Genomic DNA, 107,203 nt, shown 5'->3' on the forward strand with positions numbered 1-107,203 from the left:
ACAGCAGTGGTATTTCTTATAAAAGTACAGTACAGAAGTGCTTTTTTACAATTTTTTTACAATTTGTAATTTATTATATTGTATTTATTAACTGTACATATTAATTACTCATTTGATAGCACTTGTATGCATTTTCTGACATTAGTGCATTTTTACCTACCTTTACAGTCTGAAATTTGCTATAGTGTATTTCTGTATTCTATATTTCTCACTGAAAAAATCTAATAAAAGGGCAACAAAAGTAAGAAGCCCATATACCTAATTGTCATTCCTCCTTCAGCACACATCCAGTCTCTAGCTGCTGTATATGATGTACCAAAACCAAAACTTACCATTCTTGGCCAGGTCCTAAAGACGACTTCGTGCTTTACCTTAAATATGTGTTCAGCTGGCAACATGTATTCCCTTCACCTTCCCCCTTGTGCCACATTGATCCAATTACTTCTCTTAATACATACCTCTCACCCACTTGAATGTTCAAACCCTGATACCATAAAGCCAACTTTACCCCACTGTTTTATCTCCTCATTCTTCTCCTCGTTCCCTCCTCATAGTCATTTTTTTTCATGTTCAAGGTCTCCATATGCTCATACCATTTTGGCATTCCTTGTTTGGTCCTCTCATTCAGAGTAAGTTTGCTACCACAACTATTTATGACACTTGTCATTCCATACAAAGTCATCTTGCCTCATGTCATATCACCAGTACTTTTTCTTTTCTTTAGTGTTCAAGACTTACTATCAAAACTGCTGGAATTACTGTTCCCTCAAACCTATCCGTCTTTTGTCCATGCAGATACTAACCTCTCCTTTCACACACTTGTGAACACACCCAGGAACTTGTTTCCCACTACAACAACCCAATGACTTTCAACCCTAATGGTTCCAACCACTACTGCATCCACTCCCAGATACATGGAGGCTTCATATGAACTTTTTCATACAAAGACATTTTGCTTAATCTCTGACAATTAGGGAGTATTCAATGTAGTGTCTAAAAAAAACTTGTTTGCCTCACCATACATATTAAAAGGCAATGTTACATTTACACTTTAGTACTTTGTCATCTCTCCTTTGGCCTTGATTATGATCTGCACATCTGATTATGGAAATGGCAAGGTTCCTGAAGTATTCTGGGTCCATGCTAGGGGTTTAGGTCTTGATCTGAATGAGGTGAGGCACTGATGAGGTGTTGCAGGAAGCTTCCACCCAGTGTGCATACGATTTTCATGTGTACTCGTATTTTCTTACTTCAGAGCAAGAATTCAGGCTTTCTTCTTAGAATGGTAAGAGCTAGCCATCTTGAAGCAAAAGCAGAAGAAATTCAGCACCCTAAAGTGAAGTTCCCAATATGAAATGGCAGCCAGGATGAGTAAAGAAAGAACATCCTTCCCTATAGAGAGCCTGAGATGCACTGAGGCAGGCTGCTGTTGCTCACACCATTAGAAATTCTAGGCTCAGTGAACAGATGTACAATGATTTCACCCTGACAGGATCATGTGTTTGTGCCCACAATAAACCTTTACCCCTGTATCACCTTTAAAAGTATGTTGGGCTGGAGAGTGTGTTTTGTGGATACTGTTGCTCAGTTCCATTTTTAAGTCACTAAAATTGTGGTTTGAAGTTATGATGTACAGCTGTAGTCTCCCAATCATAAGACAAAAATGCCTAACAAGTAATAAGACTGAACCTCATACTAGTTAGAGATTGAGAACAAGTGAAATAACCCATTCTTTGCAGCTGGGGCTTACACAAAAAATTCTTGAATCTGTAACTTATGCTTCAAAACTTGTAGAAGCATCCCATCCACTATCACCAGACACTCCATACTAAATTTTTCATTCACTAGAGATCTCAAGGAGAGCTGTATGAGATATACAGGCAACTGTTATGTAATGACTATTACATATGATTTGTGAGGATATGACACAAGGTATTAGGTATTAGTGATGATAACCCTTTGTAAATTATATTTGTTTGTGACTAAACACTTCCTTGAATACCATACATTTAACAACATATGCCTAACAGTACACCTAGACAGTAGATGGTAGGCAGACAATGACCAGGGAGGTATATTGCCAGTACTATCCAACTGGGTATTGGGAGGGTTAGTGATGGAAGCCCAGTGAGCCAACACTTCAGTGGTTGTCAATGTGCACTTCTCGCTCAGGTAACTGTCTGTCAGCCTCACCCACAGGAGGACTACTAGCATTCTGTCCAAAAATATACAATCTTACCTTGTTTTCATAACACTTGACAACACTTAATTCACACAACTCATTCTCCATAACTAGATTTTCCTGTGGTGAATACTATACACTAGCGACAGGAATAAATGAAGGCGAGCAAGTATGAATATGCACATGTGTATTTTTTTATATGTCTATGTATGTTTATATGCATATGTATGTATATATGTGCGTGCATGGGCATATATATATATATATATATATATATATATATATATATATATATATATATACATATATATATATGTGTGTGTGTGTGTGTGTGTGTGTGTGTGTGTGTGAGCCTTCTTCGTCTGTTTCCTGGCCCTATCTCGCTGACCGGGTATATATGTATATATATATATATATATATATATATATATATATATATATATATATATATATATATATATATATATATATGCAGGAGGGTGAAAGGAGGGCAAGGAATAGAGTGATTTGGAGCGATGTGGTATACCGGGGTTGACGTTCTGTCAGTGGATTGAATCAAGGCATGTGAAGCGTCTGGGGTAAACCATGGAAAGCTGTGTAGGTATGTATATTTGCGTGTGTGGACGTATGTATATACATGTGTATGGGGGGGTGGGCCATTTCTTTCGTCTGTTTCTTTGCGCTACCTCGCAAACGCGGGAGACAGCGACAAAGTATAATAAATAAAAAAAATAAATAATATATATATATATATATATATATATATATATATATATATATATATATATATATATATATATATATATACTTGATCGGTTTCGCATGTTAGAGCTAGCGCCAGGGAGTGATGAAGAATGGCTAGATTTGCTCATATCCATTTTCTAGTTGTGTGCAGTGCAAGGAAACTACAGACCCCTATTGACAATCAGTCCCCACGGATCTGTCCATGGTTTCTCCTTCCTGCTTCACATTCCCAAGTTCAGTACGTTGAGAGCATGTCAACCCTTGTAAAGTGTGAGGTTACAAAACGGTCATCTTGACAAGTGTGGTCTGTAAGGTACTGGAAAAGTTAATGAGGAAAAAAAAATTAATGATTTTCTACTGAGGAGAAAGTAACTATGTGAGAGTCAATATGGTCTTTAGGAAAGAGGTTATGTAACGAACCTCTTGCATATCAACGAGAAAGTAAGCTCAACCCTCGACAAAAGGGAAGGCTGTGTTGATTGTATATATATCCTGACTGTTAGAAAGCATTTGGCACAATATCGCCTGGGAGGCTAATTAAGAAACAGAAATACTAGGCAGGAATAAGGGGGGAGACTCCTCTGATAGCCATATTACCTTAAAAGATGGGAACAAAGGACATATATAAGCCCTCTTCAAATGGATGGAGTGTTCTTGGATTCTGTTATGGAACTGTTACTCTGATCTATGTGAAAGTCTTGCTTGAAGATATGTACTCCCACCTGATTATGTTTGTAGTTGATGCAAAAATCACGAGAAGTGAAAAGCGATGATTATTGCATCAGCAAGATCGGTTTGATGTATAGTTGATGAAGTTTAACCCAAGTAAATGTAAAGTAATATGGATGGAACAGAGTGAAAGAAGGCCTCAATATGATTTTTACTTTGCTGGAAATAAGCTTCAGCATTTTGTGTGTGAGGACTTGGGAATCAACACCATCCTTAACCTTTCCCCAGCTTCCCAAACTGTCTTATGACATAGAATAGTTTTCAAGTAAATGGATTGGAAATATTTAGCAAGATTTTCATATTCTACCTTAGACAAAAACTAGAATATGCTTCATGTATTTGTTCATTACACCTAAAGAAGCACAAAGACGACAGAAGGTTCAAAAGCGAGCAACAAAGATGGTACGAGAATTAAGACCCTAAGTTCCAGGGAAAGGTTAAAGGCTTTTAATTTGACCACCTTGGAAAGGAGAAGAGTGAGGGGTGACCTGATCACATTTGCTTTTAAAACATCGGGAATGTGGATAACGGGAGATTTAAAGATAGAGCAATCAAAGGACATATCACGAAATTAAGCAAGCAAATTGTTAAAAAAAAGATACTTTTTATATCATGAGAAGAGTGGATGAATGGAATAGAATTACCGAGGATATGGTTAATGCTCATAACATAAATATATCTAATAAGTTGTGTGATGATAGGGAATGTTCAAGATATGGGGCCCTATGTGTGTAAAACTCCTTTCTCGTAAAGTACTAATAATTACTCTAACTGACACCCCTGCTTGGGCCAGGTGTATGAGTGTGTGTACAACGACGGGGTGGAAATGTAAAACTTTTATTCTCCATATAAGCATTTACTTTTTTAACTCAATTTCTCCCAAGCAATCACGACTATAGTACCATCAATTAATTTCTTTACAAGTTTACCAACTCATCTCTCCATTCTTGGTGTAACCTATAAAAGATCTGTGAGCAAATATATGAAAATAGATACAAAAAAGTGAAATAATAATGAATCTAATCAATTTTTTTTAAAGACGGTATCAATGATTAATAATTGAACCAAGTTTGTTTATTTCACGTCCGTCCAAACTCATCTTTTCAGCACCAAACAACTAACAGCTTAAGAGAGACTATATTGTGAAATGAAATTCGCAATTATGACTGGCATTTCCGTTACTTTCCAATCAGTCTTGTAAGTAATCTACATTGATTCACTAGTTATGATTCACTGTCCGTATTCAATGATTTTCGTTGCATGAAATAAGATTACAATTTTTAATTGTATGGAGCGTGCCATTGTAAACTAATTTTATTTTCGAAAGTAGTCCTTTTGATATAATATCACAGTTTTGATATTCAAAAGATGAAGTTTTGTTGTCCGTCCTCTAAGTCAAATGGACGAATGATTTTTCAAACTGTTATCATTGTAAGTGTTTGATGATCATGAAGATCCATTGCTTTTAGAGTTTTATCAAAATTATCATTGGCGACCATGTCGACAGAATCCGAATAGGTCACCCGTTGACATATTTCTAATGCATTGAGATGAATGGAAAATATATCTCCAAAACCCTCACTTTAAAAGCTATCTAGATATGGATTAATGAACATTACTTTAATTTTTGATGTAATCTTAAGTATAAATATTGAAACGCATCGCTTGTTTCATTTGACAGATCCTCTGAGCGAATGAATGAATGTCACTCGCCTTCAACATCCAATCAGAACTTAGCTCTAGATATATCTGCTATTTGATTGGCAGACTATGCTCCCTCTGTAGGTAAATATAAAGAATCGGTGGAATACTCTCTATTGCTTTCTGGTGCATAGTGTTGCCGGTCTACATAAAGTGTAAGTAACTGCCAATAGAATAGTGTGTGACGTCTAATATTTAAAAAGGAGTTGATATAAAGCAACGAGTTTCAAAAGTGGAGCATATATATTGCTCCAGGAGTATTAAGAATGAGAGGATATATAAGCCAAATGTCAAACGGCGGCATGACAGGATCTCATCCCCTATTTTGGTAACATCTTTCTTGATATGGACACGTTAAATGATTGATTCACTGACTTATCAGAAAAGAGAAGCCTGGTGCAGAGCTTTAGGGGACTGAGCTTGTCAGCACTTTTCAAGTCTGCTTGTCAGCTGTGTATACAGCAGCAGCACACGAAAGCTGTTACTAGCAGGGAAAACCCTAGCCATATTTAAAGTGGCTATTTTTCAAATTGTACAGGTAAGGTGGGCCACTCGTTACTGTTCTAAACAATATTCATTAGTCATCTTGCTTTGTGCACCACGTTTGGATTAAGTTTAAGTAGGCTAGGGAATGGTCGGCAGAATCAATTGGTTTTGGGGTGCTTAAGGTTGGTAGATCGTTTTTACTCCTAGACTTGAACCTGGTGAAATATGAGTTCTTTCGTGACCCCGGTGGTTTCAGTACAATTATAATGATATTTTAGCTTGTCAGAATGTATTTTTGTCCATCTAATTAAATTTTTCAGAAAGTTTTTAAATGGAGTTTAGAAGCCTGGTAGTAGGGGTGAAGTTTCATTTTTTTTGTACTTGGCTGCTGTTTCTTGTAAAAGAAAGTTAGCATCAGAAACAAATGAAGGGAGGCCACTTCCACTCGCATCCACAACCAGGCCCCACAGACCAGACCTTTTCATTGTTTACCCCAAATGTTTCACATGCCATGGTTCAGTCCACCTCATTCCAGTTCACTCTACTCATGCACAACTTTCACCCTTTTGCCCTGATCACTCAAAATTTTTTTCACACCATCCTTCCATCTTTATTTTGGTCTCCCCATTCTCCTTGTTCCCTCCACTTGACACATATACCCTCATTGTCAACCATTTCTCATTCATTCTCTCATATTTCCTGGCCATTTGATCTCACCCTCTGCAGTTCTCTTAACCACACTCTTTATGTTATCATGCCTCTATCTTACCCTTTCATTACTTAATGATCAAGCCACCTCACACCACACATTGTCCTCAAACACTTAATTTTCACAAATCCACCTGCATCCATGTAGCCTTATCAATAGCCCATGCCTTACATCCATATAATATTGTGAGGACTAGTATACCTTCAAACATACCCATTTTTACCTTTCCAGAACCTTGGCCATCTCACACACCTTATGACTCACTTCCGCTTCCATGGTTCTATTTACTACCATGACCACTTCCAAATGACTATATCGCTTCACTTCTTCCAAGTTTTCTCCATTCAGATTCACACCACAACTAACCTGTCCCTCAACCCTGCAAAACCCAGTAACCTTGCTTTTATTCACATTTTCTCTCAACTTCCTCCTATTACACATTTCTCCAAACTCAGTCACCAACTTCAGTTTCTCATTCAAATCTTTCACCAGTGTTTTATCATCATCAAACAACACCCAACTCACTTCCAAGGCCCTCTCATCCCTCACATTGCATACTTGACCCCCTCTTTAAGACTCCCATTTACTTCCCACTCCAACCCATCCATAAACAAGTTGAGCAACCATGGTGACGTCACATGCCCCTGCTGCAGATCAGCCTTCACTTGGAACCATTCACTCTCCTTTCTTCCTGCTTGTGCACTAGCATTACACCCTTGAAAAAATTTCTCTGCTTCTAGCAGCCATCTTCCCACACCTCATATTCTTAAGACCTTCCACAATGCATCTCTATCACCCTTATCATATGCTTTCTCCAGATCCATAAATGCCACTTACAAATCCATCTTTTTCTCTAAGAATTTCTCAGACACATTCTTTAAAGCAAACACTTGATCCACACATCCTCTACCATTTGTAAAACCACACTGCTCCTCCCCAGTCTCATGTTCTGGACATGCTTTCACCCTTTTGATCAGTACTCTTCAGTACAACTTACCAAGTATACTCAACCAATTTATACCTCTGTAGCTTGAACACTCACTTTTATATCCCTTACCTTTATACAGTAGCAGTATACATGTATTCCACCAGTCCTCAGGCACCTCACCATGATCCATACTCACATTGAAAATCCTTACCAACCAGTCATCAACACAATCACCCCTTTTCATAAAAAATTCAACTGCAATCCATCTACCCCAGCTGCCTTGCCATATTTTGTCATACTTAAGGCTTCTGATGACAGATTAGGCACCCATGTCATTCCTTTGATTTGTTTCACACATTTATATGGCTTATATCTTGCTGTGTACTTAATCACTTTTACAGTTGGCTAGGCATTTATGAAGCACCTTTTGCACAGAAATTTGTGATGCTACTGATATTTTTTAGTGCTTTTTATTGAGAGATTGTGTGGATGATACTGAGTATATCTTGCAGATTTCTTGCCACAATCATGCCTGAACCAAAGCCATTTGAACGTCTTCCAGAGAATGTGAAACCCACCCACTACAGTATAACACTTCAGCCAAACCTTGTGAAGTGTGTATTTCATGGTTCCCAAGATGTTGATGTTGAGGTATGATTGTTTTCCAGTTTCTATTATTTTCCAGTTTCCAAGCACAACTGAATGCTACAACTTAATTTACTTTCCACTTATTTGTCATACAGTACTTAGTGCACCATGGCATTCAAAGCCATCACTACTGATTTTCATATAACAGTGATGTACTGTATTTATTTGTCAAAACCAAACTGATGTGCTCTCAATAGCCATTTTATGCATATATAATACCGTATATACTTTTTTCATATAAAGAGCAGGAAAGCCACTTTATTTAGCACTTCTATTTACTCCACATATGAATACCAATTCATATTAGATTTTATGCAATCTTAAATTCCAAACCAACTCTATCACATGAGATGGAGTTGACAAATTACTTCATTTTTACTATATTCTGGATTTGTAAATTTTTGGGTAGTTCTGATTCTTAAGAGATGCCCCTCTTGCTTATCAGTGTGATGCATAGTAATAAATATGTGTGTAAAAGGTAGAAGAAAATCATATAATCAAGTACAGTCTGCGTCAAAAGTTGAGGCACAAAAGGGCCATTGACTTATTATAGAAATCATTCATGTCTTTTATGGAGATCCTGTGAGTGTGATATGCATTGGCAGTGCTACCCATATATATGGAAATAGTTGGATAATGTGTCATAACCGTTAGTTTGTGTTTAGCAATCGTGAGGCTTGTGTTTGTTTTGTTTTCTCCATATGATGGGTATTTTTTTTCCGTATTTGTCCACAATTACCTAGGTCTTGTGCCATCCCATTATGCCTGAGAGAGATACAACAAAGGAAGACATTACAGTAGTGATAGCTTTATATAAAACAAAGCTGAACATTTGAAATATTTTGCTGAGCAAAGAGGTGTCTACCAGCAAAGTGCACAAAGATTGGTGAAGCAATTTAAGGAATTAGGAGAGTCTGTTTACCAGCTCCTCTTCCCAAGACTGGAAGGCCAAGATTAATGTCTCCTATGACTGTAAAGTGATTGCAAGACAAGTTAAGGCCTTCATATCCCTGACAGCACATGATGTCCAGCAGAATCCCTAACTTGCTCAAAAATGTCTTGGTAAGGAGCTTTCAAAAGTTACTTCATAGTGACCTGAGATTTTGTAGTTTTCATGCACGACATGAACCTCTCCTTGCTGCCACCCAGTTGGATGAATTAGTGGAATTTTACAAGAAATACATTGTTTGGGACCAGGAATCATGGAGAACCATGTTGTGGACTGACCAGTTAACATGCACTATGACTAGAAACACCAGGGGGAGGGTGTACAGACCACCCAGCTCAAACCTGCACATGCCACAATACACAGAAAAGACTAGAACACCTTCCTTTGCTGATGATTTGTGGTTGTTTCAGTTACCATGGTGTTGGTGATTTGGCAGTCTTACCTAAGGATGTGAAAGTAAACTAGGTAGTGTATTTGAATTTCCTTATTGACCATTTTCCTGATTCAGTGCAAAGGCAAAATATTTGCTCAGGATGGGGCTCCTTACTACACTGCTAGGTCTGTTACACAGCAACTGAATGATTGTGAGGTGAATTATCTCGAGGATTGACCAGAAAACAGCCCCAACTTAAAGTCACTCGAAAACCTATGGTCCATAGGGAAACAGTGATAAAGTGATTTAGACATGCCTTTTGTACCAAAGCTTGATGTGCAATTAAGCAGCTCTAGGGTAGGTTTTCCATGGAACTACTCAAGAACCTTGCCAACAATGTTTCCAGCAGGCTTTAGGACTGCATCAGGAGGAAAAGAATATCTATTATGATGATAAATGTTAATTACAGATTTTTAGGTCACTTAATCATGAATTATTTTTTCAACTAATGACTTAACTTTTGTCACAGACTGTAAGTAGTAATCAAAAGAATGTCTGAAGTGAAGTCAGCTAAACTTAATTTTTAGGGGGATAAAACTTTAGTTGTTTTTTTACTTCAGATAAAGGAAGCAACAAAGCAGATCAGGTTCAATACCTTGGATTTGACTTTGAGAGATATTAAGGTGAAGCTGTCATCTGGTGAGGTACTTCTCCCAGTATCCACAGAGGTTTCATCTACTAACGAGATGGCAACACTCACATTTGAGGAAACGTTGCCAATTGGAACAGCTAAATTAAGTGTGGCCTTTGATGGAGAACTCAATGACAAAATGAAAGGAATGTACAGAAGTAAATATACCTCGTAAGTACATTGAAGTGAGATTTTCTTATCTTGACTGGCTTCTTAAATGCAATAAACTTATGTGTTTATCACCCTTTAGCTTTTGTTGAGTACATAATAGAGGGTCTCAGGAATTTACTTTGTTAGTGTAATTTTGTTATGTTCTTTGTACTTTGCAAACAGAGTTGTTGCAAAGGGGTATTTACATAAGAATGAGTGTGAGGAGTGTTGGATATGGCTCTGTAACTAATCAAGATTTTCTTTATAGATGATAACTCTACTCAGAGCAGGATTTTTCCTTTGCTTCCCCTTATTTTCTTTCATATGCTGTTGCATCCTTTACTTATTCAATAAGATATTCTTGTGTTCAAAGGCATTTCTTGTGTAGAAGCATTATTCTGTAGAATTTGCAAGGGCTAGGTGTATCATATGCAAAACTTTCTTATGTATGGATATTGATATTTTAGGCAGAATATTAGACTTCAGATTAAGGATATCCCCCATAGTGCAGCATAAGATACATGGTGACAGTAGGTGAATATGTTACAGAAAACTCCAAATTTATATTTTGAAATGCAGAAATGGGGGATGAAAGTTTTGTAAATGAAGGGAAGAGTCATCTCTGGATATATGAGCTTGTTTGTATGCAAGTTTTTTCATTCAGAGGACAGATTTACTATGATTGATTTTCCATTTCCTTCTCAGGAAACGATTTCTTATTTGCATGCGTGAGGATATGGCTATATAGTATTGTGTATTTACTGTGAACAATTCATGACCATGCAAGCTTTATTGCAAATCACATCTTCACCGTTGTTCTTAAGAAACCCTACATAACTATGAAATTGAATCCTAAAAAGGAGCACCCTTAGTCATTTTTCTCTGCACAAAAAGAGCCCTTGAAAATGAGAGATTATTTTGAATCCTTTCTTTGTACTTGTAAATCTTGTTTATTCATGAGCCTAGATATTTACATGTTCTTTTATTTATTTTGATTTGTTGATAGTCTACTTTTGTATGAAATAAGTTGACACTATTTGCTCGTAGGATTAAGCAGAAAAAGCATGCACTGAAGATTTGATGCCTTTAGTTATTGCAGATTGCAATTTTTTCCATATAAAAAAACTGCAAGAGAGAGGAAGGAGAGATGGACTGCTTCTTACAGAAATCAACAGCTTCTCTTTCTCTTTGGCAGCTAAAGAGTTGCTATGTTTGGTTGCACTTAAATAAATGTCTGAGATGGGATGAATGGTAGTGAATCATTTTAAACGGGCAATAGAATATATAGAATATCAGAGGAAATTGTTTATTTAAAGTGAAAGAGAATCATGGTTTTTGGTAATCTTTAAGGCAGAAATGTAAAAAGTCATGTAAATAATCATGTAAAATGTCATGATTATTCCCTAATATGCTTATTTTGTGTGTATGCAATGAGTGCAAAACTTTGTTAGGTGTATGTGATTTGTGGAAGCTTTTATAGATCAGGGACTCCCTTACTAACCTTTCTTGTATACCTTGCCCATCAGAAACATCTTGAGATGACATGCTTGCAGATAGTGTGTACATGTTTATATTAGAAATACTGGATGCCTTCTGGCATTGTACAAATTCATACATTAGCCTGTATCTTGTGGATTTTTTCCAGTATCACAGTTTCTGTAACTTCCTCAATGTTTAGTATAGGGTGGATGCTCTGCACATGTGGGTCCCCATCTCTTGAACATTTTTTTCAATAATACAACTTTGTAAACTGATTTATGGTGTCTGCATTAACACTTTCATCACTCAGTGTTATTCTATTCATCCACTACACTCACTCTATAGAAGTATGTATATATATCTTTTTATTCAACAAGTTTCTTGTTTAAATTCATTTAGTAGCCTCTGGTTGTTCTATCTTTACATCTTTCAAAGAAATCTACACATGTGTCATCCTAAAGCTAGTTTAAAAACTTAAAGGTTGTAGTTGTCGCCCCTTGCCTTCTCCCATTGTGGACGTAGTTATTTTCTCTAATCCCACTTTATAATTCAACTCTCTTAATCCTGTTACCTTCTTTATTGCCCTCTTTAAGACTTCTTTTCATCTTTCATAAGAATTTTCTTGTTATGGCCTTTTGTTGCTCCTCTCTTGCACCATTCAAAGAAGTGTTCATTGTCAGCATCATCAAACTGGTTCATAATCTTTAGGTTTGTGATCAGTATTCTCTCACTCTTCTTTCCATGTTGGGCAAATTTATGGCTTCAAACCTCTCACTGTAACTCAGCTCTCTTATTTCAGGTACCATCTTTGTTGCCTTCCTCTGGACCCTCTCTATTAGTTCTTTGTGCTTCCGTAAGTGTGTTAATAACCTTTTTTGTAAGTACCTATTAGTACAGTACAGGGAGGGAGTTGTACATTTGGGCCTCCATCTCTTGTGTTTGTGTGAGTGTCTTTTGATAGAATGGGGAAGTGCTGCACTCATGGGGTCTCATGTCATAAGATTCTGTCGTTGTTATAGAGTCAGTTGAAGAGGGATCCTAGGGATGGAAGAAAGCCAGTATGATACAACTTTGATGAGCATAATTTCTGAAGTATTTTCGAAATGATTTGAAAACAGTGGGTGAATACTTTCACAGGAGAGACTTTTGCAGAGGGGGACAGTCCATGTTCAAAAGGAAAAGATTATGTTTAGTAAGTTGTTTGGACTTTTGTGGAGAGTGAGCAATGGCCAAGACGAAAGAGATGGGTTGATTGTGTGATCTTGGACTACCAGTAAGTCCTCACTGTTCCTCACTAGATGTTGATTCAAGAATTGGAGTAGCAAGTAGATATCAGAGGAAAGCTCTGTCACTTGAATGGATGTAACATAAGGTCAAAGGAATGAGGGACACATGTCAGAAGTACTTCCTCAAATGGGTAAGGAAAACCATTGGGATCCTAAAGGGCTCAGTCTTTTGGCTATTGCTATTTTAATGACAAACTAGAAGGACTGTAATTGTACCTGAACATGTTTTTAGGTGATACTAGATTTATTAGAAATTATGAGTCTTCAGGATTCTGAAAATCTCAAAGAGTACGTACACAGACTCTTGCTGTAGTGATATAGATGGGTGATGAAGTTCAGCTCAGATAGATATAAGATGATCAGTCAGAATGAAAGAGGTTTACATCTCATCCTCAGTCTGCCCTTCCTTTTTCCATTAATTGCTGATGCATATGTACTTTTAGTCAGTTTGTTGTTACTCATTTTCTAAATATATATGTAAATTTTTCCATACTTTATCACTGTATCCTGCAGTAGTGGGTGGCGATGGGAATGGATGAAGGCAGCAAGTATGAATATGTACATGTGTATGTATGTATATGTCTGTGTATGTATATGTATGTATACGTTGAAATGTATATGTATGTATATGTGCGTGTATGGGCATTTATACATATATATATATGTGTATGTGGTAGGGTTGGGCCATTGTTTCTGTATGCTCATGCATGTACATATACATACATATACACATCAACATATACACATTTACAGACATATACATATATACACATGTACATATTCATATTTGGTATGTATATTTGCGTGTGTGGACGTGTGTATGTACATGTGTATGGGGGGGGGTTGGGCCATTTCTTTCGTCTGTTTCCTTGCGCTACCTCGCAAACGCGGGAGACAGCGACGAGGTATAAAAAAAAAAAAAAAAACATTCATATTTATACTTGATCACAGCAGTGTTGGCTTATACAAAGCAGAGCATCATTTGAAATATATTGTTGAGCAAATAGGTGTCTGCTAGTGAAGTGTTGAAAGATTAGTGAAGTGCTTTATGGAATAAGGGGAGTCTGTTTTACCAGCTCCTGTTCCCAAGTCTGGAAGGCCAAGATTCTAAAATCTTTTAGAACCCATAAAGTGATTGGAAGACAAGTAAAGGCTTGCCCATCCCCAACAGCATGTGAAGTCATGCTGGTGAACCCAAACTTGCTCAAATATGTCTCATTGAGTGATACTCAGGTTACTTCATAATGACTTGGAATTTTGTAGTTTATATGCCCAATTTAAACATCTTTTGACTGCCACCCAGATTCATAAATGAGAGAAATTTTGTAAGAAAGTGTCTGGGACCACGAATCATGGAAAACCATGTTTTAGAGTGATGAGTTAACTTTACTGTGCCTGGAAACACCAGAGGGAGGGTGTACAAGCCACTCCACTTGTATCCACACCTTCTGCAGTACGCAGAAAAGACTGTGGAACACCCTTCTTCTCTTATGATTTGGGGCTGTTTCAGCTGTTTTGGTGTTGGTAATTTGGTAATCTTATCTGAGAATGTGAAAGTGAAGTAGAATGTGTACTTTAGATTTACTTGCTGACTGTTTTACACATTCATTTGAATGTGCAAAGGCAAAAATATTTTTATGCAGAATAAGGCTCCCTGCCATATTACTAGGTCTGTATACAGTCACTGAATGATAGTGAGGTGAAACATTTCAAGAATTGTCCAGGGAACTACCCGACCTAATCCATATAGTGAGGTGAAACATTTCAAGAATTGTCCAGGGAACTTCCCGACCTAATCCCAGTTGAAAACCTGTGGTCCAATTTGAGGCAATTACTTCGTGATATGGACATGTCTTCTGTACCAAAGCTTGAGGTGGCAGTTAAGCAGCTGTTAGGTAGTTTTTCCCCAGACCTACTCAAAAATTTTAGTGGTAGCATTTCCAGCAAGCTACAGGACTGCATCAATTATCAATTATGTTGGTAAGTGGTAGTCATAAATTTTTTTTTTCATGGTTTCCCCTGGCTGCTTCATATCCCCTAGTTCAGTCCATTGACAGCCTATCACCTCCTTTCTACCACATTGCTCTTGTTCATTCTATCCTGTATACTCTTTTCACCTACTTGCTTGTTCAGGTCTTGAGCATTTGAAACCTTTTTCACTCCATCCTTCTATCTCTAATTCAGTCTCCTGTTTCTCCTTTTTCCTTCTGACCACTGAATTGTCATTATCATTTGCTGAAATTATGTAGTATGAGGGAGTGGACGTATCAGAAACTTTGCTGTGTTAGAGGGTGCCGCTTTTCTGAGTTTGGAGGCCACTCGCACAGAGAATGCATTCTTGAGGAAAGCCATGGAATGTGAACTTGTTTTTCCATAGGAAAAAGGGGATACATTTCCTCCACTCAAGTCCAGTTATTTACGCTCCTATCTCACCATGCATATAGAAAACTCATCCATGACACTCAGGTATATGAAAGACAGCATTCTTTAATAAATGGAACTTGTAACTTTCTGCATGATCCATGAATGGGTTGAAGGAAATAAAGTCTGGAGTGAAGATGGTGGAAGGTGATAGTGTGATGTAGCATCATTGTAGCATACACTTTCGTGAGTATTTATTTTAAGTTATATGCATTCTTCAAATTGGCAGATTGAAAGAATCCAGACACAACTTGACTGCTCCTTTTCGCTATTAATTAGGAATACGTGTCCTTGGATTAAAACTATACTTTTTTCCATATGTAGGGTTGATATGCTTTGTACAAGATGTATGATAAAGCAAGAAGTACAAGCATAATAGGCAACACATAGTCTGTAAACTAACAGAGATCTAAGTTGTAGGGATACATTGCAACAGTAAGGGGAAATGGTTCGAAGGATCATTTGAGCCTCCTGTCTGCCATATTCAAGTTCTTCATTCGCTTACCCTGCCAGTTTAGTGATAAGATATTTGTAATGATTTATTTGTGCTTAGCTTGTAAACCTATTTCTGAATTATCTTATATTTGTTTGCCATTTCTTGCATAGGCTAATTCCAGGAACAGATGAAGAAAGGCCTCATTTGCTCATATCCTTTGTAGATATCAAGTATGATATACTGAAACCAGGGTCTCTTATCCACAGCCATGCCCCATAAACATTTCTGTGTTTTTGTCTGACTGCTTTATGTGTCCTGGTTCAGCCAGTGACAGGACGTTGCACTCTTCATACGACATCACTCCAGTTTACTCTATCTCGTGCACATCTTGCTCCCCTCTGCATGTTCAGACCCCTATCATTCAAAATATCTATCACTACATCCTTCCAACTCCAGATTGGTTTCCCCCTTCTTTTTTTCTTCTGCCTCTGACACATATACCCTCCTCAGCTTCTCCCAACTCATCCTCTCTGTATGTAATCTCCTATTTGTAATTACTTATTTGTGCAGTAATTACTTATTTGTGAGTTCACTTATGGAATGCCATCACTTGAACTTTCTCTTCCATCAAATGTCATTCTAGATTTGCATGCTAGTGTGCTGCCATTCACAGTTTTATTACTTTTGAATTTCATGCTTTTTATTCACATTCTTTCTAACAAGCATCATGCTTAACTTTATGGTATGATCTCAGATTGCATTGCTATTGCATCTCATAAAAAACTTTTCACTGTCTGTATCATCATACTGATTTAGAAATATGATATTGCTATCTGGGACTCCTTTGCTCTACTCTTCCAAGTTCAGAAAATTCATGGTCCCTTGCCTCTCAATGTAGCTCAGCTGTCTTAATTCAGGTACTGTCCTTGTTGCCATTCTTCAGACCTGCTCGGTTAACTCATTATGTTTCCTTAAAGTGTGGTGACCAGTCTGAGAAAGCATAATTTGATTTTGGCATGTGTATTGTGAATGATATGCTAAATATTTTCTTTAACAAGCATTTAAATGTGATTCTAGTATCTACCAGTACACACTTTGTCTCCTTAACAATTCCCCTGAAATGCATCTCTGATTACATGCTAGGGAGTGTTGAGTCCCCAGTGTCTCACTCACAGATTCATTTCTTGGAGCCTATTTCTTGGTAGATAATGATAATACCAAAGCCTTTTGTCACTGTGAACATCCTTATTACTGTATATTTCCTGGTATTGAATTTCATCATCCCCATACCAGATCACTTTTTTTTTCTTTTTCAAGATTGCATTGTAAGTTGATGCAATCCTCCTTTCCTTACTTTCCCTATGACCTTGGTATCACCTGCAAACATGTTCAGGAAAAGTCCGTTCTTTCTGGCAAGTCATTTGCATAGATCAGGAAGAGCAGTGTTCTTACAACTGATGACTCCAGTACATGTGACTGTGCTACTCTAACCTGTGCCCTTCTAAGTTTAACAAGTCGACACTCAATATCCTGAAATTCAGTGGGCAAGGTAAATATGGAACAGAATAACATAAAACATAGAAAGCCATAAAAATGAACACAACCTACGAAAACTTACCAAAGCATTCCATAGCATTAGAAATTTACCTTAATTTCAGTGGTGTAGTGGCTGGGGTTTGGCTGTGTATGATATAGTCTTGCTTTTTTCTTGTTTTTTCTTGTTCTTATAAATGATAGCTAGAGATTATGGGTGCAAATGTGCAGATGAAAAGATGTGTGTTATTGTTTTCATATTGTAAAGAAAAACTGAATAATATGTATAAAAATCAGTGGTTATTCTTATGCTTCATAGCTAAGAGAAGTTTTATAATGTAATATATTTTTTTTCACCTGTAGCTTTTTCTGGGGATATGTTGTTGATCATATAATCTATGCTTAGTTCCTCTTATGTTCATGCAGGGTGAGCGGGGAGGAGCGTTATTCTGCTGTCACCCAGTTTGAGGCTACTGATGCTCGCCGTTGTTTTCCTTGCTGGGACGAGCCAGCTCTGAAGGCCACATTTGATATAACTCTTGTTGTGCCATGTGATCGGGTACCTCTCTCAAATATGGTAGGCTGATTTTATTGAAGTTATATTTGATGAAAATAGATTTAACCAGCATAATGTAATAAAACAGGGTAGGTTTAGAACAATCATGTATGTCATTGTTGTACATACCATACATTTTTACATTTTTGTGTTTTAGTAGCATACTAGTAGTGTACATTAATAAATGGTATATGTTATTGCTGTCAAACCTCTTTCTTCACAGAGAATGTATTATTTAAAGTCATCACTGTTGTTGGTATTCAGTCAGTCGTCTGCCCTTTGGAAGTTACCCTAGAGCCAGCATTTCATCATTTTTGCTAAAAGCACATCTCAAGCCTATCACAGTATAACTGATGCACTTGAATTGTGTTTACTTGTTTTATAGTAATTTGTTGTTATACACCTTGAAATATACCATTGTTCCAATATTACCACACTTCATTTCATCTCTTGTGGCTACCATAACCTTTCTCACCAGAGTTACTTTATGCTTAGAAAACTTTGGCATAGAAAATCATCTCACTTTAACATTAAGTATCAATTACATATTAAGTCTTCTTTTAACCTCGCCTGCTTTCAGTAGTTTTCCAAGCCTTATATATTTAATGTACTAGAGTTTTTTTTATATTTTGCTACCGGCGCTGTCTTCTTCAGATATTTTTGTTTCCCTCTGATTTACTTTTTCTTTTGCTGTGTATATTTACGTTCAACATTTATATCTTCCTTTTGCATAATATCTGTACACATCTGGAGTTTCCTCCATAAGACACTGATAACATACAAATTACTTTGCTCTCTCACAGTACCATACTTTTGATGGTAAATCCATTTTGATTCTCATACACCTCAATATACTTTTCTTCATTCCACATTTATTATGTACACACACCCTTAATGCCTCAGCACTATACATCATCCTCTACTTGGTTGGCTTATCCCTTCATAAATACCAAATATCATCCTTGTAGTTTTAAAACAGTTTAACTTGCTATTGGAAAGAAACGTCATTAATTGGAAAGAAACTTCATTAATTGTCTTTCATCTGCTGATTAGAGTAAGGTCTTAGTGAAGTATTGAAAGTTACTGATTTTATATGATGATAGTTACTGTGTATTAATATAACTTTGTAACAAATAGGCATACTTTTTCAGCCTGAAATATCAAGAAAGCCTCATGAATCTGACCCAAACCTGCAAGTAGTGAAGTTTGCTACCTCTCCTCTTATGTCTACATATTTGGTTGCTGTTGTGGTTGGAGAATATGACTATGTTGAGGACACTTCTACAGATGGCATTAAGGTAAACATGCCTGCTTCCTGTTTTTGAATTGGTAATATAGTATCTGAGATAAAAGACAAAATAGTAAATGGCTTTCAGATTGTAAAAGGAACATCAGTATTATTATCTTATTGATATTTAATCATGCACATTCACATTTTCATGTAGATACATCATGCATGTATATGGTCTGCTTAGTCACAAATTTTTTTAAAGCACTTTCCCACTTCCTTGCTGTCTCATAGAAAAAGTAGAGGAACTACTTTTTTGTATGCAGGATACTTGTACACATTTATATATAATTACCAATTTACAGTCGCCTGTTTATACATATAGGGAGGGAACCATGCATCGATGGGACTTCATGTTGTTACTTTATACTTCTGGCAAGTTGGCTGTAGAATTTCCCATTTAAATTCATTTGACTTATTATTCACTCTATTAGTAAAGAAATTTGTTCTCATTCTCTCTCAATATCTTTCTTGCATATATGTTTGTGCTTGAGTAACTCTCTGTTTGTGCATTTCAGGGGTGGGGTATTTGTGCACTTTTGGAGCCGCATCTCTTAAACTTTCTTTTTTGTCATACAGCTTTTTAAGCTTAAGTATCTTGTCATCATTCACAATTTCATCACTTGGCGTATTCCAGTCATTCGCAGCTGTAATACTGTAGAAGTACTTGGCAACAATTTTTACGTATATTATTGATATGACTTTTTTCAAAGAACTTTTCTGTAGTGACATAGTTGGATTTAGAAAGCTGAAGGTTGTAATCACATTTCCCTGCATTGGGCAAAATTGTTACTTCTAGCTGCACCGTTTACTGTTTACATCTGTCTGTTTTGAAAACTCAAAGGTTGTGATCAGCTTACCCCTCACTCTTCTCTCCTTCAACATCGGTAAATATAAGGCCTCTAGCAACTCTCTTAATTCCAGTACCACCTTTTTTGTTTTCCTCTGGACCTCTCTTGTAGCTCTTTGTACTTATATAGGTTTGGTAACCAAACTTGAGAAACACATTTGAGTTTTGGCCTTATGTAAGATGTGAACAGCTTGTTGAATATTTCCTTATACATGACTTGAATGCAGTTTTAGCAGACGGTCTTCATAACTTCTCATTATGAAGGACTCTGGCAGCAGGTTAGGGACAGTTACTCCAAAAGTCTCTCTCACGCAGATTCCTGCAGCTTATTTCCTGCTAGATGTTAATAATATCATGGCCTTCTCTCACTATCAGATTTTTATGTTCTGATTTCTTGAGGGCTATAGCAAGATTTCATCAGGTTCTATGCCTTTTTTGAGTTTTGCTACCAACAGCAACTTATTTATTGAAATAGTCCATTTTCATTCAATGAGTTTTAGCAAAAAAGGATTGCAGAAGGTTGCAAATGGTCATTTTTACCCCAGTGGCAAGGTATTACAGAGTTGAATCATTATATTAACTTTCTGTCTTCTGTCAGTATCTGTCAGTATTTTTTAATTTTTTTTGCTTTGTCGTTGTCTCCCACGTTAAAGAGGTAGCGCAAGGAAACAGACGAAAGAATGGCCCAACCCACCCACATACACTTGTATATACATACACGTCCACACACGCACATATACATACCTATACATCTCAATGTATACATATATATACATACACACAGACATATACATATATACACATGTACATAATTCGTATTGTCTGCCTTTATTCATTCCCATTGCCACCCCACCACACATGAAATAACAACCCCCCACCTCATGTGCGCGAGGTAGCACTAGGAAAAGACAACAAAAGCCACATTCGTTCACACTCAGTCTCTAGCTGTCATGTAATAATGCACCGAAACCACAGCTCCCTTTCCACATCCAGGCCCCACAGAACTTTCCATGGTTTACCCGAGACACTTCACATGTCCTGGTTCAAACCATTGACAGCACATTGACCCCGGTATACCACATCGTTCCAATTCACTCTATTACTTGCACACCTTTCACCCTCCTGCATGTTCAGGCCTCGGTCACTCAAAATCTTTTTCACTCCATCTTTCCACCTCCAATTTGGTCTCCCACTTCTTGTTCCCTCCACTTCTGACACATATATCCTCTTGGTCAATCTTTCCTCACTCAATCTCTCCATGTGACCAAACCATTTCAAAACACCCTCTTCTGCCCTCTCAACCACTTTTTTATTACTACACATCTCTCCTAACTGTTGACTGGTTGGTAAGGTTATTTAATGTATGTATGACTCATGGTGAGGTGCCTGAGGATTGGCGGAATGCATGCATAGTGCCATTGTACAAAGGCAAAGGGGATAAGAGTGAGTGCTCAAATTACAGAGGTATAAGTTTGTTGAGTATTCCTGGTAAATTATATGGGAGGGTATTGATTGAGAGGGTGAAGGCATGTACAGAGCATCAGATTGGGGAAGAGCAGTGTGGTTTCAGAAGTGGTAGAGGATGTGTGGATCAGGTGTTTGCTTTGAAGAATGTATGTGAGAAATACTTAGAAAAGCAAATGGATTTGTATGTAGCATTTATGGATCTGGAGAAGGCATATGATAGAGTTGATAGAGATGCTCTGTGGAAGGTATTAAGAATATATGGTGTAGGAGGAAAGTTGTTAGAAGCAGTGAAAAGTTTTTATCGAGGATGTAAGGCATGTGTACGTGTAGGAAGAGAGGAAAGTGATTGGTTCTCAGTGAATGTAGGTTTGCGGCAGGGGTGTGTGATGTCTCCATGGTTGTTTAATTTGTTTATGGATGGGGTTGTTAGGGAGGTAAATGCAAGAGTTTTGGAAAGAGGGGCAAGTATGAAGTCTGTTGGGGATGAGAGAGCTTGGGAAGTGAGTCAGTTGTTGTTCGCTGATGATACAGCCCTGGTGGCTGATTCATGTGAGAAACTGCAGAAGCTGGTGACTGAGTTTGGTAAAGTGTGTGGAAGAAGAAAGTTAAGAGTAAATGTGAATAAGAGCAGGGTTATTAGGTACAGTAGGGTTGAGGGTCAAGTCAATTGGGAGGCGAGTTTGAATGGAGAAAAACTGGAGGAAGTGAAGTGTTTTAGATATCTGGGAGTGGATCTGGCAGCGGATGGAACCATGGAAGCGGAAGTGGATCATAGGGTGGGGGAGGGGGCGAAAATTCTGGGGGCCTTGAAGAATGTGTGGAAGTCGAGAACATTATCTCGGAAAGCAAAAATGGGTATGTTTGAAGGAATAGTGGTTCCAACAATGTTGTATGGTTGCGAGGCGTGGGCTATGGATAGAGTTGTGCGCAGGAGGATGGATGTGCTGGAAATGAGATGTTTGAGGACAATGTGTGGTGTGAGGTGGTTTGATCGAGTGAGTAACGTAAGGGTAAGAGAGATGTGTGGAAATAAAAAGAGCGTGGTTGAGAGAGCAGAAGAGGGTGTTTTGAAGTGGTTTGGGCACATGGAGAGGATGAGTGAGGAAAGATTGACCAAGAGGATATATGTGTCGGAGGTGGAGGGAGCAAGGAGAAGAGGGAGACCAAATTGGAGGTGGAAAGATGGAGTGAAAAAGATTTTGTGTGATCGGGGCCTGAACATGCAGGAGGGTGAAAGGAGGGCAAGGAATAGAGTGAATTGGAGCGATGTGGTATACCGGGGTTGACGTGCTGTCAGTGGATTGAATCAAGGCATGTGAAGCGTCTGGGGTAAACCATGGAAAGCTGTGTAGGTATGTATATTTGCGTGTGTGGACGTATGTATATACATGTGTATGGGGGGGGGTTGGGCCATTTCTTTCGTCTGTTTCCTTGCGCTACCTCGCAAACGCGGGAGACAGCGACAAAGTATAAAAAAAAAAAAAAAAAAAAAAAAAATCTCTCCTAACCTATTATTACTTACTTGATCAAACCACCTCACACCACATATTGTCCTCAAACATCTTGTCTATCTCTCACACTTTTTTGCCTGTTTCTTTCAGTTTTATGCCTGTCTGCTTGTTTTTCTGTCTCTGTCCATATGTGCTTTTTGCCTATTTCTTTCAGTTTTATGCCTGTCTGCTTGTTTTACTTTCTCTGTCTATCTGTGTTTTTGTGTCTTTTCTAATTTCTAGCCATGTTTCTAACACTCATTTGAAAACAGGAAGTTGAGTCCCATTGCATGTGTACCATTTAGAGAAACTTTTGGGAGGAGTGCCCAGTTGATGTTCCACATCCTGGAGTAGAGCTTACATATAGATACATTTTCCATACACCTCCTGTAGATGAGAGTGGTTTATGATATGCTATGCTATCCTCTGGTGGGTAATTTAGTATATAATGTCCTGTACAGTAGATAGTGATTCATGTCAGTCTGTCACTTAGTGAAATGCAAAGCAGTTGTTGATTATATTTTGCCAAGTACTTTGATCTTTTTTATGTGTCGGATTTCTGTCATGGTAAAGGGAGGAAGTGGAATATGATAAGGTTTAGCATACATAAAGATTATGTTAAGGTGACTTTTTTAAGTATCTCCTCTAAGTGTATGAAAATTTTTTAGGAAATAGTATTATGTGTTGCTCTTATCATAACCATGGGGATAGGGGAGAAAGAATGCAGCCCATGTTTTTCATGCTTGTCATGGAAGGTGACTAAGAGGGGCAGGAGCAAGTGGCTGGAAATCCTCCCCTCCTGTATTACTTTTCATAAGAAGGAGCAGATCAAGGAGCCAAGTGAGGAATTTTCCTTCTTAGTCTCTGTTGTCTGTTTTTGATGCTACTATGCTCATGCAGGAAATGGTGAGCTTGTGTGAAAATGAAAGTGCTCTTATCATTATGACTGAAGCTTTGTGTTTTCCTGCAATCCTGTGTGGGCAGATTTTCATTGTTTTCTGTGTGTTATACTTTTAGGTGCGTGTGTATACTCCAGTTGGCAAGCAAGAGCAAGGGAAGTTTGCCCTGGAAGTGGCAACAAAGGTTCTGCCTTACTACAAGGATTACTTCAACATTGCCTATCCACTGCCCAAGATGGATCTCATTGCTATTGCAGATTTTTCAGTTGGTAGGTTTTGTTTCCTTTGATTAGGGAAGTCAATAGGTAGAACGTCCTCATATTGTATAAACATCGTGACTGATCACATTTATATAAAATTTCAGGAGCTCTTGATTAACCAGTCAGGAATGATTTCATTAAGTACCAAAAAAGGACTTATACGAGTGATAAACACTACCCATCAGCTAACCTGTCATAGCTACTGTCACAGAAATACTTAAAGTTTAGTATACCTCTGCTTCAAAAATCAGACTTGGTTGATAAACACATCCAGGGATGCCCTGTCTTAGACATGAATGTAGGCCCATAATGTTTGCTGATGTATAAAGATGATAATAGTATTTATTTGATGAATTAGTTGCTGCAAAAGACTAGAGGTATCCAAGGGGGATGGTGCTTAGAAAGAATACTTCCCACGTATTCCCTGCATGTTGTAGAAGGCAACTAAAAGGGGAGGAAGAGGGCAGCTGGAAATACCCCCCTCCCTTTTTTTGATTTTCTAAAAGAAAGAACAGAGAAGGAGGCCAAGTGAGGATATTCCCTCTAAGGCTTGGTCCTCTGTACTTGGTGCTACCTTGCTAAAGCGGGAAATGGCGAATATGTATGAAAAAAAATATGTATAGTGTTGATGGGATGGCCTTGATTAGGGCCTCAGTTGCCTATGCTGTCTTAGCTATAAAAAAACTTGCCTGGGAACTCCTCAGATGTAAAACCTGTCAGTTTTAGGGATAATATTTTTCTTAATCTTTTGTTGTGATTGCAACTTTTGATTCATTACCACTTACTGTTGCCAGTGCTCTATTTTTTATTGATTCACTTAAAGCTTTATAAGATTCTTTTATTGAGTGATTTGTGGGAAGTATTTTGTAGCGTGATTTGAAATGGAGTTGGAAACTAGAGTTAACAGTCAGGTATATATGATATTTAGGTCATTGTGGTATCCCTCAGAAATTACTTATTAATGTTATAGATCCATGGATTTTTGGTGATTGTATATGAGTGCCCAGGACATCAAACTTGTGCTTCATAGAAAATACCCTAATGATATCCTTCACAGGTGCCATGGAAAACTGGGGCTTGGTGACATATCGTGAGACTTGTCTCTTGGTTGATCCACACAACACCAGTGCCAGCCAACGTCAGTGGATTGCACTTGTTGTTGGACATGAGCTTGCTCATCAGTGGTTTGGTAATCTTGTCACAATGGTGAGTGTTAAACATACATTTTAGTACATGTAATTATCGTATGTCACTGAATCTTGAAATTAAATAGTTAAGACATTATATTAAAAGAATGATAGTGTAAAAAAGATTGCAATTAGAATATGTTCTTATTTTTGACTTTTGTCTCATGTATGATTATTTGGAAATATAGGCCATAACAGCTTTTAATCTTTGATAGTATAACAATGAATTTTTATTTGTAATTGATTAGATGAGGATAAGGATGGCTTTTACCAATTTTTTTCATCAGATCTGCCACAGAAATTGCTGTGATAGTAAACACTTGAATACTGTATTATTCACCTCTTTATAGTTTTATTTTTTGAAACCCTTTATGTTTTAAAGGCTGTTGTAGGCCTATAGCAGATAAACATTATGGCTGGTCATTGTCATGTTTTTACATAAAGGACTGATAGATAATGTGATCAAGGGGTATGTAAGCTGAGAGAGTTTGGAACTGTGGAAAGCAAAATTTGTACAGAGTTTCTTCTTGTTGGCTTGTGGATGATGGCATTAAGAGGATTACTACTAGGAGGGTAATTGTTCATCGTATTCATTGGAGGCATTGTGTATGTAAGGGGTGTGAGAGTGGAGATACAGGTATGCAGGAATTGTGCATAATTAAGAACTTACCCCACTTTTTCTGTATATGGATGTGAAACTTTAGTATCCTAAGTATAGGTAGATAAAACATGAGCAGTAATTGTTGAATGAATTTATTTTAAAATTTTTGTTTGCCTGCCTTTCCAATGTTAGCAAGGTAGCATTTGGAATAGACAACTGAACATTTTGAGGAAAATGCCTCAGATGGCTCGTTTTCTCCTAACTTTAGAAAGTGATGATACAAGAGAGGAGGACTTTTAAGCTTCATTCCCATTCCTCTTGATCACCTTCTGTGACTTGCTAGAAGTAATATGGGTAGCTTTATTTCTCTCCCATCCCAAATAAGAAGTTGGGAGAACACAGAAAAAAGATCTGATTTAGGTAAAACATGTGAAGGAACTTCTAAAATGGGCCTTAGATGTAAGTGTGTTAGAATGGTAGGCTATGTAGAACATGACTGGAGATGTTTTTGATATTTGATTAATCTGTGATAGTATTGATCAGGTGTGAGGAAAAGAGGTAACCTAGAAAAAGAAATGAATGGAAATTTTAGTTGAATTGTTAAAGGCTGACAGCATTTTAGTTGGTACGTATATCAGATGCATATATTGTTAGATACTGTGTTGATTTTTTCAAGATCCATTGAAAAGTTGATGTCTTAGAAGACTCCACCCCTACCATTGAAGCTGTCATAAGATGGCTTGCTCATTAATTGTCACTTTGCAAAGATAAATCTTTTCCTATGTTACACCTGAATTTTAATGAGTTTTTATCATGAAGAGCATTTAGGCAATAGATATTTATATCTAAACATGCAGCATGAAGTTGATCAATCTTTATGTTTTCATGTGGTGGAATATATATTATTTATTTTTCACGTGTATTCCACCAGTTTTATGTCTTCTTAGTGTCTGACATAAGTAAATGAAATATTGTAGGTTTCTGTTTATGCATAATTAAGATAACCTGATTGTATCTTAATTTGTACTTACAACTTGATAGTTATAGCAGTTATGTTTTTTGAAGTTATTTGACTGCTTGATGAAAATGAAGATTATTTTTGTTTCAATTCTGTATTCATGTTAGACTTGTCTTTAAGAAGACAGCATTGTTCTTGTTCACGCAAGGGAAATAAGGTCATTTTCTCTGATGGCATATGCCATATACAGTGACATTATTTTTGTATGCAATTGAGATTATTTCTTGTAGATAAATAAATGAAATTCTCCCTTTTTAATGGCAGGAATGGTGGACTCATCTGTGGCTTAATGAAGGTTATGCTACCTTTGTTGAGTTCCTGTGTGTAGATCATCTTTTCCCAGAATATGACATCTGGACCCAATTTGTTACAAACACATACATCCGAGCATTGGAACTTGATTGTCTCAAGAATTCTCATCCTATAGAAGTACCTGTGGGCCATCCGTCTGAGGTGGATGAGATATTTGATGACATTTCATATTCTAAAGGAGCATCTGTGATTCGTATGCTGCACTTTTATCTTGGAGATAAGGTAAACGATTGTAAGATTAGCTTACTAAATTTTGACAATGTAACTGAAATATTTCTACAGTTGGTCTATAGTTGTACAGCTCTAGATATTGTGCATATATTTCATTGATTGTCAGTTATAGTATTTACACATTTTTAAAAGATTTTTTGATGTGTGTCATCTATTATACATTATTTTGCTTTTTTTTCTAGGATTTCAGAGCTGGAATGAACATATACTTAACCCGTCATCAGTATGGTAACACATACACAGAAGATTTGTGGGCTGCTCTGAGTGAAGCCTCCAGTAAGCCAGTGGGAGAAGTGATGAGCACGTGGACCAAACAGACTGGGTTTCCGATGATCTCTGTTACATCACACCAGGATGGGGACAATAGAGTGCTCACACTTACACAGCAAAGATTCTTAGCTGATGGTTCCACAGGTTGGTTGCACATTTTGGGTGTATTACAGAAAATATGTATAATTCATTTTCTTATGAATTTACATTCATATAAGTATTTTGGTTGTTGTTACACGTGTACACATTTGATTAACTTTAGTTATTTCCCTACTTTTTTATGTTAGCTGAGATGGCGTGGGCAACTGAATGCCCTAACCAAGGCCCCGTGTGTCAGAGGTGGAGGGAACAAGGAGAAGCAGGAGACCAAATTGGAGGTGGAAAGATGGAGTGAAAAAGATTATGAGCGATTGGGGCGTGAACATGCAGGAGGGTGAAAGTTATGCGTGGAATAGACTGAAGTGGAATGATGTGGTATGCTGGGGTCGACATACTATCATTGAAAGGTCTGTGGGGCCTGGATGTGGATAGGAAGCTCTGGTTTACCGTGGACGTTTCATGTTCTCTGGTTCATTCCATTTACAGCATGTTGACCCCAGTATACTACATCGTTCTGATTCTCTCTCTTCCATGCATGCCTTTCACCCTCCTGCATGTTTAGGCTCCAGTCGCTTAAAATCTTTTTCACTCGATCTTTCTATTTCCAATTTGGTCTCCTTGCTCCCCTTGTTCCCTTCACTTCTGACTTATATATCCTCTTGTCAACCTTTCCTCAGGCAGTCTCTCCTTATGTCCAAAACATTCAAGACACCCTCTTCAGCTCTGTCAATCTCACTGTTTTTATTACTACACATCTTTCATACCCTTTTATTACTTGCTTGATCAGACCACCTCGCACCACATATTGTTCTGAAACATTTTATTTCCAAAACATCCACCCTCCTTTGCACAGCATTATCTATAAGTCTATGCCTGGCAGCCATGTAATATTGTTGGGACAACTGTTCTTTCAAACACCAATTATTGCTTTAAGCAATAATGTTCTCTCTGTCCTCACATTCATCCACACTTCCACAACCACCACCCCCTCTCTTACCCTGAGACTTGCTTCCACTTCTATGGTTCCATTTGCTGCTGTAGCCTCTCCCAGGTATCAAAAACACTTCACTTCTTCCAATTTTTCTCCATTCTAACTCACACCAATTTAGAGGTTCTCTTCTATATGTGGAATTCATCTATATTATTTTCATTACAGGTGATAATAGTCAGTGGATGGTGCCAGTTAGTATTTCAACAGAGAAGAATCCATCACAAGCAGTCCAAGAGGTGTTGCTTGAGGGAAAGACAACACAGGTTGTACTGGAAAAAGTTTCAGCAGACACTTGGGTGAAATTAAATCCAGGAACTGTTGGATATTATAGGTAAGCAGGTGAATATCCTTACCATTTTTATTGAATGCACTGTTGTCAGTCACTCACCTAGATAGACACCATCCAGGTGAAAGAGTTATTTGACATGGTAAAGTTATATGTCTTTTAGGAACTGTGTTTAACCCTTAAACTGCAGCAACTGTAAAACTTAAGTACCTTTTTATGCTCAAGAAATATGAGAAAAGCTTTTAAAATGTGTACTATATTATTGTAAAGTTAAAGATATACTCGCATAAGTAGAAAAAGTTAAAAAAACTCCTTTATCTTTGTTTTGCCATGGTAGTGTTGACGTTGACTGCTATTCATTGTGCACAAGATTTTCCAAAAACATAATCTCTTCTTATAGATTTGAAGATATGCATGTGGAAGTGTGAAAAATAAGATTTTTTTTTTTTTTTTTTTTTTTTTTTTGCCTTAGTGGGGTGTTATTTTTATGAATGCAGCATGCTGGACTGCTTCCATGAGGCTACACAATGAGTGAAAAGTAAACTTGGGTGAGGTATCACTTGGAGTATCGTCTCATGAAATAACTTGTCTCCAAAGAAGTCTGCATTTCCTTGCAACTGGAAGTAGTGCAGCCTTGGCCTGCAGTTGCTTCTGAAAAGAGGTCCTGGGTAATGCCAGGACTGTTTCCTAGAATGTCTTCTTGGGTTAATTATGAATGACAACTGGCATGCAGATTTAAACCATGGCATGAAAATTTTGATTGATAAAAACTGTGATTAGTTAGAAATGAGTAGCAGCTGCCATACGTACCTTTCATTTTTTGTTGTTGTTGTACAGAGCATCACACCCGTGTGTTATATTGCAATCATTATGATAAGGCCCACAACCCGGTCACTCAGAAGGATGACAGTCTACTTTTATTAGTTTAATGTTAAGTCTTGAACATTTGACCTCTTATTTTTGTCGTTCTTTCCAGGACACAGTATCCCCCTGAGATGTTGACTCAGCTCATTCCAGCTATGAGAAGTAAGTGCCTTCCACCTCTTGATCGGTTGGGTGTGTTTGACGACCTCTTTTCAATGGTAAGTATTCTCATACATTATGCATACATATAGTTCTTTAGTTTTTATTCTTTTTTGTATTATCATAAGATTGGAATTTTGTTTTTCAAGAACGTTTGACAGAAACGTGATGAATATGGTTGATTTATGAGAATGTACCATTAGGATTTTGTTTTGTAAATTTTCCTGATTTTCTTTGACTAGTTGGTATTTTCTCTTATTTTGATTACTAAAGTACTTATTTTAATGATGTGCATAGAACAAGTAAGTATGTAAAATCCTCACACTTGTGCAAAGTAACTCATTACTGACCAAATAGAAATTAAACTAAATATATAATTCACTTCATAAGGAAAACAATGCTGTTGTCATACAAAAGTAGTTGCCTTTATGCTGTGTCTGAACACTGTTCTGGCAGAGACTTTTAATGAGAAGTTATTAGAAAAGTGATTTTAGGAAAAATAGTGATGTCTGGATGAAATTAATTAGAGAATCATAAGATTGTCCTTCTTGTAGTCCAGTGATGCAGAATGTGCCACTAAGGCTCCTGCAACATGTCCTTTTCACTGCCCACTCTGAGAGAGTATGCCCTTTTCATTCTCCTGCAGTAAAGGTTTTTTAAGAATTTGTTTTCAGCTTTTCACATTTATAGGATTATTTTTTCATTCACATATTCATTAGTTTATATGTCTTCCTGAGTATATAAACTTATGAATTTTCTGTGTGTATGATATATTTCAAAAAGTAACACAAAGTTTTGTTTTACTTTGGTATGTCATGCTGTATTTGTAATTATTGCTTCACATTTATACATAGTTTATAGTTACTTTATCTGATAAAGCAGAACTGAATGAGATTACTTCTTACATCATAAGCAATGAATGTAAAAGATATTTTTTATGTCCCTATTAACTATTGCTGCTGTCTGTTTGTATGTCTGCCTATACACATCAAATGAATTATGACAGTGAAAATTGTACTTACATCAGTGCTGCTCCAAGTTATGATCAATGAATGTATGGGGAAATCCTTCCTCTAAAAATGAGATGAATGCATGATGGTGATAGTGAAGGGGAGGTGCTGCCATATTATTTTTTCCGTTACATTTACAGTGGGAATCATCAGCACAGGTAGGACATGTTGATACCTTGCAGGTTGTGGACTGGTACATGCTACATACATCGCAATACTTCCTTATCTGAATCATCACTTGTAGAGAGAGGTTTAAGCCTCGTAGTAGGCCCATGAGTGGAAGAAGATCCTGGCTGGGGTAATGTTAGTGAAGGTGATGCTGGGAGGGGGAGGGCGTAACAGCCATGAGCAATAGGGCAGAGAGTAGGAGGAAATAGGAGCTGGTAGAATAAGATAGGGAGAGAGAAGAAATACCATGTTAAGATTTTCTTTGAGAAAAGTAGAAGTAGGAGGAGGGAGTTATTAGTTATATAGACACTGGGTTACTAAACTGGCTGTGCTTAAAAGGTTGATGATTACTGGTAGGTTCTGGTATACCACACTCTTGAACTTGTGAGGATTTGTCTTCTTCACCCATACAAAAGCAAGGTTCATTGTTCTTCCCTGTTACATGTGCAAAGCTCTGTGGCCTCTGCCCACACATATGCAAGGTTCATTGTTCTCTACCCATACATATGCAAAGTTCAGCTATCTCCATCCATACATATGCAAGGAAGAGTGTATTCAAATCTGCCTATGGATCAGTTTATTCCACCCAGGTTCAGTGTTCTCATCCTTACATATGCAAGACCTGGTGTTTTCTACTTGTGCATGTGCAAGGCGTAATGTTTTGCACTGGTATATTTGCGAGACTTAGTGTTCACCCATACGTAAACAAAATTTAGTGTTCACTCATACTTACTCCAGGCTTAGTGTTATCCACACAAGGCTCAGTGTTATCCACATACATTAGATTGCCAAAACTGAAGTCTGTGTCATTTGACCCTTCAAATTTTCAGGCTTATCAGAACACCCCATGGTAATGAGGTGAATTGCTCACACAGTATGTACCCAGATTCTTTGACATGGTAAAGTCAAACATAATCTTGATGTGCTGCATGTGAGTGTAGAGGTAATGTACTGTATTATGTACTTATTATGTACCTATTACTCTTTCTCCACAGCTGACAGTTTGAGACTGGATGGAACAGGTGTTAACTAGAATGCAGGAGTACCCCAACTTAGGTGTATAACTGGAGAGGGAGGTTTGTACGTGCTATGTCGGGGATTTCCCCCTTTTTTCTGTGCACGTCTCCCCACCATTGGCCTGGGGAGAGAACGGGGGGAGGGGGTAAGTTGCCCCCACCCCCAGCAACAGCCTCCCTCCCCTTGGGGAAAGGGGGGGGGGGAATAAGAGTTAGTAGGTGGGGGAAGTACAAGTTGAAGTGGCTTTGAGATTAGGAGCTAGAAGGGGATGTGGAAGTAGGTGGAGAAGGCAAAAGAAATAAGAGTAGAAGTGGGAGGGGAGGGAATAAGGCCTGGAAGTAGGTGTAGGACTGGGTAGGTTAAGGAGTAGGGGTTGCAAGTAGATATGGCACTGGAAGAGGATAAGACTTGGAAGTGAATATAGAACTAGGAAGGGAAGCGACTAGAGGCTAAATGGTTGTGGAAGAGGGAGAAAGGAGCAGAGATCGGAAGTAGGAGTTGGGTTGGAACTAGGATGGTTGTAGAACCAAATGGGGAAGGGGATAGAAACAAGAGTGGTTGTGGAACTGGGAGGGTTAGGGAGAAAGAAATGAGATTGGGTTTAGGAGACAAGGAGGGAATAGGAAATGAGAGTAGGTTTGGGAGTGAGAGAAGGATAGAATAGGAATTGAGAGTGGATGGTGGACAGGGAGGAGAGGACTGAACTGCGAAAGGGCGTAGATCTGGGAGAGGAAGGAAATTGGATCTGGGAATGTGTGGATAGTTTTGTGAGTGAATATGAACTATGGCATGAACTGGGAGTGAGTGAAAGCTGTGCAGTGGTTTTGATGGGTAGACAGTGAGCTAGGACACTGAGACCCATGCATACCACATGCACTTCATTTTCCCATTAAAAAGCTCTAGCAACTGGTAAGATATGCACGGGCACCAGTCACAGACCAGAACCACCTTCATGACTTTCCCCATAACCTCACCATCAGTGCTGCTATCATCAACAGGGTGGGGGCCTACATGGAATATCTCCCACTCACTTCCCTTCAGCGGCTAGGCTAATGTATGGAAGGGAGAATAACTGGGTGTTGAGAAAATAACTGGGTTGCTGAGAAAGGGGGATATTAATTGGGATTTGGTGAAGGAAAAGGGAGGATAAGTAGGTAGGTGTTGAGGAAAGAGGAAGGACAGTAGGGAGGCTTAGACAAGGGAAGAGGGACGAAAACTGGGGCATGACAAAGTAAAGTTTGTCGTGTTCTGAGTCCGCTTGTTGCTGCTGATGATCACTCGTGTTAGTATATGATGCTGATGGGAGGCAAGGACAGGGGTAATCTACAGGAGGAGTTAGAATGATTGTGCTGCATAGGGAGGTGGAAGGTAGGAATGGATTGTAGTGGCAACAGTATGTGGTGAAATAATAACCTATCAGGTGGCATGAGCTAATGTGATAGTGGTGTGAGCAAAAATGGGCATAGATGCAAATGGGGGAACTGGACCAGGATGTGTACATACGATTGTCTCATGACCATGCTTGTATGTTTGTAAATGAAGTCAAAATTAAGACAAGCTGGGACTGATGAACTCCCTCACATTGTGTTAAAAGAAAAATTACATATGTTGACACTTGAACCTCCATGTATGGCTATTCCCAGATGAATTAAGGTAGTATGTATAGATTTTTTCCAACGTATATCTCCAGATTGGATTAAGGGAAATTCTACTGGTAATGTGATTTGATTAAGATGCAGCTGCTTATTTTGATGTAACATTTTCGTAGTTAGTTTGATTTGAAGTTGCTTGTTGCATATGAGGACACTAAAGTTAGTGATCATTATGAGGATGACACAAGAGGGTACTGCCTTCTACCTGTGTGGACTGTGAGGACGCATATTGTATTGAAAGTAATGATACTACGTAATTCACCTTATCACAATGTGTTGAACTTGTTAACATAGGTTTGTATGACTTGGTGTATCAGTGCAGAGAAATGCGGACAGAGTGTGTGTCTGGGGACGAGAGTGGGATCATCTCCTAGGGATAGGGATAGATTGTGCTGCCGACTTAGACAAAGTCCTTGTAACTTTGCCTTTCGCTGCTGCTTCGTTACTGGCAGGTTATGGCTGTTGCGCGCTGTCACTGGGCCATCCGTTACCCACCTGCTGTGTTTCTTGTTTTGCTCGACTGGTCTTGAATGCATCTTTATGTGAACGACGCCAATTCTTCTGCAGTATATACCTAATGTATCATTGGAACGCCTCGGCTTGCAGATAGTCGGCATTGAGTACAGGAATATTCATTTTTTTTTTTTTGTTAGTTATTCACATTTTTAATGGCTTGCAACATGCTCTAACGCACCGTACTCAGATGAGCTTGAGTTTCATATTTTTCTCCTAGTTCTTCATGATGGTTCATGAATAACAACAATACTGGGCGAAATGCATGTCATCGGAAAATGTGTGTGATTGATTTTGCAGGAATGACCACACCGTTTGATCGTCTGGAAGATGTAGATGAACCAACTGTGTGGGAAAGTATTTGCCTGTGCCTGTGAGAATTATTGACCATCACTGTTCTCTGAAGAAAAGATTGAAATACATCATTTGGAAAAAAGGGAATTTATTTAGGGTTTGTATAGCTGCCATTGCACAATGGCACAATAGATATTAGTGAAACTGCAGTTTCGATCATATTTGGTATTGGTGTTGGCAGTATTAATGCCTGATCTGAATATGTTGATTGTGCATTTAACTTTGTGATATTGTTGGAGCTGCAGTATCGATGGTGACTTTTTGTTGTGCTGCAGTGATGGTGATACTACAGCTAATGATACTTCTCAGTAGTGCCTTAGAGTTTGTGGTATTAATGTTGTCGGATTTACATTATTGATGTGACAGCAGATTGGTGATATGAAATTTTTGAAGGCTGTTGAGTGTGTTGCTGTTGCTGCAGTGTAGGGTGTATAAGGTGCCAGAATATCAGGGTTTGGGATTAGGGGGTAGGGGCTTAACTCTTGTAAAAGTTAATGTCACCTACAGACCTGTGTGTGTATGTACATGCTGCATTTCAACCCTGTGGTTAGCGATTGTACATTAGTGTACATGCACATCTCAGCACCTCAGTCAGCGACAGGTAGCATAACTTTGATTTTCTTCAGGGTCAAGAACAAGCATCTTCAGTGCATAAGGTATACAAAATGATCAAAAGCTTTGTTAGACTTGATTCGTACAGTTATTCAAGACTTGGCCAATCTGGCTTCATATGCAGCATTAGATGCAAAATTATGGGCGAAGTATTCTTTTCAGTGGGATTGTGGATATACTAGACAAAAAAAAAGTGATATACTTAGGTAAATGCGCTCCGGAAGATGTAAGTTTCAAGGTATTTTTCTTCGTTTCTGATATGTAACGTAGAATTGATATCGTATCTTCCCTTTAAGGTTATCTCAGATTTGTTGGACATGCTGGAGACGGGGATTGTTGTGATATATAGTGAGATTCCTATAGTACGTGTGTCCTATAATATAACTCCTTGCGTATAACGGTATGACGCTTTGAATAGGGAGGCACAATCGTTAGGGATGATTGCCCAGACGAGGTTAAAAGTCTTACCATCGCACCCAAATGGTCTAAAAGTCTTGCCATCGCACCCAAATGGTCTTAACATGAAGGTTATGCATCATCTGCTTTGTAAGGCTTTGCTAGCATGTTGTGTGATGTGTTTACATTGACCACGCAGGAGAGCCAGGTTGAAAGTTCATTACACAGACTGCCTGCGTGTAGACATAATGATTTTTTCTTATTAAGGTTCCTGCCAGATTTAACTAATAGTGTTATTTTTGTGGGTGTTACTTATCCTATTTTTGGATGATTGTAAGTTCGATGTTCTCCTTTAGGTAGCAGTTTGCCGAAGCTGGATGGCTATGCTTTGGTTTCTGTTCCACAACTTTTTTGGTAGGTAACGGGGCAGTGTGTAATCCATCTTTCAGTTTGTTCACTACCTCTTTCTGAGTTTTTTTTTTATATATGCAAAATGTAATGGTATATTGATAGTTTTACTTTAAATGGCATATCACGTATGACAACAGCATTAGCTTTAGAAAATTGCCTTTTTTTGTGTGTACGTCTTTCAGAACCCGTTTTCCAGGAATTAAGAAAGGTTAGGTATAGTTTGGAGTGGCTGGGTACTCTTGTTGACATGCATTATTGTCATCATATTAAGGCTAAGGATTGCTTGCATCTTTACCCCATGGTGCAGGTACAAGCGGGGCACACGAGCACAGTGGAGGTTCTGAAAGTACTGCGGGCCTTCGAGGATGAGACTGACTATACAGTATGGTCAGCGGTGCACAACTGTGTGGCACGCCTCAACCAGCTCCTCTCGCACACTAACTTCCATTCCAGCTTCTCCGCTTTTGTCAGGCACCTCTTTGCCAAGATCGGCCAAAGGCTGGGATGGGAAGCCAAGCCGGGAGAAAGTAAGTGTTATTATTGTCTTCTGTGTCTGTATGATAATAGGCGACAGTATTAGTCAGTAGTTGAAATTGCGAATATTGGCTTTGAAAAATATTATGAATATCGTTTCCTATATCTTGACGTCAGTAACTATTTTTAATGCCCTTTAAGCAGGGTTCCCAGTGCCCGTGATACCTGTATACGTAAGCCGTGCCTGTTTATAGGTACTGTGATTTTGTGAACTTTGTAAAGACCATATCTATGTACCAGTAATAGTTTTGGTTGCGGAAGAATTGGTTATTAATTTACGACTTGATTTTGCAGCACTTTTGTTGGTTTGTTTCTTATTTTTCCTAATGTATTCTATATACTTTGTATATTTTTTCCTTTTTAAAGATTTTGTGGCATATGTGAAGAAAAACAGCTGTCACAATGAGCTGTTGCAGTGTATTATGATAGTGTAATGGAGTATATCCAAAATATTAATGTAAAAAGCAGACAAAAGCTCATGTCATTTAAAGAAGTTTGGGAATATGTGGAGATGGATTAACAGGTAATGTATTTGTGACTTAATAACAAAGCGGAATAGAAACTTTGGCCAGTTGGAGAAGCTGATGAATTTATTTTGATAACAGAGGTCGTGTATATAACAAAAGTCTTGGATCATAAAGAACTTTCTGCATTTTGAAAGTTAGTTTTATTTGATAAGTCTAAACATAAGCCTGACATTCAGAACCCCATAGAAAGCCATGCAATCCAGAGCAAGACATAGGGACGACTCTGGACTTCATAATACGTGGTCATTTAAACCCCTTAAGCACAACAGAATGACCTGTGGGTTGATGGCCTGGCTCCCGACATTGGAACTTATGGGTCATGTTAAAGGTGGCATTATCATTCTTAAAGGTTGCAGTGTCTTAAGAGGTTAACATTATAATCTGCAAGAGATGCATTCTTCCTGTGTAAGAGGCTAGGTATTTCTTCCTCATAGTCCTCCTGGTGATTTTGAAGTCTTGCAGTCACGAGTAGATATCTGGTGGTAATCAATTTGCACAGGTATGAGCCATACACCCCATATGAAGAAGGCTCCTCGCCAGGCATAAAGGGTCGTCATATTTTTATCAGACTTTTGTGAAGATGTTAACAGCCATTAAGTAAGATCTTTATTTACATGTGTGCTGTACATTTTTTGTTTTTTGCCTGGTGAGAGATAATTTTCCCTGCTTGATTCTGCAGAATACATCAATACTTGCATGTGTCGGTCGTGTGATGTGTTATTTGGTTAGACTAGGCTTGATACTCCATGTATAGTATATCACTTTGATTAATTTGTAGGACATAATCGAACATGCTTTACATATGTTAATTATTTCATTATTATCCGACATTTTTTTGTTACTCCCCTTATTGACTTTGGCCAGTGTGCTAAAAGCAATGATTTGTGTGACCACATCATCATTTTCCAACTAATGGTCCTTTTATGAAGGGGAAGTAAACATTGTGCGAGGTGCATGTGTTGGTGCTTGCTGACGAGATCTTTGCACGGCAAATATGGTATTTGCAGGCAGTAAATGCCTGCAGCCAGTCTTTGTCATAGATGAAAGTAGGAAGTACAGTGCGGTGTTCATGTCTGAGGTGAGTTACATAGATACACAGACCCAAGGTCCAATCAGGCCGTGTCTTAATCAGTTACATGTATTTACTGTGATAGGTGAGTGTAGAGGAAACCTACTGCACCTATCTGTAGTAAGGTGTGATACTTTAAGCTTATGTGGGGAGTACTAGAGTTGAGGTAGATAACCATCCCTAACTGTTATGTTCTTGTGGCGACGATTGCTCAGTATAATGCAGCATGACCTACATAAAATTTGTTATAGGATTTGCCTGTCTGTGCATGGTACTTTGTGATGGAAAGAAGTTCCTGGGAGACCTTGATCCGAAAGATGTGCATGTTTAACTTCTCGAGAACGAAAGTACGATCTTTAAGCATGTGCATGATCCATGATTCTTGAGAAGACGGTATGATCTCAGAGCACGGTGGAACGACTCGTAGGGATGATGGCCTGGCCTTAACCAGGTTCAGGAGGGTTTTGGCGCAGCTGCCACAAAATCATAACCAAGTGTCTTTCCGTCGTGCTTAAGGATCTTGGTGAAGTTGGATAAAGTAGATTATATAAAATGGAGAGAGAAAGGATATGGGCCGCGATGTTCACACCTCGTAAACACGATATGTTTAGGTATACATGTGTGTGTATGGAACTACACGCGGTGGCTGCCATTTGACCCTCACCCCGCAACATATATGCTGCTGCTGCTGCATCTGTCGTAGTTACGGGGAAACGATTAATAAACCAAGTAATGATTACTTTATTTTGTGCTAAAAAGAAGCTTTGTATCTCGTCTGTCACTTTTAGGCACACACCTATAAATTTGGTCATTTGGTTTGCTCAAGTAATGTAAATTAAGTTATGCGCATGGTGTTTTGTTGTTTTCAGCTTCGATTGTCTTGGTGAACTTTGATTGTACCTTGGCTGACAGTTCACAGTTTTAACATGGCTTATCGATTTTCTTTTGATACAAGTACATGGAATCTTATGAAGTGTTTAGACGGATTTTTTTGGGGTGATTATTTTAGAATAATTCGTGGTGATGAGCAGGTTTGATACAGATGGCCGAGTTGTACTATAATTGCTTTCTTTTACCTTAGAAATGGGCTGGCAAGTTTCTAGGTCCTCTTCCTCCAGTACTGTACTTCTCACTCCCTCATTTTTGAACTTACACATATTGCAGTACGCACCTCCATTTTCATTTTCTTAGCAGGTAATGCTTTGAGTAAGACCCTTGATGCTTTTATTATCTTTACATGCTAGTGCTGAACCTTTGGCACTAAATTAAACTTTATGTACTGGTGCTGAAGCTTAAGCAGTAAAGCCGTATGAGCTGGTGCTGAAGCAACGCTACCTAAGCCGTTTGTGCCGGGTTGGTGCTTGCCATAAGCCAAGCCGATAAAGATGTACCAGCCGTCTGAAATTAATCATACGATTTGTTATTAGTTTTAACTAGCATCCTATCGACCACCTGGGGCAGTGGCTCGTAAACTGGACGACCTTGATTTTCGACTCTGGGGGAGCTCGAGCTGGTTCCTATAGATCTACTCCCGTCCTCGTACACCACTTATGACAGTAGACCAGTCAACAAGAAGGCTCATCGTCCAACTAGACGCGGCAAATTTAGGATCTGTTGCTCTTCATCTGACAAAACCAGGTAATTGTTTTTTATCCCATTGAACAATGTAAGGCGAGTGTCCTTTACTCCCAGATGTGTTGCTGTCGTGTCAAATATGGGAATGGTGGACAGGCGTGGTGGCGTCGTGGGCTCGGGTAAGCTCCAAGGCAGGGATAGCGGTCCACCCCCGGCCTGACCACACGCTATGTTGCATTGTTATTATGGCATGTCGGGTCGAGTTATTGCTTTTATTATGATTGGGGTAATTACCTCTACATTCACACTGCCATGTGTGAGATGGTTGTAGTTTACTACATCGGCTTCGATTAGAGAGGTCGGCGCAACACTCTTGAAACACACGGCTAGGTTGCTGAAATAAAAGTGGAAGGACAAAGAATTGCACTGAGCACCCCGATTCGGAAATACCCGCTTGTTTTCTCAAGTCTTATTATACAGTATATTATGCTAAGTGTTCAGTTTCTCCGTCTAAGCTGGCCAGACATGGGGCGCATCTCCGTATGTGATGTGAATACAAAACTACTCTTAATGCATGTAACCTGCGGTCTGGCGATCGACTGGGGCCGATGATGTTGATGGGAGGTGGTATGTAATCAGGGTTGCGCGCATCAGGCAGGTCGTTGTATATTTTGCTGGCCTCTCTACGTCGAGAGGTCGTCGAAAAACACAGCCGCCTGGCCTATCGCCTATTTTATTATTTCATTAAATGATCTAGCTAAGTACTGAGGTCTGGTTTGTGGTGGCGAGAGGTCCCGCGGATCAGCCATGTCATCCCTCCTGTAGGAAGATCTCGTTAAGATTCGCCTGGTCGGTGCCGGCTCTTGTCAAGTCAGTTGTACTTGATGATGGAGGTAAGGTGAAGACAAGTTGAACAAATGCGTCTAGACGACGTGTAGAGATGTAATGGTTGCCATTTGAGAACACCTGGCATAGTTTAGCCGACGACGATGCCACTGTGACTGACGAATTTACCCATGGTAATGAAGGCCCTCATACCAGCAGACACCGCTCCAGACCATATTCGTGTTGAAATCGTTAGCTTCAGTGCTTAAGTTGGCCCAATTATGCAATTACTACATTTACGGTGATATAGCAGAAAATTGGCGTTTGAAAAATGGAAATTTGGATGAGTTTTCCTCGTGGCATGAACCCCGATGCTTCGTGCCTTTTTTGTGGACTTATAATGCAGGATTTGTTCAGTTTCCTTAAATGGCATACAGTTCGTCCCTTTATATTTATTTCTCATTTAGTTATACTTTCAGTACTTTTGTACGTGTTTCCATATATATACCATCATTTTTGTAGTCTTCATATGATAGTACGTAGTTGCCCTTGATGTTTCAAAAGCTCTTCATAGGCGACTCGAGCATAAATTTCTGGGATGTGAGTTGTCTTTCCTCTCCCATAGCCCTTAGATTATTTCTCAGTCTCTTCATTACCGTAATCGTTGATGGACTGAATCTCATGAATGGTGATGTTCAAGGATCCATGTTCTTCGGACATTATTCCATCTTTCGCGACCAGTAAGCACGCGTTCTATTTCTCGTCTTGTTATACTACATCCCACAATGCATACAAATAACTCCCAGAGGAAGTTAACCGTAATCTAAATAAGTTCAGTTCTAGTACGTAATATTTTTCCATCCCGCTGGGAATTTTCTCATTTCCTTTTGAAGATTTTGTTTAACGACTCGGCTGTCAGCGTATACTTGGCATTCATTTAACATGTAAATTTTCCAAGAACGTCCGTATCGCTGATACTGCCATTTATATATATATATATATATATATATATATATATATATATATATATATATATATATAAAGCTAAGATTACAAAGTCTAAAATGTATTTCTGCTGACTAAAGTAGCTACGGGGATTTTTTTTCTTAAGGTCGACTGTGCTGTTGATATATCTGAGGGCTTGTACTTCTTTAGTGACAAGCTAAAAGCAGTTCACTGTATCGATTCGCCCAAGTGTTGGCAGTTTGAGGACTGACCACATCTGCTTCTTTCCTTGTACACCACCAAAGTTGTTTAACTCGTTACAGCATTATATTTTTACTCCTACGATTTTTCCCTTTGACAGGTAGGTTACATCATATGAATGAAGGATGATACAGATTTTTGTCTTCATCGTGCTCAACCAGCCATAGGAAAGCATTTTATTGAGAAAAAACGAGATATATAGATAGATTGATAAATGAATAGACAGATGAACTGATGGAGATGGAAAGATTAGCGGATAGTGAGTCCATAAGGTGGATAGATTGATGAATATTTGTATAGACAGATACACAATATATATATATATATATATATATATATATATATATATATATATATATATATATATATATATATATATCTTGGGGGTGGAAGGATAGTGAAAAAGATTATGAGCGATCGGGGCCTGAACTTACAGGAGGGTGACAGGCGTGCACGGAATAGAGTGGATTAGAACGATGTGGTATACCGGGGTCGACGTGCTGTCACTGGACTGAACCATGGCATGGAAAGCTCTGTGGGGCCTGGATGTGGATAGGAAGCCGTGGTTTGGGTACATTACACATGGCAGCTAGAGATTGAGTGTGAACGAATGTGGCTTTTTGGTCCTTTCCTGGCGCTACCTCGTTGAAGGGGGGGGGGGGGATGCATACTCCTGTGTGGCGGGGTAGCGACAGGGATGGATGAAGGCAAGCAAGTATATGTACATGCATATTGTGTATATATGTATATGTCTGTGTATGTTGATAATGTATGTATATGTGCGTTTATATATATATATATATATATATATATATATATATATATATATATATATATATATATATATATATATATATATATATATATTTTTTTTTTTTTTTTTTTTTCATACTATTCGCCATTTCCCGCGATAGCGAGGTAGCGTTAAGAACAAAGGACTGGGCCTTTGAGGGAATATCCTCACCTGGCCCCTCTTCTCTGTTCCTTCTTTTGGAAAATTAAAAAAAAGAGAGGGGAGGATTTCCAGCCCCCCCGCTCCCTTCCCTTTTAGTCGCCTTCTACGACACGCAGGGAATACGTGGAAAGTATTCTTTCTCCCCTATCCCCAGGGAATATATATATATATATATATATATATATATATATGTATATATATATATATATATATATATATATATATATATATATATATATATATATATATATATATATATATGAGTGGTTGGGCCATTCTTCATCTGTTTCCTGGCGCTACATCGCTGACGCGGGAAACAGCGATTAAGTATAATAAATTAATATATATATATATATATATATATATATATATATATATATATATATATATATATATATATATATATATTTATATTCACTATAATCGGTTTCCCGCATCAGCAAGGTAGCGCAAGGAAACAGACGAAGAATGGGCCAACCACTCATATACACATATATGCCCATACATGCACATATACATATACATTTTAATGTATACATACATATACATACACAGACATATACATATATCCACATGTACATATTCATACTTGCTGCCTTCATCCATTCCCCTTGCCACTCTGCCACACAGGAAACCATCCCCATCTCCCTCCAGCGAGGTAGCGCCAAGAAAAAAAAAAAAAAAAAAAAGCCACGTTCATTCACACTGTCTCTAGCTGTTATGTGTAATGCACCGAAATCACAGCTCCCTTTCCACATTCAGTCCCCACAGACCTTCTCATGGTTTACCCCAGATACTTCACATTCCCTGGTTCAATCCATTGACAGCACGTCAACCCCAGTATACCACATCGTTCCAATTCACTCTATTCCGTGCATGCCTTTCACCCTCCTGTATGTTCAGGCCCCACTCGCTCAAAATCTTTTTCACTCTATCCTTCCACTCCAATTTGGTCTCCTGCTTCTTCCCTCTGCCTGTGACACATATATCCTCTTTGTTAATCTTTCCTCACTCATTCTCTCCATGTGTCCAAACCATTTTAACACCTTTTTCTGCTCTATTAACCACACTCTTATTATTACCACACATCCCTCTTACCCTTTCATTACTTACTCGATCAAACCATCTCACACCTCATATTGTCCTCAGACATTTAATTTCCAACACATACACCTTCCTCCGCACAACCCTATCTATAACCAGTGCCTTGCAACCATATAACATTGTTGGAACTACTATTCCTTCCGGCATACCCCCAAAAATTGATATCATGACTATACCTCCATTTTCAAATTCTTGTGAGCAGACTGGAGCCTTAATAGTTAGGTAAATCCTTGTTTGGAGTTTCAACAGTTTGTGCAAAAGTTACTAATAAGTTCCAACCATTTTTTCACAGAGCACCTGGACACACTATTACGGTCATTAGTATTAGGCCAGCTAGGTCTTTATGGTGATGAAGCCATTGTAGCTGAGGCCAAGAAGCGTTTATCAGCTCATGTAGCTAACACCACCATCTTGCCAGCTGACCTCAGATCGCCAGTCTACAAGACTGTTGTCTCCCAGGCTGATGAGAAGACCTATGACCAGATGCTTAAGGTTTGTCAATAACAGTTCCACCATGAAATGTATTTTTTTTTTAATTGGATACTGTAGATGATGTGTATTTACTTGGTTATAAATGGTTTGTCTTAGGTAATTTATCTTATAAAAAATAATGCTGCATTAAGTTAAAGCTTTCATGCAGCTATGTTATGAGTTTATGTTTGTTTTAAAACTGAATTTCACTCGATAATGAAATGTGTGTTCGTAAATTAGTTTTTCATATAGTTAGAATTGTCAACTAAGGACCCCCACAAGATTAAATAGAACCACCCACTTTTATGATTTGACCATCATTGTCTTTTGTTTATCTATGGTCTCCAAAGTCTGTAGTTTGATCCGAGACTCCCATGTGTGGTTTCATCTAAGGCCTATCCTGTAAGATGTTGACCCAGACTTCCTTCTGTAATTCTAAATCTGGATCCCTCCCCAGATCACCATTTACAAGATTTTTATTATGGGCCTAACTTTTTAGGACTGGGATGGAAAACCACCCAAAATCCATTGTTATGGGGCATTCTGCACAGGATTTAATCTGTGGCCTTACTATGCAAAGTTGATGTGTGGTACCACATCACAAGAATTTGAGGTAAAGCTTCTGTACATGTAATGTGAAGACATGGAAAGGGCACGAGTTAAATATTATTTTCTTTGCCTAGGTAGGTTTTTTTTTGTAAATATCCACTTTTTTAAACAAAATAATATTTGGTTCAGGATTTTCCTACAAGAGCACACATTACCAAGTAATTCTGCTCCATGTAATTCTAAATTAATAATATTCATCATTTCTGCACATTAGTTACTTAGGTTCTTATTGTTTTCTGCACGTGTATGAATAACAGATACTGTAGTGTATTTCTTTTGATAATCCTAATATATGGTTGCCTTTAATGTTTTGATTTGTAACACTTCTTTTGACTGATAATCTAATGTATGGTTGCCTTTAATGTTTTGATTTCTAAGATTGCAATTGGCATTTCTGTTAAATGAATGTTGTTTGGCAGTTTGAACTTCATACAGGTCTCAAAGTTAATGGTAACAGATGATCACCAAAATTTGTGTGCTGTGAAGAATGATTTCTCAGTTATGAATGGCCTTTCTTCACTTCTTGAGACATTTCTGTTGCTAAGGTATTGAGAAAAACAAACTTTGAATGCAGATCTTATGACTTTTGATGGATAAACCAAGTAGCTTAAGTTTATTGAGAATTTTCAAGTATTTTCCTTAGCTAGGTTTTAAACCTTGAAAATAGTTGGTAGTTAAACAAATTACAAGCTTGTCGTTCCTTCCTTCTGTGTCACTATCCTAGTAAGTACACATGGTGAAAAAGTGTCATTCTGGATGGGTCTGATGAATTTCGAAATGATCAGTATGATTCTTGTCTCGGTAGGGTTGGTGAGCATGAATGAGAGATAGATATCCTAATAATTAAGATAACTCCACTTTACAGTAATTTTGCTGAAATATTAAATCAATGTAACATTAATTATAGCAAACAACAGGAAATATTAGCAATTGATATATTACAATATCATGAAAACATGGGTACCAGTGTGAGGACAGACCAATGGGCATTTCTCAGAATCCTTCATATATGGGGAGAAAGGATACTTCCCATGTATTCCCTGCATGTCGTAGAAGGTGACTACAAGGGGAGCGAGTGGGTGGCTGGAAATCCTCCCCTCTCGTTTTTTTTTTTAATTTTCCAAAAGAAGGAACTGAGAAGTGGGCCAGGTGAGGATATTCCCTCAAAGGCCCAGTCCTCTGTTCTTAACGCTACCTTGCTAAAGCGGGAAATGGCGAATAGTATGAAAGTTTCTCAAAATGTTTAAGATACTCTCTCTTACATTGTGTAGATCTTTGCCGTTTGTATTTTCTCTCATTTCGGATATCAAAACCACAATTCACACCTGAACATCAGGAGATGCTGAACTATAACTTTCAACAGTCATTTCTATGATTGCTGATTCACATTGACACTTACATATGTAAAGTTCCAGATATAAATGTATGGCTGCAGCTGAGTTTATTGCATATCAGTCATATTTTTATTGTGAAACATACTATTGAACTTTTGAAGCCATGATAAAACTGAAAAGTCACTTAAACAGGTTTCCAGCATACTGTATTACATGTTTTCCTTAAAAAGTCTTACTTTAAGTGAAGCAGTTTTAAATGAAGCCAAGTTGATCATAGACTTCATGTTATAAAAATGTATTATGTTCAGTGTAAATGTTTCTGGATATATTTTCCTACATGTGCTGTTCTTTGTTTTACATATTTATCAAAGATTATTTTCTTATTGCCAAATACAATGTCTTGCTTACAGCATACTTCATTAAACATATCCAGTTTTACTTCAAGACTGAAAACTTTTCAATGCATCAGATGTTTTTGTACATTAAATCCAGGTGCACGGACAGAACACTTTATGGAAAGATAAATGCTACAGCCTTTGCACTGATACATAATTAAAAATGTTGAACTGTTTATGACCAGCATAAGAGCACATTGTATATTTTCATATTAATCAGGTTATAGTACTGAGCGATTTTATGAAATCAAAATTATATGTAATGATTGTACAAGTTGTAGTATTATTGTGTTAATTTACAGCAGAAAATATGAGAGCCATTGTGGATACAATGAAGCAAAACAAATTGTCTTATATGTGTATTATCATGTTATACTGTTTTTAAGTGAATTATAAATCAATATTTCAATACATTTGTTGGTGAGAAGAGTGGGTTTGGTTAAAAGTATATGTCAAATAGTATCTAGTAAGACAGGTCTGTAGGAAGAGGTAAGGAACTTTGAGAATTAATTACCCATTTCTATCACATGGGCTTTCATAGGAAGTACCTATTAATCAATTATTTAATAGTAGTATATGTAAAATTAATGCTACTTAGAATTGGGGTTTGTTTAACAGTGAGCAACTTTAGAAAAGTTGGCTTTGTGCATTTGATTTTGCCTTGCTATGCCATTGCCTGATTTAAAGTTATCCTAATGGGTTTGCTTTAACTCCTGCAGCTGTACCGTGAAGCTGACTTGCATGAAGAGAAGGATCGTATTTCACGATCACTTGGAGCCACTCGTGACCCCAATCTTATCCAACGCGTCCTCCAGTTTGCAATGTCGGTTAGTTTCTATGTGAATCTTCAACTTTGTATTGTCAGCCTTACATTTGGGCTACTGTATTAAGGATACAAACCATAGATTTGTTCTTAAAGAGTACTTTTGATGTAACTTTGGGAAAAGTTCACTGAATTCAGGTAATTGTTAATTTATATAAATTTATTGTAATTATTTACTTAATTTTTGTAAACATCATGTATATTTGTGTACAAAAATGGCTGCATATAAATGTATGATTTGATGTACTGTCTTACAGAATGAAGTGAGGAATCAAGATACAATATTTGTGATTATTAGTGTTGCCATGACTGCACCTGGTCGTTCTGCTGCCTGGGCCTTCTTTAAGAAGCACCATCAGGAGCTTGTAGATAGATATGAGGTGAGTTGTTTCAGAAAGTAATCATATCTGTATATCTCTGATGCCTGTTCCCTTTGTGAACTCTCTCAAGGGGATAGCCATGGTAAAAGAGTCTCCTTAACTTGTGAACTGTAGTGCCACTTCTTTGCCTTTAGTGCCTCTTTCTTAACAGGCCACTGGCAGAAAGCATTGATTTCAGAGGCTCCTACTTAATGTTCTCTCCAACTGCTATTGCCCTAATGTGTCTGTTTAATGTTCCAATCAGTACTTCTACTTTATGCTCCCTGCTAATGTTTGTGCCCACTACTACTACTACTACTACCTAATGCTCCAGTCTAGTGTTCCTACCTACTACTTCTATATATTGCTCCTACCATTTTGCTAAAAGGCAGGGCTAGCGCATAACACTTACTGCAGAAAAATCGAGAGTTAGAAAGAATGAGTTTTGTAAACTAAGTGTTGTCAATTGCTGTTTGCAAGAAGAGATATTGTATTTTGTGGAAAGAATGCCAGCAGTCCACACATAGGTGAGGCAGAAAGAAAAGACAGCTACAAAGGAGTGGAATTTGACAGCTACTGAAGTACTGGCTCTATGCAACTGTTACTGACCCTCCTGATGTGTTGGTGGTTAGTATGGGTAATATACCACCCTAGTCAATAAGTGCCCTGTTTCCAACTGTTGTTATCTTTTTCTGTTTCTTGTCAATTTTTTTTCTTTACCTTCCCAATCTTCCTCTCACTCTCTCTGCACTTATCTCACACTCCACTCTCTCCTATCCTGCTCCTCCTTTACCTTTCTCCAATTGTTCTGTCTTTTCCCCTTGTCTTTCATGTCCCCCTTTCCTCACCTTCCTGTTAAAGGAAGAAACCCCTCTATCTTTAATTCTAGCATAAAGTGCCTTTTGTGGTTGATAGAAAGCACCAGTTTTTTAATGTTACAGGTTATTGAAATGTTCTTTGACCCCTTGCAGGGTGGCTACCTTGTGACTCGCCTCATCAAGTACATCACAGAAAATTTTGCAACAGAAGAAATGGCAGCAGAGGTTGAGGCTTTCTTCCGTGAGCGACAAATTCCTGGCACAGAGCGAACTGTGCAACAAAGCTTAGAAACTATACGCCTCAATGCTGCTTGGCTGCAGAGAGATCAGGATGCCATACAGAAGTACCTCACTGGGCTCGAGGTGTAAAAACTAAGGCAGTGTTTTATTTCTGTGTTAGGCTATCACTTTATCTGTGACATTGAAGGTAGTGAAATATGCAAGTAACAAAAAGGTATCATTGTCTTTATACAGAGTATGAAGTCATAGTCATGGCCTTGCTTTTGTTAGAAGCATTTCACTATTGTTACTACTTTGTGACATATTTTGGAACCTGTCAGCAGGTTTTTGGATTTTATTTCATCCACCGATTAAGGAAGTATACTTTGCTTATCCTCCAGGTGTTACCTTATTAATATGTTAGTGATAGTCTGGGCAAGAACTAACTATTGACTGCAGTATGTATTTACAGATTTGACACCAATTTAAGGATATTTCAGTGGCTATATTTTCAGAATCATACATAAGGTTATATGTTGAATTAATTTAATGGTTAATTTTACCTCGCTGTTCTTCATCGTGAACCTCGCATTTTTGCTGTAGGAGTGTGTAAAGGCCTGAGGTAAAACTGATATTGGAGTCACGATAGAGAAATTTCTTTATAAAGTGACTTAAATTTGTCATTCTGATTTAAGTACAAAATTATTCAAGGCAGACTTGTAAAGCATTAATCATGTACACTCTATATTGGATATATTCTTGTTATTAGGCTCTAATAATCAAGACATAGTGTCGAAATTTATTGAGACAGTGACTTAGAATTTACTAAGATTGTAGGAGCCAAGAGTGACAAGGTTTCACCAGCTTCAGATGGTACTATCAAGGTGGACAGTGAAATACTAAAGAAATTTACAAAGAACAGCTTAGTTATAGAATTTGTAATGTGCCATTTCCAAAACAGGAGCATAGTTTTGGTATGAAAATGCATTTATCAGACATTATATATGTTAGTGTAACTTTGTTATAATCTACACCTAAAATTATTACAAATGTAATATTTTTCATTGATAAAAATGGTGGTAAGTGTATCATGTACTTAATAGTAAAATAAGACCAAAAGCTATCAGAAATAGTCATAAATTACAGCTTTGGTATGCAATAAAGCATTGTGTGAATAGCAGAATAACCTGTTCTGTCACCAAGATTTTGGAGTCGAGTACTATGAATAGTCAGGATGCGTTTATCTCTTGTGCAGGTAGTCATATTCCTTGTGATATTAGCTTGTCAAAAGGACTGTTGTGAAGGCAAAACTAAGCATAAACAATATCTTTCTCAAGTGAATACTACAATTTAAAGACAAAATCCAGTCTTTGGACCTTGATTGGTCTTGAACTTGTACACTCAATTTAGTTCTCTTATTTAGTCCGAGTGATGACAAATATGGTTTTGTACATTCCTATTAGTAGTGGTTGATTTTATATCCAGATATTTCATGGTATATGGCATACTGCATACAGATGCTTGCATGTTCATATGTCTACTTATTTGTTTATGGAAACATTTTCACTCCCCTCCTACAACATGGTGGAGCATATAATATGACTGTGGCATTCTGCCATGTTAACATTTACTTTCTTTGCAATGACTTTCTTTTGTATTACATGCATGCTTTTTACCTGATTTTAGGATTAGTTTGCTCTATGTCTTAAAGGAACCTTTTTATTTCAAGGTAATTAATTTCAGCAGGGTCATTTGACATATTACATACCTTCATGAAGCTTTGGGCATGGTTTGCCTTCTAGGTTATGAAGAATTATATTAGCTTTTAGGTCAGGTTCAAGGTTGTCAATTTGTCCATTTAATTTTCCCTTGCATTTGATCATTTATGACCTTGAAGGGACACTTTCACAGAAATTTCAATTATACAAATTTTTTTCTGATGCATTCGGCATTAAAAACTCAGTATTTTTGTTTGACATTACACTGAACCCTTGAAACATAAGGTACTTTTAATTGGGTTTGATGCATCCTTCCTCTTATTGTATTATAAAGTTTAAAATGAATCACTTGTTCACTTATCATATGGTGTTCTCTAACGTATACCATGTGAAAATTGACAAATATAGTTAATTTCTAATACCATAGTTAGTCCAAAGATTCTTGTGTGCATTATTAAGTTTTAAACATAATGATGCAGGATTATATCACTGTATTATATGCAAAACTAGCAAATTTGACTCTGTTTTGATTTAAAAAAAAAGGCAATACCATATAATTTTTGAATAAATATTCTAAAAATGCAGTGCGTTTCAGAAATAACCACCAAATTGTCATACAAAATGCATGCCTTGCATATATTTGTGTATTTAGCTATTTGCTAATATCATTTGTATATACAGTACTTCCTACATGTTCTGTATTTATATATCTTGCTGTATTCATACTATCCAACAGTTGTCCCCATACCCGACATATCCTTAACCATCCCATAAAGCATTCCACTTTGTTATACACTTAATATCTTTTCTTTTTCTTTCTTTCAAACTATTCGCCATTTCCCGCGTTAGCAAGGTAGCGTTAAGAACAGAGGACTGGGCCTCTGAGGGAATATCCTCACCTGACCCCCTTCTCTGTTCCTTCTTTTTGGGGGGGGGGGGGGGGGGGGGTATCCTTGCCCCCCCCCCCCCCCCCCCCCCCCCCCAAGTCGCCTTCTACGACACGCAGGGAATACGTGGGAAGTATTCTTTCTCCCCTATCCCCAGGGATAACACTTAATATCTATAGCTGAAAAACTTAAGAAAACCATCATTCTAGGCAGAAACATAAAAGCACTGAAAGGACCACCACTTATTAAATGATTATCAGCAAAAGGAAGTGCCCTACAGGCAGACTGAGTCTGGGAGTCACATGGCCAAGACTTCAGGTACCGAAATGGTACACTTATTGTCTAGGGCAAGTCAACTCCCTGAATGCCATCCTTCAATGAGGCCCCACATATATAAGAGGTAGGAAGGTTGGGTCATAAAAGTGGTCGGGGAGAAGGAGCTATTCCTAAAAGGAACTGGAAACGTTTTGCAGCCATATGATGCATGCTCTAACCTCTCTCCATGCTGTTGGCTGCGCAACTGATTCTACAAATTTCATATTTTCTTTGACTATCTAAACTCATGCCATCAGACAGGGGGGATTTCAAAATTCACCCCAGAGAATGGTTGAATTCCTTCTATAATGATCTAGAATAAATTATCACCAACCCTACCTATATTCCTGACTGCACTGACCACTCATAATTTTCTGGATCTGTTTTTCAACTCCAATCCTTCATGATGTAGCTACATGATATTGCTCTCAATTGGTTAATCTGACCACACAAAATTCTTTTCTAACTTTCCTTGGGTAAACTAAAGTTTCTTATGTGGTGATGCATCTGTCTCTGCCAGACACATAGCTGGGGTTACTGTTGTGGGAGTAGAAGCATTTATCCCGATTTATTGCCTCTTCCTCCAAGACAACCTCTTCTTCAAATCACTGGTTCAACTGTTCCTGTTCTGAGGCCATTCAGGTATGGAATCAGTCATAGCAGGCTTGGTAAAACTCTCCTTCCTCCGACTCCCATTCAGCATTCATGTGCCTGCAATCACTGTAAGTACATTATCCATCAAGCAACATGTTACTTTATTCAAAGGAAGTACAAAAACCTATCGTCTCCATCCACTGGTAAGGTCTTTCTGGTCTTTAGCTAAGGGCATCCCTAACAACTTTTGCCTGTTTCACCTTTCCCTTACTTTTCTGTTTTGACAGTACTGTAACAGTTTTTCCAGAGACAAAGCAATTCTCTGTTTCTCATTTCTCCTCAAACTCTACCTTGGATAACATTCCTTCACCCCCTGATGCTTTTATTACTAATCCTATGCCCCTCCCTGTCAGAAAAGTGCTTCTCCTTCTGGACACAATCAACAAGGTTTATGGTCCTGATGGCATCCATCCATGTTAGTTTATACTACATAACTGAATATATAATCTCTTTAGGTGAATATGTACACACGCTATCTATCTTTGATGCCTGTTCTCTTCTGGAACTCCCTCCAGGGGGTGGCCATGGCAATGGAGTCTCCATAACTAGTGAACTCTGGTGCAGCTTTTCAGCCTTTAGTATCTCACTCTTAAAAGGCCACTGGCAGAGGGCAAGTCTAGCACAGAGCTTGCAGAGGTTCCTACCTAATATTCCTACTGACTACTTCTACTTCATGCTCCTCCCTTATGCTGGTAAACACTATGTCTACCTGATGTTTCTATCTACTGCTCCTACCATTTTCCCAAAAGGCAGGGGTAAGCACACAGCACTTACCATGGGATATCTAGAGTTACAAAGAATGAGCTGTGTGAGTTCTGTGTTGGCAAGTGTTATGTGTAACGAGAGATTGTATATTTGTGGACAGAAATGCCAGTAGTCCACATGTGGGAAGGCAGAAAGATATGATAGCTACCTCGGTCAGAGGAGTGCAACTTGACAACCACTCAAGTACAGGCTCACTACGAAGCTGTCACTAACCATCCTGATACCCAGGTGGGTAGTACCAGAAATATACTTCCCTGACCATTAGCTGCCTACCAATTACTACATACACACACACACTTGAATATATCTGCAGATGATGCATAGGTCATGAAGGAAGTGAAACATGAGGACTGCATCAGCTTAATGGTATTACCTCACTAATGCAGGAAATGGTGGACAACTATGACAGAAAAGATTAATAATTAAATTACACAAAATAAGTTCTTGGAGTAAGCAAGAAAAGGTAAACATAATTATAAACATGTCACTGTACTGCTTCTACTGGTTAAAAAGTAATTTTATGTATGGAACTCAGGAGATAAAAGCCCATCTTTTGATGATAAAACAACTTAAGAAAAAATTCAATAATTTTGACATTTAATTAAACTTAAAAAAGTTCTCCATGTAGCAACCTGCAAAATGATTACTGTTCACTTGCATATCTTTGCTGATATTAGGTGTACCTAGATCAGGGGCTGAAACTGCTGTGTCCTCAGTAGTTGGTAGAGTTGCATTACTTCAGTAGTAGGTATCATTGTATCAGGACTGGAAAGCAGCAGTGCTTGACATGTAACAAGTACTATTGGCTAATGGATGATGGGGACTATAATTTCAGAAGTGAAAAGCTCTCTGCTCTTGCAACTGCATGGCACTGATTCCTCTATCCCAGTGTCTACTGCTGTAAGTTGTCAAGTTATACTCAAAAATCATGCAAAAAATACCCTGCTGTGATTAAGTTTACTAATAAGCATTCTTCAACTCAGCATATATGATTTGGATGCAACCTGAAGTTACTGTAATATGAACAATTATGGTAAGTTTTAGGTCTTTTATGTTAACCACTGCTCCTCTCCAATCTGATGCTATTCATTTGCATAAAAAGTCATCAATAAATTGTCTTCATGTTCAAGGGTTGACAGCTATGGTTAGCCATTCCAAATGATTCTAAGCTGTCCATACAAATCCTCCCATTTATGGCATCTCATCAGAAACTTTGACTCTAAAATAATTTTTAAAAATAAGAAAGAAATATCATGCATTACACATACCAGATTGTTTTAAGACATCCATTGCCTCAGAGACTCCTTTTATGGTTCTTACATCATCAGTTAGCTGCCTGCCTAGATCCTTCATCCAACAGACCTGAGGGCAATGAATATGAATGAGATTAATGAATGCTTGAATTAAAGCTGAAATGCATTTTAACATTTTCAAAGAAATACCATAGGATAGAGTCATATACGTTATAGTCTGTAGAACAATCTAATATCTTAAACTATCCACTGAGATAAATGATAAAACCAAAAACAAAGTCCACTTCTTCAATATACTGATCTTGGTAAGATGCTTTCTAGGATCTACAGGAAACCTGATGTCTCTTGTTGTTGGAAAAACATATTTGGAAAAATATAACATCATGACAGAGGAACTCCTATGTTTCTGGGTAAACTATGTACACCTCCATCTTGAAATAAAACATTAAATTTTTCTTATTGTACTGCTAATGATGATTACTAAAGCTCCATGAACTTATCGATAAGGCCCTTTTCATATATCCTGATTATCTCTTTACAGAAATGTACTCATGATGGCACAGATTAGTTCAAACTAACTTTGAATGTCATTGTTTTCACATTGCATCCTATCTGAATCAAGTTTCTGTCCTCAATACTAAACCAAGACAACCATAACTTATTATAGGGGAGATGTAATTAGCCTGTTTTATTACTGTTTCTTTATCAAAATACGATTTCATCAAAGAGTTAAGGATGTCGTTTATGGGGGCAAATGTTTTTTCACATCAGTAAAACCTTATAACTGAATCCTCCTCAACCCTTTCCTTTTATCTGCTATTTGTATTTCATACTTTGACATTTCCCGCATTAGTGAGGTAGCACCAGGAACAAATGAAGAAAGGCCTCATTCACTCACCTCCATTAGTCATGTGTGATGCACCAAAACCACAGCCTGCAATCCACAAACTGGCCTCACAGACCTTTCTATGGTTTCCTTTGACTGTTTCATATGACTTGTTTCAGTACAATGACAATACATCACCTCATGTATACCAAGTCCCTCAATTCCATGCACGCCTTTCACCCTCCTGCATGTTCGGGACCCAGGCACACCAAATCTTTCTCACGCCATCCTTCCATCTCCAGTCTGGTCTCCCTTTTCTTTTCCCTACACTTCTAACACATATATCTCTTTTGTCAACCTCTGCTCACTCATTCTCTCCATGTGTTCAAACCATTTCAGTACATCTTCAGCTCTCTCAACATCACTCTTCTTGTTACCAGATCACTCTCTTACCCCTTTATTTCTCAGACCTAATCAAACCACCTTACACAACACTGTCCTCAAACATTTAATTCTTAATACCTTCGTCCTTGTCTTTTCATCTATAGCACAAGCTTCACATCCATACAACACTGGGACTATCAAACCTTCAAAAATGCCTATTTTCAATCTCCTAGATAACAAAGTCTTTCTACACATTCCTCAATGCTCTCAGAGCCTTCAGCCCCCCAAACACCTTATGACTCGCTTCCTCTTACATGGTTCCATCCACTGTCATGCCCACTCCCAGGTATTCAAAACACTCCACTTCCTCCAAAAGAAGAGAAAAAGCAGAGAGAAACACAAGAGTTCTACTTGTCTTGGTGCAAAAGATGGAAAAGCTGATTGTAAAACAAATGACTATGAAGTCATAAGCAATGTTAAACCAATAAACAAAAAAAAGTCATTCTTGCATGACAGCTGTCAAGATGATTCAGTCAAAGGTATCACCGCTAGCAGATACCTCACTTCATCATAGGAAGTTAATTTCCCAATGGCTTCTACAAAATGATGAAGCAAACCTCAACGACTTAAATCCAAATTCCATAATTCTAACATTCAACAGCCCAAAAATTCCTGACAAGGTAAATAATGGCTGCAGAGATATCAATATAACACTAAATAACCTAACAACAATTCAGTGTTATAAATGTCTACTTTATGAGGTAAACAAAGAACAAAAGTATGGGTAATTATTGTTAATTGGTTTATGGGGAATACAATGAACTATCCCAAGCATATACATAAGTTTATAACTTGTAACTGTGGAGGTAAACATAAATCCAATGACAAAAATTGTATTAAATATAGAGAAAAAATAAACTTTAACTTCTGAATACACCTTAAAAATAAAATATACAGAAGCAAAGAAGAAATGTTAACAACTTTCCAGAAGAAATCTTTTGGTGAAGGAATAAACAGCTTCAGCTCTTAAGAAACAATATCTAGCTTAATAATCACAAACTCTTCCTCCTAGTAAAGGAAAAGGGCAAAAAGCTTTGTCCACTAACTCCTAACTCCTTTCTTGACTTCCTGGTGGTGGCTAATGAAGTGCTTTATCTGATGCCCACTCAGGGGAATTATTCTGATTCCTTCTTAAGAGGACATCATTTGGAAACTTTCTCTGGGAGGGAGCATCATTTGGATGCATCCACCGTAATGCTTCTTCCTGGAGTGCTCCTTCCCAGGAGAGAATCCTTAAGGTGAACACTCAAAGGAATATTCAAGTGCTTCTTAAGGCCAAAAACAGAGGCATAAAAAAATCTGATTTCAAAATCAGCTGGTTATATGCTAGGTAGTGGAAACAAGTCCATGGAAGATGGCATGGGAGATCCATGTCATCTGGTAAATTGCATGAAAATAAGAAAGTTGTCAACAGGTAAAGCCAAAAGTTTGAGGGACTTCTTAGAATACAGTACAGGTTGTGTAGCTTACTGAAATACTGATCTTTAACTGACAGAATTCTAAAATCGTACTGTAGAGGAATATGATTCCATTTGCAAGATCTTAAAGTTTTGATGAAGAAACCTCATCTAAAATTATCTCCCTGCAAAAGACTAGGCTTAGAAATGATAACCCTTGCATATGACAATAAATTTTATAAATCCAACCTTCTTGCTGGTAATATGGCTAAAGGAAGAGCCAGCATTACTGTGATATCAGAAATTAATTGGAGTTGCTCCTTTGGGGACTACTTAAAAGATTTCACATACAGATCATTTATCACACAACATCACAATATGAAACACGTTATGCACAATCTGATCTTCATTTCATGTGTGGCAACGGGAATGAATAAAGGCACTAAGTATGAATTATGTACATGAGTATATATGTATATATCTGTGTATGTATATGTATGTATACGTTGAAATGTATAGGTATGTATACGTGTGTGTGTGGACGTGTATGTATATACATGTGTATGTGGGTGGGTTGGGCCATTCTTTTGTCTGTTTCCTTGTGCTACCTCGCTAACAGGGGAGACAGCGACAAAGTATAATTAATAAATAAATAAATAACATATATAAAATCCATATTCACCATTTCCCACATTAGTGAGGTAGCGTCAAGAACAGATGAATGAGCATCAGAGGGCAAAATCCTCTCTTGTCCAGCGTCTCTGTTTCTTATTGTGGAAAAGTAAAATAAGAGGGTGGATTTCCAGCCCTCTGCTCCCATCCCTTTTAGTCACCTTCTGTGACATGCAAGGAATAATTGGGAAGTATTCTCTCTCCCCTATCCTCAGGGATAATATAAATAACCATTAAGAGCATGTTACTGTGCAATAATAAGTACAGTTTTTGGATGATGAGGACAGTTATATGCCAAAAAATTTGAATTTACTTTTTTCTCATTGTATCCCTGGGGATAGGGGAGAAGGAATACTTCCCACGCATTCCTCACGTGTCGTAGAAGGCAACTAAAAGGGACGGGAGTGGGGGACTAGAAACCCTCCCCTCCTTGTATTTCGACTTTCTAAAAGGGGGAAACAGGAGAAGGAGTCATGTGGGGAGTGCTCATCCTCCTCAAAGGCTCAGACTGAGGTGTCTAAATGTGTGTGGATGTAACCAAGATGAGAAAAAGGAGAGATAGGCAGTATGTTTGAGGAAAGGAACCTGGATGTTTTGGCTCTGAGTGAAACGAAGCTCAAGGGTAAAGGGGAAGAGTGGTTTGAGAATGTTTTGGGAGTAAAGTCAGGGGTTGGTGAGAGGACAAGAGCAAGGGAAGGAGTAGCACTACTGAAACAGGAGTAGTGAGAGTATGTGATAGTGTAAGAAAGTAAACTCTAGATTGATATGGGTAAAACTGAAAGTAGATGGAGAAAGATTGGTGATTATCAGTGCCTATGCATCTGGGCATGAGAAGAAAGATCATGAGAGGCAAGGGTTTTGGGAGCAGCTGAGTGAGTGTGTTAGTAGTTTTGATGTACGAGACCGGGTTATAGTGATGGGTGATCTGAATGCAAAGGTGAGTAATGTGGCAGTTGAGGGAATACCTGGTGTACATGGGGTGTTCAGTGTTGTAAATGGAAATGGTGAAGAGCTTGTAGACTTGTGTGCTGAAAAAGGACTGGTGATTGGGAATACCTGGTTTAAAAAGAGATATACATAAGTGTACATATGTAAGCAGGAGAGATGGCCAGAAAGCGTTATTGGATTACATGTTAATTGATAGGCACGTGAAAGAGAGACTTTTGGATGTTAATGTGCTGAGAGGTGCAACTGGAGGGATGTCTGATCATTATCTTGTGGAGGCGAAGGTGAAGATTTGTAGAGGTTTTCAGAAAAGAAGAGAGAATGTTGGGGTGAAGAACGTGGTAAGAGTAAGTGAGCTTGGGAAGGAGACTTGTGAGAGGAAGTACCAGAAGAGACTGAGTGCAGAATGGAAAAAGGTGAGAGCAAAGGACGTAAGGGGAGTGGGGAAGAATAGGATGCATTTAGGGAAGCAGTGATGGCGTGCGCAAAAGATGCTTGTGGCATGAGAAGAGTGGGAGGTGGGCAGGTTAGAAAGGGTAGTAAGTGGTGGGATGAAGAAGTAAGATTATTAGTGAAAGAGAAGAGAGAGGCACTTGGACGATTTTTGCAGGGAAATAGTGCAAATGACCGGGAGATGTATAAAAGAAAGAGGTAGGTCAAGAGAAAGGGGCAAGGGGTGAAAAAGAGGGCAAATGAGAGCTGGGGTGAGAGAGTATCATTAAATTTTAGGGAGAATAAAAAGATGTTTTGGAAGGAGGTAAATAAAGTGGGTAAGACAAGAGAACAAATGGGAACCTCGGTGAAGGGGGCTATTAACAAGTAGTGGTGATGTGAGGAGATGGAGTGAGTATTTTGAAGGTTTGTTGAATGCATTAAATGATAGAGTGGCTGATAAAGGGTGCTTTGGTCGAGGTGGTCAGTGAAGTGAGAGGGTTAGGGAGAATGATTTGGTAAACAGAGAAGAGGTGGTAAAATCTTTGCGGAAGATGAAAGCCGGCAAGGCAGCGGGTTTGGATGGTATTGCAGTGGAATCTATTAAAAAAGGGGGTGACTGTGTTGTTGACTGGTTGGTAAGGATATTTAATATATGTATGACTCATGGAGAGGTGCCTGAGGATTGGCGGAATGCATGCATAGTGCCATTGTACAAAGGCAAAGGGGATACAGGTGAGTGCTCAAATTACAGAGGTATGAGTTTGCTGAGTATTCCTGGGAAACTATATGGGAGGGTATTGATTGAGAGGGTGAAGGCAAGTACAGAGCATCAGATTGGGGAAGAGCAGTGTGGTTTCAGAAGTGGTAGAGGATATCTGTGTAGATCAGGTGTTCGCTTTGAAGAATGTATGTGAGAAATACTTAGAAAAGCAAATGGATCTGTATGTAACATTTATGGATCTGGAGAGGGCATATGATAGAGTTGATAGGAGAAGCTCTGTGGAAGGTATTAAGAATATAAGGTGTGGGAGGTAAGTTGCTAAAAGGAGTGAAAAGTTTTTATCGAGGATGTAAGGAATAAGTATGAGTAGGAAGAGAGGAAAGTGATTGGTTCTCAGTCAATATTGGTTTGCGGCAGGGATGCGTGATGTCTCCATGGTTGTTTAATTTGTTTATGGATGGGGTTGTTAGGGATGTGAGTGTAAGAGTTCTGGAGAGAGGGGTAAGTATGCAGTCTGCTGTGGATGAGAGGGCTTGGGAAATGAGTCAGTTGTTTGCTGATGATACAGCGCTGGTGGCTGAATTGCGTGAGAAACTGCAGAAGCTGGTGAGTGAGTTTGGTAAAGTGTGTGAAAAGAAAAAAGTTGAGAGTAAATGTGAATAAGAGCAAGGGTTGAGGGACAAGTCAATTGGGAGGTAAGTTTGAATGGAGAAAAACTGGGGGAAGTGAAATGTTTTAGATATCTGGGAGTGGATTTGGCAGCGGATGGAACCATGGAAGCGGAAGCGAGTCACAGGGTGGGGGAGGGGGTGAAAGTTTTGGAAGCTTTGAAAAATGTGTGGAAGGCGAGAACATTATCTCAGAAAGCAAAATTGGGTATGTCTGAAGGAATAGTCGTTCCAACAATGTCATTTGGTTGCAAGGTGTGGGCTATAGATAGAGTTGTGTGGAGGAGGGTGGATGTGTTGGAAAAGAGATGTTTGAGGACAATATGTGGTGTGAGGTGGTTTGATCGAGTAAGTAATGAAAGGGTAAGAGAGATGTGTGGTAATAAAAAGAGTGTGGTTGAGAGAGCAGAAGAGGGTGTTTTGAAATGGTTTGGTCACATGGAGAGAATGAGTGAGGAAAGATTGACAAAGAGGATATATGTGTCAGAGGTGGGGGGAATGAGGAGAAGTGGGAGACCAAACTGGAGGTGGAAGGATGGAGTGAAAAAGATTTTGAGAGATCGAGGCCTGAACATGCCGGAGGGTGAAAGGTGTGCAAGGAATAGAGTGAATTGGAACAATGTGGTATACCGGGTTCGACGTGCTGTCAATGGATTGAACCAGGGCATATGAAACATCTGGGGTAAACCATGGAAAGTTTTGTGGGGCCTGGATGTGGAAATGGAGCTGTGGTTTTGGTGCATTATACATGACATTATACATGAGTGGGAACGAATGTGACCTTTGTTGTCTTTTCCTAGTGCTACCTCTCGTGCATACGAGGGAGGGGGTTGTCATTTCATGTGTGGTGGGGTGGTGACGGAATGAATAAAGACAACAAGTATGAATTATGCACGTGTGTATATGTGTATATGTCTGTGTATGTATATACATGTGTGTGTGGGTGGGTTGGGCCATTCTTTCGTCTGTTTCCTTGTGCTACCTCGCTAATGCGGGAGACAGCGACAAAGTATGATAAATAAATAAATTCTATTATTATTATTATTTTGCTATGTCGCTGTCTCCCACGTTAGCGAGGTAGTGCAAGGACACAGACAAAAGAATGGCCCAACCCACCCACATACACATGTATATACATACACGTCCACACATGCAAATATACATACCTATACATCTCAACGTATACATATTTATATACACACACAGACATAAACATATATACACATGTACATAATTCATACTGTCTGCCTTTATTCATTCCCATCGCCACCTCGCCACACATGAAATAACAACCCCCTCCCCCCTCATGTGTGCGAGGTAGTGCTAGGAAAAGACAACAAAGGCCCCATTCCTTCACACTCAGTCTCTAGCTCTCATGTAATAATGCACCAAAACCACGGCTCCCTTTCCACATCCAGGCCCCACAGAACTTTCCATGGTTTACCCCAGATGCTTCATATGCCCTGGTTCAATCCATTGACAGCACGTCGACCCCGGTATACCACACCCTTCCAATACACTCTATTCCTTGCAGGCCTTCACCCTCCTGCATGTTCAGGCCCTGATCACTCAAAATATTTTTCACTCCATCTTTCCACCTCCAATTTGGTCTCCTACTTCTCCTCGTTCCCTCCACCTCCGACACATATATCCTCTTGGTCAATCTTTCCTTGCTCATTCTCTCCATGTGACCAAACCATTTCAAAACACCCTCTTCTGCTCTTTCAACCACACTCTTTTCATTACCACACATCTCTCTTGCCCTGTTATTACTTACCCGATCAAACCATCTCACACCACATATTGTCCTCAAACATCTCATTTCCAGCACATCCACCCTCCTGCGCACAACTCTATCCATAGCCCAAGCCTCACAACCATACAACATTGTTGGAACCACTATTCCTTCAAACATACCCATTTTTGCTTTCCGAGATAATGTTCTCGACTTCCACACATTCTTCAAGGCTCCCAGAATTTTTGCCCCCTCCCCCACCCTAAGATTCAGTTCCGCTTCCATGGTTCCATCTGCTGCCAGATCCTCTCCCAGATATCTAAAACACTTTACTTCCTCCAGTTTTTCTCCATTCAAACTTACATCCCAATTGACTTGACCCTCAACCCTACTGTACCTAATAACCTTGCTCTTATTCACATTTACTCTTAACTTTCATCTTTCACACACTTTACCAAACTCAGTCACCAGCTTCTGCAGTTTCTCACATGAATCAGCCACCAGCGCTGTATCATCAGCTAACAACAACTGACTCACATCCCAAGCTCTCTCATCCACAACAGACTGCATACTTGCCCCTCTTTCCAAAACTCTTGCATTCACCTCCCTAACAACCCCATCCATAAACAAATTAAACAACCATGGAGACATCACACACCCCTGCCGCAAACCTACATTCACTGAGAACCAATCACTTTCCTCTCTTCCTACATGTACACATGCCTTACATCCTCGATAAAAACTTTTCACTGCTTCTAACAACTTGCCTCCCACACCATATAATCTTAATACCTTCCACAGAACATCTCTATCAACTCTATCATATGCATTCTCCAGATCCATAAATGCTACATACAAATCCATTTGCTTTTCAAAGTATTTCTCACATACATTCTTCAAAGCAACAAACCTGACCCACACATCCTCTACCACTTCTGAAACCACACTGCTCTTCCCCAATCTGATGCTCTGTACATGCCTTAACCCTCTCAATCAATACCCTCCCATATAATTTCCCAGGAATACTGAACAAACTTATACCTCTATAATTTGAGCACTCACCTACATGTACACATGCCTTACATCCTCGATAAAAACTTTTCACTGCTTCTAACAACTTGCCTCTCACACCATATAATCTTAATACCTTCCACAGAACATCTCTATCAACTCTATCATATGCATTCTCCAGATCCATAAATGCTACATACAAATCCATTTGCTTTTCTAAGTATTTCTCACATACATTCTTCAAAGCAAACACCTGATCCACACATCCTCTACCACTTCTGAAACCACACTGCTCTTCCCCAATCTGATGCTCTGTACATGCCTTCACCCTCTCAATCAATACCCTCCCATATAATTTCCCAGGAATACTCAACAAACTTATACCTCTGTAATTTGAGCACTCACCTTGGTCCCCTTTGCCTATGTACAATGGCACTATGCAAGCATTCCGCCAATCCTCAGGCACCTCACCATGAATCATACATACATTAAATAACCTTACCAACCAGTCAACAATACAGTCACCCCCTTTTTTAATAAATTCCACTGCAATACAATCCAAACCCACTGCCTTGCTGGCTTTCATCTTCCGCAAAGCTTTCACTACCTCTTCTCTGTTTACCAAATCATTTTCCCTAACCCTCTCACTTTGCACACCACCTCGACAAAAACACCCTATATCTGCCACTCTATCATCAAACACAATCAACAAACCTTCAAAATACTCACTCCATCTCCTTATCACATCACCACTACTTGTTATCACCTCCCCATTAGCCCCCTTCACTGAAGTTCCCATTTGTTCCCTTGTCTTATGCACTTTATTTACTTCCTTCCAAAACATCTTTTTATCCTCCCTAAAACTTAATGATACTCTCTCACCCCAACTCTCATTTGCCCTTTTTTTCACCTCTTGCACCTTTCTCTTGACCACCTGTCTCTTTCTTTTATACATCTCCCACTCAATTGCATTTTTTCCCTGCAAAAATCATCCAAATGTCTCTCTCTTCTCTTTCACTAATAATCTTACTTCTTCATCCCACCATTCACTACTCTTTCTAATCTGCCCACCTCCCACGCTTCTCATGCCACAAGCATCTTTTGCGGAATATATAAATAAATATATTATAGAATTGTTTCATACAGACAAGATACTTCCATTTATAATTGCTTTTAGTACATTCAGCAATAACTGTGGTGAAGAGCATTTAAGGCCACAAAGACATATATATATATATAGAGTTGATAGACATGCTCTGTGGAAGGTATTAAGAATATATGGTGTGGGAGGAAAGTTGTTAGAAGCAGTGAAAAGTTTTTATCGAGGATGTAAGGCATGTGTATGTGTAGGAAGAGAGGAAAGTGATTGGTTCTCAGTGAATGTAGGTTTGCGGCAGGGGTGTGTGATGTCTCCATGGTTGTTTAATTTGTTTATGGATGGGGTTGTTAGGGAGGTGAATGCAAGAGTTTTGGAAAGAGGGGCAAGTATGAAGTCTGTTGGGGATGAGAGAGCTTGGGAAGTGAGTCAGTTGTTGTTCGCTGATGATACAGCGCTGGTGGCTGATTCATGTGAGAAACTGCAGAAGCTGGTGACTGAGTTTGGTAAAGTGTGTGGAAGAAGAAAGTTAAGAGTAAATGTGAATAAGAGCAAGGTTATTAGGTACAGTAGGGTTGAGGGTCAAGTCAATTGGGAGGTGAGTTTGAATGGAGAAAAACTGGAGGAAGTGAAGTGTTTTAGATATCTGGGAGTGGATCTGGCAGCGGATGGAACCATGGAAGCGGAAGTGGATCATAGGGTGGGGGAGGGGGCGAAAATTCTGGGGGCCTTGAAGAATGTGTGGAAGTCGAGAACATTATCTCGGAAAGCAAAAATGGGTATGTTTGAAGGAATAGTGGTTCCAACAATGTTGTATGGTTGCGAGGCGTGGGCTATGGATAGAGTTGTGCGCAGGAGGATGGATGTGCTGGAAATGAGATGTTTGAGGACAATGTGTGGTGTGAGGTGGTTTGATCGAGTGAGTAACGTAAGGGTAAGAGAGATGTGTGGAAATAAAAAGAGCGTGGTTGAGAGAGCAGAAGAGGGTGTTTTGAAGTGGTTTGGGCACATGGAGAGAATGAGTGAGGAAAGATTGACCAAGAGGATATATGTGTCGGAGGTGGAGGGAACGAGGAGAAGAGGGAGACCAAATTGGAGGTGGAAAGATGGAGTGAAAAAGATTTTGTGTGATCGGGGCCTGAACATGCAGGAGGGTGAAAGGAGGGCAAGAAATAGAGTGAATTGGAGCGATGTGGTATACCGGGGTTGACGTGCTGTCAGTGGATTGAATGAAGGCATGTGAAGCGTCTGGGGTAAACCATGGAAAGCTGTGTAGGTATGTATATTTGCGTGTGTGGACGTATGTATATACATGTGTATGGGGGGGGGGGGGGGTTGGGCCATTTCTTTCGTCTGTTTCCTTGCGCTACCTCGCAAACGCGGGAGACAGCGACAAAGTATAAAAAAAAAAAAAAAAAAAAAAAATATATATATATATATATATATATATATAATATGGGTAAAACTGAAAGTTGATGGAGAGAGATGGGTGATTATTGGTGCATATGCACCTGGGCATGAGAAGAAAGATCATGAGAGGCAAGGGTTTTGGGAGCAGCTGAATGAGCGTGTTAGTGGTTTTGATGCACGAGACCGGGTTATAGTGATGGGTGATTTGAATGCAAAGGTGAGTAATGTGGCAGTTGAGGGAATAATTGGTATACATGGGGTGTTCAGTGTTGTAAATGGAAATGGTGAAGAGCTTGTAGATTTATGTGCTGAAAAAGGACTGGTGATTGGGAATACCTGGTTTAAAAAGCGAGATATACATAAGTATACGTATGTAAGTAAGAGAGATGGCCAGAGAGCGTTATTGGATTACGTGTTAATTGACAGGCGCGCGAAAGAGAGACTTTTGGATGTTAATGTGCTGAGAGGTGCAACTGGAGGGATGTCTGATCATTATCTTGTGGAGGCTAAGGTGAAGATTTGTATGGGTTCTCAGAAAAGAAGAGTGAATGTTGGGGTGAAGAGGGTGGTGAGAGTAAGTGAGTTTGGGAAGGAGACTTGTGTGAGGAAGTACCAGGAGAGACTGAGTACAGAATGGAAAAAGGTGAGAACAATGGAAGTAAGGGGAGTGGGGGAGGAATGGGATGTATTTAGGGAATCAGTGATGGATTGCGCAAAAGATGCTTGTGGCATGAGAAGAGTGGGAGGTGGTTTGATTAGAAAGGGTAGTGAGTGGTGGGATGAAGAAGTAAGAGTATTAGTGAAAGAAAAGAGAGAGGTATTTGGACGATTTTTGCAGGGAAAAAATGCAATTGAGTGGGAGATGTATAAAAGAAAGAGACAGGAGGTCAAGAGAAAGGTGCAAGAGGTGAAAAAGAGGGCAAATGAGAGTTGGGGTGAGAGAGTATCATTAAATTTTAGGAAGAATAAAAAGATGTTCTGGAAGGAGGTAAATAAAGTGCGTAAGACAAGGGAGCAAATGGGAACTTCAGTGAAGGGCGCAAATGGGGAGGTGATAACAAGTAGTGGTGATGTGAGAAGGAGATGGAGTGAGTATTTTGAAGGTTTGTTGATTGTGTTTGATGATAGAGTGGCAAATATAAGGTGTTTTGGTCGAGGTGGTGTGCAAAGTGAGAGGGTTAGGGAAAATAATTTGGTAAACAGAGAAGAGGTAGTGAAAGCTTTGCGGAAGATGAAAGCCGGCAAGGCAGCAGGTTTGGATGGTATTGCAGTGGAATTTATTAAAAAAGGGGGTGACTGTATTGCTGACTGGTTGGTAAGGTTACTTAATGTATGTATGACTCATGGTGAGGTGCCTGAGGATTGGCGGAATGCTTGCATAGTGCCACTGTACAAAGGCAAAGGGGATAAGAGTGAGTGCTCAAATTACAGAGGTATAAGTTTGTTGAGTATTCCTGGGAAATTATATGGGAGGGTATTGATTGAGAGTGTGAAGGCATGTACAGAGCATCAGATTGGGGAAGAGCAGTGTGGTTTCAGAGGTGGTAGAGGATGTGTGGATCAGGTGTTTGCTTTGAAGAATGTATGTGAGAAATACTTAGAAAAGCAAATGGATTTGTATGTAGCATTTACGGATCTGGAGAAGGCATATGATAGAGTTGATAGAGATGCTCTGTGGAAGGTATTAAGAATATATGGTGTGGGAGGCAAGTTGTTAGAAGCAGTGAAAAGTTTTTATCGAGGATGTAAGGCATGTGTACGTGTAGGAAGAGAGGAAAGTGATTGGTTCTCAGTGAATGTAGGTTTGCGGCAGGGGTGTGTGATGTCTCCATGGTTGTTTAATTTGTTTATGGATGGGGTTGTTAGGGAGGTGAATGCAGGAGTTTTGGAAAGAGGGGCAAGTATGAAGTCTGTTGTGGATGAGAGAGCTTAGGAAGTGAGTCAGTTCTTGTTCGCTGATGATACAGCGCTGGTGATTGATTCATGTGAGAAACTGCAGAAGCTGGTGACTGAGTTTGGTAAAGTGTGTGAAAGAAGAAAGTTAAGAGTAAATGTGAATAAGAGCAAGGTTATTAGGTACAGTAGGGCTGAGGGTCAAGTCAATTGGGAGGTAAGTTTGAATGGAGAAAAACTGGAGGAAGTAATGTGTTTTAGATATCTGGGAGTGGATCTGGCAGTGGATGGAACCATGGAAGCGGAAGTGGATCATAGGGTGGGGGAGGGGGCGAAAATCCTGGGAGCCTTGAAGAATGTGTGGAAGTCGAGAACATTATCTCGGAAAGCAAAAATGGGTATGTTTGAAGGAATAGTGGTTCCAACAATGTTGTATGGTTGCGAGGCGTGGGCTATGGATAGAGTTGTGCGCAGGAGGGTGGATGTGCTGGAAATGAGATGTTTGAGGACAATGTGTGGTGTGAGGTGGTTTGATCGAGAAAGTAACGTAAGGGTAAGAGAGATGTGTGGAAATAAAAAGAGCGTGGTTGAGAGAGCAGAAGAGGGTGTTTTGAAATGGTTTGGGCACAAGGAGAGAATGAGTGAGGAAAGATTGACCAAGCGGATATATGTGTCAGAGGTGGAGGGAACGAGGAGAAGTGGGAGACCAAATTGGAGGTGGAAAGATGGAGTGAAAAAGATTTTGTGTGATTGGGGCCTGAACATGCAGGAGGGTGAAAGGAGGGCAAGGAATAGAGTGAATTGGATCGATGTGGTATACCGGGGTTGACGTGCTGTCAGTGGATTGAATCAGGGCATGTGAAGCGTCTGAGGTAAACCATGGAAAGCTGTGTAGGTATGTATATTTGCGTGTGTGGACGTGTATGTATATACATGTGTATGGGGGTGGGTTGGGCCATTTCTTTCGTCTGTTTCCTTGCGCTACCTCGCAAACACGGGAGACAGCGACAAAACAAAAAAAAAAAAAAAAAAATATCCCTGGGGATAGGGGAGAAAGAATACTTCCAATGTATTCCCTGCGTGTCTTATAGGGCAACTAAAAGGGGAGGGAGCTGGGGCTGGAAATCATCCCATTCCGTTTTTAATTTTCCAAAAGAAGGAACAGAGAAGGAGGCTAAGTGAGGATATTCCCTCTAAGGCTCAGCCCTCTGTTCTCAACGCTACCTCACTATCGCAGGGAAATGGCAAAAATGTATAAAAAGAACATCATCTACATACCTAGTTAACAAGCTTAACAATATCAATGTTAATTTTGATTTCAAACTTGTTAGCTTTGATGTTTCCTCACTTTTCACTAAAGTTCCAGCTGATGACCTTTTTGTATATTCATTTGATGTTGGGATGATATTCATTTACCTGTTTCAAAGTCTGTTTTTATTGTTCTGATAAAATTGTGTATAAAAGACTGTATTTCAATTCAATGGAGATTATCATGCTACAAAATTTGGTATGGCAATGGGTAACCCTCTTTCACCTGTACTAAGTAATCTTTACATGGAATTTTTTTAAACAAAATTATTAAAGGATACCTTACCTTCTAATGCAATTTGGTTTTGGTATGTAAATGATGTTCTTTGTGTTTGGCCAACAAATGAAAATTTACAAATATTTCTCCCTTTACTTAACAATTCAGTACCTTCCATCAAAATCACTGTAGAAAATGAAAATAATGGTATGCTACCAATTTTAGATAGCATGATCCATAGGCAAGGAAACAAGTTTAAGTTTAGCATATACAGAAAACCTACCAATGTATGCTCGTATATCCATTATTACTCATCTTAACATGACAGAGTTAAATTATCATCATTTCAATCTATGTTCCTTCGGGCATTACGTATTTGCAGTCCAGAGTATATTGATGATGAGTTTGAAAAGATATATTCTATTGGATCTACGTTAAAGTACCCTAAATCTTTCATTGATAAATCCCTTAAGTTAGCAAAGAAATCATTTTATAGAGTTGGGCCCAAACCTCCCATTGACACAAAGAACATTTTAGTTCTCCCTTTTAATAATTATTTTACTTTACTTCCCATGATGCTTAAATCCATTAATGTAAATGTTGCCTTCACCAACAATCATATTATAAAGAATATCTTAATCAGGAACTCACAAGAAAATTCTCCTGGGTGCATCTATAAAGTGCCATGTCGAAAATGTGATATGTTTTATGTTGGGAAGACTGGTAAGGATATTTCTGTTAGACTTAAGCAACATAAATATAGTATAAGAATGGGGCAAGAATCAAATGCCTTGTTTAATCACATTAAAAACTATGATCATTGTATTGACTGTAGTAATGCCATCACAGTTATTAACTCTAACTCGAGTACCACAAGAAATATCATTGAATCTTCTATTATTAAATACACAAAGAAGTATAATCTTAATATTAGCAATAGGTCTATACAAATAAGATAACTTTATTGTTGATAAAATTTGTAAACTTCACCTTCTTGTCCACATAATAAGTTTATGATACGCTTGTTGTCTGTCTTGGACAATCGCATGTTTACCAGATGGTGTCCTAGCTACGTCTCTTTGTTGTATATCAACTGACTTATATTTCTCTCTTGTGTCTCCCCTGATGATGTGATTATTAAACGAAAGTGCACCTGGGAACTTATCGTGTTTCACTTTCCCCATGGACTCATAGGAATAGTTTGAAGGAAGGATATATATATATGTGTGTGTTGTGTGTGTGTACATATGGTAAAGTGTGTGAAAGAAGAAAGCTAAGAGTAAATGTGAATAAGAGCAAGGTTATTAGGTGCAGTAGGGTTGAGGGATAAGTCAATTGGGAGGTAAGTTTGAATGGAGAAAAACTGGAGGAAGTGAAGTGTTTTAGATATCTGGGAGTGGATTTGGCAGCGGGTGGAACCATGGAAGCTTAAGTGAGTCATGGGGGGGGGGGGGGGGGGGGGGGGGGGGAGAGTTCTGGGAGCATTGAAAAATGTGTGGAAGGTGAGAACATTATTTCAGAAAGCAAAATTGGGTATGTTTGAAGGAATTGTGGTTCCAACAATGCTATATGGTTGCGAGGCGTGGGCTATAGATAGAGTTGTGCGGAGGAGGGTGGATGTGCTGGAAATGAGATGTTTGAGGACAATATGTGGTGTGAGGTGGTTTGACAGAGTAAGTAATGAAAGGGTAAGAGAGATGTGTGGTAATAAAAAGAGTGTGGTTGAGAGAGCAGAAGAGGGTGTTTTGAAATGGTTTGGTCAAATGGAGAGAATGAGTGAGGAAAGATTGATAAAGAGGATATATGTATCAGAGGTGGAGGGAACGAGAAGTGAGAGATCAAATTGGAGGTGGAAGGATGGAGTGGAAAAAGATTTTGAGTGATCGTGGCCTCACCATGCAGGAGGGTAAAAGGTGTGCAAAGAATAGAGTGAATTGGAACGATGTGGTATACTGGGGTCGATGTGCTGTCAGTGGGTTGAACCAGGGCATGTGAAGCGTCTGGGGTAAACCATGGAAAGTTTTGTGGGGCCTGGATGTGGAAAGGGAGCTGTGGTTTTGGTGCATTATCCATGACAGTTAGAGACTGATTGTGAACGAATGTGGCCTTTGTTGTCTTTTCCTAGTGCTACCTCACACACATGTGGGGGAGGGGGTTGTCATTTCATGTGTGGTGGGGTGGCGACAGGAATGAATAAGGACAGACAGTATGAATTATGAATTATGACAGTATGAATTATATATATATATATATATATATATATATATATATATATTATATATATATATATATATATAGATATATATATATATCTGTGTGTGTATATATATGTATACGTTGAGATGTATAGGTATGTATCTGTCCGTGTGGATGTGTGTGTATATACATGTGTATGTGGGTGGGTTGGGCCATTCTTTTGTCTGTTTTCTTGCGCTACCTCCCTAACATGGGAGGCAGCAACAAAGTATAGTAAATATGAAAATATATATATATATATATGGTAGAAGTGGTAGAGGATGTGTGGATCAGGTGTTTGCTTTGAAGAATGTATGTGAGAAATACTTAGAAAAGCAAATGGATTTGTATGTAGCATTTATGGATCTGGAGAAGGCATATGATAGAGCTGATAGAGATGCTCTGTGGAAGGTATTAAGAATATATGGTGTGGGAGGCAAGTTGCTAGAAGCAGTGAAAAGTTTTTATCGAGGATGTAAGGCATGTGTACGTGTAGGAAGAAAGTGATTGGTTCTCAGTGAATGTAGGTTTGCGGCAGGGGTGTGTGATGTCTCCATGGTTGTTTAATTTGTTTATGGATGGGGTTGTTAGGGAGGTGAATGCAAGAGTTTTGGAAAGAGGGGCAAGTATGAAGTCTGTTGGGGATGAGAGAGCTTGGGAAGTGAGTCAGTTGTTGTTCGCTGATGATACAGCGCTGGTGGCTGATTCATGTGAGAAACTGCAGAAAAAGATGGTGACTGAGTTTGGTAAAGTGTGTGAAAGAAGAAAGTTAAGAGTAAATGTGAATAAGAGCAAGGTTATTAGGTACAGTAGGGTTGAGAGTCAAGTCAATTGGGAGGTGAGTTTGAATGGAGAAAAACTGGAGGAGGTGAAGTGTTTTAGATATCTGGGAGTGGATCTGGCAGCGGATGGAACCATGGAAGCGGAAGTGGATCATAGGGTGGGGGAGGGGGCGAAAATTCTGGGAGCCTTGAAGAATGTGTGGAAGTCGAGAACATTCTCTCGGAAAGCAAAAATGGGTATGTTTGAAGGAATAGTGGTTCCAACAATGTTGTATGGTTGCGAGGCGTGGGCTATGGATAGAGTTGTGTGCAGGAGGATGGATGTGCTGGAAATGAGATGTTTGAGGACAATGTGTGGTGTGAGGTGGTTTGATCGAGTAAGTAACGTAAGGGTAATAGAGATGTGTGGAAATAAAAAGAGCGTGGTTGAGAGAGCAGAAGAGGGTGTTTTGAAGTGGTTTGGGCACATGGAGAGAATGAGTGAGGAAAGATTGACCAAGAGGATATATGTGTCGGAGGTGGAGGGAACGAGGAGAAGAGGGAGACCAAATTGGAGGTGGAAAGATGGAGTGAAAAAGATTTTGTGTGATCGAGGCCTGAACATGCAGGAGGGTGAAAGGAGGGCAAGGAATAGAGTGAATTGGATCGATGTGGTATACCGGGGTTGACGTGCTGTCAGTGGATTGAATCAAGGCATGTGAAGCGTCTGGGGTAAACCATGGAAAGCTGTGTAGGTATGTATATTTGCGTGTGTGGACGTATGTATATACATGTGTATGGGGGTGGGTTGGGCCATTTCTTTCGTCTGTTTCCTTGCGCTACCTCACAAACGCGGGAGACAGCGACAAAGCAAAAAAAAAAAAAAGAAAAAATATATATATTTGCATTATGACTGATGTAAGAAGATAATATGGTTTAAAAACACAACGCACACAATATATATATATATATCTGACAAAACATTACATATTATACATGTAGTCACTAAAGAGATGAATAATTAAAGATCAGTATTCAATGACAAGAGGACCTAAAGCATGATTGTAAAAAGACAATATTCTTACAGAAAAAAGAACCTAAAGTATACCAAAGATGATTGTAAAAAATACACAATATAAGTGAAAACTCCATGCAAATGCTTTTTAGTTTAAAGTTCAATGGTAAACACTTGTCAAATGATTTCTCTTCTACATTCACTACTGAATAACTGCAGAAAGCTCATCTGTGCCTCTCCCAATGAAGCGAAGTTCTCTTTGGTTAACTAGGCTAGGTGTGGGAACTGATAATTGAAAGGGACGTCTAATGATAGTTGACTAGTATGATCTTCAATGTGAAGAGCGTAATTCGGTAAAACAAGTTTTGTATATTTTTCACATACTTTTTAAGCATAAACATGTGGAAGGATTGTTTGTAACATAATTTTAAATATTTTGTCTTTTCCATCACGTGTTACTTATAACGTCTGGTTAATGTGCTTTGCTTAAAAAACTTTAAAAACCTGCAACACCAACTCTTAAGTGACACTCGTATCGAGGTTTATATAGAACCAGAAGCCAAGTAAAAACCTTTATGAATATCTGTGACTCTACGTACAGATTCAGTCACAACGGAAATTTCAAATCACATTGACGACTGATATTGTTTCAACAAATAAAAAAAAAAAAACTTACCGACACATTAGCCACAAACGTTCAGCATTCGGATGGTGGCATAACGACTGGCAGCACTGTCTCTTAGGATTCTCAGCAGTAATCGGCATTTTCATACTCCCAAACAGCAGAAGATTCTCTCACTTATTCAATGAGGGAAATTTAGGGCTCTCTTCCCCAAAGAAACTTGATGTTTCCTTCAATTTGAAATGATTGCTCAGCTGCGAACTAAGAAGTTCTTGTTTACATACAATGATGACGTCATGATCAAATGAGATTGTGTTCTGACTTCTATTTTAAGAATACTTTATTGATTTTGACTTACACTTCAAAAATTGATAAAGAGGTTGCTTCTGAGCCTCATATATTCCAGGCACAAATAGAGAAAAAAATTAATTCTGTGAGAATACTTTAGACTCTCAAAGATCGAAATGAGCTCGAGATTATGGGCAAACTTCACAAGTTCACATACCCCCGTAGTAGCCTGAATATATATATATGAAAGCGTTTCACACAGAAACTAAACTATAAAAATATAGCCCATTGTTAACTACTTTTTGGCCTAATCATATCATTTCACAATCATACACCAAAAGCAGTTAATATGGAATCCGTCGCCGCACGAGACGAACGAGGAACTTTTCCGACATACTAAACAGTAAAGTACTTCCGTGAAAATACGCAGGTTCGAAAGTGCTGAGTAAATTTCTCGAGGTAATAACGTTTCAAAACTAAAAGTTGCAGTTCACTTAACTTTATCAATATTTACCGGCACCATTAGGGATTAAACATTCGTCCCAACCGCAATTCTCTATAGTTTTCTCTTGCCTGTAATAAATGAATTTATAATCTTCCTCCGTGCGCTCGGGCAGGTAAAGGAGCTCACACATGGCTGCAGCGGTGTGTGCCCAGCCAACACCCCCGGGGGCCGCTCCATAACAATTTGTCTGGGGTTAATGGTGTGATGGGGTGGGTGGCGGCGGCTGGCGGGCCAGTCAACACTGGCAGGCACAGAGCACGCGAGCCAGCAAACACCACGAGCTGGGACGGCCCCGCGGTCCGCCCCACACTACACAACCTTCAGTTTATCTTGTCCACCTTAAATGGCCAAGAATACTGCGCTGGTCCGACTTAATGGCTAGAATGAATCTTGAGCAATTATAAGACGAACATTTGTCTGTTTGTTTTGAAACTGCCTGTGGCAGTTTGACCTCTTTTTCGTAAATAGCTTTAATCGCGGGGTTTCGACAACGTTAAGAAGCTGAAGATGACTACGAATTTGGTCTTACTGTAAACCGGTAAATCTGGTGTGTTAAATCACTACTAAAAAGATTTTGTGACAGGCAGGTTGTGATCGCATGGTCTGTGCCTAAACGTCATCCGAGATTGTTTATACGAAATATGATTAGGATAATATGACAAAGTTTTCCAGCAATATGACAGAGTTTTCCAGCATCCTGCATACAAATCATGGCAATTTTCATGGAAACCTTGCTTATTTAGCAAGAAAAATGAGTTATGGTTATTTTACCGAATTTCTCGTGACCGACTTCCTTTATCAAAATCGTAAGAGAAGGAACAAAAGACTAATATAATCAAGTCTGTCCTTAATTTTTTTCTTTTGCGAACTAAATAGTTTTGGAAAAAAAGCTTCTTCACTGCCTTACTTATAACTAAACAATGAACTTCATTTTGGGTCTTCAGATCAACTAATCTTTACCTAAATATATTTATGTACATTCTGTCCCAGAGTCCTACTGATGGAAACAAACCTCCATTTAAGTTTCCTTTCCCAGGCTGTTGGAATCAGACAACTGGTGCATAATATCGTGTCTGTTTTGTAATATGGAGGCGAAAAGAAATCATGATAGGTGTCGCATGCTTGTAAAAGAGCACTATAGTAAACTAGGTTTCACGTTCCTCGGTGAGAAACAAGCCCTGACATTTCCTATACATTCTGCTGTATAGGGTAAGTTTGGGATAAGTAGAAAATATAGGAATTCTTTTGCCCTGTATAAACTATTGACGCCAAACTATATTTTACAATTCTTACGTCTTATGTTATTTCTGTCACTCCATATAATGAACCAATCTTACTCTGGGAAGATTGTGGAAGGAAACATATTCATATTTGCTTTCACGTTTACTACAAACATGTGACTCACATACATATATTGTAAAAGAGTAATCACAATTCACACATTTTCTTTTACATCACGATATGCTGGCATATATATATATATATATATATATATATATATATATATATATATATATATATATATATATATATATATATATATATACATAGGCGGAAGGATAAACTAAATCTAAGGAATAAAATTCATGGGTATCTATGGTACTTCAAAAAGACACCTGTTTAAAAATAATCTTATAAAAGGCACGGAGCAGCATAGGCAGGTCGAACCTCCCACCCACTGTAAGTGTTCACATTAGGGAGGAGCAGAGAGCAAAACCGCCCAGCCATTAACGTGATGAGGCTAGGCTGGAGGGAGGGCACTGGGAGAAGGGAGTAAGCGTTGGAGGGAGGAGAGAGTGTGAGTCAAGCTGGAGGGAGAGAGAGGGACGGTGATGGGCCAGTTCCGTCTTGCGCACCGCGTAAGGGCAAGATTGCCACCTCCTGACGACAGGCAGGATGGCGGGGCGGCGGGAAATGAAGGAACCAATTTATCGGTGTATTATGGAACCTGGCAACTTTCCCCTGGCGATGCTGGCCCACTCGGCCGCCAAAACTAACTGCCGCTGTTTGACTCTTACCCTCGCCACCTGGCTGACACATCCCACAACATTTTATCTTAACGAGAATCCTGACGTTTCTCTCTCCAGTCTGCCACCAGAGAAGTGTCGTCTGCAAGCAACAACTGACTCGATTCCCAGTCCAACTCTCCCCAGTCCAAGATATTCTTTTCTTAAAAACCCTGTCATTCATCTTCCTCACCATCCCGTCCAGGAACAGATCAAACAGCCATGGTAACATCGCAGAAACCTTCTCGCTGCCTCTAGTATCTTTCCTCCCACACCATGTATTCGTAATATCTTTCGCAAAGCATCTCCATTAACCGTATCATTCTCTAGGTACATAAATACCACATATAAATCCACCACTTTCACCAGGTATTTCTCACACAAATTTTTCAAAGCAAACACCTGGTCCACTCTTCCTCTACTTTTCCTAAAGCCACACTACTCCTCCCTAATCTGATGCGCTGTGCATGCCACCACCTTCTCAATCACCTTTTCCCCCCCCATACACTTTGCCAGGTGTACTCAACAGACTTCTACCTTTGTAATTCGAGCATTCACCCTTGTTCTCCCTGCCTTTATATGCAGGCATTAAGGCAATCCCCAGGCACTTTACTTTGGGCCCTAGAGACAAGGAAAAGGATCCCTAACCAATCAGTAACGCTGTCATCCAATCATCTGAGAAACTCAGTTGCATTCTCATCCCCAATATATTCAAATATTCTTTCTGTTCGCGAACCCTAAACTTTATGCACCAAGTGTCAGTAATCCTGCCAGAGGTCAGCGGCATCTTGGCCAGATCTCTCTCTCTCTACCTACTGAGATTTAAAGACCAACTGTTTCACACAATTATTTTAATCGTTTCTCACAGTTTAAGGAACTTAAAAAAAAAAGGCTCATGCGATAGCTGTAAAGGTATCTCAACGATATCAAGAATTTGATCAAACTGGACTGCTCTGACACCGTCTCGATCATATCTTGAAACGCTTCGACACCGTATGTGATATCAGCCGCTGTACAACGCACACACGAAAATCAAGCTTGACAAGCTTGACAGTGGCTGCTTTCTCCTCACACGGGAACCTTTTGTCTGACGCCTGACCTGTTATGACTGCCTAAGATTTCGAGATACGTTCAACTTTTCTACATCTACATAAACGAACCGCCAAGCAGACGTCGTTCTCCCTGTAAGATCAGGTTACGAAGTCGATGTTAATATGTGAAACAACTTCAAGTAAATTTTACTTGTATTCAATTTTCTAATTACGGAAAACGGTTAGAGCACGCACCATGTTGTTCATATCCTTACCATTTATCACTCCTCTAACAACAATAACCATAGCACAAAATTAGTCGGAACAGGACTTGCGTATCAGCTCTTATCGCTGATGAACTGTAACTCGGGAAGGAATACGAGAGCACGGTGGGGGTTATGGAGCAGGTCCTGAGGAGTGTGGATCAACGCTGAAAAAACTAACTGGTCGAGGCAACATGAGAGGATGCTGCTATATCAACACATCGGTATACGCGACCGCTATCCTAATGGTTGATTTTTCATTTGGGTAAAAAAAAATGCATGTCAAAACATAAGCATCGGATAACACTTCTTTCAATATATTTACTTCTACAGATGTATTCTGTTTGAGACAAAGAATTCAGATATGTCACAGATGATTACTGTCTTCTATAATCTATTCAATCATTATCTGTTACATCTGTTACATATGATATGATCGGTTATAACCCACTTCCGGAATCATCCCAGCTGACATAACTGGAATGGGTGCTAAATCATCCTGAGATGGGCGGCGGCCAAGATAGGACCATGGCATCACGTTACTCCCACGCGAAGGAATTCTTTGTACCATACTCACACTAACCCATGTGGCTCTCATGGCTACGGGAAGGGTCACCTCGCTTTGATTACGTATACAAATGAAAATGATAGATGTGTGCAAATCCATTTCAGCTAAAGGCAACCTATCAACGTTAAAAAAGGTTACCTTTGGACTGCACTCAAGACTGAAGAACATCTCTCCCAGGACAGGGATCTGTATCGCTAAAACAAAACTCAGGCCGTCTGGCCAACCGTCCGGATGGAGGTTACAGACATAATCTTATATCTTCGAATACATCACAGTCGTGTTCTCGTACACCCATCACACCCTCAACAGTGACTGCCTTCTGAACTTCTCTAACCTCGTTTTTGTCATCAGACTACCATCAGCTTCGACTTTCCTCGGCCGTTTTCCTGTATTACAGACCAAATTTAGACGTTTAACCGACCTGATCAAGTGGTCTGACCCACTATCATTACCCCCAAAGTAACCTGCCTTACCAAAAACTCAGTATGTTACGACTTACAAACGTACTTTGGACTGAAATGACAATGAATTACTTTACCGACGCCTATTTCTATTGTTGCTATGCGTGATCGCTTGATAGGTTTCTCTTTGACGTTCAGCATAACCTACGAGATGACTGATTCAGAATCTAAGTTATTTTTAATTACATGTCACTGTAAATCAGATGAAAGAGCTCTCCTCTGTCAAACAAGACACAATCGATTACCCCTACAGGCCAAGCATTGTGGTGTGTCCTACACTTTTGTGTATATTATCTCTGGTGGCTAATACATGCCCACTGCACAATGTCCACTGCACATCGTAGCCAACACCGTGAAGAGTTGCAAGCCGAGATCACTACCCACATAGCATCCATCAACGCCCCCAAAAGCAGACACTGATTTTCTCTGTACTTTCCCAGTCTCACAAAGGCATCAAGTTATGCTAACAAGGCCCCATACTGCTTATGTTCAACACGGACTCCATTACCCAAGGTGTTTTGCATTGTCTTAAATGGAGGTCGGTGAGCGACCGCCGGATCCATTTCTTCACCCTCACGGAGACAAGCTCGGCGCCGGGTAATTACCACCGTGGCTGAAGAGGATACAGAACTACGTCTCTGGGTGGCCCACAGTGACCTCTTCACACACACACACACACACACACACACACACTACTCCATTTCTTTTACACCTGGTTCTGTAAACGTGCCCGAGGTTAACATTTACGTTTGGTTCCGTAAACGTGTTTGAGATTAGCATTTACGTTTGGACGCATGATTCTGTTGACGTGCGTGTAGTTAACGTTTGCGTCTCGTTCTGTTACCTTGCTTGTAGTTAACGTTTACGTCTCGCTCTGTTAACATGCTTGTAGTTAACGTTTACGTCTCCTGTTAATATGCTTGTAGTTAACGTTTGCGTCTCGTTCTGTTAACAAACTTGAAGCTAACGACGTAAATTTATGCGTCTGAAGTTAATTTCTTAGGCTGATTGTATAAACATGCTTAACGTAACCACAATGCGTTCTGTTTAACGAGCATGAAGTTATCATTAGGTCTGGATCTGCACGCATGGCTAATACTTATATTTGTTTTGTTACATGTGCTTCACTTTCAACTTCTGCTTGGTTTTATTTACTTGAGCTATACCTAACTTTTACAACCGTGGCTGAAACTAAGGTCTTGTGGCATACCTGAACCAGTGTTTAAACCACGTTTGTAAATGAAGATCATAGTTTGATATATGGTGATGTAACATCGTTAGAGCTAAAGCTGATACTTAACTGGCCTAAATACGAATGACGTCAATGCTTTTACGTCTGCTTTTGTAAATAAGGCCAAAGTGAACGTTTACATCTAACTGTAAACTAAGTCCGAGAATTATCATTTACACCTCGTTCCATAAGATATACCTGGAATTGACTCTTACACTTCTGGTCCCACAAAATATACACTAAAAGACGAAAAACCGGTTCTGTTATACAGTTACGGTATGGGATCGCACTAAGGCCATTTGTCGGGCCCATTTGTCGGGTCAGAGGTCGGAGCCATTCGTTTGGCTCGGAGGTTGGGGGCCATTTGTCGGGTTCATGAGGTTGGGGGGCCATCTGTCGGGATTAGAGGTTGTGGCCATTTGTCGGGTTCATGAGGTTGGGGGTCCATCTGTCGGGTTCATGAGGTTGGGGGGCCATTTGTCGGGTTCATGAGGTTGGGGGGGCCATCTGTCGGGATTAGAGGTTGTGGCCATTTGTCGGGTTCATGAGGTTGGGGGCCATCTGTCGGGTTCATGAGGTTGGGGGTCCATCTGTCGGAATTAGAGGTTGTGGCCATTTGTCGGGGACACTGTTCGAAGTCGTCTGCTAGGGGGTATGTGCCGGGGTCTCATGTGGACACCAGAGGGGATGTATGATAGTGTGGTGCAACTAAACCTTTCCTCATCTTGTATAAACCATGTACTTTAGCACATCCTCCCTGTTGGGTGACAGGCACCACTGAAAACCTGTCTCTTATATTTGTACAATGGCGCTATGTACTCTCAGAGACATTTCTCTTCTCTTTTGTCTGCTGATCTCTACTGGCTCGCGAAACAGAAGTATACTTATCATTTTCGGTTATAGATGCTGTAACCTTTCTATGGAAGTTTTGTTTTTTACCACCACAAAAAGGTTCTGATGCCTAATCATTTATGACAGGTGAAAAAAAAACTCTCGCCTTACCAGGGGAACTAGGGAAGACGCGCCGTGTAAAGACAAAAGCTCGTGCCTGGCTAATTCTTAACAAATCCTACTCAAATCCACACTGAAAGAGATTGAATCCTCTATGTCTTGTGTGGAAGTAGAATCAAGTGTTAAAACAACTACTGCATCATTTCAGCCAAGCCGAAAACATTGTTACTTGCAGGCGTTGCACAGTGGCATCCCCGGCCCCCGACTAGTCGTCACGTCATCAATCATTGGCTAATAGTGATGTGTTGGCAACTCAGCTGTTAAATAAAAGGTTGTGAGCCGGTGCCATGCTGGACCTAAACACTGTCACGTTCACGAGTAACTGAAATCATACATGACTTCAAGAAGAGTCTCGTAATTTCATGAAACTTTTAAGATTTTAGGTCACGTTCTCATGTCCTCTTCTCACAGAAGCTGTGAAATTCTCCTCCTTCTTTCATCTCTTCCTCTCCCTCTAACCTTTTCACCTTCACGAGTCGGGTCTACAAAAACCTGTGGAGCTCAAATTAATTCCCGTTGTGTTTCTTTCATTCTCTTTAAATCATTATACTTTTTTTTTCTTTACTTCTAAACTTTTCAACCGACGTGGTTATGATGATTATGGCATCCTTCCCCCATACCCCCTCCCCCCTCGTGGTACATCTGAAATCAAAACGAAAGTTAATCTAATTTTCAGCCCTTAAAAAGTAACACATTACCGTAGTAAATAGTTTGTGTCATTTGCAGACGAGGTTTTGTATCTCATGAATGTTGGTGGTGGTGGTAGTGGTGGCGTGCGACCCCACACACCTCACCCAGGGCGGCCACTGTGCACTAATACACCAGTTTATGTCGAGCTTAAATGGTGCCATAACCGCGAGGGGTCCGGCCTAACCACACACAGACACACAGAAACACACACGCGGGGCAGGCGACCTCCCTGGCCATGCCTCTGCGCACGCCCCGCCACCGTTGTCCACGACCAAACAACATGAGCAGCATCGCCCAGCCAGACACTTGAGACATTAAATCGAAGCGGCAAGGTGATCTGCTCAGCAACTTCTTAGTTTCACTTTCTTCAAATTTCTAGCCACTATTGCCAAACTTACTGTATCCTCACCAGCATAGGTCTGTCAAGACGAGGTATTTCATATTGCCTTCTGGGTGATGTAGGGGTTTGGTATCACTGAGAGGTACGTATGTACGGGACATATATCTTCTTTTTTTTTTCTTTTTATAAAACTTCGCACCTTTACCCCTACATGAGGTACTGAATTCAGTGAGGACTCGAGTGGCTGGCAGTGTTCTCGTCTTCACTACGTGGGAAGGATCTCACCTCACCTGATGTGTGAAGAGTTTTAATGTCTCAGTATTGTTTTTCTTTTTCAGCAAGTTGATGAAGGTCTTCTGCAGTCTGTGGGGGGGGAGAGAGAGAGAGAGAGAGAGAGAGAGAGAGAGAGAGAGAGAGAGAGAGAGAGAGAGAGAGAGAGAGAGAGAGAGAGAGATTCAGATATATAACAAGTGGATAGCATTTAATCTCGCTGTGGAAGGACGGAGAAGCATCTTTAAGAAGGAGCAAGTTCTACCCACGTATGTAAAAGTTTGTTTGCATGTATAACTAAATGCCTTACGTCCAACACTCATGCAGTTTGTTCTCGGTAACTGTCTCTGCCTTCAGGATCTTGAGTTACCTTCCTTTACTATTCTCCAGCAGACGTCAAGCCGCACATAGTGGTTGTTAAAGGAGTTGCAACACTTCACCTCTTAAATACACGCCAATTTACAGCCTGGTGAAGGGTAGGTTCAGCAGGAGGGGAGGAGGGGAGCGCGAGGTGTTGAGTGGCGCGGTCCACGCCGACCTCAGGTGGCGGGGTCAGGGCAGGGGCGAACGGAGCAGAAAATGTGCACCACCTCCTATTTTACGGGTCAACGCGCTAGTTGGGGAGAACTAGGTGGTGGCGACAACGGGAAAGGGAAGAAACACCCAGAAAAAATCGGGAAAACTGTGCCATATGAACTGACTGAAAAAAATATCGCGTTGAAAGATGATATCAAGTGTTTATTGGCTGTAAAAGATCTAGTTCTGTTACGATAGTTATCGTTAGTTTTAATTTGCCTTTAGAGCGAAATGTTATGTATTATACGTAAGTGAACCGCAAAACACTGCATAAGGATTAGAGCAATGGTGAACACTTGGGGCACAAGCCATTAGAATAATCCCCAGGCCAATCTGCAATGAGATTTGCTGCAAACTGGTTTCCACGTTTTCAAAATTTGCATCTCTAAAAGAGCGACACTTGGGGAAGATAAGTCTCGAGCACTGTGCAGCCAGCTTTTCTGCATGTCGTTAGAGAGGTCTGCACATTAGTTTTGGCTCTATGCTATAGCCTGAAACGCTGAGACCCATCAATACATAGGGCAGCCGAGCCCTGACGGCATCACGTAGACCAGAGGGGTAAGTTTCACCATAGGGAAGGTATTCCCACAAACAGGGTTAACGTTGGGCTTTCACCTCCTACCCTTGATAACGGGACACACTGCCAATGTATTCGAGTCTGGCGTATCGGTAACTGAGAAGACTCACCATTCCGACCTTTAACCTGAAGAAATTTCGGTGTCGACATATAGAGGGATACCAGCGGAACCTACCACGTCTTATGCCACAACCAAACAGTCAATAATGGATTCCTTCCATCGGTCACATCCACAACGCTGTGCTGACAGTCATCCATAGAGTAAGAAAGACATCCTGGTCCCGGATAACCCCTTCCCTCCACCCCTGAGGCATTACCTGTCCTCTGAGTTCCTGCTACACCAAAGATATCATATATCAATGTATTCCTAGACCTCCCTAAAGTCTCAGGTCTCCTTAAGCTCGATCTAAGGTGTCCCAACCGATAATGAGACTTACTGAGGTCCAAGACTCCTGGAATACGAGATGTCCGAAAAAACATAAGTTTTCAGACGTTCCGTGAGGTCCTCAACATCTCTATGGCGCCAAGTGTCTCAATCAATCTCGTGGTGTTGAAGTCCTTATGCTACCTGAGGATCCGACGGTCCTGGATGTTCTAAGGGTTTGACACGTTCTAACTACGATTCCGAATCTCCTAAAACTGCAAAGTCCATATTGTTGGAGAGTCTCAAAGCTCCGTAAAAGTCCCGCTAAACCCCGAGGTTCATGAGGTGTATAAGGTCCCACATGCCCCTAAGGCTGCAAACGTTCTGAGGGTTCAAGACATTCTTTAGTTCAAGATGAATTTAAGGTCTTGTGATACCTAACTGTCCAGCCTCAGACCTGGCATGACCTAGCTGTGATGACTGACCTGGACCCCCTCATGCATTCGACCTTTTCTAACCTCAGCCACACGCGCAGGACCCACTTGCAGACCTTGAATCACGCTTTTGTCATATCGCCGTCCGGACCGTCTGATGATGTATCTATCAGCTAACACTGTAGGGTAAAGTTAATGCCACTGTTTTGTGGATCTGTTCGATACACATCGCAGGAAATATACCTCTGCTTCGCTCACTAGGTCTAGCGGGCGACGAGACAGTCTTCTCTATAACTAAACATTTATTTTCTTTCACGTTAGCGAAGCCTCTTGATAGGGTAATCACTTCCCCCCATAGAGTATACCATATTACTTAAGGATGAGGCGAGACGACCACGAGACACCAGCGGAGGAGGAGGAATCAGGGACTCATTTCCTGGAAAGCCAGTGTCCAGGAAATGAGACGCCAGATCTCGTCGTTAAGGCAGCCCAGGTCACAGGGTGAACAAACCAGTGGGGGGGTTTTGGGGGGAGGAGGGGTAGAAAAAAGGACCATAAACCCTGCAAAAATGAAGCTTAACTTAATGCATGACTTGTTAACAGTCCGTTTATTGTACCTGTTCATACAGTCCGGCACGGTTACAAGGACTGGTATAACAGCCAGTTGTTACAGGAGACCACGGAAGCTGACGATGGTCCTCGCCACAACAGTCCTACCAGGAGTGAAAGACCCACAGAGACCCACCCACCAGTGGACCACAGCGATCGTAGCAGGCTCTGTGGGAGCAACGTCGACACTGACGGAACTCCACCGATAGCGATCGGGATCGACTGTAAACAAACTTGCAGACATCTATTACGCGCCATGGATGGTTGTCACGATCGACCATGAACAAGACAATAATTCGTTGCTGTCTATGCAGTTACCCCCACGTGCCTATCAGATCCTTTACATGTGATCGCTATCCTTTCCCTAAGATATCGTTAACGCACTTCTTGTCTATCAGGGAAAGAACACTTCCCTTAAGCGTACTCTTCCTTAAGATGTAGCGAGCAGCTTCTCCGGCCGGTAGAGAGCTTACACACGCGCCCCCTCAGTATACTGATCAGCATCCCTGTAGCCTGCTGCATCTTACTGGGCAAAATATCCTTTCAGGACCAGTGCCAGTCACGTCTCTTTGTGTGTTAGGGTACTGAAACTCGCGCACACACACACACACACACACACACACACACACACACACGATAAAGAAAATAATCGTGAGAGACAGACGTACCAGAGGTATAGAGGATTTCACGTATATATATATATATATATATATATATATATATATATATATATATATATATATATATATATATATATTTTTTTTTTTTTTTTTTTTTTTTTATACTTTGTCGCTGTCTCCCGCGTTTGCGAGGTAGCGCGAGGAAACAGACGAAAGAAATGGCCCAACCCCCATACACACGTACATACACACGTCCACACACGCAAATATACATACCTACACAGCTTTCCATGGTTTACCCCAGACGCTTCACATGCCTTGATTCAATCCACTGACAGCACGTCAACCCCTGTATACCACATCGCTCCAATTCACTCTATTCCTTGCCCTCCTTTCACCCTCCTGCATGTTCAGGCCCCGATCACACAAAATCTTTTTCACTCCATCTTTCCACCTCCAATTTGGTCTCCCTCTTCTCCTCGTTCCCTCCACCTCCGACACATATATCCTCTTGGTCAATCTTTCCTCACTCATTCTCTCCATGTGCCCAAACCATTTCAAAACACCCTCTTCTGCTCTCTCAACCACGCTCTTTTTATTTCCACACATCTCTCTTACCCTTACGTTACTTACTCGATCAAACCACCTCACACCACACATTGTCCTCAAACATCTCATATATATATATATATATATATATATATATATATATATATATATATATATATATATATATATAGTGAATTTCCTATGCTAGTTTTCTGGTACATACCTTGAGTTCGGAGATTAACACGTTAACAGAAAGTCAGTTGAATGTATCATCGATTCTTTTTTTTTTTTTTTTTTTGTTTTCAAAGCTGCATTTTTACCGCGTGTCTGGTTGCAGTAACACTGCTGATGAACGGCGTCTACGTGATACCAGAGAGAAGTGAAAGACTTGGAGCATTTGACGTGGGGGGGATGAAGGGGTAGGAGTATAGCACACTTCAATTCACTTTAGATTTCTTGAAAATCTTCTCGTATAACCTGAAGTGAAGCATACGTGGCTTGCAGCAAAATGGGAAAACTTCCAGCCACCAGGCCTTTGACCTCGTGTGACCCCCTCCCTGTGCCCTGGGTAACACCAACTAACCCGCCTCATCTCGTCATACATTACCAGCCTCCTGGACTTCGAGGTCTCTGTCTGTCTGCAAAGTCGTGCTGATTTATGAAAGGGTCGTGAATCATGATGACGTTCCCGTGTTGATGAATCAAGGTAAATGACTCTTGGGGGTTCTGAATGCCTTATGGAAAGTCATATTCTTTGTGAAGAAACGATCAAAGACTCTCGGTGTTCAGATAGCTAGTCCCTGAAGGAATTGAAACGACCGGTAACTCCTGTTCAAGAATCATTACTTCCAGACTTTCTCATGGATGGACTTACTGACGGGAGCAAGCACACACTCATACATCAGCTGGTGCAAGCAGCGCGAACCGCAATGCACGATAAGAATCACATACCTTGAAGACACACACAACCTCTGCTACAGCTTGGTAGCAAATTGAATTTCTGTCGTGATGACATCACCATCCAGTCAGCCAACCCGGTCACGATCAGTCAGGACTGTTGAGGTAACTCTGGCACATGGTAGTCCTCAGCACACACACACACACACACACACACACACACACACACACCGCAATACAAACGTATATTATTCAAGACTTCCTTAACAACCTACAACTTACTTTTGTACCTCAGTAGTACTGGAAAAAAAAAAGAAAACTAGTTCCAAATATGATTAAAATGAAGACATGATATCAGGTAATGAATCAAAGGAAACACAAGATGCAGAGAATGAAAAAAAATAAAACGAGAAAAATAAAGATAGATAAGAAAATAGTCAGGGATACGCATTCAAAATACACAAGAGGAACGGCTGAACACAATGAGGTGCAATAAAACAAAAGCACCAACACGGAGAAACACAAATCACCAAGAGCCCAGTTGTCCAGCTTTAGTTGGTCCAGACCAGCAATGGCTTAACAATATTGAGGTTGTTTGGCGGCTCTAGCCTGGGTGCGGACACAGCCTCGCGATAGCCAACTTTCACACACCTCTGGTCTACAATTTGCAGTCAGCGGCGGACAGGGGAAGTGTCGAGATGGAGAGATGCTGGCCTGGGCATCCCCCAGCGGAGAGGCTGTGGTTATCTTATTGTCAGAGGAGCGAGCGGATCCAAGTATTACAGGGCGAACTGTCGCATCAGCGTCGAGATCATCCAGATGTTAACACTCAACAAAGCATCGCGTGATCTTAGCTGTGTGAGCTGAAGACGCTCATGGCTCGATTTCAAAGACTGTTTCTTACGAAACACATTTTGGGGCCTCGTTAATTCGTTCTGTTTTCTAAAACCCTCGCATCAAATCTGATGTGGTTTTCTTGCCTTTATCTATAGAAATCACTAATAAAGTTAAATGAAATTCAGCGACAGCGGTGTTGTCTGCAAATGTCATTCCTTTCAGTTTCATCGACCTTTCCTTCTTCGTGTAATCGGGGAGAGAAGTTTTGCCTGCCAAGCTGTAGTTGCATGTCTGTGTTCACACCCTTGAGTTCTGGATGGATCACTTAAACATTACACATACGCCAAAAATACACACACCGTCCGTTTCCAGCTTCCAGTGGTCGTGACTGGAACCCACCCCGTCTTGGCCTCAGTGATCAGAAGCCCAGCTGTACCATACGGTCTTAAAGGACCCTTGCACGTCACAGACATCCTGCGGTCCTTACCAGATGATGCTTCGCTATGTCTCCCGGACACGTAGTCACCAACAGCGTAGGCGTTCACACTTCCCGATGAATAATGAAATACTATTGTTGCTATTGTGGATAGGTAGCAGTGATTTCGGTGCACTGCACATGACCAGTCGTCCTTTCTTCGTCCGTTCCTAGCGCTAACTCGCTAACGCGAGTACTGGCCATCAGCCATCAAGTATAACAAAGAAAATATATATTTATTCATTTGTGTGTGTGTGTGTGTGTGTGTGTGTGTGTGTGTGTGTGTGTGTGTGTGTGTAATTATCTATTTGTGTGATACGGGGTGGGAATCTAGATTTTGAGGACATATCATTTGAACTTTTTATTTTTTTGCTATCATACAAATCTTGAAACTCTGGTATGCTGTCGGCATTCGCAATTTCAAATGTGTTTAAATACCTATTTGTTCTCTCCGGGAGAGTTTACACCCATGGTGCCCCATCTCTTGAACTTTTTTTTTTTTAACTTTTAGCTATTCAAACTTTACTCTGTTGTCCACGTTCAGTTTCATGATTCAGTTTGCTCCATTCATTCACCAACCTTGCAAAGTAAAAGTTCTTCCTCTAACCCCTTGAGCACGACACTACCCTTCGGCATAATGTCTTGGCATTTGACATGATCCTTAATGGAGAGGTCAAAGTTCTTGCTAGTATACCTAAAGCGTCGTGGCGTCGCACTCAAACACAAAGCGTCGTAGCCTAGCGTCTAAAGTTGTACCGTAGTGATCAAGGGTCGTAACGCTGGGCTTGAGGATCTTACCGTCGTGCTCAAAGGATTGGGTATTCAAAACAGCTTTCTTGACACGCAGAGCCGAATGTTTCCATGTTACTGCAATACATTCAATTGTTTTATGGTTCACTCCTGCTCTACACCGAGTCAGCTAACCAAACTTTTCACGAAGCTCAATTACGATGTTTTGAGAACACCATTCATCCGTTCGGTATGAATTTGATGATATCCAACCAGAGCAAACGAAATATGAAAATATCTAATCAACTGGTATGACTAACTGAAGTCTCTGATAGACTTGGATGACAGCTGTGCAGTTAGTTTGCGGCAGAAAAATAAATCTATACCGTTAATATCCATCCATGCGGGAGGAAGCCTGCCGACATTAATATGATAAACATAAATATTGTGATTCACTTTGACAGTTATTGTTACAATTCTGAGCGGTGTTCTGCAGCTTGTTTTGAATATTCTGGCAATAATAATAATGATGATAATAATAATAATGATAATAATAATGATAATAATAATAATAATAATAATAATAATAATAATAATGATAATAACTAATACTAATAATAATAGTTATGATAATGAGAATGCAGAAAGTATCGACGGTAATGCCTCTCCAGTAAGGTTAAAGCTATTACAATGAAGAGCTTTCCAATACCATAGACGCAAGGGCTTAACAGTTTACCGTTCCCATTTGTAATGTCTCGAGCTCGCAAGACTGTAGGCATAACGGCGCGCGTCGATTTGCTCAGTTAAGTTAAGCGTAACGTAAGTGACTCCGGCCAAGCCGCAGCTTTGAATGCCCCATCGCCCTAAGACATGCCAGACTTGGCTCTACCTCTAGAAAGATCATCTTTAAATTCCACGGGCGTTGTTTTAAGGGCGACAAGCACGCTGGGCTTTAATCTCCTCAAGCGCCGGTTTAAAGGACTCAGCCGCGACGGGTTATAAAGGTTTTGGACGCCGGACTAAACACCTCAGACGCGTTGGGCTTGTAACATCTCAAGAGTAGATTTAAACACCTCAGTCGCTGAGGGATTTTGAGTTTCTTGAGCCCCGGTTTAAACGCCTCAGACTTATCGGACTTTAAACTCCTCGGGCGTGTAAGAATTTAAAGATAATCAGGCCGTGCATCAACAAAATTTCAAACCCCAGCGCACCAGAGACTTTAACGTTCTCGGACACCAGTTAGATTACCACACAACTGCTATATCAAAGCCGTCCGCCTTGATATTTAAACTCCAGCGCGGCTGAGATGTTTAAATTCATCGAGCATCGCTGCGAATGCTTCCAGCGCGCCAAAGTCGTGTTTACACGTCTTGGATGCGCTCGAGTTTAAATATCTCAGACTCTGAATGGATTAAGATATCTCACAAGACGTAGATCTCAATGCCAAATGCTCATATATATATATATATATACATATATATATATATATATATATATATATATATATATATATATATATATATATATATATATATATAATGTGTGTGTGTGTGTGTGTGTGTGTGTGTGTGTGTGTGTGTGTGTGTGTGAAGGTGAAATCGCACTTCAGTAGTTTATATAACTGTATTTAACATAATTTTTCTATACATGTGGCACGACATGTTTCGTGGAGACAATCCCCCTCATCTGATATCAGTATTTGATAAAGTTGATTGAATCTCAACGTCACACCGGAGTACCGCCGTCCAGCTGTCGACTTGCTCTCTCTCTCTCTCTCTCTCTCTCTCTCTCTCTCTCTCTCTCTCTCTCTCTCTCTCTCTCTCTCTCTCTCTCTCGTGGTGGTAGGTAGCTACCGAGCAGGGAGGTTCCACCAGTCCTACCCGCCTGGGTGTCGGGAGGGTTAGAGATGGCTTCGCAGGCAGCCAGCACCTCAGCTGCTGTCAAGTTCTACTCCTGTGACCCGGATTATTGTCCTTTCTACCTCACCCGCTCTTGGGCTGCTGGCATTCAATCCATAAACATGCAATCTCTCCATATCACACTAAAGCACACGATTCGTTGTTGGGAGCCCTACATTCTCCTGCGGTGAACTCAAAGCGCTACCCTTACCCATCAGCAAAACCTCGTCGTGGGTACATAAAAAAAAAAAATGTGCTTGACGTAGCTTCTTACTCCGACCACACGACCTCAATCACGAGTTTGGTGTCTGTCGAGATGTTAAGAGGAAGGTGCATCTCGAAGGTGAGTCGGGCGGCACGCCTCCCTCTCCTACTAACTGAACCTCCCCAGCCTCTCGCACACTCCCTCCCTCCATCACCCACGCCTCCTCCTCACCTGCGTACCCATCTCCTCAAACAACGTTCCCAGCACTCGCCTCATCCTTCCCATCTCTGCCTCATCACTTGTCGTCATGGAGTGCCCCTTCGGCAGTACTACTGTACACGGAATGATCGGTTCGTTATTCACAGGGAAGATCTTCCCTCCCTCCTAGTCCCATTCCCCTTCCTCCAGCACGACAGAGACACGAGCTGGTCTGTGATGAACGAAGATTACAGGGATAATGGACCGATACAAATTGACGCTGGTGTCGAAGAATCTGAAAGAATGGCGAGGAATGTCGCGGGCGCACAGTATGGCAGGGCGCACGCTCCATCGCGGCCGCGAAAATTCTGAACGCCACGTGTGTCAGATCAGTAGTGCACACCACACTGCCACTGGAGGTCGTCGGAGCTTTGGTCGTCAATACAATCTCACTTGGTTGATCAGTATCGCAAACTTACGACTTACTTACGATAACAGCCAATCATGATAAGAGTTCATTAGACACATCAGTTGAAGAACTGAACCTCTTTAACCCTTGATTAACTGGAGAACCAATCACAGAACTCCCTCTCAGCTAAGGATCAGTGGCCCTCGAGATCATATGAGGAATCAATTAGGGACCTCTCTCTCCACCGGGATTTAAGTGAGAAACGAGTTTCGCTCGAGGCTCCCTGGCTGGCCCAGTCGACGTCACGTGTCACTGGTCATGACAACTGGGATGGATCTCCCGTCACGCTCACCATCGTCGTCGTCCGTCACACTCATTACTGTCACCCGTTCACTCCAACTGTCGTCCCCGTCACTCTCACCACCGTCCCCGCCCGTCACATTCCCTATAGTCATCTGTCACTCTCACCATCGTCCCCGTCCGTCACATTCATCATAGTCATCCGTCACTCTCACTATCGTCGCTCGTCACGCTCACCATCACCCCACTATCACCCGCTTTATCTAAGCGCGTAATTTCTGTCACTCTTAGAAACTGAACGACGGAAGGTCTTGGTGAAGGGAAACTGTCTCCCAGTTCCGCATATCTACGAGTCCAGTGTCTTGTAGGCTTACATACGTCCGTTGGGCCTGGACGACGTTGGATAAATGTCCTTCTTCCACCTACGTCCATTAGGTCGATGTACTGGGTAAATGACCCGTTACCCAAGTCCACTAGTTCGGCCTTGATACTTGGCAAATGCCCTCTTACCTACGTCCATCCATCAGGTCTTCATGATGGGTAGGTGTCGCGCTGTTACCTTCATGTAACAGAGAGAGAGAGAGAGAGAGAGAGAGAGAGAGAGAGAGAGAGAGAGAGAGAGAGAGAGAGAGAGAGAGAGAGAGAGAGAGAGAATGCAACCTTGTTTCTCTCTCATCGCGACGACAGGTAACCGAGGGTCAATTCAGTGATTAACTTCCGGGGGTGGGACACCCTTACAGACGTATGCTAATGCCAAGTGATTTCATCTCTCCATGCTATTCTACGTCACGCTCACCCCCCCAAAAACCTGACGCTTGACAAACTGCCTTTTGAGAAGCACGCCAGGCTGAGGAGGCTGTGTTGGATGGTGTCGCATGTAGCAAGACGACACACACACACACACACCCTCACCCACCCCTCCTCCCACCATCCGTGGGTCGTTTCGTCCCACCTGTACTAACTTAATCTCAGCTCCTTCTTCATCTTGGGTAATACGAATCCCACGATGCACGATGGTGTGTTAGTGTGTGTGTGTGTGTGTGTGTGTGTGTGTGTGTGTGTGTGTGTGTGTGTGTGTGTAATGACTGACTCTCAGAAGTAACGTGTATATCGTACGTGAAGACGAGATCGCTATTTCCTTTTTGACTCGAACTCTGAGTATCGGATCTATGTATAGACATCTAATCAATTGGCCTGTGTGAGTACAGAGCCTTCTGTTCATTTTCTTTACTTTCCGTGAACAGAATATGACGGTGACCACTGGTGGATCTGGATTTCGGAACATATGAACCAAATGGGACTGTGGACACCCCTGGCCACTCACATCTACGCCTGGGTTATAACGTTGCAGTAAACATCTGTGTCGCTTTTATAGGCTGATGTGTGTGTGTGTGTGTGTGTGTGTGTGTGTGTGTGGACGTGGCGCCTCCATGAATGAGCGTAAGCGGGCGGGCTTCTGTGCACGCGCGTGCGCCTGAGTGCAATCGTGCTTGTGAGTGTGCATGTATATACATATGTGGACCTGTGTGCATGCTCACACGTGGGTGGCATACGTGCATAACTTTGAATGCGGGATGTGCATGCGTGCGTGTATGTGTGCGCATACATTTGCATGGGGATGCACAAGAGTTCACTTGGGAGGGTAGTGTCTATGCTGCTGTCGGGCGGCAGTGTTTCTGCTTCAGTATGAAGCGTTTTATTTTCAACAGTGGGTATGTATTTACGTATACATGTGCATATGCATGGATATATGTACATTTGTACACATGTGTATATATAGGGACGGACCGACGGCTTGGATGACTGTATCATCATACAGTATATTAGATCGAAGGAGATTCTAACTTCTTAACATAGATGATATTGTACCAAAATTTGTTTGATTTGACATAGTTCTTCATCCCGTAATACACTGACATGCACGGTGAACACATAGACTTATACCCGCTATAGCACACAGCACTAAAGACATCCTTTCCAGGTCTTATAAGATTAGTTCATCAACATTCTAATTCACGAACAAACGAACATTCTAATACACAGACAGTGTCACCGGGACACATGCGTGCACATATCCTTCAGCACACATGGTACATATACACACACACTGTTAAAGAGACGAAGCACCACGTGAGTAAAACTCTCCACGTTCCTTACAATAAATAACCACACAAAACCACAACAATCTTCTTGTGTAAGACTGTCGGCAGTAAAGCACATTATACTTCACTCAATTAAAAACTCCCATAACATTGACTATCATACTGATTAGCATATGTATCTCAGTCTTCACATGATACTTATCTTTGTTTTGGAATATATTATGGCTTCCTGATGCCAGACGTGTCATGAATATACATACAAGCTTTACTCTCCCAGCCTTTGGAATGGTATCGTAAGCCAATACAGACCAGGTTAAGTTTGGACGTGTTGTGTCTGATATTTCATTTGGTCGTAAAATCTAGAAAGGTCGCTGCACCAATAAGTATAGATAGTACTCTTATGGTCAGTGTAACATGTAAGGGTATGTGCAGGAAGAGCCTTTGACTCCAGAAAAAAAGATATAATGCATCGTGTTGCATTCTGAATTATTTCTATGTTTTAATATAATCCTAATCTTTGTACTATTTCTTATACTTGTATGAATATCCTTGAAGATCACAGCCGCTATGTATCGATTACAGCAGCAATGACTATGAACCTGGTGTTATTTCTGAAGATGTGTCTGGTAAATATACGTATGACAGACAGACAGACAACGCCAGCGAGAGAGAGAGACACATGGTATTACAAGTCTCTTCAACGCCAGCGAGAGAGAGAGACGTTATTACATGTCTCTTGGTTATAATCATCTGTTCCTCCAGCCCGACTGATCCACCTTGAATTGAGTGCGGGCCCAGTCGAACACTAACACGCGAGCTGGCAACCCTGCGGTCCGTGATATCTCTCGCTATCTACCAACACCAGAACTGGCGGCCTGATGGGTGGCACTGATAAGCCTCGGCCACAATCAGGAGTCCATGTACACTGGTTCTCTCTGGGGTTATATTATACCGCGCCAATATAATATGTCAGGCACGCTGCCGCGCGCGCTCCCTCACAAGGCACAACCGACTCTGCGCGGTAGAGCAACTGCTTGCGTTCAGGTCAAAGAAAAAAAGTAAAAGAATTATCGCACTCGACAAAATACCAGACTCTCAGATTTCATAAGGCACACATTTAATCACGTTCGAAAAGCCGTTCTCTAGGCCTAGAAAATGTACAGATCAACATTTCACAATCAGTAAACTTTTGCAGGTCGTGACGACCGAGGATTGACTGGTCACGTTCACTCAAGACAGTAATACTCCTCCTGTCTGTTGTTTACATTCAATTGTTCGAAAGCTAGTAAACAAACACAGGAGCGCGAGGCACGTATGGGGCGCCACAGACGTATAAACGAGTCTTGGGTGCGCCGGTTAGCGAGTAGGGGGTCTCAGGCGGAGCCGCGTCCGCCCACAGCCACAGCAGGAGGGGCTCGGGCCCCGCCATAACCATATCCGCACACCTTCAGTAGACGCGACACCATTTGCTAGACCGGGAGCGCCTGCGTGAGGGCAGTACGGAACCTCCCCTTATTGTTGGGGCTGAACCCGTCCCCGGCCAGCTGCAGGGGGGCTCCCGTCTTGCCTTACTACACATTAGTTGCCCATTGTTGGAGGAACTGGGGGAAGCATTCATTTACTCATCATGAGTATCCACAACGAGGTCTTGCCAAAAACGGCAGGGGGCGTGTGTGTGTGTGTGTGTGTGTGTGTGTGTGTGTGTGTGTGTGTGTAGAAGGGGGGGGGGGGGGGTATATGAGACACACAAGCAGTGTTATGGACAGTGGAAGAAAGTTTGAGCTAAATGGCTTCAGAATTTGTGAGACTCATGATTGGAGAGGCGGACAGTGGGCGTTTCTGTACTGCAGTAGGCATGGACACCTCCCTTGGCGTGGAGAAGATGGCAGAGATGATAGCTGGAAATCCGAGAGTGTATGGTAGGAGTAGCCTTAGTTGGACACTTGGGTTTCAGCTAAAAGGCGATCGGGTGAAATAAGTGGATACATGGTGTCCTACGGAGGGAAAGTTGTAATAACTGTTGTGCAGCCACGAATTATCTTTTGATCGCAGAGAAGGCAAGACTACAGAATAAGGACATAACTGAGTTATGTGCTGTCAAGCGTTGTGTATAAGAGAGTGAGAGTATGAGACTGGGGTTTAAGTGCCACGAACACATATAATACAAAAAGAAGAAAAAATACAACGGCCTTGGCCAGGGGAAGGGAACGTGACAGCCACCGCGGTGCTTGCTCTCTTTGTCACCATCGATATCCCTCCATATATAAAGGCAGTAGCACGTACCTTGGTCTGTGGCGATTGCCTGTCTCCCACTATTATCAAATTACAATGTTATCATATTCTCTTTTTATACTACATTGCCTTCCTTTATTTTCCCCTCTAGCTAATAAGATGGAGTAACTTGGTGGGTATGAAGTAAGAATTATGCTTTTACACCCGTCTCCATCTATACCTATAACAGAAAAATATGATACAATTACTGTTCTCAGACAGATAGTCTCGTCACACACCATTAGGTCTTCAGTTACTTCTCATGCCCATGTTCATAAATTCCTGCCAACCTGACCTAAACTCCGCTCACCTACAGTACCTCAGTTTCTACAGCTTTCTTACTGTAGCCTCGGCTCGGCCGAGTGGACTACAGCGAGTGATGCAACAACCCTGTTCGTTCATTCCTCTTCACCTTATCCAAGTACGTTAACACTGAGGTAACGGGTCAGCTTGGCTCTGTGTTCGCTCTCCGATCCAATCGCTGGGAGTAATCTCATGTTAAATGTTGTCAAAACTTTATCTCGTTATCTACAAAACGATAATTTATTTCCAAATCAGAAAATAAACTTGAGTACACGTGAAGATAATAACTGGTTCCGAACGGGCAAATGTTGAAGTCATGATGAGGTTGGTTACCATGGAGATGTTAGTTATCATGAAGATGATGACGATAATTGTAATAATCTCCGTTAATCATGGAGGATAAAGGGTGCCATCTGTGTTCATGGGAATGGTTGGCCATCATGGGCGATCATCGTACCATCGCCTGATGACTATAACGGCCCTAAGTCGAATTTCATCTAACTGTTCGTAATTGGTCTTCGTGGTACAGAGTCGTGAACACTGAACATCCGGAAGGTCTGGAGAGTTATTGAACATTACTGACATGTTGGGATTAACCACAGCATTAGAACTACGGCACAGTGTGATAACTCAAGAATGCTGCTCAATTAAGCTTCATAAGGTGATTATTATTACGTATACATTATGATGTAAACTTTATTGGTTATCATTCTTAATTCATTATAAACACTGTAGTCACCACCATAACGCGACAGTTGAAATAATGTGTTGCAGTACATATATCTAACAATATTAAGATTGGTGGAAATGAGAAGTCTTACTTTTTCGAATGCAGTTATTTCTATAATAACATCATCAAAAGCTATACAGCGATTTTCGCCAAAAACACATGACGTGGTCATCTTCCCCATTCTCTCTTAATTTGTCTGTAACAGCATTCATCCCCCCCCCCCCTTTTTATTGAACCATCTCAGCATAGCTATTTTCTGTTTGCAAACTGAAGCATTACTCTCGATGAAGTGCGTCAATTCTACAAAATGTACGAAAGTTCTCAGCTATCAAAGACACCGCTCAAATGCTTACCTAACTGTTTACTTAGCTGGACGACTCTCATCAAGCCTCCGCGGTTGAAGATACACTATTCATTTACTATTCGTTGGGAATATCAGACATAGATTCCGAGTATATACATGGTCGTGGTGAAAACCTGGGTTAAAACTGATACAAAAGAAGGAGTCTGAGTTTCGACTACGTGTGAAGAGGGTATGGGTTATTCTCCACCGGGCGGATACCTATACACAATCTTTTATCACACAAATTTCGATTGGAAATTCAATTTCTTTTATACAGGACGTAAAATGTTCGAGACATGTAATTAGTGCCTTCAAATATCATTTATGGCAGCTGCACCATTACGATAATAATCTTTTTTCTTAATATATATTGTGAGGCTGGCATGCAGCTAGCGGGGGAAAAAAAAGTTGGCCAAAATCTCAAACAGGTGAGAATGGTGGAAGAGGACGAGGAGGAGCCGGGTACCTGTGGATCCTCCTCCCTGGCGCAGCAGGCCAGGCGTGACGCGGATGTCAGCTGTTGCGGGAGGAGGGAAAGTGACCATTTGTTTATGTGATTTATATCCCCGGGTAAACGATCAGCGGCTATTGCCAGGGTCTCAAGGTGGGCAGACATAGACAATGGAGCTATTGTCTATCTACGAAAACAAAAGAAAACATAAATGTACGTCTTAAACTTCGACAGTGAGAAATTCACGATGGCTCGCGGAGAAAAGTTTTATATAATCGAACTCAGAATGCATCATTATCGCATCGATTCACACGGCAATAACAATCTCCGAGATGTAGTTTTTGTTTTTTCTTTTAGGTTGGTATTGAGGAAAACATACACAACAACAGTAAGTACCTCGCCTCTATATTTGATAACTATATATGATTCTAGACAAGAACCACTCGTCTGTTCTAGCTAGGCTAAGCAGGGACTCAGGATGGGGTGTTAAGAGGCAGAAGGCTGCTGGGTACACGACCCTCAAACGACTGACCTCGGTACTTAAGACGACTTCCGTGGTGGTCATGATAAACAACTGTGGTTACAACAGGTGCAGAGGAAGATTACCCGCTGCAGGTGACGAAGGCGGGTGTCAAAATTTTATCAGGTGCAAAGAGTTAGTGTTGCGTTGAGTGTCTGAGATGAGTGGTGTGGGGGGTGTCAATGACGAATGTTGCGGAGTGCGCGCTCCAAGGATCAGTACCGAGTTTGCCGTCTAAACACGAGTGATTTATACTGAAAATGTCAAAGTTGAGTGTTGTATTCACTGTAAGAGACGTGCACTGTTTTGGTGACTTAGATGAAGGCTTTGTTTACAGAGAGCATATATGATTATCATGTACAATGCAAGACTATCATTGTGATCATATACTAGCGTCAAAAGGCGAGGCTATTGTAGCGTGCCGAAAGGGAGTATTGTGTTCAAGTGTAGAGCTGATTTCTGTTTCCCAGGTGTCAGAGGCGAATGTTATGAGAATCTCATTACATTTTCAGGGCATTTTTCAGGATTTCTCAATTCATATATATATATATATATATATATATATATATATATATATATATATATATTATCCCTGGGGATAGGGGAGAAAGAATACTTCCCACGTATTCCCTGCGTGTCGTAGAAGGCGACTAAAAGGGAAGTCAACGAACCGTGTAAATAGATGTACAATCACTGCACTACAAGGTTATGTACGTAATATTAAAGCTCTATATGCACATTACGGAATCCTTCACTGCTAGCAAAAGCAACAAGAAGTCCCGATAAGTATAAGACAGTCGTACAGGGTAATACAGATCTTATTAAGGACTGAAAAAAATCCTAATACTTTTGCTATGCATGAAATGATATTACTGAATTTCGAGACACCATAAGAACGACAATAAACCTTTTCGAGGGATAGAAGAATACCTTCTTTATAGTTTACGAACGCCTAGATATATTCACAGAAGGTTTGCCATCGTATGACATCTGTTATGAATAAAACCTAGAGGATACGAGACAATAGTCGTTTTCATGAGCTGTTTGAAGAAGGAGAAATTCAGTCATCCAAACACTGCGAGGCCACTACTTCTGACGATGCAGGGTGGCGCCTTGCTCGCTCGGACCTTGAAGCACAGGGGAAGAGAAAAGGAAGAACAAGTGACGCAGAAGGAGAGGGTCAAGGGAAGATGGGTCAAAGGCGAGGAGGGTTAAAGGGATAGAAGGTCAGGAGGTCAGGTGAGAAGAGATGAGGGATTGTTACGGAAAGGTTGTTCGGTGTGGTTTTGTTAAGGACTGTTAGCAGGGGTTATGGAGAGTTGTTATGAAGTGGTGGTACTGGTAGGGAAGTTGGGGGGGGGGGGGGTAGGTTTCTGAAGAGGGGTTGTAGGCAGAGGGTTGGAGGAAGTGAGTGGAGGGCGAGGTTGTGCTGAAGTACACACTGGTGGCCACCATGATAAGAGGAACCTCGGTTGTATTTCCTGAACAGACAACTGGTACAACCAGCACCTGCCTTGCCGAACCTCCCTTATACCTACCCTAGGGCGAACGTTCCTAACATCTGCCTTTGGCTTACGCTCCCAATACCTGCCCTAGGGAACATCTCCAACACCTGCCTTAGAGAACAGTCCCAACATTTGATCTGGCAAACATTCCTGCCACTTGCCCTGGCGAAGGTTCCTACCACCTGACACTGGTGGTAGCCCCGTGTACCCTAAGGGCCAGCTTCCGGATCTCCCCAGTGCTTGTGGTGCAACACCAACAATACCTGGGGTGTACCATCAGCACCCAAGGTATAACATCAGTACCTAGGGTGTACTACTAGCACCTGAGGTGTACCACCAATGCTTGTGGTGAACCATCTAAGGGAGGACAAGAAAAATGGCTTTGCCCAGTCAGACAAACCAGAGAATATGAATCTATTTCCTTTATATAACACTAACTGTACTTCTCTCTCTCTCTCTCTCTCTCTCTCTCTCTCTCTCTCTCTCTCTCTCTCTCTCTCTCTCTCTCTCTCTCAAGCACGTACACATGGAAAAGAGAAGAGCGAGGGTTGACCTGAACATAACCTTTAAGCTTTTACATCAGACTTATGACGTAGACAGTAAACGGTTCGTCGAAAGATGTGGGGATACGAAAAACCGGAGGACAAAACATGAAACAACCAAAGCCTTATAAAACAAAGTGTATAGGAGTAATTTGATAATTAAAGAGTAGTGGATGAACTGATTAAACCAAATGAGGAAACTGCAATTGTGGACATCATACACTGGCTTAAAAAAATCTTGTTTGATAGTCAAGAAAGTTCAAGAGACGGGGGTCCACGACCACAAAACTCCATCCCCGTACAAGTATGTGATAACACAGGTACATTTCCATCAGCGAGCCAGTGTGATGAACGTTAGTGGTCCCTGGAGTGCTGCTCTTTCTCCCAGCCCTGCAGAGTGGAACACTTACTCAGGTAAGCAATTAATTAAGTGCTCACGTGAGGGATGTGAGGCAGCGAAGCACCCCTCGACCAGAGTGACGCACTGTGCGTTGCTTAGCGTCACTGTGCTTAGCATAACGACAGACTTATGGACACTGATGACACTCGACCTGTCAACACTTCATCCGATCACTGACACTGAGCATGACGACACGATCCTCTGAGCACCACCAAGTTGAGATCCTTGGGGTATTGTAGCTTAGACCACTGACCTGAAGCTTATGGTCAGGTCAGAGATCAGACCATCACATCCCCACAGGTCGTGCTCGGGGGGGGGGGGGGGGGTGCCGTCGTGTGCTCAAAGGTCGTGTCGTCGCGCGCAAGGGTCGAATCGTCGTGCCAGGAGGTTAAACGCTGTTTAACAAATTCATTTTCAAATGCCTTCCTTCCCTTGCCGGCTGGGCTGATCCTTCCCTGCCGGTTCAGGGCGAGGAACAGGTTACCTTTTGGTCAATCCAATCGCCACTCCTGTCGTGATACTTACATCAACCAGAAGACGAGTACAACCACTCCGGGTCATCTGATCTTAAGCATAGACGTCAAGTTTATTGTAAGAACAGTAGTAATTTGCCAAAGAGCCAGTTCTCGTAATTGGCGTTCTCGGGTTTCTTGCACAAAATGCTGCGCGACTTAACTTCCCGTTGAGTATAGATGAAGGTAAGAGGCAAAAAGAGAGGGAGAGGTTAGTTGGATGAACATATTAAAGCGTCTTAATACCTAAAACGAGCGTGTAGTTCGTCCATGAACTACGCTGGATGGTGTGTGTGTGTGTGTGTGAGAGAGAGAGAGAGAGAGAGAGAGAGAGAGAGAGAGAGAGAGAGAGAGAGAGAGAGAGAGAGAGAGAGATCGCTGGAGGTGAGGACCCAGCACCACCAGGCTTCGATAAAGACGTCATACGATGTGGAACGAACAACCGTGGCCGGACAATGGGTTCACACCGGTGGTGGCAGGCCACGACACCTGCTGTGTGCCCGGGGGAGGGAAGAGGGCCCGGCCGGTATCTGCTGCCTCACTAAACCTGCTACAGGACATTGGAACACCTGCTGCTCCTCCCTCACCCCCTAACAACTAATTTCTATATTCTTGAACAAATTTCAAATCACGGCAGGAACTGAGGGGCTGGCACTAACTTGTCTTCCCGCAGTGATTTCCAATTCAACACGCGCATCAGAACCAACACAATAAGCCATGCTTACGCTGCATATACACACGCGTCGATACCGTTGGTATGGCTACGAATCATCGGGACTGTACAGCTCCGGGGAGCCAGGAGCTGGTCACTAAGGAAGGTGGGCGTCCGGAGTCGAAGTTGAAAGTGACGGTGATCGTGGCAAGGGTTGTTGATGTCGCTACCACCGCAGCTTCTGACGGTGAGGTTCCTCGTGGTGCTGCTGGTGGTGAGGTTTTGTGGCCGCTGTTTCGTCCGCTGCTTTAGCTTCTTCTGTTTCTATCGCTCCTGTTGCTACCGTCGATGTGGTGGTTTCAACAGAAGTGTTTCCTGTTTCAGTTGCATTTTTTGTTGTTGCTTGTACGTCTCTGTTCCTGTCACTGTTTTAGGTTTCTGCTGCTCCTGTTGCTTCTGTTGGTTCTGTTGGCGAGGTTCTTAATCTTCAATGCTTGTTTTCACCAGGCACGCAACGCTACTCTTTCGAGACCTAACGGTAGTTTTCTAAGCTACTGCACGAAAACCAACGCTCTCGAGACAGAGCCATACGAGTAAAAAAGGATTCCCATCCTTTGTTGGCAAGAATTTCGTCAAGAGTAACGGAGATTCAAAATTCTGGCGAGAAACAACAGGTTCGACGAGTCATACCAGAGAAGAGCTACCCCGGCTCATAGTCCCGAGTGAGTAGCCTTTTCTCTTTTTTATTTTGTCTGGTGTTACCAGGAAACGAAATTAAGCACATTGCCGACTCAGAGTCTGCCGATCGACAGATGTCTCATACGAGATACAACTGTTGGGTATACCGTTTAGGAAGAGATAAAAGAATGCAAAACGGTTTTGAAACAGCGCAACTGGTGTATTTCTAGTTAACATAAGAAAGTTATATAAGGGAATATTTCTAGACACAGTATCTTACTGCTCCACTGAAATTGCTATTGGATTACTGTGAGAGAGAAAAGTGAGTGTAACTGGAATCGAGGGAAAGATTAGTGCAGTAGTTAAGGATAAAATGATAGATTATAAAAAATTAATGATGCTCCTGATATATGGCGATTAGAACTGTGTGGCGGAACGAAAACCTGAGTCCCTTCGTCGTCCACCCCAGGAATGTGGAGTGTCAGAAGTGACACATACACACACACACACACACACACACACACACACACACACTTTGAACCTGGTGGTTTCTTCTACACTCCATATGTCTGTGGCATAGGTAGGCATGTACACAGACTACACTAGGTGTATGGCGTGTCGGTCGGTACTTTCATCCACACACACACACACACACACACAATGCCACGCGCATAATGTAGATGCCTGGGTAACCTTTTCATAAACATAACACAACTGGCGTGCCTGGTATGTACACACACGCACGCACACACACAGACACAGTACAAGTGGGGTGTTCAGCACGTCGGCACAATGTACCACCCGACATAACAAAGAACGATAAACCATCCCTACGTCTGCGTACAGGCTGTAACTTAGTGGGTAAATAAACCTGCCATTCATCTGGCTGAATGCGCCTGGCGCAGACGGTTGATGAAGGAAGAGGGAGGAGAACCAATGCGCGCCCCCTCCGCCTTCTTCAGGAGAGCCCGCCGCCTGTGCGCCGGAGGCCACCCGCGCTCAGTCCTGTGTCCGCCGTTGAAAGGCGATGGCTGCCGGTATTGTGAAGGCCATGAAAAATAACAATTACCGGCGTAGCGAGCAACACATAGATTACCCAGGTAGAACAATGGCCGACAAAAATATTCCCTCATGGAGCGGAGGTGGTGTGGGTGGAGCGGCCGGCGCGACCAGTTACACCAGCGGTCTCTCTCTCTCTCTCTCTCTCTCTCTCTCTCTCTCTCTCTCTCTCTCTCTCTCTCTCTCTCTCTCTCTCTCCCCGATGGTTCTTTTATCCTCGACCACATCACAGGGGGGCCGACACATGAGCTCCACGACCGCCATCCCTGGACCTGGACAGACACCGCGGGACCCAGCTAGGTCCACGCCCCTGAGATTGTTCCGTTACCATAACTTGCTTGAACTACTGTGGCAAATGGGGGTTCTAGATCCACAGGTGCTTTGGGATGAGAGGTACAAGCGACCGGTACGAGACTCGGGTTTAGGGTCTTTATCTCGTCACCGGTACCAGGTACCTTTAGCAACTGGTCATCAACGTACATATCACAGTATGTGTTTACGAGACCAGTAGCGAAACTGATGTATATAACGACGCTGATGCTCATTACAAGTCATGACTCTCGTGATTATAAAGTCGTACCAAATACAATCAAATACAATAACCCGGAGTGGACGCCAAAAAATCTGTAACACCATTTACGAAAAAGAAATCAAACAGGAACGCGTCAGGTCAGTTTTCGTAGTTCACTCTCTTTGTAAACCAGCCACTCAGCATTGTTATAAAACTATGAAAACTGTACGAGCGTCATACGCAGCTACATCTGTAATACGAACGTACAGCAAATTCGTTTCCAGAAACCAATCCCTTAACGCGAGAGGCCAGTTAACATATTGAATTCATACGTGATACACAGTTGCTCGACAGAACTAACAAAATGTACGAAAATCGTAGTCTACCACGGGCGATTAAAGGCCATATCTTATCATAAAGGATCGATGTGAAATTTGTGAAGGCCATTGCTTGAGGGTAAGTTGTGAGGAAATTGAACGTAGGTGCGACCCTTGGGCACGACGGTACGACCCTTGAGAACGAAGGTACGACCCTTGAGAACGAGGGTTCGACCCTTGAGAACGAAGGCACGGCCCTTGAGGACGAAGGTACGACCCTTGAGAATGAAGGTACGACCCTTGAGAACGAAGGTACGACCCTTGAGAACGAAGGTCCGGCCCTTGAGAACGAAAATACGACCCTTTCGAACGAAGGTACGACCCTTGAGAACGAAGGTACGGCCCTTGAGAACGAAGGTACGACCCTTGAGAACGAAGGTACGACCCTTGAGAACGAAGGTACGGCCCTTGAGAACGAAAATACGACCCTTGAGAACGAAGGTACGACCCTTGAGAACGAAGGTGCGACCCTTGAGCGAGACGGTACGGCCTGTGGGTACTTTGGCCTGGCACTTGGCCTGATTCTTTGAAATTGGGTGAGAGATCACTTCATCACAGCCACGAATCATACCGTCGTGCTCAAGGGGTGGAAAAAAAGAAAAGCGATCTAGCTATACCAGCTTCCCAAGACGTTACAGCAACGTCCTGACGAACACCAGCTGTAAACCCGGCACTGATAAGTCACACAGGCGACGCCAGGAAGCGAAGATTCCGAAACTGTCACAAATATGTGCTGGCGTTTAATAGGACATGACTGATTTCGTAACTCTCACTCATAATTTTAACAGTGAGTTACACTCGTAACTGGTGACCTTCAATTTCTGAAAGCTGAAGGACTGTAACATGTCTGAACTAGATTTACTTAATGATTGTACGACAGTGTGGCCCCAAAGTCCTTCGCTGTCTTGAAAACGAAGATCGTACACGCCATGGGAGATATGAAGTTTATATATATATATATATATATATATATATATATATATATATATATATATATATATATATATATATATGATTCAAATAATCAATAGGTATACTACAAAACCCATACATGATCTAACCATACTGAGACTACAGTCACCTGTCGCGGTGTTGTAAGTCAGTTGTCTCCTTGATTCACTCTCACCCTGATAGGATAACAGGGATCCTCATTGCACTGAGGATTTTCTGCTCCGTGCGAATCACTGTCAGTACAGAGGATATCAGGACCCACTACCCACTGAGGACTGTCACCACCTTACCGACCAACGAAACCAATGGGTCATCACCGAACAACGAACGGGTTAGATCCGAATAATCAGTTCACAACAGTTATCTAGCGCCATCTGATTTAGAATAGCAATGGAGATGGATAGAATCGTCAACACTGTTGCTTTGCACTGTAGACGAAGACGCCGGGGCATAACAACATACGATAATGTTATACGACACTGTTTAGCTCAAGAACAATATCTCTACTGAAAGATATTGCGGTAAAGAGCTGTAAAAATCAATATCCTGAACATGATTACCTGTGGCTGAGAACTTATATAAAACACTTAAAATTTATAGAAAGATTTGCAGTTTTAGTAGATGTTTTGTTTAATATTCTATATGACTGAGGGTTTGCAATTGTAGGATGAGGGGATTGTGCAATGCAGGGGTCATCTATACGATCTACTACTACTACTACTG

At 40.6% G+C, this 107,203-nt stretch overlaps 1 protein-coding gene and 1 long non-coding RNA gene across 3 annotated transcripts; one reads left to right on the forward strand and one right to left on the reverse strand.

The window, feature by feature from the left end:
• The first annotated feature begins 5,328 nt into the window (after nucleotides 1–5,328).
• Psa (puromycin-sensitive aminopeptidase) lies at nucleotides 5,329–51,529 on the forward strand. Of its 2 annotated transcripts, none has more exons than XM_071659730.1 (16): nucleotides 5,329–5,894; nucleotides 7,992–8,130; nucleotides 10,070–10,311; nucleotides 17,872–18,022; nucleotides 19,153–19,299; nucleotides 24,114–24,264; nucleotides 25,313–25,461; nucleotides 27,326–27,595; nucleotides 27,787–28,018; nucleotides 29,130–29,295; nucleotides 30,227–30,332; nucleotides 36,714–36,933; nucleotides 44,494–44,693; nucleotides 47,730–47,837; nucleotides 48,091–48,213; nucleotides 49,164–51,529. In XM_071659730.1, the coding sequence occupies exons 2-16, from the start codon at nucleotides 8,008–8,010 to the stop codon at nucleotides 49,377–49,379; spliced, it is 2,604 nt and encodes an 867-aa protein (XP_071515831.1). In that variant the 5' UTR covers nucleotides 5,329–5,894; nucleotides 7,992–8,007; the 3' UTR covers nucleotides 49,380–51,529. The 2 variants fall into 2 exon arrangements, with proteins under 2 accessions (XP_071515831.1, XP_071515830.1); XM_071659729.1 differs by having other exon boundaries at nucleotides 5,456–5,511.
• A 523-nt stretch (nucleotides 51,530–52,052) lies between these two features.
• LOC139747296 (uncharacterized) lies at nucleotides 52,053–74,528 on the reverse strand. The gene is made up of 3 exons (XR_011712367.1): nucleotides 74,287–74,528; nucleotides 54,837–54,930; nucleotides 52,053–52,869 (listed from the first exon to the last, which is right to left on the reverse strand). It is a non-coding gene; the product is annotated as an uncharacterized lncRNA (long non-coding RNA).
• Nucleotides 74,529–107,203: the final 32,675 nt, after the last annotated feature.

This window comes from Panulirus ornatus, chromosome 68, assembly GCF_036320965.1.
Source record: "Panulirus ornatus isolate Po-2019 chromosome 68, ASM3632096v1, whole genome shotgun sequence".
Taxonomy (NCBI): domain Eukaryota; kingdom Metazoa; phylum Arthropoda; class Malacostraca; order Decapoda; family Palinuridae; genus Panulirus; species Panulirus ornatus.

What these genes read in the sequence shown, in the direction of transcription:
- Psa (XM_071659730.1), top strand. Translation starts at nt 8,008, where the DNA reads ATGCCTGAACCAAAGCCATTTGAACGTCTTCCAGAGAATGTGAAACCC. An exon ending in ACTTTTATCTTGGAGATAAG is followed by an intron (nt 27,596 to 27,786) that starts GTAAACGATTGT and finishes TTTTTTTTCTAG; the next exon opens with GATTTCAGAGCTGGAATGAA. An exon ending in GGAAGCCAAGCCGGGAGAAA is followed by an intron (nt 36,934 to 44,493) that starts GTAAGTGTTATT and finishes ATTTTTTCACAG; the next exon opens with AGCACCTGGACACACTATTA.